General features: G+C 60.4%; 4 protein-coding genes across 5 annotated transcripts; 2 read left to right on the top strand and 2 right to left on the bottom strand.

Moving 5' to 3' along the window:
• Positions 1-331: 331 nt before the first annotated feature.
• LOC134342181 (uncharacterized) lies at positions 332-12,806 on the bottom strand. Of its 2 annotated transcripts, XM_063040154.1 has the most exons (6): positions 12,582-12,806; positions 6,313-6,470; positions 2,542-2,699; positions 1,119-1,205; positions 875-1,004; positions 332-535 (listed from the first exon to the last, which is right to left on the bottom strand). In XM_063040154.1, the coding sequence occupies exons 1-6, from the start codon at positions 12,794-12,796 to the stop codon at positions 447-449; spliced, it is 837 nt and encodes a 278-aa protein (XP_062896224.1). In that variant the 5' UTR covers positions 12,797-12,806; the 3' UTR covers positions 332-446. The 2 variants fall into 2 exon arrangements, with proteins under 2 accessions (XP_062896224.1, XP_062896225.1); XM_063040155.1 differs by lacking the exon at positions 875-1,004 and having other exon boundaries at positions 336-535.
• Positions 12,807-13,183: 377 nt separating this feature from the next.
• Positions 13,184-16,724, top strand: LOC134342180 (uncharacterized). The gene is made up of 2 exons (XM_063040153.1): positions 13,184-15,274; positions 16,488-16,724. The coding sequence occupies exon 1, from the start codon at positions 13,541-13,543 to the stop codon at positions 15,260-15,262; it is 1,722 nt and encodes a 573-aa protein (XP_062896223.1). The 5' UTR covers positions 13,184-13,540; the 3' UTR covers positions 15,263-15,274; positions 16,488-16,724.
• A 31,554-nt stretch (positions 16,725-48,278) lies between these two features.
• LOC134342183 (WW domain-binding protein 11-like) lies at positions 48,279-58,502 on the bottom strand. The gene is made up of 7 exons (XM_063040157.1): positions 58,436-58,502; positions 57,785-57,986; positions 54,258-54,415; positions 50,488-50,645; positions 49,066-49,152; positions 48,822-48,951; positions 48,279-48,482 (listed from the first exon to the last, which is right to left on the bottom strand). The coding sequence occupies exons 1-7, from the start codon at positions 58,500-58,502 to the stop codon at positions 48,394-48,396; spliced, it is 891 nt and encodes a 296-aa protein (XP_062896227.1). The 3' UTR covers positions 48,279-48,393.
• A 91-nt stretch (positions 58,503-58,593) lies between these two features.
• LOC134342179 (large neutral amino acids transporter small subunit 3-like) lies at positions 58,594-123,660 on the top strand (the record flags this gene model as incomplete). Its single annotated transcript, XM_063040152.1, has 8 exons — positions 58,594-58,848; positions 64,572-64,727; positions 93,025-93,229; positions 103,526-103,581; positions 105,756-105,832; positions 115,330-115,422; positions 116,216-116,349; positions 123,488-123,660. Coding segments are annotated over exons 1-8 (1,075 nt in total), but the record flags the coding sequence as incomplete, so codon positions are not given.
• Between the last annotated feature and the right edge of the window lie 14,452 nt (positions 123,661-138,112).

Raw genomic sequence — 138,112 nt, 5'->3', positions numbered from 1 at the left:
CCTCCTGTAGCCGTGGCGCCCCCGTCGGAGAGGCTCCCTCGACCGCCAGCGATCCTCGACAGAGGGACAGTCCCTCCGGGACTGACCTACCGACGGAGAGACTCGCTGTATAAGCGGGGGCCCGGGGCAGGGAATTGCCCTCTGTTACCAGGGCTCACCGATGGAAAGAGAGTTTACCCCACCCCCTCAGGAACGGGTTGCGTGGCTGAGAGATTCCACCGCCCCGGCCGTCCGCCCCTCTGTTAACGGGAATTTGACATTACAATGGCGACCATCTCCGTACCCAGGGCGAATAATACAACCGCTGACGGACACCAACCACCCCCCTACCGCCCCCCCCCGACACCCGCACCCCCAACTCCCTCCACCCAGGACCGGCCTAGGCCGGGTCGTCAGACACAAGGCTGTCGGACTGTCCAACCAGGAGCTCCAGGTCCGAGAAGAGGTCACGGATCACGTTCACCCCTCCTTCCACCTCGCTCGTCCAGAAGGCAGGCCCGGGATCGAGAGGCTCCCGGCAGGAAACGGTGGTGCCCTGCAGAACAAGGGGAGGCCGCGGTTAAACACGGGGCGAGGGACCCTCGACACCCCCTACCGTTCACGGTGCGTGTCCTACCCTCCTACCCCGAGGTTACCCTCCCCCCTCCCACCTCGACCGTCCCTCGATATCATCTCGCTCATAATCAGGATGCCTCCGCTCACAATCTCGCCCCGCGGCTCTGTCCTCGCTCGGCCGGGCTGGGGACATGTCAGGATGGTCCCGAGAGTGGCGGCCTGCCGCCGCCCTCCCCGCCAGCTACTCAACTCGATTGCCGGTCCGCGCCGGGAAGGGTGGGGTGTGCAGGGGTGGGGCGGTGACTCACGCAAAGCTTACCGAGGCACCCGATCAGCAGGCCGAGCCCGAGGGGGGTGCTATCGAGGCCGAATCCGTACTTCCTCAGGAGGGTCGCCTCCAAACGCCGCAGGCACTTTCGGTAGAGGCAAAACCTGGCCCCGGCGAGACCCTGAGGGAGAGGCCGTCAGTCGGAGACCGGCACACGGAGCGGGATGGGGGCAGGAGACAGACAGGCGGGTCGAGACGGCTGGGGGCGGGTGTCGGGGAGGTAGAACTGACTCACCGGGTAACGGTACCAGCCGGCGGACGATCGCTCAACGGGCGGGAGGCATATTGAGGGCTGGTGACTTCCCTCCAGACCGAGGTGGGACTGCAATGAGACATTCAAAAATAGTCGGTCACCTCACGCACTCTAGGGATAGAAGATTGCTGGGGGTGATGCAGAGGGAGCTCCACACCGTGTCTGACCCGTGTCCCGGGAGCGCTCGGTGTCCACACTGGGGATAAAGTGGGGGGGACACACTGTGGGGGTGATGTAGAGGGAGCTCCACACCGTGTCTGACCCGTGTCCCGGGAGCTCTCAGTGGCCACACTGGGGATAAAGTGGGGGTGATGTAGAGGGAGCTCCACACCGTGTCTGACCCGTGTCCCGGGAGCGCTCGGTGCCCACACTGGGGATAAAGTGGGGGGACACACTGTGGGGGTGATGTAGAGGGAGCACGACACCGTGTCTGACCCGTGTCCCGGGAGCGCTCGGTGCCCACACTGGGGATAAAGTCGGGGGACACACTGTGGGGGTGATGTAGAGGGAGCTCCACACCGTGTCTGACCCGTGTCCCGGGAGCGCTCGGTGCCCACACTGGGGATAAAGTGGGGGGGGGACACACTGTGGGGGTGATGTAGAGGGAGCACGACACCGTGTCTGACCTGTGTCCCGGGAGCGCTCGGTGCCCACACTGGGGATAAAGTCGGGGGACACACTGTGGGGGTGATGTAGAGGGAGCTCCACACCGTGTCTGACCCGTGTCCCGGGAGCGCTCAGTGCTCACACTGGGGATAAAGTGGTGGGAGGGGGGGACACTGTGGGGGTGATGTAGAGGGAGCTCTACACCGTGTCTGACCCGTGTCCCGGGAGCGCTCGGTGCCCACACTGGGGATAAAGTGGGGGAGGGACACACTGTGGGGGTGATGTAGAGGGAGCTCCACACCGTGTCTGACCCGTGTCCCGGGAGCGCTCGGTGCCCACACTGGGGATAAAGTGGGGGAGGGACACACTGTGGGGGTGATGTAGAGGGAGCTCCACACCGTGTCTGACCCGTGTCCCGGGAGCGCTCGGTGCCGACACTGGGGATAAAGTGGGGGGTAGAGACACACTGTGGGGGTGATGTAGAGGGAGCTCCACACCGTGTCTGACCCGTGTCCCGGGAGCGCTCGGTGCCCACACTGGGGTTAAAGTGGGGGTGGGGGGACACACCGTGGGGGTGATGTAGAGGGAACTCCACACCGTGTCTGACCCATGTCCCGGGAGGGCTCGGTGCCCACACTGGGGATAAAGTGGGGGGGGGGGACACTGTGGGGGTGATGTAGAGGGAGCTCCACACCGTGTCTGACCCGTGTCCCGGGAGCGCTCGGTGCCCACACTGGGGATAAAGTGGGGGGGACACACTGTAGGGGTGATGTAGAGGGAGCCCCGCGCTGTGACGTACCAGGAGTTTGGCGTTGACCTGCGTCAGGGCCTTGCGGAGGAGTCGGGCCGAGGTGACCGTCTGCTCCCGGCTGATCTCCCTCCGCGGGAGGGTGCTGGCAGAGCCGAGGACACAGAGAGCGAGGGCCAGGAGGGCGACGTGGCTTGGATCTAGGGGTCCTGCGGAGAGACCGAGAGGGGTGGGGTGGGGGACGGTTGTCGAGCACGGGGGCGGGTGTTCACAAGGGTGTGGTGGGGGTGAGAGGGTCCCCACCTGTCTGCTGGACAGTGTGACCAGTTCTGTCCAACATCCCTGTGTCCGGCCTTCCCAGCTCCCCTCTCCTGCCCTGACCCATCTCACCCTCTCTCCCCTTCGATTCGTCCCCTCTTTCTCTTCCCCGCCCTCTGTTCCCTTCTCCATCTCCCTCTGTTACTCACCTCTCCCCCATCTCTCTATCCCCTGTTACGAGAATACACATAAAATTAAGGTGTTTGCTGGCCTGGGCTAGCATCAGTGGCATCAGCAGTTGGTCTGCCACCTGCCCTCAGGGGAAGGAGAGATAAGGAACAATGGAGCAGCGTCTGGAGATGTGTAATGAAGGGATGTGGGAGGAAGAGCTGTCTGGAGCGGCTCCCCCCTTTGAACCTTGAACTGTTTGAAGTGATGGACAGGCGATACCCCAGCAGGGGGATAAAAAGGGACAGGTTCGCTAAGACAGACACACACGCCACCCGAGGTAACGAGACCCTGGAAGCGGTGCGCTTCTCACGAGTGGGTGAGAAGTCCCAGACAACGACAAGGGTGGAAAGGTACGATCAGCGGGAACCCGGTGTGTGTCCGCCCTTGCCTGGGTGCCGGGTTCACTGCAGAGGATCGACCGCATCTGGAGGAGGGGTCACAGTCGGTGACCTCAGGTGACATCACCAAGGACCCGCCCAAAAAGCTGTTTGTGAGCCATCTCGCTGGTCTGTGAGCCATCTCGCTGGTCTGTGAGTGAAGCCGTTCTGAATGATGAGTTGTTCCTATTCTATCTCTCTCTTCCCCCACATTGTCCACCGCCATGGCAACGATTACTGCGAACTGAACTACTAAACTGGACTGAACTTTGAGTCATTTTGAAATTGGTCATTTACCCCTAGACAACGATAGAGCTTGATTGATGCTGTTATCTTAATTCTGTGCACATGTGCGTTTATCATCGCTGAACTGTTGCATTTATTATCCTTTCGATTAATGTGTTGCTTGTTTCTTTAATAAAACTTTCTTAGTTCTAGTACTCCAGACTCCAACTGAGTGATCCATTTCTGCTGGTTTGGCAACCCAGTTACGGGGTACGTAACACCCCCATCTCGTCTTTCTCACCTCTCTCACCCCTCCCTCTCCCCCTCGTCCCTTCCTCTCTATTCCTCCCCTCGCTGCCTCCTGTTCCACCCCTTCACCATCGGCATTTCTCTCTCTCTTTCTTTCCTCCTCCCTCCAATTTCTCTCTCACACTCACTCCATCCCTCGCTTCCCGTTGTCCCCTTCCCCTCCCTCCAATTTCTCTCACTTATCAATTCTCCATCTGCCCTGCCCCTTCCCAAATCTCTGCCACCCTCGCTCCCTCTTCCACCCCACCCCCAACTTTCTTCTCACCTCCCTCTCCTCTTCGGTGGCCTATCTCCTTCTCCCCTTCTCTGCCTCCCTCTTTTATTCTCCTCAATCTCTCTCTGCTTCATTCCTTCCCTCTCCCTCTGCTCTCGCACATTCTCTCAATCCTGTTCCCATCTACTCCTCCTCCTCCTCCCATTCTCTCCACCCATCCCTCTCGTCATCTCTCACTCACTCACTCCCTCCCTCTCCGCTCCCTCACTCCTTCCCCTCCATCACCATCCATTGCTTTCCCTCTGCCCTCTTATTCCTTCCCTCTCCCCTCTACGTCTCACACTCCTGTCTTCTTCCTTCTTCCCTTCACTCTCCCCCTCTCTCCTTAACACTCCTACCTCCTCTCTCTTTCCATCTTCCTCCACTCTCCTTCCCTCTCCCTCTCTATTTCCCTCACTCCTCTCTTCTTCCTTCTCCCCCCTCCTTCCCTCTACTCCCACTCTCCTTCTCCCTCTTTCTTTCCCTTCCCCTTTCCTTCACTCTCCCCACTCTCTCCTTAACACCCTCTTCCCCCCTCTACTTACCTCTACTCCCTCTCTCCTTCCCTCTCCTCTTCTCCTTCCATTTCCCCCTCTCCCTCCCTCCCCCACTCTCTCCTACCCTCTCCCCGCTCTCCCCTCTCCTTCCCTCTTCCCCTCTCCCCTTCTCTCTCCCTGCGTCCCTCTCCCCCTCTCCTTTCTCCCCTTTCTCTTGCCCTCTCTCCTCTCTCTCCTTCCCGCTCCCCTCTCCCTCTCTCTCCCACCTCTCCTTCTCTCCCACCTCTCTCCTTCCCTCCCCCTTGCCTCTCACCTCTGTCCTTCCCTCCCCCTCTCCTTGTCTCTCTCCTCTCTCCTTGCCCCCTCTCCTTCTCTCTTCCCTTCTCACTTTCCCTCTCCCCTTTCTCCTCCCCTCTCTCCTCTCCTCCTTCCTTCTTCCCCTTTCTCCTCTCTCTGCGTCGGGGCGGGTGTCGGGGAGGTAGAACTGACTCACCGGGTAACGGTACCAGCCGGCGGACGATCGCTCAATGGGCGGGAGGCATATTGAGGGCTGGTGACTTCCCTACAGACCGAGGTGGGACTACAATGAGACATTCAAAAATAGTCGGTCACCTCACGCACTCTAGGGATAGAAGATTGCTGGGGGTGATGTAGAGGGAGCTCCACACCGTGTCTGACCCGTGTCCCGGGAGCGCTCGGTGCCCACACTGGGGATAGAGTGGGGGGGGGGACACACTGTGGGGGTGACGTAGAGGGAGCTCCACACCGTGTCTGACCCGTGTCCCGGGAACGCTCGGTGCCCACACTGGGGATAAAGTGGGGGGGGGACACACTGTGGGGGTGATGTAGAGGGAGCACAACACCGTGTCTGACCCATGTCCCGGGAGCGCTCGGTGCCGACACTGGGGATAAAGTGGGGGGGGTAGAGACACACTGTGGGGGTGATGTAGAGGGAGCTCCACACCGTGTCTGACCCGTGTCCCGGGAGCGCTCGGTGCCCACACTGGGGTTAAAGTGGGGGTGGGGGGACACACCGTGGGGGTGATGTAGAGGGAACTCCACACCGTGTCTGACCCGTGTCCCGGGAGCGCTCGGTGCCCACACTGGGGATAAAGTGGGGGGGGGACACACTGTGGGGGTGACGTAGAGGGAGCTCCACACCGTGTCTGACCCGTGTCCCGGGAACGCTCGGTGCCCACACTGGGGATAAAGTGGGAGGGGGGACACTGTGGGGGTGACGTAGAGGGAGCTCCACACCGTGTCTGACCCGTGTCCCGGGAACGCTCGGTGCCCACACTGGGGATAAAGTGGGGGGGAGGACACACTGTGGGGGTGATGTAGAGGGAGCTCCACACCGTGTCTGACCCGTGTCCCGGGAGCGCTCGGTGTCCACACTGCGGATAAAGTGGAGGGGACACACTGTGGGGGTGATGTAGAGGGAGCTCCACACCGTGTCTGACCCGTGTCCCGGGAACGCTCGGTGCCCACACTGGGGTTAAAGTGGGGGACACACCGTGGGGGTGATGTAGAGGGAGCTCCACACCGTGTCTGACCCGTGTCCCGGGAGTGCTCGGTGCCCACACTGGGGATAAAGTGGGGGGACACACTGTGGGTAAAGTGGGGGGGACACACTGTAGGGGTGATGTAGAGGGAGCCCCGCGCTGTGACGTACCAGGAGTTTGGCGTTGACCTGCGTCAGGGCCTTGCGGAGGAGTCGGGCCGAGCTGACCGTCTGCTCCCGGCTGATCTCCCTCCGCGGGAGGGTGCTGGCAGAGCCGAGGACACAGAGAGCGAGGGCCAGGAGGGCGACGTGGCTTGGATCTAGGGGTCCTGCGGAGAGACCGAGAGGGGTGGGGTGGGGGACGGTTGTAGAGAAAGGGGGAGGGTGTTCACAAGGGTGTGGTGGGGGTGAGAGGGTCCCCATCTGTCTGCTGGACAGTGTGACCAGTTCTGTCCAACATCCCTGTGTCCGGCCTTCCCAGCTCCCCTCTCCTGCCCTGACCCATCTCACCCTCTCTCCCCTTCGATTCGTCCCCTCTTTCTCTTCCCCGCCCTCTGTTCCCTTCTCCATCTCCCTCTGTTACTCACCTCTCCCCCATCTCTCTATCCCCCATCTCGTCTTTCTCACCTCTCTCACCCCTCCCTCTCCCCCTCGTCCCTTCCTCTCTATTCCTCCCCTTGCTGCCTCCTGTTCCACCCCTTCACCATCGGCATTTCTCTCTCTCTTTCTTTCCTCCTCCCTCCAATTTCTCTCTCACACTCACTCCATCCCTCGCTTCCCGTTGTCCCCTTCCCCTCCCTCCAATTTCTCTCACTTATCAATTCTCCATCTGCCCTGCCCCTTCCCAAATCTCTGCCACCCTCGCTCCCTCTTCCACCCCACCCCCAACTTTCTTCTCACCTCCCTCTCCTCTTCGGTGGCCTAACTCCTTCTCCCCTTCTCTGCCTCCCTCTTTTATTCTCCTCAATCTCTCTCTGCTTCATTCCTTCCCTCTCCCTCTGCTCTCGCACATTCTCTCAATCCTGTTCCCATCTACTTCTCCTCCTCCTCCCATTCTCTCCACCCATCCCTCTCGTCATCTCTCACCCACTCACTCCCTCCCTCTCCGCTCCCTCACTCCTTCCCCTCCATCACCATCCATTGCTTTCCCTCTGCCCTCATATTCCTTCCCCCCTCTCTCCTTCCCTCTCCCCTCTACGTCTCACACTCCTGTCTTCTTCCTTCTCCCCTTCACTCTCCCCCTCTCTCCTTAACACTCCTACCTCCTCTCTCTTTCCATCTTCCTCCACTCTCCTTCCCTCTCCCTCTCTATTTCCCTCACTCCTCTCTTCTTCCTTCTCCCCCCTCCTTCCCTCTACTCCCACTCTCCTTCTCCCTCTTTCTTTCCCTTCCCCTTTCCTTCACTCTCCCCACTCTCTCCTTAACACCCTCTTCCCCCCTCTACTTACCTCTACTCCCTCTCTCCTTCCCTCTCCTCTTCTCCTTCCATTTCCCCCTCTCCCTCCCTCCCCCACTCTCTCCTACCCTCTCCCCGCTCTCCCCTCTCCTTCCCTCTTCCCCTCTCCCCTTCTCTCTCCCTGCGTCCCTCTCCCCCTCTCCTCTCTCCCCTTTCTCTTGCCCTCTCTCCTCTCTCTCCTTCCCGCTCCCCTCTCCCTCTCTCTCCCACCTCTCCTTCTCTCCCACCTCTCTCCTTCCCTCCCCCTTGCCTCTCACCTCTGTCCTTCCCTCCCCCTCTCCTTGTCTCTCTCCTCTCTCCTTGCCCCCTCTCCTTCTCTCTTCCCTTCTCACCTTCCCTCTCCCCTTTCTCCTCCCCTCTCTCCTCTTCTCCTTCCTTCTTCCCCTTTCTCCTCTCTCTGCTCTCTCCCTCCCCTTCTCTCCCTCTCTCTCTCCCTCTCCTTCACTTTCTCCTCCGCTCTCTCCCTCTCCCACTCTCTCCTCTCCTCTGCCCCTTCTCTCCTTCCCTCTCTCCTCCCCTTCCCCTTACTCCTTCTCTCTTCCCCCTCTCCTTCCCTCTCTCCTCCCCTTCCCCTCACTCCTTCCCTCTTCCCCCTCTCCTTCCCTCTCTCCTCCCCTTCCCCTCACTCCTTCCCTCTTCCCCCTCTCCTTCCCTCTCTCCTCCCCTTCCCCTCACTCCTTCCCTCTTCCCCCTCTCCTTCCCTCTCTCCTCCCCTTCCCCTCACTCCTTCCCTCTTCCCCCTCTCCTTCCCTCTCTCCTCCCCTTCCCCTCACTCCTTCCCTCTTCCCCCTCTCCTTCCCTCTCTCCTCCCCTTCCCCTCACTCCTTCCCTCTTCCCCCTCTCCTTCCCTCTCTCCTCCCCTTCCCCTCACTCCTTCCCTCTTCCCCTCTCCTTCACTCTATCCTCTGCTCTCTCCCTGTCTCCTTCCCTCCACTCGCTCATCCCCTCTCCCGCCTTTCCCTTTCCTCCCTCTCCCCCTCTCTCCTTCCCTCTCCCCATTCTCCTTCCATCGCTCATCCTTCTCTCTTCCTCTCCTGCCTCAATCTCTCATTCCCTCTATCCATCTCCCTCTTTTTCCAATTCCTTTGTTCCCTCTCTCCCCCTCGCTTTTTCCTCCCATCCCTCACTCTGCCGCCTTCATCTCCCGATCTCCTTCTCTCTCTCCTCCCTCATTCCTACGCTCCCGATCCACCCCCCCCAACCAAACTGGTCCGTCTCTCTTCCTCACCCTAGATTCACTATCCCCTCCATCCATCCATCCATCACTCACTCTCTCCTTTCCCACTCTCCCTCTCACTTTCTCTCACTCTCTCTCTCTCCATCTCCTCGCATTTTCCTTTCAGTCTCTCACTCTCCTCCTCTCTCCCCTTCTCTCTTTCTCCCATTCCTGTCTCGTTCCTTCTCTCCATCTCTCTTCTTCCCTCTCGTTCCCTCTCTCCTTCTCTCTTCCTTACCCTCGCTCGTTCTCTCTCTCCTTCCTACTTCTCTCGTTCCTTTTCTCCAGCTCTCCTCCTCCCTCTCTCATTCCTCGCCCCTTCCCTCTTTCTCCCTCTCCCCTCCTCTCACTGTCGCTCTCTCTCACCCCCTTCATCTCCTGTTCTCTTTCTCCATCTAGCTCTCCTCCCTTCTCTCGTTCTCTCTCCTTTCTTGTTCCTCTCATTATCTCTCTCTCTCTATCGTTCCCTTTTCCTCTCCTCCTCTCTTCTTCTCTTCCACCATCCCTTCCCCTCCCCAAACACACAGAGGGCTCCCCCCGCACCCTCCGAATAACCCTCCCTCTCCCTGCCCCACGGCCTCGCTCTCTCCATCTCCCCCTCTGTCCCCAAACACCCCTCGTGATGGCCCTCCACTCAGCGATGTCACCACGCATGTTCTCCCCTCTCACGGACAGCTCAGCCGGGATTTGGGATGGGCGATGGTTGGAGAGGGACAGGGATAGAGTGGGGCAGCAGGAATCTTTGGAGAGAGAGAGGGCCGGCCTCGAAACAACTTTGGAGGGAGGGGGAAGGGGAAGGGAGGATCGGGAGGGAGACTGAGGGAGGGAGGGGTGAGATTAGCAAGAGGGGAGGGAGGGAGAGGAAGGGGTAAGGAGAGGAGGGCAAGGAAGACGGAGCTGGGGAGGGGTCTTTGGGGTTTTAATATTTCACTGTTATTCATTCTTGGGGGGGGGCACTCCTCTATTTTCGTGGACGTTTGCGAAGAAAAAGAATTTCAGAATGTATATTGTATATATTTCTCTGACCTTTGAAACCTATTGAGGGAGACGGGAGGGAGCAGGGGAGGAACATGAGAGGGAGAGGGAAGGATGGAAGGGGAAGGGAGGAAGGAAGGGAGAGAATAGTAAGAGGAGGGAGGAAGGGAGGTGGGGAAGGAAGGAAGGGGCGGAGAAGGAGGAAGTGGGGGAGGAGAGGAGAGGGGAGGGGTAAGGGAGGAAGGAGAGGAATCTTGGACAGAGTCGAGAGGAATAATCCTTAGTAGTTGGCAGAACAAGGACGATCTCTCTCTCTCTCGCCCAGCACTCACCACGTCGCTTTCCCCCCACTCCCTTCTCTACCCGCCTTCCCCCCCTCTCCTAACTCCTTCCAGCCCCTCCCTCCCATTCTCCATACCCAGTCTCCCCTCTCGTTACCATCTCTCTCCCCTCTCTTCTGTCTTCCTCTTCTCCCCCCACCTTTCGCTCTCCTCCGTCTCCCTCCCCCTCCTCCACTCAGTCCCCCTCTCTCTGCTCCCCACCCCCTACTGCTCTCCTTTCCGCCCCTCTCCCCGCCTCTGAGTCCCCTCTCTCCTACCCCCCCCGTCTCCCCGATCTCTTCGTCCTCGCCCTCCGCAACATTCTCTGTCTTCCCTCTCTCCCATCTTCTCTCTCTCTCCCTCTCAGTCACCCTGACCCCACCATTCTCCCCCTCCCCCTCTGCTCCCTCCCTCCAGAACCCAAACGCAGCATCGGCGAGCCGATCCATCGAAAGTCCCGGCACACACTTATACCAACATCTGTCCCTGCCCTCTGCCCTCTCCCTCCCTCCCTCCCTCCCTCCCACGTCCGGAGCAGCCCGCCAGCAGACCGCGGGACTGCCGACGACCTGCGCCCTTCCCGAGCTGTCTCGGAGACCAGGGTCCCACATGGGATGGGATGGGATGGGCGCGGGGGCTGCAGGAGAGGGAACTTCGTGGCGGAGGGAGCGGTGAGTGCCCCGCCGGTCAGGGAGGCCGGAACCGCGTGCGGGAGCTCCCAGAGATGGACGCAGAGGCCGGGAGCGGCGCGCAGAAAAGTCCCGGCGTGGGATGCGGAGACTGGAGCTGTGTGCGGTAAAACTCCCGGTGTGGGATACTGATCTCTGTCTGTCTCGCTCACACACACAAACACACAAAGAGACCCCAAGTTTAAGGAGCGAGGCTGAGGATTTAAAGGGGACTAGTTTGTGACACAGAGCCGGAGCGGGCTGTCAGCGGAAATGGTACGTTTACAAGACACCTGGACAGGGAGACGGAGCAGACATGGACACGCCTGACAGTCTCGGGAAAACAGGGATGGGCTGGGACTGACCATTTCTTGCTTTATCGCATAATTACTTCCTCTGTCTCTCTCTCTCACACACACACACACTTCCCTCGCACGTCTCCTCTCTCACACACACACAAACATATCTCTCCTTCACACACCTCTCTCACACACATACACACCCTCTCGCTCTCACACACACACAAACACATCTCTCCCTCACACACCCTCTCTCTCTCCCTCACACACCCTCCCTGTCTCTCACACACCCTCTCCCTCTCCCTCACACACATCTCTCCCTCACACACAAACACATCTCTCCTTCACACACCTCTCTCACACACATACACACCCTCTCGCTCTCACACACACACAAACACATCTCTCCCTCACACACCCTCTCTCTCTCCCTCACACACCCTCCCTGTCTCTCACACACCCTCTCCCTCTCCCTCACACACATCTCTCCCTCACACACAAACACATCTCTCCTTCACACACATACACACCCTCTCGCTCTCACACACACACAAACACATCTCTCCCTCACACACCCTCCCTGTCTCTCACACACCCTCTCCCTCACACACAAACACATCTCTCCTTCACACACCTCTCTCTCTCACACACATACACACATACTTTATTTCTCTCTCTCTCTCTCTCTGTGTGACACACACACACACACACACACACACACACACACACAACTCTATTTTCCTAAGTCCTGTCCCACACCAGCCCTGCCTGCGTGACGTCCGATACACGCCCCTCTCGGTCTCTAGCTGTCACACGTCTCGGCTCTCTCCGTCCCCACCCCCCTCCCCCGCCACCCACTACAGCCAGAAGTCCCTCTCTTTCTCTACCTGCTGTGCACTGCCCGTCTGATTCAACAACCCCTCCGGACGGTACAAAGCGTACATAGTTCCACCCTCCCTCCCTCAGACACACATACAGTCTGCGTCTCCCTCACACAAACTATCATGCAGTGTCCCTCTCCCTCCTCTCTTTCCCCTACCCCCACCTGCTTCCCTGTATGACTCATCACTAACCACCCCCACCCCCACCCCCCTCCCCAGCCGTCTATACACACACACACACACACAGACACGCACGCAAATTGCGATCGTGAAATGCTTGTTCACCACGTGGCTCGGGGAAAACGCGCCCCCAGCAGCCAAAGCTGCGCAACTCGACTTCCTCCCCGCCTTTGCCTTTGCGCTCTCTGACTCTCTGTCTCTCTGCTTCCCCGGACCCGGAGACACCGGCACGGGTGTCCAGCTACGCAGGTGAGCAGTGCCCCCCTCCCCCGGGACACCTCGCCCCGACGAAACTTTTCAACCAAAAGAAAAAGTTTCCCCAAACTTTTTTGCAGAGACTTCCTTTTTTGGTCTCGCGCTCCCGCCTCGCGGGGAGAAAGCGTGGCGGGAGCCGTGACAGGGTGGGGGGGGTGTCCCGCCACGCCGAGCGGGGTTCGGGGTGTACCTGCGTGGGCCGGGGCCGGCTCTGGGGCAGTCCGAAGCTGCCGCCTGATACCATGGGCCGGCGGTGTCCGATTTCAGCTCCCAGTCTCTCTCTGCCCGCTCCCTCTCTCTCTGTCTCTCAGCGGCTGCGGCTCTCTCCCGTCGTCTGACTGTCCATCCTGGGACAGGGACAGGGGACAGAGCCACCACACCCAGGAGACGCCCGTTCACACCCATTCCTCCCTCCGTCCCCACTCTTCACCCCTCCCTCTCAGACGCCCCTCCTCATTCCCTATCTCAAACTTTATTTATCTGCCAGTTCTGTGTTTCTCTGACTGTGTACCCGCGTGTGTGTGTATCTCTCTCTCTCTCTCTCTCTCTCTCTCTCTCTCCCTCCCTCTCTCTCTCTCTCTCTCTCTCTCTCTCTCTCTCTGTCATTATCTGTGTGTGTTGGTGTCTGTGTGCATACGTGTATGTCTGTTTCTCTCCACGTTACGATCTTCAGTGTGCGTCTGTGTGTGTCTGTGTGTGTCTGTCTGTGTGTGTCTGTCTGTGTGTGTCTGTGTGTGTGTCTGTGTGTCTGTGTGTGTGTGTCTGTGTTTGTGTGTGTGTGTGTCTGTTTGTGTGTGTCTGTGTGTCTGTGTGTGTGTGTGTGTCTGTGTGTGTGTGTTTGTGTGTGTGTGTGTGTCTGTGTGTGTGTGTCTGTGTGTCTGTGTGTGTCTGTTTGTGTGTGTGTGTCTGTGTGTGTGTGTCTGTGTGTCTGTCTGTGTCTGTTTGTGTGTGTGTGTGTCTGTGTGTGTGTGTGTCTGTGTGTGTGTGTGTCTGTGTGTGTCTGTGTGTGTACAATCTGCTGAACTCAGTGGGTCGAGCAACATCTGAAGCAGCTAACGGATGTTTCTGGTGGACACGCTGCATTAGGGCTGTCATCTTTTCCCCACTGTCTGACCCCCCCTCTTTGTCCCACCCCACCCCCCCGTCTCTATGTCTGCCTGTCTGTCTCTCTCTGTCTCTTTCTGTCACATTGTCACACAGCTGGAAAACAGGCCTTTCCACTCATCCCCTGTCTCTCTGCCTCTCTGTGTGTCTGTGTCTCTCTGCCTCTCTCTCTGTCTCTGTCTCTCTCTCTCTGTCACAGTGTCACACAGCTGGGAAACAGGCCTTGCCGCTCATCCCCTGTCTCTCTGTCTCTGTGTCTGTCTCTGTCTGTCTGTCTCTCTGTGTCTCTCTGTGTCTGTCTCTGTCTGTCTCTGTTTCTGTCTCTCTCTGTCACAGTGTCACACAGCTGGAAAACAGGCCTTTCCACTCATCCCCTGTCTCTCTGTCTGTCTGTTCTCTGTCTGTCTCTCTGTGTCTGTTCTCTGTCTGTCTGTCTCTCTCTGTCACATTGTCACACAGCTGGAAAACAGGCCTTTCCACTCATCCCCTGTCTCTCTGTCTGTCTGTTCTCTGTCTGTCTCTCTGTGTCTGTTCTCTGTCTGTCTGTCTCTCTCTGTCACATTGTCACACAGCTGGAAAACAGGCCTTTCCACTCATCCCCTGTCTCTCTGTCTGTCTCTCTGTGTCTGTTCTCTGTCTGTCTGTCTCTCTCTGTCACAGTGTCACACAGCAGGAAAACGGGCCTTTCCACTCATCCCCTGTCTCTCTGTCTGTCTGTCTGTCTCTCTGTGTCTGTCTCTCTCTCTGTCTGTCTCTCTCTCCGTCTCTGTCTCTCTCTCTCTGTCACATTGTCACACAGCTGGAAAACAGACCTTTCCACTCATGCCCCGTCTCTCTGTCTGTCTGTTCTCTGTCTGTCTCTCTGTGTCTGTTCTCTGTCTGTCTGTCTCTCTCTGTCACATTGTCACACAGCTGGAAAACAGGCCTTTCCACTCATCCCCTGTCTCTCTGTCTGTCTCTCTGTGTCTGTTCTCTGTCTGTCTGTCTCTCTCTGTCACAGTGTCACACAGCAGGAAAACGGGCCTTTCCACTCATCCCCTGTCTCTCTGTCTGTCTGTCTGTCTCTCTGTGTCTGTCTCTCTCTCTGTCTGTCTCTCTCTCCGTCTCTGTCTCTCTCTCTCTGTCACATTGTCACACAGCTGGAAAACAGACCTTTCCACTCATGCCCCGTCTCTCTGTCTGTCTGTTCTCTGTCTGTCTCTCTGTGTCTGTTCTCTGTCTGTCTGTCTCTCTCTGTCACATTGTCACACAGCTGGAAAACAGGCCTTTCCACTCATCCCCTGTCTCTCTGTCTGTCTCTCTGTGTCTGTTCTCTGTCTGTCTGTCTCTCTCTGTCACAGTGTCACACAGCAGGAAAACGGGCCTTTCCACTCATCCCCTGTCTCTCTGTCTCTCTCTCTGTCTGTCTCTGTCTTTGTCTCTCTCTGTCACAGTGTCACACAGCTGGAAATAGGCCTTTCCACTCATCCTCTGTCTCTCTGTCTGTCTGTCTGTTCTCTGTTTCTCTGTTTCTCTGTCTCTCTGTCTCTCTGTGTCTGTCTCTCTCTCTGTCTGTCTCTCTCTCCGTCTCTGTCTCTCTCTCTCTGTCACATTGTCACACAGCTGGAAAACAGACCTTTCCACTCATGCCCCGTCTCTCTGCCTCTCTGTGTGTCTGTGTCTCTCTGCCTCTCTCTCTGTCTCTGTCTCTCTCTGTCACAGTGTCACACAGCTGGAAAACAGGCCTTTCCACTCAGCTGCTCCGTGCAGGCCAAGATTCCCATTTAAGCCCGGTCCCAGGTGCCTACATTTTTCCCGACCCCTCTTTTTAAAAAAAATCCTTTCTTATCTGTGTCACGCACACACACACAAAATGCTGGAGGAACTTGGCAGGCCAGGCAGCATCTGTTGGAAAAAAAAAGTGCAGCCGGCCTGCCGATGGGTTTCGGGCTGAAACATTGACTGTTGACTCTTTTCCATAGACACTGCCCGACCTGCCGAATTTCGGGTCTGTTGTTCAGATCTCTGGCTTCTGCAGATTCTCTCTTGTTTCTTATCTGTGTACCTGTCAAGGTGTTCCTCCTGCTACCTGCCTCCACCACTTCTGCTAATGTGTTCTACCCACATACAGCGCCCTCTTCCTCCCTCTCTCTTGCCCTCCCCCCTCTGCCCCTCCCCCTCTCTTCCCCCCTTCCCCCTCTTTCCCCCTTCTTCCCCCTCTCTTCCCTCCCCTTTCACCCCCCACCGCCTCCTCTTCCCCCTCCCCCTCCTCTTCCCTCTCCCCTTCTTCCCCCTCCCCCTTTCCTTCCCCCTCCCCCTTTCCTTCCCCTTCTTCCCCTCCCCTTCTTCCCCTCCCCTTCTTCCCCCTCCCCTTCTTCCCCCTCCCCTTCTTCCCCCTCCCCTTCTTCCCCCTCCCCTTCTTCCCCTCCACCTTTTATCCCCCTCTTCCCCCTCCCCCTCTTCCCCCTCCCCCTCTTCCCCCTCCACCTCTTCTTCCCCCCTCTTCCCCTCCCCCACTTCCCCTCCCCCTCTTCTTCCCTTCCCCTCCCCTCTTCTTCCCCTCTTCCCTCTCCCCTTCTTCCCCCTCCCCTGTACCCCCTCTCCCCTCCTTTTCCTCTCCCTTCCCCCTCTCCCCCTCCCCTCCTCCCTCCCTCTCCCCCACGCACTCACCCCCTCATTCTTCCACTCTCTTTTGCTCTCTAGTTCTCTCTCTCTCTTACATACACACACCCTCCTCTCACAACCCCCCCGCTCTCTCACTCCCACTCACCTTTCCTTTTTTCCCATTCTCACTTGCCCCCCCTCCTCTCTCCTCCTCCTCTCTCACAGCCCCTCTCACTCTCTCTTGCTTCCCTCACTCCCACTCACCTCCCCTCTCTCTCTCTCACTCTCTCGTTCTGTCACTCTCTCTAGCCCTCTCTCACATCCCCTCTCACTCGCCCCCGTGATCGCTCGCTCTCTCTTGCTCCCACTAACCTTCCCCCCCCTCTCTCTCCCTCTCTCCGTCCCCCAGGTATGGCCCCCTCTCTCTCTCAGGCCTACCGAAGGCGCTGGTGGATGGCGATTACGGCGGTGATCGAAAACCTCCTCTTCTCCGCCGTGCTGCTGGGATGGGCCTCCCTCCTCCTCATGCTGACGAAGGAGGGCTTCTACTCACACCTCTGCACAGGTAAAGCAAACACCTGCCGGACTCTGCGGGCAAAACGGTCGCTGCTGAACTGTTACTGTGCCGAGCTCCGTCGGACCCTCCCCGCGGCTCTCCACACCTCTGCCATCGAACTGAACCTCTCTGAAACGTGAAATTGACCCTGCATCCCCCACTTGGCAGATCACCCCGCACCCTCCGAGTGAATAAGAACGCCTCCCTCGTGTTCCCCTTCAGCATTCCACCTTTCACCCTTAACCCCTGACCTCTGGATTGAGTCCCACCCAAACCTCAGCGGGAAAGGCCCTCGGAATTTTGCGCCCCTCCGTCAAACCGTTTAACCAATTTCCCCCTGGGATCAGTAAAGTATGACTATGACTATGAAATCTCCCCCCTCCCCTCTCTCCGACGCTCCAGGGAATTGAGTCCAAACCTGTTCGACCTTTCCCTACAACTCCTCGGGGGCCCGGCGACATCCTTGTAAACTTTCGGCCGCGCCTCTTTCGATCTTATTGATACCTTCCCTGCAGGACAGGTTGCCAAAAACTGCACACAGTACTCCGAATTCGGCCTCAGCAAGATCTCACCCAACTTCAACGTAACAGCCCATCTCCTGTACTCATTGCACAGACTGATGAACGCGCCAAAAGCTTTCTTTATATTCCCGTCTACCTTGCCACCACTTTCAAGGGATTATGAACCGGTATTCCCAGATTCCTTTAGTTCTCTTCCCTGTGCGGTTTTCTGTCCAACTTTTTAACTAGTTCCATGAAAACTTCGGCTAGTTTGGGTTGGTCCTACCAAAGTGCAGCTCCTCGCACTTGTCTGCATTGAATTCCCGTCCGCCGCTTTCTCAATCCCTCTTTTCCCGCTGGTCCAGATCCCTCTTCAAGCCTTGATAGCCTTCCCTGCTGACCACTACTCTCCCAATCTTGGTGACACCTGCAAATTTGCCGACCCAGTTCACCGCATTATCACCCAGACTGTTGATCTAGATGACAAACCACAACGGACCCGGCTCCGATCCCTGCGGCTCTCCGCTGGTCACAGGCCTCCAGTCAGAGAGGCAACTATCTACTACCAATCCAATTTACTACCTCATCCCGCATGCCGGGCGACAGAACCTTCTTTGCCAGCTGCCCATGCAGGAACTCATCGAAGGGCCTCCTAAAGTCTGTGTAGACGGCACCCACGCCGCCTTGCCGGTCGTGGACCTTCCCGGTAACTCCCTCAAAGATCGCCGCAAGATTGGTCAGGCGTCCGCAGCGTAAAGCTCTGTTGTCCACCCCCTCCTCCGTCCCTGCTTAGCCAAGTACCATACGGATTTCGGGTATCTGGGACTCGTCGGGACCAGTACAGTTTGGCCCAACTGAGCGGCCGCCCCCAACCTAGCCAAAGATTTCGTGGAACTAGTTTAAGAAGTTAGACAAAAAAAAGAGAGAGAAAAAAAACTACCGTTTAACGGGGTAACAAATTATGCACTTAGTGCGGAATACAGAACAAACTGGAACACTGCCAATGCTACTACAGCACTATAAAGCTGTGTATTAGCTCCGGGATAGTTACCAGCAAACGTTTTCACCCAGCATACACTGCCGCACTCTTTTGATTGGCCACGAGTGAACAAAATCAGCTCAGACACAGACGCGCCGCCTTCCTGCAATTGCGTCCTCCAAATCTTCGTTTTCATTGTAACATTCAAGGTGGTTGCCGATGCCTTCAAATTCTTCATTGCCCTCCCCCCCCGCCCCGCCACCGACTTGTTGAGGTGGCGAAGTGGTTTCATTTTCACGTCTCCGAGCCCATGAAGCAGCACTGTGCAGGACAGGCCCCAGATGGTTTGCCCTGGCTCTTATTTCTTGGCAACTATCACTGACCAAAAAAAAAAAAAAAATCACTGCTCTTTAGGAATACGAGCACATGGAAATGACGCTATTTATAGACCGCTCCCTCTAAGCACAGTGTCAAACGGCCTCACGAGAGCACGTGACTTGACACCCGGTCAGAAACTGTTCGGCAACTGCCTCCTGTCCCGATTAAGGGGCATAGTGTCCCAAATGGACAGAAGGAATCCTGGCTATTCCCTTGATCAGTTTTTTTTTTTGGTTCTTTCCCAAATCGGCATCGGCCCCAATTAACCCTTGTGCCTCCCGCAAAGTCTGATTAATTAACCGGAACTTAGCTGCCCAATTAATTAACTGATTAACCCATTTACTGAGTAGTTAACTGCCCAATTAACCAGGATCCACTGTGCTTATTACGAAGATTGGCGGAGGGGCAGGTAGTGTTGAGGAAACAGGTGGGATGCAGAAGGACTAGGACAGATTAGGAGAATGGGCAAGAAAATGGCAAATGAAATGCAGTGTTGGAAAATGCACGGTGATGCACTTTGGTAGTGAAATGGAGAGAAAATCAAAAAATCTGAGGTGCAAAGGGACTTGGGAGTCCTCGTGCAGATCATCCTGAAGGTTAACTTGCAGGTTGAGTTCGTGGTGAGGAAGGCAAATGCCATGTTAGCATTCATTTTACGAGGTCTTCAACATAAGAGCAGGGATATGATGCTGAGGCTTTATAAGACACTGGTGAGGCCTCACCTTGAATATTGTGAACCATTTTGGGCCCCTCATCTTAGAAAAGATGTGCTGTCATTGGAGAGGGTCTCGAGGAGGTTCACAAGGATGATTCCAGGAATGAAAGGAAAGTTTGATGGCTCTGGGTCTGTACTCGCTGGAATTCAGAAGGATGGGGGTGGGGGGTGTTTCCCATGGTGGGGGAGTCTAGGACAAGAGGGCACAGCCTTAGAGTAGAGGGGCGACCTTTCAAAACAGAGATGTGGAGAAATTTCTTTAGCCAAAGGGTGGTGAATTTGTGGAATTTGTTGCCACGTGCACCTGTGGAGGCCGGGTCGTTGGGTGCATTTAAGGCAGAGATCGATAGGTTCTCGACATCAAAGGTTACGGGGAGAAGGCCGGGAACTGGGGTTGAGGAGGAGGGGAAAAAAAGGACCAGCCATGATTGAATGGTGGAGCAGACTCGATGGGCCGGGTGGCCGAATTCTGCTCCTGTGTCTTATGGTCTTATGTTTCCCATTCCTTCAAACAACCTCCAATACTTTGCCAGCTGTTGATATCAGACTCGTTGGCCTGTAATTTCCCGGCTCAGTTTTAGCATTTCTCTCACACAGCAGACCAACGTTGTCTGTCCCCCCCCACCCCCCCAAAACCGCTTGCAGTACTCTGGCGCTCAGTAGCAGTGGGCAGCCGTCGATGCCTATGGCTTGGCACCAGCGTCGTCGCGGAGGTTGCCAGAGTGAAGCTGTGAGCGACGTCAAACTGTCTCAGGGACGCCCCCCCCCCCCAGCTCCGGATTTCTTCCTCGGGGTCTACTCCCAAAGCCTTCCCCACAGGCGGAGGTTTAAAATCGGAGCTTCCCTTCCCCTATTCGGACTGACGGGCCCCTCCTGCCCAAACAGATGTTCCCCAGACCTGGAATCAATGCGGCAGGATATTCACCCCAGACCCTGAATCAATATTATAGGATATTCGCCCTGGACCCTGAATCAATACTGTAGGATATCTGCCCCGGACCCTGAATCAATATTGTAGGATATTCGCTGGACTCTGAATCAATACTGTAGGATATCTGCCCCGGACCCTGAATCAATACTGTAGGATATCTGCCCCGGACCCTGAATCAATACTGTAGGATATCTGCCCCGGACCCTGAATCAATATTGTAGGATATTCGCTGGACTCTGAATCAATACTGTAGGATATCTGCCCCGGACCCTGAATCAATACTGTAGGATATCTGCCCCGGACCCTGAATCAATACTGTAGGATATCTGCCCCGGACCCTGAATCAATACTGTAGGATATCTGCCCCGGACCCTGAATCAATACTGTAGGATATTCGCTGGACTCTGAATCAATACTGTAGGATATCTGCCCCGGACCCTGAATCAATACTGTAGGATATCTGCCCCGGACCCTGAATCAATACTGTCGGGTATTCACCCCGGATCCTGAATCAATACTGTCGGGTATTCACCCCGGACCCTGAATCAATACTGTCGGGTATTCACCCCGGACCCTGAATTAGTACGAAGATATGCCCCAGACCCTGAATCAGTACTTCTGGATATTCCCCGGAAAGTAATGGGAATTCCTGAATAGTTACCACACTTCTACCTTTTCGTCTCTCTTAAGCGGTGCATGGGAGTGGGGGCAAGGGTGGTTTAAACTAGGATGCGAGCCAGCACGACAGAACAGTGAGAGGAGAGGTTGTGGAGGCGGGTGTTGGCGAGACCTCAGGCAAGGTCAAGAATCAAAAGGTCGAGCACGGTGCGATGGGGGTCCGTGGCTGCCTGTGTGTCAATGCGAGAAGTATCGGAGGAAAGGCGGACGAGCTCAGGGCGTGGGGAGCACCTGGAATTATGACGCCGCAGCCTCTCGTGAGACTGGGTTGCAGGAGGGGCTGCCCGACGTCCCGGGGGTCCCGTTGCTTTAGACGCGACAGAGCCGGAGAGGTTAAAGGAGAAGGGGTGGGGTTACCAGTCAGGGAAAATGAAACGGCCGTGCTCAGGCAGGGCAGGGTGAAGAACTCATCCAGTGAGGCGTAATGGGTGGAACTGAACATTAAGTAGCATGCAGGTAACAGCAGACGGTGAAAAAGGCGAATGGTATGCTGGCATTTATAGCAGGAGGATTCGAGTACAGGAGCAGGGAGGTACTACTGCAGTTGTACAAGGCCTTGGTGAGACCACACCTGGAGTATTGTGTGCAGTTTTGGTCCCCTAATCTGAGGAAAGACATCCTTGCCATAGAGGGAGTACAAAGAAGGTTCACCAGATTGATTCCTGGGATGGCAGGACTTTCATATGATGAAAGACTGGATCGACTAGGCTTATACTCTCTGGAATTTAGAAGATTGAGGGGGGATCTTATTGAAAGTATAAAATCCTAAAGTGATTGGACAGGCTAGATGCAGGAAAGTTGTTCCCGATGTTGGGGAAGTCCAGAACGAGGAGTCACAGTTTGACGATAGAGGGGAAGCCTTTTAGGACCGAGATTAGGAAAAACTTCTTCACACAGAGGGGTGAATCTGTGGAATTCTCTGCCACAGGAAACAGTTGAGGCCAGTTCATTGGCTATATTTAAGAGGGAGTTAGATATGAGCCCTGTGGCTAAAGGGATCAGGGGGTATGGAGGGAAGGCTGGTACAGGGTTCTGAGTTGGATGATCAGCCATGATCATACTGAATGGCGGTGCAGGCTCGAAGGGCCGAATGGCCTACTCCTGCACCTATTTTCTATGTTTCTATTAATGTTGCTGTCTCACAGGCCAGCCAATAGTCCGAGGGGCTCAGAGGAACAGGTTTGCAGAGAGATCTCAGACCAATGCAGGGAGCATAAAGTTGTTATAGCAGGTGATTTTAACTTTCCACATACTGGCGGAGACGGTAAAAGAACCGGGTGGGTTGGAATTTGTCGGAGGTGCTGAGGGAAGCTTCTTTCATCAGTACGTGGGAGTCCCAGTGAGAGAGAGTTTGCGACACTTGATCTGCTGTTTGGGAACGAGACAGGGCAGGCGACAGAGGTTCGTGTAGCGGGGGAAAATGCTTTGCATCCAGTGACCACAGTGCCAATAGGTTCAAAAGTACATTTGCAAAGTGACAGGGCTGGTCCGCAGGTTGTGATTCTGAATTGGAGAAAGGGCTTTCAGAAAAGATCTGGCGAGTGGGGCAGGCTGTTTTCTGGCAAAGGTGTAGTCTGGAAAGCGGGAGGCCTCCAAGCGTGATAATTTGAGAGTACAGAGCTTGTACGTGCCGCTCAGAACAAAAGGGACAGATAACAAGCGCAGAGAACCCCGGTTTTCAAGAGGTGTGGGAGGCCCTGGTTAAGAGACAAAAAGGGAAGTAGGTAGGAATATAGAGAGTAAGACACGGAAGAGAACACTTAAGAAGGAAATCAAGAGGGCTAAAAGAAGGCAGACGAGGTGAAGGAGAATCCCAGGGGGGTTCTACAGATATCTTAAGAGCAAAAAGATTGCAATGGACAGAATTGGTCCTCTGGAAGATCAGACTGGTAATCCATATGGGGAGACAAAAGAGATGGGGGGAAATCTTAAATAGATATTTTGCATCTGTATTTACTCGGGAGACGGACACAGAGACTGTGGAAGAGAGGCAAAGTGGCCTCAACTTCATGGGCCCTGTACAGATGGCAGACGAGGAGGTGTTTGCTACCCTGAGGGTGGATAAATCCCCAGGGCCTGACAAGGTGCTCCCTCGGACCCTACGGGAGGCAAGTGCAGAAATCGCCAGGGCCCAGACAGAGAGATTTAAATCATTCCTCAGCGACAGGTGAGGGACCAGAGGATTGGAGGACAGCCAATGTTGTTCTGCTGTTTGAGAAAGGCTCAAAACACAAACCAGGAAATGACAGGCCGGTGAGTCTGATGTCAGTTGTGGGGAGGTTATTGGAAGGTATTCCAAAGGGACCGGATATATGAGTATCTGGATAGACAGGGACCGATTAAGAATAGTCTCCGTGGCTTTATGTGTGGTAGGTCGTGTCTCTAACCAATCTCATAGAGTCTTCCGTGGAGTTATCAGGAAAGTGGATGAAGGCAAGGCAGTGGATGTTGTTCACATGCACTTTAGCAAGGTGCTTGACAAAGTCTGATATGGGAGTTTGGTCAAGAAGGTTCGGTCACTCAGCATTCAAGATGAGATAGTAAATTGGATAAGACACTGGCTTTGGGAGAAGCCAAAGAGTGGTAGTAGATAGCTGCCTCTCGAAACTGGTGACCAGTGGAGTGCCGCGGGGATCGGATCTGGGTCCGTTGTTGTCTGTCGTCTAGATCAACGGTCTGGGTGATAACGCGGTGAACTGGGTCGGCAAATTTGCGGGTGACACCAAGATTGGGGGAGTCGTGGACAGCGAGGAAGGCGATCAAACCTTTGCAGTGGGACCTGGACCAGCGGGAAAACATGGATTGAGAAAGCGGCAGATGGGAATTCAACGCAGACAAGTGCGAGGAGCTGCACTTTGGTAGGACCAACCAGGGTAGGTCAGACACAGTGAACGGTGGGGCACTGAGGAGTGTGGTAGAACAGAGGGATCTGGGAACACAGGTCCATAACTCATGGAAAGTGGTGTCACAGGCAGACAGGGTCGTAAAGAAACCTTCGGGCACCTTGGCCTTCACAAATCAACGTACTGAGTACAGGAAAGGGGATGTTGAAGTTGGACAAGACACTGGTGAGGCCTAATTTGGAGGATTGTGTGCCCCTTCGGTCACTTATGAACGGGAAAGACATAGAAAAGGTCGAAAGAGCATGGAGAAAATTTCCAAGCTTGTCGCCTTGTCTGGAGGAATAGTGTAGTAAGGAAAGGTTGAATAAGTTGGGATTTTATTCCTTGGGACGTAGAAGACTAAGAGGAGATCTGTGAGAGGCAATTACGAGGGGTACAGGTAGGGTGAGCGCAAGCAGGCTTTTTAAACTGAGGTTGGGTGGGACAATCACAAGCAGAGGTCGCGGGTCCGGGGTGAAAGGTGAAAGGTTTAAGGCGGGTGGGGGGAGGGGAAACTTTGTCACCCAGAGTGCGGAACGATTTCAACGTTGAAGGGAGGTTCGGACAGGTACCTGGATGGGAGTGGGGGGGTGGGTTGTGGCAGGCTAGGAAGCTGAAACGCTTCCGGCCGGAAGGGCCCTGTTTGACTTCTCGGTGACCCTTATCAGCCCTTGCCTTCGGGTTTCTGGTAAATGGAACCGCAGCCCTGGGGCCCCACCCGCACCCTGCCCTAATGTAAGCGACTTGAGGGACCTCCGAGGGGCTGATATCCCTGCCTCAACCACTCGCCGTCCGCCTCGGCCACCGGGCTGCTCGGAAGACCTTCGCTCCAGGGAAACTAGGTGTTCCCAGTTCCCAGTCACAGACCCCCAGCCGGTAAAACACGAGGAGGCAATTTCCACACCTCCCCCGCCTCCCCTCCCCGCCCCCACCCCGAGAGGCCGCGCTGTTTCTGGGAAAACTGCCGCCCAGTTTCATGCTAAAACACTTTCCCGAAACCCAACTGATCCGGACTGCAGCCACTGGAGATTGCGAAGGTAGCGGAGGCCAACAGGGAACGCTGGCTGGGGTGTAGGGGAGGGAGGGGGTGATGGAGACGGTGGAGTGTGGGTGATGACAGACTCGGGGAGTGTGGGGGATTAACGATTCAGGGAATGTGGGGGGTTAATGACTCGGGGAGTGTGGGGGGTCACAGACTCGGGGAGTGAGGGGTCACAGACTCGGGAGGAGGTTTTGTTGGTGCTGCTCGGGTTCACAGCGAGTGCATGGGTTGACAGAGGACTAGATGTGCAGGTTCTGCCTGTTTGAGGCGTAGTTCTGCCTGAGCCAATGTGATCGGTGAGCTCGGGGGGTGTGTGTTTGCGTGTGGGAGACTGCCTTGAGTTCCTGAGCAGGCAATGGTCTGTTTGACTTTGAAGAGCTGGCTGTGAACACACCCTGAGCATGTGGTCTTGCGTCAGAAAAACTGCAATGAATGGGTTTCTCTCCCTTTCGTCGTCACTGGACGGGAGGGGGAGAAGAAAGAAGTGGGGGCAGGGTGTGGTAGGAGAGGAGAGGAGGGGGAAAAGGAAAGAATCGTTGCCCTCTCCCTACAGAACCCTCTCATTTCCCCAATAACTCTCCCTCATCCACTCACCCCCTTCTCACTCCCCCCTCTTCACCCTCCCTCTTCTCCCTCCACCCTCACTCCCCCTCTCCACTTCTCACTCCCCCTCTCCACTTCTCACTCCCCCTCCACTTCTCTCCCCCTCCACTTCTCTCCCCCTCCACTTCTCTCCCCCTCCACTTCTCTCTCCCCTCCACTTCTCACTACACCAGGGCACTTCTCACTCCCCCCTCCACTACTCACTACACCAGGGCACTTCTCACTCCCCCACTGCACTTCTCACTCCCCCTCTCCACTTCTCACTCCCCCACTGCACTTCTCACTCCCCCTCTCCACTTCTCACTCCCCCTCCACTTCTCTCCCCCTCTACTTCTCACTCCCCCCTCCACTTCTCACTCCCCCTCTCCACTTCTCACTCCCCCTCTCCACTTCTCACTCCCCCTCTCCACTTCTCACCCCCCCTCCACTTCTCACTCCCCCTCCACTTCTCACTCCCCCTCTCCACTTCTCATTCCCCCACTGCACTTCTCACTCCCCCTCCAATTCTCACTCCCCCCTCCACTTCTCACTCCGCTCCACTTCTCACTCCCCCACTCCACTTCTCTCCCCCTCCACTTCTCTCCCCCTCCACTTCTCTCCCCCCTCCACTTCTCACTCCCCCTCTCCACTTCTCACTCCCCCTCTCCACTTCTCACTCCCCCCTCCACTTCTCACTCCCCCCTCCACTTCTCACTCCCCTCTCCACTTCTCACTCCCCCTCTCCACTTCTCACTCCCCCCCTCCACTTCTCACTCCCCCACTGCACTTCTCACTCCCCCCTCCACTTCTCACTCTCCCCTCCACTTCTCTTTCCCCCTCCTCTCGCCTCCTCCACTTCTCTTTCCCCTCCTCTTCTCACTCCCCCTCCACTTCTCACTCCCCCCTCCACTTCTCACTCCCCACTCCACTTCTCACTCCCCCCTCCACTTCTCACTCCCCCTCCACTTCTCACTCCCCCCTCCACTTCTCTCCCCCTCCACTTCTCTCCCCCTCCACTTCTCTCCCCCTCCACTTCTCTCTCCCCTCCACTTCTCACTCCCCCCGCCACTTCCCACTCCTCCCTCCACTTCTCACTACACCAGGGCACTTCTCACTCCCCCCCTCCACTTCTCACTCCCCCTCCACTTCTCACTCCCCCCTCCACTTCTCACTCCCCCTCTCCACTTCTCACTCCCCCTCTCCACTTCTCACTCCCCCTCTCCACTTCTCACTCCCCCCTCCACTTCTCACTCCCCCACTGCACTTCTCACTCCCCCCTCCACTTCTCACATCCCCTCCACTTCTCACACCCCCCTCCACTTCTCACTCTCCCCCTCCGCTTCTCTTTCCCCCTCCTCTCGCCCCCTCCACTTCTCTTTCCCCTCCGCTTCTCTTTCCCCTCCACTTCTCACTCCCCCCTCCACTTCTCACTCCCCTCCACTTCTCACTCCCCTCCACTTCTCACTCCCCTCCAGTTCTCACTCCCCCCTCCACTTCTCACTCCTCCTCCACTTCTCACTCCTGCTCCACTTCTCACTCCTCCTCCACTTGTCACTCCCCCCTCCACTTCTCACTTCACTTCTCTCTCCCCCTCCACTTCTCTCTCCCCCTCCACTTCTCTCTCCCCTCCACTTCTCACTACCCCCTCCACTTCCCACTCCTCCCTCCACTTCTCACTCTCCCCCTCCACTTCTCTCTCCCCCTCCTCTCACCCCCTCCACTTCTCTTTCCCCTCCACTTCTCTTCCCCTCCACTTCTCTTTCCCCTCCACTTCTCTTCCCCTCCACTTCTCTTCCCCTCCACTTCTCTTTCCCCTCCACTTCTCTTTCCCCTCCACTTCTCTTTCCCCTCCACTTCTCTTTCCCCTCCACTTCTCTGTCCCCCTCCACTTCTCTGTCCCCCTCCACTTCTCACTCCCCCTCCACTTCTCACTCCCCCCTCCACTTCTCTCTCCCCCCTCCACTTCTATCTCCCCCCTCCACTTCTCACTCCCCCCTCCACTTCTCACTTCACTTCTCTCTCCCCTCCACTTCTCTCTCCCCCTCCACTTCTCTCTCCCCCTCCACTTCTCTCTCCCCTCCACTTCTCACTACCCCCTCCACTTCCCACTCCTCCCTCCACTTCTCACTCTCCCCCTCCACTTCTCTCTCCCCCTCCTCTCACCCCTCCACTTCTCTTTCCCCTCCACTTCTCTTTCCCCTCCACTTCTCTTTCCCCTCCACTTCTCTTCCCCTCCACTTATCTTTCCCCTCCACTTCTCTTTCCCCTCCACTTCTCTTTCCCCTCCACTTCTCTTTCCCCTCCACTTCTCACTCCCCCTCCACTTCTCACTCCCCCTCCACTTCTCACTCCCCCTCCACTTCTCACTCCCCCTCCACTTCTCACTCCCCCCTCCACTTCTCTCTCCCCCCTCCACTTCTATCTCCCCCATCCACTTCTCACTCCCCCCTCCACTTCTCACTCTCCCCCTCCACTTCTCTCTCCCCCTCCACTTCTCTTTCCCCTCCACTTCTCTGTCCCCCTCCACTTCTCTCTCCCCCTCCACTTCCCACTCCTCCCTCCACTTCTCTCTCCCCCTCCACTTCTCACTACCCCCTCCACTTCCCACTCCTCCCTCCACTTCTCTCTCCCCCTCCACTTCTCTCTCCCCCTCCACTTCTCTGTCCCCCTCCACTTCTCTGTCCCCTCCACTTCTCACTACTCCCTCCACTTCTCACTCCCCCTCCACTTCTCACTCCCCCCTCCACTTCTCACTCTCCCCCTCCACTTCTCTCTCCCCCTCCTCTCGCCCCCTCCACTTCTCTTTCCCCTCCACTTCTCTTTCCCCTCCACTTCTCTTTCCCCTCCACTTCTCTGTCCCCCTCCACTTCTCTCTCCCCCCTCCACTTCTCACTCCCCCCTCCAGAGAGAGGGGTGACGGAGATGGGGAGAGGTGCAGGGGAGGGAGGGGGTGATGGAGACGGGGAGAGGTGTAGGGGAGGGAGGGGGTGATGGAGACGGGGAGGGGTGGGGGGAGGGAGGGGATGACGGAGATGGGGAGGGGTGTAGGTGAGGGAGGGGGTGATGGAGACGGGGAGGGGTGTAGGGGAGGGAGGGGTGACGGAGATGTGGAGGGGTGTAGGTGAGGGAGGGGGTGATGGAGACGGGGAGGGGTGACGGAGACGGGGAGTGGTGTGGGGAAGGGAGGGGTGACGGAGATGTGGAGGGGTGTAGGGGAGGGAGGGGTGATGGAGATGTGGAGGGGTGTAGGGGAGGGAGGGGTGACGGAGATGTGGAGGGGTGTAGGGGAGGGAGGGGGTGATGGAGACGGGTAGGGGTGTGGGTAAGGGAGGGGATGACGGAGATGGGGAGGGGTGTAGGTGAGGGAGGGGGTGATGGAGACGGGGAGAGGTGTAGGGGAGGGAGGGGTGATGGAGATGTGGAGGGGTGTAGGTGAGGGAGGGGTGATGGAGACGGGGAGGGGTGACAGAGACAGAGAGTGGTGTGGGGGAGGGAGGGGTGACGGAGACGGGGAGGGGTGTAGGGGAGGGAGGGGTGATGGAGATGTGGAGGGGTGTAGGGGAGGGAGGGGTGACGGAGATGTGGAGAGGTGTAGGGGAGGGAGGGGGTGATGGAGACGGGTAGGGGTGTAGGGGAGGGAGGGGGTGATGGAGACGGGGAGGGGTGTAGGGGAGGGAGGGGGTGATGGAGACGGGGGGTGTAGGGGAGGGAGGGGGTGATGGAGACGGGTAGGGGTGTGGGTGAGGGAGGGGATGACGGAGATGGGTAGGGGTGTGGGTGAGGGAGGGGGTGACGGTGACGGGGAGTGGTGTGGGGGAGGGAGGGGGTGATGGAGACGGGTAGGGGTGTGGGTGAGGGAGGGGGTGTGGGTGAGGGAGGGGGTGACGTAGACGGGGAGGGGTGTGGGGAGGGAGTGGATGACGGAGACGGGGAGGGGTGTGGGGGAGGGAAGGGATGACGGTGACGGGGAGGTGTGTAGGTGAGAGAGTGGATGACGGTGACGGGGAGGTGTGTAGGGGAGGGAGGGGATGATGGTGACGGGGAGGTGTGTGGGGGAGGGAGGGGTGAGGGTGACGGGGAGGTGTGTAGGGGAGGGAGGGGATGACGGTGACGGGGAGGTGTGTGGGGGAGGGAGGGGATGATGGTGACCGGGAGGTGTGTAGGTGAGGGAGTGGATGACGGTGACGGGGAGGTGTGTGGGGGAGGGAGGGGATGACGGTGACGGGGAGGTGTGTAGGGGAGGGAGTGGATGACGGTGACGGGGAGGTGTGTGGGGGAGGGAGGGGATGACGGTGACGGGGAGGGATGTAGGGGAGGGAGGGGTGATGGTGACGGGGAGGTGTGTGGGGGAGGGAGGGGATGACGGTGACGGGGAGGGATGTAGGGGAGGGAGGGGTGAGGGTGACGGGGAGGTGTGTAGGGGAGGGAGGGGATGACGGTGACGGGGAGGTGTGTAGGGGAGGGAGGGGATGACGGTGACGGGGAGGTGTGTAGGGGAGGGAGGGGTGAGGGTGACGGGGAGGTGTGTGGGGGAGGGAGGGGATGACGGTGACGGCGAGGTGTGTGGGGGAGGGAGGGGTGAGGGTGACGGCGAGGGATGTAGGGGAGGGAGGGGTGAGGGTGACGGGGAGGTGTGTAGGGGAGGGAGGGGTGAGGGTGACGGGGAGGTGTGTGGGGGAGGGAGTGGATGACGGTGACGGGGAGGGGTGTAGGGGAGGGAGGGGTGAGGGTGACGGGGAGGTGTGTGGGGGAGGGAGTGGATGACGGTGACGGGGAGATGTGTGGGGGAGGGAGGGGTGAGGGTGACGGGGAGGTGTGTAGGTGAGGGAGTGGATGACGGTGACGGGGAGGTGTGTGGGGGAGGGAGTGGATGACGGTGATGGGGAGGTGTGGGGGAGGGAGGGGTGAGGGTGACGGGGAGGTGTGTAGGGGAGGGAGGGGTGAGGGTGACGGGGAGGTGTGTGGGGGAGGGAGGGGATGACGGTGACGGGGAGGTGTGTAGGGGAGGGAGGGGTGAGGGTGACGGGGAGGTGTGTGGGGGAGGGAGGGGTGACGGAGACGGGGAGGGGTGTAAGGGAGGGAGGGGTGAGGGTGACAGGGAGGGGTGTAGGGGAGGGAGGGGTGACGGAGACGGGGAGGGGTGTGAGGGAGGGAGGGGATGACGGTGACGAGGAGGTGTGTGGGGGAGGGAGGGGTGAGGGTGACGGGGAAGTGTGTAGGGGAGGGAGGGGGTGATGGAGATGGGGAGGGGTGTAGGGGAGGGAGGGGTGATGGAGACGGGGAGGGGTGTAGGGGAGGGAGGGAGTGATGGAGACGGGGAGGGGTGTAGGGGAGGGAGGGGGTGATGGAGACGGGGAGGGGTGTAGGGGAGGGAGGGGGTGATGGAGACGGGGAGGGGTGTAGGGGAGGGAGGGGGTGATGGAGACGGGGAGGGTGTAGGGGAGGGAGGGGGTGATGGAGACGGGGAAGGGTGTAGGGGAGGAAGGGGATGATGGAGATAGGGAGAGGTGTAGGGGAGGGAGGGGGTGATGGAGACGGGGAGGGGTGTGGGGGAGGGAGGGGATGACGGTGACGGGGAGGTGTGTAGGGGAGGGAGGGGTGAGGGTGACGAGGAGGTGTGTAGGTGAGGGAGTGGATGACGGTGACGGGGAGGGTGTAGGGGAGGGAGGGGTGAGGGTGACGGGGAGGTGTGTGGGGGAGGGAGGGGATGATGGTGACGGGGAGGTGTGTGGGGGAGGGAGGGGATGACGGTGACGGGGAGGTGTGTGGGGGAGGGAGGGGATGAGGGTGACGGGGAGGTGTGTAGGTGAGGGAGTGGATGACGGTGACGGGGAGGTGTGTAGGGGAGGGAGGGGAGGACGGTGACGGGGAGGGGTGTAGGGGAGGGAGGGGGTGATGGAGACGGGGAGGTGTGTAGGGGAGGGAGGGGGTGATGGTTGACGGGGAGGTGTGTAGGGGAGGGAGGGGTTGAGGGTGACGGGGAGGTGTGTAGGGGAGGGAGGGGGTGAGGGTGACGGGGAGGTGTGTAGGTGAGGGGGGGGTGATGGAGACGGGGAGGGGTGTAGGGGAGGGAGGGGATGATGGTGACGGGGAGGTGTGTGGGGGAGGGAGGGGTGAGGGTGACGGGGAGGTGTGTTGGTGAGGGAGTGGATGACGGTGACGGGGAGGTGTGTGGGGAAGGGAGGGGTGAGGGTGACGGGGAGGTGTGTAGGGGAGGGAGGGGATGACGGTGACGGGGAGGTGTGTGGGGGAGGGAGGGGATGACGGTGACGGGGAAGTGTGTAGGTGAGGGAGTAGATGACGGTGATGGGGAGGGGTGTAGGGGAGGGAGGGGATGACGGTGACGGGGAGGGGTGTAGGGGAGGGAGTGGATGACGGTGATGGGGAGGGGTGTAGGGGAGGGAGGGGATGACGGTGACGGGGAGGTGTGTGGGGGAGGGAGTGGATGACGGTGACGAGGAGGTGTGTAGGGGAGGGAGGGGTGACGGTGACGGGGAGGTGTGTGGGGGAGGGAGTGGTGAGGGTGACGGGGAGGTGTGTAGGGGAGGGAGGGATGACGGTGACGGGGAGGTGTGGGGGAGGGAGTGGATGACGGTGACGGGGAGGTGTGTGGGGGAGGGAGTGGTGAGGGTGACGGGGAGGTGTGTAGGGGAGGGAGGGGATGACGGTGACGGGGAGGTGTGTGGGGGAGGGAGGGGATGACGGTGACGGGGAGGTGTGTAGGGGAGGGAGGGGATGACGGTGACGGGGAGGGGTGTAGGGGAGGGAGGGGATGACGGTGACGGGGAGGGGTGTAGGGGAGGGAGGGGATGACGGTGACGGGGAGGGGTGTAGGGGAGGGAGGGGATGACGGTGACGGGGAGGTGTGTGGGGGAGGGAGTGGATGACGGTGACGAGGAGGTGTGTAGGGGAGGGAGGGGTGACGGTGACGGGGAGGTGTGTGGGGGAGGGAGTGGTGAGGGTGACGGGGAGGTGTGTAGGGGAGGGAGGGGATGACGGTGACGGGGAGGTGTGTGGGGGAGGGAGGGGATGACGGTGACGGGGAAGTGTGCAGGGGAGGGAGGGGATGACGGTGACGGGGAGGTGTGTACGTGAGGGAGTAGATGACGGTGACGGGGAGGGGTGTAGGGGAGGGAGGGGATGACGGTGACGGGGAGGGGTGTAGGGGAGGGAGTGGATGACGGTGACGGGGAGGGGTGTAGGGGAGGGAGGGGATGATGGTGACGGGGAGGTGTGTGGGGGAGGGAGTGGATGACGGTGACGAGGAGGTGTGTAGGGGAGGGAGGGGTGACGGTGACGGGGAGGTGTGTGGGGGAGGGAGTGGTGAGGGTGACGGGGAGGTGTGTAGGGGAGGGAGGGGATGACGGTGACGGGGAGGTGTGTGGGGGAGGGAGTGGATGACGGTGACGGGGAGGTGTGTAGGGGAGGGAGGGGTGACGGTGACGGGGAGGTGTGTAGGGGAGGGAGAGGTGATGGAGACGGGGAGGGTGTAGGGGAGGGAGGGGGTGATGGAGACGGGGAGGGGTGTAGGGGATGGAGGGGTGACGGTGACGGGGAGGTGTGTGGGGGAGGGAGGGGATGACGGTGACGGGGAGGTGTGTGGGGGAGGGAGGGGTGAGGGTGACGGGGAGGTGTGTGGGGGAGGGAGGGGTGAGGGTGACGGGGAGGTGTGTAGGGGAGGGAGGGGATGACGGTGACGGGGAGGGGTGTAGGGGAGGGAGTGGATGATGGTGACGGGGAGGTGTGTAGGTGAGAGAGTGGATGACAGTGACGGGGAGGGTGTAGGGAAGGGAGGGGTGAGGGTGACGGGGAGGTGTGTGGGGGAGGGAGGGGGTGATGGAGACGGGGAGGGGTGTAGGGGAGGGAGGGGATGACGGTGACGGGGAGGTGTGTGGGGGAGGGAGGGGTGAGGGTGACGGGGAGGGGTGTAGGGGAGGGAGGGGGTGATGGAGACGGGGAGGTGTGTAGGGGCGGGAGTGGATGACGGTGACGGGGAGGTGTGTAGGGGCGGGAGTGGATGACGGTGACGGGGAGGTGTGTAGGTGAGAGATTGGATGACGGTGACAGGGAGGTGTGTAGGGGAGGGAGGGGTGAGGGTGACGGGGAGGTGTGTGGGGGAGGGAGGGGATGACGGTGACGGGGAGGTGTGTGGGGGAGGGAGTGGATGACGGTGACGGGGAGGTGTGTGGGGGAGGGAGTGGATGACGGTGACGGGGAGGGGTGTAGGGGAGGGAGGGGGTGATGGAGACGGGGAGGGTGTAGGGGAGGGAGGGGGTGATGGAGACGGGGAGGGTGTAGGGGAGGGAGGGGGTGACGGTGACGGGGAGTGGTGTGGGGGAGGGAGGGGTGACGGAGATGTGGAGCGGTGTAGGGGAGGGAAGGGGTGACGTAGACGGGGAGGGGTGTGGGGAGGGAGTGGATGACGGAGACGGGGAGGGGTGTGGGGGAGGGAGGGGATGACGGTGACGGGGAGGTGTGTAGGTGAGAGAGTGGATGACGGTGACGGGGAGGTGTGTAGGGGAGGGAGGGGATGATGGTGACGGGGAGGTGTGTGGGGGAGGGAGGGGTGAGGGTGACGGGGAGGTGTGTAGGGGAGGGAGGGGATGACGGTGACGGGGAGGTGTGTGGGGGAGGGAGGGGATGATGGTGACGGGGAGGTGTGTAGGTGAGGGAGTGGATGATGGTGACGGGGAGGTGTGTGGGGGAGGGAGGGGTGAGGGTGACGGGGAGGTGTGTGGGGGAGGGAGTGGATGACGGTGACGGGGAGGTGTGTGGGGGAGGGAGGGGATGATGGTGACGGGGAGATGTGTGGGGGAGGGAGGGGATGACGGTGACGGGGAGGTGTGTGGGGGAGGGAGGGGATGATGGTGACGGGGAGGTGTGTAGGTGAGGGAGTGGATGACGGTGACGGGGAGGTGTGTGGGGGAGGGAGGGGTGAGGGTGACGGGGAGGTGTGTAGGGGAGGGAGGGGGTGATGGAGACGGGGAGGTGTGTAGGGGAGGGAGGGGTGAGGGTGACGGGGAGGTGTGTGGGGGAGGGAGTGGATGACGGTGACGGGGAGGTGTGTGGGGGAGGGAGTGGATGACGGTGACGGGGAGATGTGTGGGGGAGGGAGGGGATGACGGTGACGGGGAGGGGTGTGGGGGAGGGAGTGGATGACGGTGATGGGGAGGTGTGTGGGGGAGGGAGTGGATGACGGTGACAGGGAGGTGTGTAGGGGAGGGAGGGGTGAAGGTGACGGGGAGGGGTGTAGGGGAGGGAGTGGATGATGGTGACGGGGAGGTGTGTAGGTGAGAGAGTGGATGACAGTGACGGGGAGGGTGTAGGGAAGGGAGGGGTGAGGGTGACGGGGAGGTGTGTGGGGGAGGGAGGGGGTGATGGAGACGGGGAGGGGTGTAGGGGAGGGAGGGGATGACGGTGACGGGGAGGTGTGTGGGGGAGGGAGGGGTGAGGGTGACGGGGAGGGGTGTAGGGGAGGGAGGGGGTGATGGAGACGGGGAGGTGTGTAGGGGCGGGAGTGGATGACGGTGACGGGGAGGTGTGTAGGGGCGGGAGTGGATGACGGTGACGGGGAGGTGTGTAGGTGAGAGATTGGATGACGGTGACAGGGAGGTGTGTAGGGGAGGGAGGGGTGAGGGTGACGGGGAGGTGTGTGGGGGAGGGAGGGGATGACGGTGACGGGGAGGTGTGTGGGGGAGGGAGTGGATGACGGTGACGGGGAGGTGTGTGGGGGAGGGAGTGGATGACGGTGACGGGGAGGGGTGTAGGGGAGGGAGGGGGTGATGGAGACGGGGAGGGTGTAGGGGAGGGAGGGGGTGATGGAGACGGGGAGGGTGTAGGGGAGGGAGGGGGTGACGGTGACGGGGAGTGGTGTGGGGGAGGGAGGGGTGACGGAGATGTGGAGCGGTGTAGGGGAGGGAAGGGGTGACGTAGACGGGGAGGGGTGTGGGGAGGGAGTGGATGACGGAGACGGGGAGGGGTGTGGGGGAGGGAGGGGATGACGGTGACGGGGAGGTGTGTAGGTGAGAGAGTGGATGACGGTGACGGGGAGGTGTGTAGGGGAGGGAGGGGATGATGGTGACGGGGAGGTGTGTGGGGGAGGGAGGGGTGAGGGTGACGGGGAGGTGTGTAGGGGAGGGAGGGGATGACGGTGACGGGGAGGTGTGTGGGGGAGGGAGGGGATGATGGTGACGGGGAGGTGTGTAGGTGAGGGAGTGGATGATGGTGACGGGGAGGTGTGTGGGGGAGGGAGGGGTGAGGGTGACGGGGAGGTGTGTGGGGGAGGGAGTGGATGACGGTGACGGGGAGGTGTGTGGGGGAGGGAGGGGATGATGGTGACGGGGAGATGTGTGGGGGAGGGAGGGGATGACGGTGACGGGGAGGTGTGTGGGGGAGGGAGGGGATGATGGTGACGGGGAGGTGTGTAGGTGAGGGAGTGGATGACGGTGACGGGGAGGTGTGTGGGGGAGGGAGGGGTGAGGGTGACGGGGAGGTGTGTAGGGGAGGGAGGGGGTGATGGAGACGGGGAGGTGTGTAGGGGAGGGAGGGGTGAGGGTGACGGGGAGTTGTGTGGGGGAGGGAGTGGATGACGGTGACGGGGAGGTGTGTGGGGGAGGGAGTGGATGACGGTGACGGGGAGATGTGTGGGGGAGGGAGGGGATGACGGTGACGGGGAGGGGTGTGGGGGAGGGAGTGGATGACGGTGACGGGGAGGTGTGTGGGGTAGGGAGTGGATGACGGTGACAGGGAGGTGTGTAGGGGAGGGAGGGGTGAGGGTGACGGGGAGGTGTGTAGGGGAGGGAGGGGTGATGGAGACGGGGAGGGGTGTAGGGGAGGGAGGGGTGACGGTGACTGGGAGGGGTGTAGGGGAGGGAGGGAGTGACGGAGACGGGGAGGTGTGTGGGGGAGGGAGGGGTGAGGGTGACAGGGAGGTGTGTGGGGGAGGGAGTGGATGATGGTGACGGGGAGGTGTGTGGGGGAGGGAGTAGATGACGGTGACAGGGAGGTGTGTGGGGGAGGGAGGGGATGACGGTGACGGGGAGGTGTGTGGGGGAGGGAGGGGTGAGGGAGACGGGGAGGGTGTAGGGGAGGGAGGGGTGACGGAGATGTGGAGCGGTGTAGGGGAGGGAGGGGGTGACGTAGACGCGGAGGGGTGTGGGGAGGGAGTGGATGACGGTGACGGGGAGGTGTGTGGGGGAGGGAGGGGTGAGGGTGACGGGGAGATGTGTGGGGGAGGGAGGGGATGACGGTGACAGGGAGGTGTGTAGGGGAGGGAGGGGGTGACGTAGACGGGGAGGTGTGTGGGGGAGGGAGGGGATGACGGTGACGGGGAGGTGTGTGGGGGAGGGAGTGGATGACGGTGACAGGGAGGTGTGTAGGGGAGGGAGGGGATGACGGAGACGGGGAGGTGTGTGGGGGAGGGAGGGGTGAGGGTGACGGGGAGGTGTGTGGGGGAGGGAGTGGATGACGGTGACGGGGAGGTGTGTGGGGGAGGGAGTGGATGACGGTGACGGGGAGATGTGTGGGGGAGGGAGGGGATGACGGTGACGGGGAGGTGTGTAGGGGAGGGAGTGGATGACGGTGACGGGGAGGTGTGTGGGGGAGGGAGGGGATGACGGTGACGGGGAGGGATGTAGGGGAGGGAGGGGTGATGGTGACGGGGAGGTGTGTGGGGGAGGGAGGGGATGACGGTGACGGGGAGGTGTGTGGGGGAGGGAGGGGTGAGGGTGACGGGGAGGTGTGTAGGTGAGGGAGTGGATGACGGTGACGGGGAGGGATGTAGGGGAGGTAGGGGTGACGGAGACGGGGAGGGGTGTAGGGGAGGGAGGGGGTGATGGAGACGGGGAGGTGTGTAGGGGAGGGAGGGGGTGAGGGTGACGGGGAGGTGTGTAGGTGAGGGAGGGGGTGATGGAGACGGGGAGGTGTGTAGGGGAGGGAGGGGGTGAGGGTGACGGGGAGGTGTGTAGGTGAGGGGGGGTAATGGAGACGGGGAGGGGTGTAGGGGAGGGAGGGGATGATGGTGACGGGGAGGTGTGTGGGGGAGGGAGGGGTGAGGGTGACGGGGAGGTGTGTAGGTGAGGGAGTGGATGACGGTGACGGGGAGGTGTGTGGGGGAGGGAGGGGTGAGGGTGACGGGGAGGTGTGTAGGGGAGGGAGGGGATGACGGTGACGGGGAGGTGTGTGGGGGAGGGAGGGGATGACGGTGACGGGGAGGTGTGTAGGGGAGGGAGGGGATGACGGTGACGAGGAGGTGTGTAGGTGAGGGAGTAGATGACGGTGACGGGGAGGGGTGTAGGGGAGGGAGTTGATGACGGTGACGGGGAGGGGTGTAGGGGAGGGAGGGGATGACGGTGACGGGGAGGTGTGTGGGGGAGGGAGTGGATGACGGTGACGGGGAGGTGTGTAGGGGAGGGAGGGGTGAGGGTGACGGGGAGGTGTGTAGGGGAGGGAGGGGATGACGGTGACGGGGAGGTGTGTGGGGGAGGGAGTGGATGACGGTGACGGGGAGGTGTGTGGGGGAGGGAGGGGTGAGGGTGACGGGGAGGTGTGTAGGGGAGGGAGGGGGTGACGTAGACGGGGAGGTGTGTGGGGGAGGGAGTGGATGACGGTGACGGGGAGTTGTGTAGGGGAGGGAGGGGATGACGGTGACGGGGAGGTGTGTAGGGGAGGGAGGGGTGAGGGTGACGGGGAGATGTGTGGGGGAGGGAGGGGATGACGGTGACGGGGAGGGTTGTAGGGGAGGGAGGTGTGACGGTGACGGGGAGGTGTGTAGGGGAGGGAGGGGTGACTGTGACGGGGAGGTGTGTGGGGGAGGGAGGGGTGAGGGTGACGGGGAGGTGTGTGGGGGAGGGAGAGGTGAGGGTGACGGGGAGGTGTGTGGGGGAGGGAGGGGATGACGGTGACGGGGAGGTGTGTGGGGGAGGGAGTCGGTGACGGGGAGGGGTGTAGGGGAGGGAGGGGTGACGATGACGGGTAGGTGTGTGGGGGAGGGAGGGGATGACGGTGACGGGGAGGTGTGTGGGGGAGGGAGGGGTGAGGGTGACGGGGAGGTGTGTAGGGGAGGGAGTAGATGACGGTGACCTGGAGGTGTGTAGGGGAGGGAGTGGATGACGGTGACGGGGAGGTGTGTAGGTGAGGGAGTGGATGACGGTGACGGGGAGGTGTGTGGGGGAGGGAGGGGTGAGGGTGACGGGGAGGTGTGTAGGGGAGGGAGGGGGTGACGTAGACGGGGAGGTGTGTGGGGGAGGTAGTGGATGACGGTGACTGGGAGGTGTGTAGGGGAGGGAGGGGTGAGGGTGACGGGGAGATGTGTGGGGGAGGGAGGGGATGACGGTGACGGGGAGGGGTGTAGGGGAGGGAGGGGTGACGGTGACGGGGAGGTGTGTAGGGGAGGGAGGGGTGACGGTGACGGGGAGGTGTGTGGCGGAGGGAGGGGTGAGGGTGACGGGGAGGTGTGTGGGGGAGGGAGGGGTGAGGGTGACGGGGAGGTGTGTGGGGGAGGGAGGGGATGACGGTGACGGGGAGGTGTGTGGGGGAGGGAGTGGATGACGGTGACGGGGAGGGGTGTAGGGGGGGGAGGGAGGGGTGACGGTGACGGGGAGGTGTGTGGGGGAGGGAGGGGATGACGGTGACGGGGAGGTGTGTGGGGGAGGGAGGGGTGAGGGTGACGGGGAGGTGTGTGGGGGAGGGAGGGGTGAGGGTGACGGGGAGGTGTGTAGGGGAGGGAGGGGATGACGGTGACGGGGAGGGGTGTAGGGGAGGGAGTGGATGATGGTGACGGGGGAGGTGTGTAGGTGAGAGAGTGGATGACGGTGACGGGGAGGGTGTAGGGGAGGGAGGGGTGAGGGTGACGGGGAGGTGTGTGGGGGAGGGAGGGGGTGATGGAGACGGGGAGGGGTGTAGGGGAGGGAGGGGATGACGGTGACGGGGAGGTGTGTGGGGGAGGGAGTGGATGACGGTGACGGGGAGGGGTGTGGGGGAGGGAGGGGATGACGGTGACAGGGAGGTGTGTAGGGGAGGGAGGGGATGACGGTGACGGGGAGTTGTGTGGGGGAGGGAGGGGATGATGGTGACGGGGAGGTGTGTGGGGGAGGGAGGGGATGATGGTGACGGGGCGGTGTGTGGGGGAGGGAGGGGATGATGGTGACGGGGAGGTGTGTGGGGGAGGGAGGGGTGAGGGTGACGGGGAGTTGTGTAGGGGAGGGAGGGGTGACGGTGACGGGGAGTGGTGTGGGGGAGGGAGTGGATGACGGTGACGGGGAGGTGTGTGGGGGAGGGAGGGATGACGGTGACGGGGAGGTGTGTAGGGGAGGGAGGGGGTGATGGAGACGGGGAGGGATGTAGGGGAGGGGGTGATGGAGATGGGGAGGGGTGTGGGGGAGAGAGTGGATGACGGTGACGGGGAGGTGTGTAGGGGTGGGAGGGGTGAGGGTGACGGGGAGATGTGTGGGGGAGGGAGGGGTTAGGGTGACGGGGAGGTGTGTAGGGGAGGGAGGGGATGACAGTGACGGGGAGGTGTGTAGGTGAGAGAGTGGATGACGGTGACGGGGAGGTGTGTGGGGGAGGGAGTGGATGACGGTGACGGGGAGGTGTGTAGGTGAGAGATTGGATGACGGTGACGGGGAGGGATGTAGGGGAGGGAGGGGTGATGGTGACGGGGAGGTGTGTAGGGGAGGGAGGGGGTGACGGAGACGTGGAGGGGTGTGGGGGAGGGAGGGGTGAGGGTGACGGGGAGGTGTGTGGGGGAGGGAGGGGATGACGGTGACGGGGAGGTGTGTGGGGGAGGGAGTGGATGACGGTGACGGGGAGGTGTGTGGGGGAGGGAGTGGATGACGGTGACGGGGAGGGGTGTAGGGGAGGGAGGGGGTGATGGAGACGGGGAGGGTGTAGGGGAGGGAGGGGGTGATGTAGACGGGGAGGGTGTAGGGGTGGGAGGGGGTGATGGAGACGGGGAGGGTGTAGGGGAGGGAGGGGGTGATGGAGACGGGGAGGTGTGTAGGGGAGGGAGGGGTGAGGGTGACGGGGAGGTGTGTGGGGGAGGGAGGGTTGAGGGTGACAGGGAGGTGTGTAGAGGAGGGAGGGGGTGATGGTGACGGGGAGGGGTGTAAGGGAGGGAGGGTTGAGGGTGACAGGGAGGGGTGTAGGGGAGGGAGGGGTGACGGAGACGGGGAGGGGTGTGGGGGAGGGAGGGGATGACGGTGACGAGGAGGTGTGTAGGTGAGGGAGTGGATGAAGGTGACGGGGAGGTGTGTAGGTGAGGGAGGGGTGAGGGTGACGGGGAGGGATGTAGGGGAGGGAGGGGTGACGGAGACGGGGAGGGGTGTGGGGGAGGGAGGGGATGACGGTGACGGGGAGGTGTGTAGGGGAGGGAGGGCTGAGGGTGACGGGGAGGTGTGTAGGGGAGGGAGGGGATGACGGTGAGGGGTGAAGGTGACGGGGAGGTGTGTAGGTGAGGGAGGGGTGAGGGTGACGGGGAGGGTTGTAGGGGAGGGAGGGGTGACGGAGACGGGGAGGGGTGTGGGGGAGGGAGGGGATGACGGTGACGGGGAGGTGTGTGGGGGAGGGAGGGGTGAGGGTGACGGGGAGGTGTGTAGGGGAGGGAGGGGATGACGGTGACGGGGAGGTGTGTGGGGGAGGGAGTGGATGACGGTGACGGGGAGGTGTGTGGGGGAGGGAGGGGTGAGGGTGACGGGGAGGTGTGTAGGGGAGGGAGGGGGTGACGTAGACGGGGAGGTGTGTGGGGGAGGGAGTGGATGACGGTGACGGGGAGTTGTGTAGGGGAGGGAGGGGATGACGGTGACGGGGAGGTGTGTAGGGGAGGGAGGGGTGAGGGTGACGGGGAGATGTGTGGGGGAGGGAGGGGATGACGGTGACGGGGAGGGTTGTAGGGGAGGGAGGTGTGACGGTGACGGGGAGGTGTGTAGGGGAGGGAGGGTTGACTGTGACGGGGAGGTGTGTGGGGGAGGGAGGGGATGACGGTGACGGGGAGGTGTGTGGGGGAGGGAGTCGGTGACGGGGAGGGGTGTAGGGGAGGGAGGGGTGACGCTGACGGGTAGGTGTGTGGGGGAGGGAGGGGATGACGGTGACGGGGAGGTGTGTGGGGGAGGGAGGGGTGAGGGTGACGGGGAGGTGTGTAGGGGAGGGAGTAGATGACGGTGACCTGGAGGTGTGTAGGGGAGGGAGTGGATGACGGTGACGGGGAGGTGTGTAGGTGAGGGAGTGGATGACGGTGACGGGGAGGTGTGTGGGGGAGGGAGGGGTGAGGGTGACGGGGAGGTGTGTAGGGGAGGGAGGGGGTGACGTAGACGGGGAGGTGTGTGGGGGAGGTAGTGGATGACGGTGACTGGGAGGTGTGTAGGGGAGGGAGGGGTGAGGGTGACGGGGAGATGTGTGGGGGAGGGAGGGGATGACGGTGACGGGGAGGGGTGTAGGGGAGGGAGGGGTGACGGTGACGGGGAGGTGTGTAGGGGAGGGAGGGGTGACGGTGACGGGGAGGTGTGTGGCGGAGGGAGGGGTGAGGGTGACGGGGAGGTGTGTGGGGGAGGGAGGGGTGAGGGTGACGGGGAGGTGTGTGGGGGAGGGAGGGGATGACGGTGACGGGGAGGTGTGTGGGGGAGGGAGTGGATGACGGTGACGGGGAGGGGTGTAGGGGGGGGAGGGAGGGGTGACGGTGACGGGGAGGTGTGTGGGGGAGGGAGGGGATGACGGTGACGGGGAGGTGTGTGGGGGAGGGAGGGGTGAGGGTGACGGGGAGGTGTGTGGGGGAGGGAGGGGTGAGGGTGACGGGGAGGTGTGTAGGGGAGGGAGGGGATGACGGTGACGGGGAGGGGTGTAGGGGAGGGAGTGGATGATGGTGACGGGGGAGGTGTGTAGGTGAGAGAGTGGATGACGGTGACGGGGAGGGTGTAGGGGAGGGAGGGGTGAGGGTGACGGGGAGGTGTGTGGGGGAGGGAGGGGGTGATGGAGACGGGGAGGGGTGTAGGGGAGGGAGGGGATGACGGTGACGGGGAGGTGTGTGGGGGAGGGAGTGGATGACGGTGACGGGGAGGGGTGTGGGGGAGGGAGGGGATGACGGTGACAGGGAGGTGTGTAGGGGAGGGAGGGGATGACGGTGACGGGGAGTTGTGTGGGGGAGGGAGGGGATGATGGTGACGGGGAGGTGTGTGGGGGAGGGAGGGGATGATGGTGACGGGGCGGTGTGTGGGGGAGGGAGGGGATGATGGTGACGGGGAGGTGTGTGGGGGAGGGAGGGGTGAGGGTGACGGGGAGTTGTGTAGGGGAGGGAGGGGTGACGGTGACGGGGAGTGGTGTGGGGGAGGGAGTGGATGACGGTGACGGGGAGGTGTGTGGGGGAGGGAGGGATGACGGTGACGGGGAGGTGTGTAGGGGAGGGAGGGGGTGATGGAGACGGGGAGGGATGTAGGGGAGGGGGTGATGGAGATGGGGAGGGGTGTGGGGGAGAGAGTGGATGACGGTGACGGGGAGGTGTGTAGGGGTGGGAGGGGTGAGGGTGACGGGGAGATGTGTGGGGGAGGGAGGGGTTAGGGTGACGGGGAGGTGTGTAGGGGAGGGAGGGGATGACAGTGACGGGGAGGTGTGTAGGTGAGAGAGTGGATGACGGTGACGGGGAGGTGTGTGGGGGAGGGAGTGGATGACGGTGACGGGGAGGTGTGTAGGTGAGAGATTGGATGACGGTGACGGGGAGGGATGTAGGGGAGGGAGGGGTGATGGTGACGGGGAGGTGTGTAGGGGAGGGAGGGGGTGACGGAGACGTGGAGGGGTGTGGGGGAGGGAGGGGTGAGGGTGACGGGGAGGTGTGTGGGGGAGGGAGGGGATGACGGTGACGGGGAGGTGTGTGGGGGAGGGAGTGGATGACGGTGACGGGGAGGTGTGTGGGGGAGGGAGTGGATGACGGTGACGGGGAGGGGTGTAGGGGAGGGAGGGGGTGATGGAGACGGGGAGGGTGTAGGGGAGGGAGGGGGTGATGTAGACGGGGAGGGTGTAGGGGAGGGAGGGGGTGATGGAGACGGGGAGGGTGTAGGGGAGGGAGGGGGTGATGGAGACGGGGAGGTGTGTAGGGGAGGGAGGGGTGAGGGTGACGGGGAGGTGTGTGGGGGAGGGAGGGTTGAGGGTGACAGGGAGGTGTGTAGAGGAGGGAGGGGGTGATGGTGACGGGGAGGGGTGTAAGGGAGGGAGGGTTGAGGGTGACAGGGAGGGGTGTAGGGGAGGGAGGGGTGACGGAGACGGGGAGGGGTGTGGGGGAGGGAGGGGATGACGGTGACGAGGAGGTGTGTAGGTGAGGGAGTGGATGAAGGTGACGGGGAGGTGTGTAGGTGAGGGAGGGGTGAGGGTGACGGGGAGGGATGTAGGGGAGGGAGGGGTGACGGAGACGGGGAGGGGTGTGGGGGAGGGAGGGGATGACGGTGACGGGGAGGTGTGTAGGGGAGGGAGGGCTGAGGGTGACGGGGAGGTGTGTAGGGGAGGGAGGGGATGACGGTGACGGGGAGGTGTGTGGGGGAGGGAGTGGATGACGGTGACGGGGAGGTGTGTGGGGGAGGGAGGGGTGAGGGTGACGGGGAGGTGTGTAGGGGAGGGAGGGGGTGACGTAGACGGGGAGGTGTGTGGGGGAGGGAGTGGATGACGGTGACGGGGAGTTGTGTAGGGGAGGGAGGGGATGACGGTGACGGGGAGGTGTGTAGGGGAGGGAGGGGTGAGGGTGACGGGGAGATGTGTGGGGGAGGGAGGGGATGACGGTGACGGGGAGGGTTGTAGGGGAGGGAGGTGTGACGGTGACGGGGAGGTGTGTAGGGGGGGGGGACACACTGTGGGGGTGATGTAGAGGGAGCTCCACACCGTGTCTGACCCGTGTCCTGGGAGCGCACGGTGCCCACACTGGGGATAACGTGGGGGGGACACACTGTGGGGGTGACGTAGAGGGAGCTCCACACCGTGTCTGACCCGTGTCCCGGGAGCGCTCGGTGTCCACATTGGGGATAAAGTGGGGGGGTAGGGACACACTGTGGAGGTGACGTAGAGGGAGCCCTACACCGTGTCTGACCCGTGTCCCGGGAGCGCTCGGTGCCCACACTGGGGATAAAGTTGGGGGGGGGGTGACACACTGTGGAGGTGATGTAGAGGGAGCTCCACACCGTGTCTGACCCGTGTCCCGGGAGCTCTCGGTGCCCACACTGGGGATAAAGTGGGGGGACACACTGTGGGGGTGACGTAGAGGGAGCTCCACACCGTGTCTGACCCGTATCCCGGGAACGCTCGGTGCCCACACTGGGGATAAAGTGGGGGGGGTGACACACTGTGGGGGTGATGTAGAGGGAGCTCCACACCGTGTCTGACCCGTCTCCCGGGAGCTCTCGGTGCCCACACTGGGGATAAAGTGGGGGGACACACTGTGGGGGTGGTGTAGAGGGAGCTCCACACCGTGTCTGACCCGTGTCCCGGGAGCGCTCGGTGCCCACACTGGGGATAAAGTGGGGGGGGGACACACTGTGGGGGTGATGTAGAGGGAGCTCCACACCGTGTCTGACCCGTGTCCCGGGAACGCTCGGTGCCCACACTTGGGATAAAGTGGGGGGGGACACACTGTGGGGGTGATGTAGAGGGAGCTCCACACCGTGTCTGACCCATGTCCCAGGAGCTCTCGGTGCCCACACTGGGGATAATTGGGGTGGGGGGACACACTGTGGGGGTCATGTAGAGGGAGCTCCACACCGTGTCTGACCCGTGTCCCGGGAGCGCTCGGTGCCCACACTGGGGATAAAGTGGGGGGGGGAACACACTGTGGGGGTGATGTAGAGGGAGCTCCACACCGTGTCTGACCCGTGTCCCGGGAGCGCTCGGTGCCCACACTGGGGATAAAATGGGGGGACACACTGTGGGGGTGATGTAGAGGGAGCTCCACACCGTGTCTGACCCGAGTCCTGGGAACGCTCGGTGCCCACACTGGGGATAAAGTGGGGGGGGGGGGGGAGACACACAGTGGGGGTGATGTAGAGGGAGCTCCACACCGTGTCTCGGGAGCGCTCGGTGCCCACGCTGGGGATAAAGTGGGATAGAGAACATCTGGAATAGGAGCGAGAGTTTGGGGTTTTTTTTCCTGAAAAGTTGAACCAGAATATGTGATCTATATTTGTGTGAATCTCTCTCCTGGCCCCCTCTATCCCTGTGTCCCCTCTCGTTCTCCCTTCCCATCACTCTCTCTGTCTGCGTCCTTCTGCCCCTCCATCCCACCATCGCCCTCTTCTCTCTCTCTGCCCTTCTCGGGGCTCTTTATCTCCCACCTCCTCTCGTCTCTCTCCCCCTCTCTCCTCCCCTGCCCCCCCCCACTCTCTCTCTCCCTCCCTCCCTTCTTCTTCCACTCCCAGGTTTAAACAACGCCCTCTTCTACCCCAACCTGTGCGGACTGACCCCCGGGGCGGGCATGTCCATCACCTCGGTCACCCACCGCGCGTTCGTCTCGCTGGACGAGGACGGAGTGGAGGCCGCCGCCGCCACCTCCATGTCCGTTGGCCGGACCATCACAGTCTTCGACGCCGCTCGGCCCTTCCTTTGGATGCTCTGGGACGACGTGCTGGGGTACCCATTTTTCATGGGGAGGGTCCTGAACCCCCTCGTTTAACACCCACCCCGCTCTCTCCCTCTATCTCACCGTTCCCTTATCCTCACTCACTTCTCTGTCCCCTCCCTCCTTTCTTAACCTCACCACCACTCCCTGTCGCATATTTACCCCCTCTGTAGGTACGAGTATCGCCAGCCTTGCTGCCTAGCCTGCCTCGACGAGAGCCAGACCCTTCGGCCCGTCAGTAGCTTGGATTCCTATCCACCCTCCCCTCCCCACTCTCCCCCCATCAATACCCATCGGAGTCCCTCCTCCTGGTTCTTTCGACACTGCCTCACGCACTCATCTCATTCCCTTACCTCGACATCCCCGTCCCCACCCGTCCGGATCTCTTCCGGGGAGGGCAGGTGGTCAGGACCGACCTGACGTGCTCCCTGGATCCCGCATCGCGGCTCCTCGCTGCCGGAGAGGAGGGCGGATCGGCCCAGGCCGGGATGTCCGCCCCTTCCCCATCGCACCGTCATTGCTGCAGACTGACCAGCTGCTCTGAATTAAAAATAAATTGAAGATCTCCTGTCCGCCTCGGACTGTGGAATCCGGTGGGCGCGAATCGGAACGGGAGGGGTCCCATTTGGGAATGCGGACGGTGGGAGTGAATGGGAAGGCGTGGCGTCTATTGGGAGTGCGGACAGTGGGAGTGAATGGGAAGGGTGGGGTCTATTGGGAGTGAATGGGAAGGGGTGGGGTCTATTGGGAGTGCGGACAGTGGGAGTGAATGGGAAGGGTGTGGTCTATTGGGAGTGAATTGGAAGGCGTGGCGTCTATTGGGAGTGCGGACAGTGGGAGTGAATGGGAAGGGTGGGGTCTATTGGGAGTGAATGGGAAGGGGTGGGGTCTATTCGGAGTGCGGACAGTGGGAGTGAATGGGAAGTGTGGGGTCTATTGGGAGTGAATTGGAAGGCGTGGCGTCTATTGGGAGTGCGGACAGTGGGAGTGAATGGGAAGGCGTGGCGTCTATTGGGAGTGCGGACAGTGGGAGTGAATGGGAAGGCGTGGCGTCTATTGGGAGTGCGGACAGTGGGAGTGAATGGGAAGGCGTGGGGTCTATTGGGAGTGAATGGGAAGGCGTGGCGTCTATTGGGAGTGCGGACGGTGGGAGTGAATGGGAAGGGTGGGGTCTATTGGGAGTGAATGTGAAGGGGAGGTGTCTATTGTGAGTGCGGACGGTGGAGTGAACGGGAAGGGGTGGGTCTATTGGGAGTGAACGGGAAGGGGTGGGTCTATTGGGAGTGAATGGGAAGGGTGGGGTCTATTGGGAGGAATGGGAAGGGGTGGTGTCTATTGGTAGTGCGGACGGTGGGAGTGAATGGGAAGGGGTGGGGTCTATTGGTAGTGCGGACGGTGGGAGTGAATGGGAAGGGGTGGGGTCTATTGGAAGTGAATGGGAAGGGATGGGGTCTATTGTGAGTGCGGACGGTGGAGTGAATGGGACGGGACCGGGGTCCTGTTGTGACTGGTCGGGACAGGACATAAGTGAAAACGCACACGGAAGATGAAACAATATCCCTGAGATTTATTGAACTTTGCAGCTGGGGCTCATAAAGTAACACCAGCGGGAATCCTTCGTCGATATCGTTGCCCGTCTCATTCCGGAGCGTCCGGGCCACTCTCGCTGGTGGAAAGCCTTCCCTGCACGGACAGAGAGACCGCCTTTGTTTCCAGGGCCGGCTGTCGACGGAGGGGACCCTCTCCCTGAAGACGGGGTGGGGCCGCGAGACGGAGAGACCGCCTCTGTCAGCGAAGCTCCCCCACTGAGGGTCCCTCCGAGAACGGGATGTGCGATGGAGAGGTGCCTCCTGTACCCGCGACTCCCCCGTCGGAGAAACTGCCGCTGTCGCCAGGGCCTCCATTTGGAGAGGGTCCCTCCGATAGGGGACAAGTGGCGGAGAGGAGCCTCCTGTACCCGCGACTCCCCCGTCGGAGAAACTGCCGCTGTCGCCAGGGCCTCCATTTGGAGAGGGTCCCTCCGATAGGGGACAAGTGGCGGAGAGGACCCTCCTGTAGCCGTGGCGCCCCCGTCGGAGAGGCTCCCTCGACCGCCAGCGATCCTCGACAGAGGGACAGTCCCTCCGGGACTGACCTACCGACGGAGAGACTCGCTGTATAAGCGGGGGCCCGGGGCAGGGAATTGCCCTCTGTTACCAGGGCTCACCGATGGAAAGAGAGTTTACCCCACCCCCTCAGGAACGGGTTGCGTGGCTGAGAGATTCCACCGCCCCGGCCGTCCGCCCCTCTGTTAACGGGAATTTGACATTACAATGGCGACCATCTCCGTACCCAGGGCGAATAATACAACCGCTGACGGACACCAACCACCCCCCTACCGCCCCCCCCCGACACCCGCACCCCCAACTCCCTCCACCCAGGACCGGCCTAGGCCGGGTCGTCAGACACAAGGCTGTCGGACTGTCCAACCAGGAGCTCCAGGTCCGAGAAGAGGTCACGGATCACGTTCACCCCTCCTTCCACCTCGCTCGTCCAGAAGGCAGGCCCGGGATCGAGAGGCTCCCGGCAGGAAACGGTGGTGCCCTGCAGAACAAGGGGAGGCCGCGGTTAAACACGGGGCGAGGGACCCTCGACACCCCCTACCGTTCACGGTGCGTGTCCTACCCTCCTACCCCGAGGTTACCCTCCCCCCTCCCACCTCGACCGTCCCTCGATATCATCTCGCTCATAATCAGGATGCCTCCGCTCACAATCTCGCCCCGCGGCTCTGTCCTCGCTCGGCCGGGCTGGGGACATGTCAGGATGGTCCCGAGAGTGGCGGCCTGCCGCCGCCCTCCCCGCCAGCTACTCAACTCGATTGCCGGTCCGCGCCGGGAAGGGTGGGGTGTGCAGGGGTGGGGCGGTGACTCACGCAAAGCTTACCGAGGCACCCGATCAGCAGGCCGAGCCCGAGGGGGGTGCTATCGAGGCCGAATCCGTACTTCCTCAGGAGGGTCGCCTCCAAACGCCGCAGGCACTTTCGGTAGAGGCAAAACCTGGCCCCGGCGAGACCCTGAGGGAGAGGCCGTCAGTCGGAGACCGGCACACGGAGCGGGATGGGGGCAGGAGACAGACAGGCGGGTCGAGACGGCTGGGGGCGGGTGTCGGGGAGGTAGAACTGACTCACCGGGTAACGGTACCAGCCGGCGGACGATCGCTCAACGGGCGGGAGGCATATTGAGGGCTGGTGACTTCCCTCCAGACCGAGGTGGGACTGCAATGAGACATTCAAAAATAGTCGGTCACCTCACGCACTCTAGGGATAGAAGATTGCTGGGGGTGATGCAGAGGGAGCTCCACACCGTGTCTGACCCGTGTCCCGGGAGCGCTCGGTGTCCACACTGGGGATAAAGTGGGGGGGACACACTGTGGGGGTGATGTAGAGGGAGCTCCACACCGTGTCTGACCCGTGTCCCGGGAGCTCTCAGTGGCCACACTGGGGATAAAGTGGGGGTGATGTAGAGGGAGCTCCACACCGTGTCTGACCCGTGTCCCGGGAGCGCTCGGTGCCCACACTGGGGATAAAGTGGGGGGACACACTGTGGGGGTGATGTAGAGGGAGCACGACACCGTGTCTGACCCGTGTCCCGGGAGCGCTCGGTGCCCACACTGGGGATAAAGTCGGGGGACACACTGTGGGGGTGATGTAGAGGGAGCTCCACACCGTGTCTGACCCGTGTCCCGGGAGCGCTCGGTGCCCACACTGGGGATAAAGTGGGGGGGGGGACACACTGTGGGGGTGATGTAGAGGGAGCACGACACCGTGTCTGACCTGTGTCCCGGGAGCGCTCGGTGCCCACACTGGGGATAAAGTCGGGGGACACACTGTGGGGGTGATGTAGAGGGAGCTCCACACCGTGTCTGACCCGTGTCCCGGGAGCGCTCAGTGCTCACACTGGGGATAAAGTGGTGGGAGGGGGGGACACTGTGGGGGTGATGTAGAGGGAGCTCTACACCGTGTCTGACCCGTGTCCCGGGAGCGCTCGGTGCCCACACTGGGGATAAAGTGGGGGAGGGACACACTGTGGGGGTGATGTAGAGGGAGCTCCACACCGTGTCTGACCCGTGTCCCGGGAGCGCTCGGTGCCCACACTGGGGATAAAGTGGGGGAGGGACACACTGTGGGGGTGATGTAGAGGGAGCTCCACACCGTGTCTGACCCGTGTCCCGGGAGCGCTCGGTGCCGACACTGGGGATAAAGTGGGGGGTAGAGACACACTGTGGGGGTGATGTAGAGGGAGCTCCACACCGTGTCTGACCCGTGTCCCGGGAGCGCTCGGTGCCCACACTGGGGTTAAAGTGGGGGTGGGGGGACACACCGTGGGGGTGATGTAGAGGGAACTCCACACCGTGTCTGACCCATGTCCCGGGAGGGCTCGGTGCCCACACTGGGGATAAAGTGGGGGGGGGACACTGTGGGGGTGATGTAGAGGGAGCTCCACACCGTGTCTGACCCGTGTCCCGGGAGCGCTCGGTGCCCACACTGGGGATAAAGTGGGGGGGACACACTGTAGGGGTGATGTAGAGGGAGCCCCGCGCTGTGACGTACCAGGAGTTTGGCGTTGACCTGCGTCAGGGCCTTGCGGAGGAGTCGGGCCGAGGTGACCGTCTGCTCCCGGCTGATCTCCCTCCGCGGGAGGGTGCTGGCAGAGCCGAGGACACAGAGAGCGAGGGCCAGGAGGGCGACGTGGCTTGGATCTAGGGGTCCTGCGGAGAGACCGAGAGGGGTGGGGTGGGGGACGGTTGTAGAGAAAGGGGGAGGGTGTTCACAAGGGTGTGGTGGGGGTGAGAGGGTCCCCACCTGTCTGCTGGACAGTGTGACCAGTTCTGTCCAACATCCCTGTGTCCGGCCTTCCCAGCTCCCCTCTCCTGCCCTGACCCATCTCACCCTCTCTCCCCTTCGATTCGTCCCCTCTTTCTCTTCCCCGCCCTCTGTTCCCTTCTCCATCTCCCTCTGTTACTCACCTCTCCCCCATCTCTCTATCCCCTGTTACGAGAATACACATAAAATTAAGGTGTTTGCTGGCCTGGGCTAGCATCAGTGGCATCAGCAGTTGGTCTGCCACCTGCCCTCAGGGGAAGGAGAGATAAGGAACAATGGAGCAGCGTCTGGAGATGTGTAATGAAGGGATGTGGGAGGAAGAGCTGTCTGGAGCGGCTCCCCCCTTTGAACCTTGAACTGTTTGAAGTGATGGACAGGCGATACCCCAGCAGGGGGATAAAAAGGGACAGGTTCGCTAAGACAGACACACACGCCACCCGAGGTAACGAGACCCTGGAAGCGGTGCGCTTCTCACGAGTGGGTGAGAAGTCCCAGACAACGACAAGGGTGGAAAGGTACGATCAGCGGGAACCCGGTGTGTGTCCGCCCTTGCCTGGGTGCCGGGTTCACTGCAGAGGATCGACCGCATCTGGAGGAGGGGTCACAGTCGGTGACCTCAGGTGACATCACCAAGGACCCGCCCAAAAAGCTGTTTGTGAGCCATCTCGCTGGTCTGTGAGCCATCTCGCTGGTCTGTGAGTGAAGCCGTTCTGAATGATGAGTTGTTCCTATTCTATCTCTCTCTTCCCCCACATTGTCCACCGCCATGGCAACGATTACTGCGAACTGAACTACTAAACTGGACTGAACTTTGAGTCATTTTGAAATTGGTCATTTACCCCTAGACAACGATAGAGCTTGATTGATGCTGTTATCTTAATTCTGTGCACATGTGCGTTTATCATCGCTGAACTGTTGCATTTATTATCCTTTCGATTAATGTGTTGCTTGTTTCTTTAATAAAACTTTCTTAGTTCTAGTACTCCAGACTCCAACTGAGTGATCCATTTCTGCTGGTTTGGCAACCCAGTTACGGGGTACGTAACACCCCCATCTCGTCTTTCTCACCTCTCTCACCCCTCCCTCTCCCCCTCGTCCCTTCCTCTCTATTCCTCCCCTCGCTGCCTCCTGTTCCACCCCTTCACCATCGGCATTTCTCTCTCTCTTTCTTTCCTCCTCCCTCCAATTTCTCTCTCACACTCACTCCATCCCTCGCTTCCCGTTGTCCCCTTCCCCTCCCTCCAATTTCTCTCACTTATCAATTCTCCATCTGCCCTGCCCCTTCCCAAATCTCTGCCACCCTCGCTCCCTCTTCCACCCCACCCCCAACTTTCTTCTCACCTCCCTCTCCTCTTCGGTGGCCTATCTCCTTCTCCCCTTCTCTGCCTCCCTCTTTTATTCTCCTCAATCTCTCTCTGCTTCATTCCTTCCCTCTCCCTCTGCTCTCGCACATTCTCTCAATCCTGTTCCCATCTACTCCTCCTCCTCCTCCCATTCTCTCCACCCATCCCTCTCGTCATCTCTCACTCACTCACTCCCTCCCTCTCCGCTCCCTCACTCCTTCCCCTCCATCACCATCCATTGCTTTCCCTCTGCCCTCTTATTCCTTCCCTCTCCCCTCTACGTCTCACACTCCTGTCTTCTTCCTTCTTCCCTTCACTCTCCCCCTCTCTCCTTAACACTCCTACCTCCTCTCTCTTTCCATCTTCCTCCACTCTCCTTCCCTCTCCCTCTCTATTTCCCTCACTCCTCTCTTCTTCCTTCTCCCCCTCCTTCCCTCTACTCCCACTCTCCTTCTCCCTCTTTCTTTCCCTTCCCCTTTCCTTCACTCTCCCCACTCTCTCCTTAACACCCTCTTCCCCCCTCTACTTACCTCTACTCCCTCTCTCCTTCCCTCTCCTCTTCTCCTTCCATTTCCCCCTCTCCCTCCCTCCCCCACTCTCTCCTACCCTCTCCCCGCTCTCCCCTCTCCTTCCCTCTTCCCCTCTCCCCTTCTCTCTCCCTGCGTCCCTCTCCCCCTCTCCTTTCTCCCCTTTCTCTTGCCCTCTCTCCTCTCTCTCCTTCCCGCTCCCCTCTCCCTCTCTCTCCCACCTCTCCTTCTCTCCCACCTCTCCTCCTTCCCTCCCCCTTGCCTCTCACCTCTGTCCTTCCCTCCCCCTCTCCTTGTCTCTCTCCTCTCTCCTTGCCCCCTCTCCTTCTCTCTTCCCTTCTCACTTTCCCTCTCCCCTTTCTCCTCCCCTCTCTCCTCTCCTCCTTCCTTCTTCCCCTTTCTCCTCTCTCTGCGTCGGGGCGGGTGTCGGGGAGGTAGAACTGACTCACCGGGTAACGGTACCAGCCGGCGGACGATCGCTCAATGGGCGGGAGGCATATTGAGGGCTGGTGACTTCCCTACAGACCGAGGTGGGACTACAATGAGACATTCAAAAATAGTCGGTCACCTCACGCACTCTAGGGATAGAAGATTGCTGGGGGTGATGTAGAGGGAGCTCCACACCGTGTCTGACCCGTGTCCCGGGAGCGCTCGGTGCCCACACTGGGGATAGAGTGGGGGGGGGGACACACTGTGGGGGTGACGTAGAGGGAGCTCCACACCGTGTCTGACCCGTGTCCCAGGAACGCTCGGTGCCCACACTGGGGATAAAGTGGGGGGGGACACACTGTGGGGGTGATGTAGAGGGAGCACAACACCGTGTCTGACCCATGTCCCGGGAGCGCTCGGTGCCGACACTGGGGATAAAGTGGGGGGGGTAGAGACACACTGTGGGGGTGATGTAGAGGGAGCTCCACACCGTGTCTGACCCGTGTCCCGGGAGCGCTCGGTGCCCACACTGGGGTTAAAGTGGGGGTGGGGGGACACACCGTGGGGGTGATGTAGAGGGAACTCCACACCGTGTCTGACCCGTGTCCCGGGAGCGCTCGGTGCCCACACTGGGGATAAAGTGGGGGGGGGACACACTGTGGGGGTGACGTAGAGGGAGCTCCACACCGTGTCTGACCCGTGTCCCGGGAACGCTCGGTGCCCACACTGGGGATAAAGTGGGAGGGGGGACACTGTGGGGGTGACGTAGAGGGAGCTCCACACCGTGTCTGACCCGTGTCCCGGGAACGCTCGGTGCCCACACTGGGGATAAAGTGGGGGGGAGGACACACTGTGGGGGTGATGTAGAGGGAGCTCCACACCGTGTCTGACCCGTGTCCCGGGAGCGCTCGGTGTCCACACTGCGGATAAAGTGGAGGGGACACACTGTGGGGGTGATGTAGAGGGAGCTCCACACCGTGTCTGACCCGTGTCCCGGGAACGCTCGGTGCCCACACTGGGGTTAAAGTGGGGGACACACCGTGGGGGTGATGTAGAGGGAGCTCCACACCGTGTCTGACCCGTGTCCCGGGAGTGCTCGGTGCCCACACTGGGGATAAAGTGGGGGGACACACTGTGGGTAAAGTGGGGGGGACACACTGTAGGGGTGATGTAGAGGGAGCCCCGCGCTGTGACGTACCAGGAGTTTGGCGTTGACCTGCGTCAGGGCCTTGCGGAGGAGTCGGGCCGAGCTGACCGTCTGCTCCCGGCTGATCTCCCTCCGCGGGAGGGTGCTGGCAGAGCCGAGGACACAGAGAGCGAGGGCCAGGAGGGCGACGTGGCTTGGATCTAGGGGTCCTGCGGAGAGACCGAGAGGGGTGGGGTGGGGGACGGTTGTAGAGAAAGGGGGAGGGTGTTCACAAGGGTGTGGTGGGGGTGAGAGGGTCCCCATCTGTCTGCTGGACAGTGTGACCAGTTCTGTCCAACATCCCTGTGTCCGGCCTTCCCAGCTCCCCTCTCCTGCCCTGACCCATCTCACCCTCTCTCCCCTTCGATTCGTCCCCTCTTTCTCTTCCCCGCCCTCTGTTCCCTTCTCCATCTCCCTCTGTTACTCACCTCTCCCCCATCTCTCTATCCCCCATCTCGTCTTTCTCACCTCTCTCACCCCTCCCTCTCCCCCTCGTCCCTTCCTCTCTATTCCTCCCCTTGCTGCCTCCTGTTCCACCCCTTCACCATCGGCATTTCTCTCTCTCTTTCTTTCCTCCTCCCTCCAATTTCTCTCTCACACTCACTCCATCCCTCGCTTCCCGTTGTCCCCTTCCCCTCCCTCCAATTTCTCTCACTTATCAATTCTCCATCTGCCCTGCCCCTTCCCAAATCTCTGCCACCCTCGCTCCCTCTTCCACCCCACCCCCAACTTTCTTCTCACCTCCCTCTCCTCTTCGGTGGCCTAACTCCTTCTCCCCTTCTCTGCCTCCCTCTTTTATTCTCCTCAATCTCTCTCTGCTTCATTCCTTCCCTCTCCCTCTGCTCTCGCACATTCTCTCAATCCTGTTCCCATCTACTTCTCCTCCTCCTCCCATTCTCTCCACCCATCCCTCTCGTCATCTCTCACCCACTCACTCCCTCCCTCTCCGCTCCCTCACTCCTTCCCCTCCATCACCATCCATTGCTTTCCCTCTGCCCTCATATTCCTTCCCCCCTCTCTCCTTCCCTCTCCCCTCTACGTCTCACACTCCTGTCTTCTTCCTTCTCCCCTTCACTCTCCCCCTCTCTCCTTAACACTCCTACCTCCTCTCTCTTTCCATCTTCCTCCACTCTCCTTCCCTCTCCCTCTCTATTTCCCTCACTCCTCTCTTCTTCCTTCTCCCCCCTCCTTCCCTCTACTCCCACTCTCCTTCTCCCTCTTTCTTTCCCTTCCCCTTTCCTTCACTCTCCCCACTCTCTCCTTAACACCCTCTTCCCCCCTCTACTTACCTCTACTCCCTCTCTCCTTCCCTCTCCTCTTCTCCTTCCATTTCCCCCTCTCCCTCCCTCCCCCACTCTCTCCTACCCTCTCCCCGCTCTCCCCTCTCCTTCCCTCTTCCCCTCTCCCCTTCTCTCTCCCTGCGTCCCTCTCCCCCTCTCCTCTCTCCCCTTTCTCTTGCCCTCTCTCCTCTCTCTCCTTCCCGCTCCCCTCTCCCTCTCTCTCCCACCTCTCCTTCTCTCCCACCTCTCTCCTTCCCTCCCCCTTGCCTCTCACCTCTGTCCTTCCCTCCCCCTCTCCTTGTCTCTCTCCTCTCTCCTTGCCCCCTCTCCTTCTCTCTTCCCTTCTCACCTTCCCTCTCCCCTTTCTCCTCCCCTCTCTCCTCTTCTCCTTCCTTCTTCCCCTTTCTCCTCTCTCTGCTCTCTCCCTCCCCTTCTCTCCCTCTCTCTCTCCCTCTCCTTCACTTTCTCCTCCGCTCTCTCCCTCTCCCACTCTCTCCTCTCCTCTGCCCCTTCTCTCCTTCCCTCTCTCCTCCCCTTCCCCTTACTCCTTCTCTCTTCCCCCTCTCCTTCCCTCTCTCCTCCCCTTCCCCTCACTCCTTCCCTCTTCCCCCTCTCCTTCCCTCTCTCCTCCCCTTCCCCTCACTCCTTCCCTCTTCCCCCTCTCCTTCCCTCTCTCCTCCCCTTCCCCTCACTCCTTCCCTCTTCCCCCTCTCCTTCCCTCTCTCCTCCCCTTCCCCTCACTCCTTCCCTCTTCCCCCTCTCCTTCCCTCTCTCCTCCCCTTCCCCTCACTCCTTCCCTCTTCCCCCTCTCCTTCCCTCTCTCCTCCCCTTCCCCTCACTCCTTCCCTCTTCCCCCTCTCCTTCCCTCTCTCCTCCCCTTCCCCTCACTCCTTCCCTCTTCCCCTCTCCTTCACTCTATCCTCTGCTCTCTCCCTGTCTCCTTCCCTCCACTCGCTCATCCCCTCTCCCGCCTTTCCCTTTCCTCCCTCTCCCCCTCTCTCCTTCCCTCTCCCCATTCTCCTTCCATCGCTCATCCTTCTCTCTTCCTCTCCTGCCTCAATCTCTCATTCCCTCTATCCATCTCCCTCTTTTTCCAATTCCTTTGTTCCCTCTCTCCCCCTCGCTTTTTCCTCCCATCCCTCACTCTGCCGCCTTCATCTCCCGATCTCCTTCTCTCTCTCCTCCCTCATTCCTACGCTCCCGATCCACCCCCCCCAACCAAACTGGTCCGTCTCTCTTCCTCACCCTAGATTCACTATCCCCTCCATCCATCCATCCATCACTCACTCTCTCCTTTCCCACTCTCCCTCTCACTTTCTCTCACTCTCTCTCTCTCCATCTCCTCGCATTTTCCTTTCAGTCTCTCACTCTCCTCCTCTCTCCCCTTCTCTCTTTCTCCCATTCCTGTCTCGTTCCTTCTCTCCATCTCTCTTCTTCCCTCTCGTTCCCTCTCTCCTTCTCTCTTCCTTACCCTCGCTCGTTCTCTCTCTCCTTCCTACTTCTCTCGTTCCTTTTCTCCAGCTCTCCTCCTCCCTCTCTCATTCCTCGCCCCTTCCCTCTTTCTCCCTCTCCCCTCCTCTCACTGTCGCTCTCTCTCACCCCCTTCATCTCCTGTTCTCTTTCTCCATCTAGCTCTCCTCCCTTCTCTCGTTCTCTCTCCTTTCTTGTTCCTCTCATTATCTCTCTCTCTCTATCGTTCCCTTTTCCTCTCCTCCTCTCTTCTTCTCTTCCACCATCCCTTCCCCTCCCCAAACACACAGAGGGCTCCCCCCGCACCCTCCGAATAACCCTCCCTCTCCCTGCCCCACGGCCTCGCTCTCTCCATCTCCCCCTCTGTCCCCAAACACCCCTCGTGATGGCCCTCCACTCAGCGATGTCACCACGCATGTTCTCCCCTCTCACGGACAGCTCAGCCGGGATTTGGGATGGGCGATGGTTGGAGAGGGACAGGGATAGAGTGGGGCAGCAGGAATCTTTGGAGAGAGAGAGGGCCGGCCTCGAAACAACTTTGGAGGGAGGGGGAAGGGGAAGGGAGGATCGGGAGGGAGACTGAGGGAGGGAGGGGTGAGATTAGCAAGAGGGGAGGGAGGGAGAGGAAGGGGTAAGGAGAGGAGGGCAAGGAAGACGGAGCTGGGGAGGGGTCTTTGGGGTTTTAATATTTCACTGTTATTCATTCTTGGGGGGGGGCACTCCTCTATTTTCGTGGACGTTTGCGAAGAAAAAGAATTTCAGAATGTATATTGTATATATTTCTCTGACCTTTGAAACCTATTGAGGGAGACGGGAGGGAGCAGGGGAGGAACATGAGAGGGAGAGGGAAGGATGGAAGGGGAAGGGAGGAAGGAAGGGAGAGAATAGTAAGAGGAGGGAGGAAGGGAGGTGGGGAAGGAAGGAAGGGGCGGAGAAGGAGGAAGTGGGGGAGGAGAGGAGAGGGGAGGGGTAAGGGAGGAAGGAGAGGAATCTTGGACAGAGTCGAGAGGAATAATCCTTAGTAGTTGGCAGAACAAGGACGATCTCTCTCTCTCTCGCCCAGCACTCACCACGTCGCTTTCCCCCCACTCCCTTCTCTACCCGCCTTCCCCCCCTCTCCTAACTCCTTCCAGCCCCTCCCTCCCATTCTCCATACCCAGTCTCCCCTCTCGTTACCATCTCTCTCCCCTCTCTTCTGTCTTCCTCTTCTCCCCCCACCTTTCGCTCTCCTCCGTCTCCCTCCCCCTCCTCCACTCAGTCCCCCTCTCTCTGCTCCCCACCCCCTACTGCTCTCCTTTCCGCCCCTCTCCCCGCCTCTGAGTCCCCTCTCTCCTACCCCCCCCGTCTCCCCGATCTCTTCGTCCTCGCCCTCCGCAACATTCTCTGTCTTCCCTCTCTCCCATCTTCTCTCTCTCTCCCTCTCAGTCACCCTGACCCCACCATTCTCCCCCTCCCCCTCTGCTCCCTCCCTCCAGAACCCAAACGCAGCATCGGCGAGCCGATCCATCGAAAGTCCCGGCACACACTTATACCAACATCTGTCCCTGCCCTCTGCCCTCTCCCTCCCTCCCTCCCTCCCTCCCACGTCCGGAGCAGCCCGCCAGCAGACCGCGGGACTGCCGACGACCTGCGCCCTTCCCGAGCTGTCTCGGAGACCAGGGTCCCACATGGGATGGGATGGGATGGGCGCGGGGGCTGCAGGAGAGGGAACTTCGTGGCGGAGGGAGCGGTGAGTGCCCCGCCGGTCAGGGAGGCCGGAACCGCGTGCGGGAGCTCCCAGAGATGGACGCAGAGGCCGGGAGCGGCGCGCAGAAAAGTCCCGGCGTGGGATGCGGAGACTGGAGCTGTGTGCGGTAAAACTCCCGGTGTGGGATACTGATCTCTGTCTGTCTCGCTCACACACACAAACACACAAAGAGACCCCAAGTTTAAGGAGCGAGGCTGAGGATTTAAAGGGGACTAGTTTGTGACACAGAGCCGGAGCGGGCTGTCAGCGGAAATGGTACGTTTACAAGACACCTGGACAGGGAGACGGAGCAGACATGGACACGCCTGACAGTCTCGGGAAAACAGGGATGGGCTGGGACTGACCATTTCTTGCTTTATCGCATAATTACTTCCTCTGTCTCTCTCTCTCACACACACACACACTTCCCTCGCACGTCTCCTCTCTCACACACACACAAACATATCTCTCCTTCACACACCTCTCTCACACACATACACACCCTCTCGCTCTCACACACACACAAACACATCTCTCCCTCACACACCCTCTCTCTCTCCCTCACACACCCTCCCTGTCTCTCACACACCCTCTCCCTCTCCCTCACACACATCTCTCCCTCACACACAAACACATCTCTCCTTCACACACCTCTCTCACACACATACACACCCTCTCGCTCTCACACACACACAAACACATCTCTCCCTCACACACCCTCTCTCTCTCCCTCACACACCCTCCCTGTCTCTCACACACCCTCTCCCTCTCCCTCACACACATCTCTCCCTCACACACAAACACATCTCTCCTTCTCGCTCTCACACACACACAAACACATCTCTCCCTCACACACCCTCTCTCTCTCCCTCACACACCCTCCCTGTCTCTCACACACCCTCTCCCTCTCCCTCACACACATCTCTCCCTCACACACAAACACATCTCTCCTTCACACACATACACACCCTCTCGCTCTCACACACACACAAACACATCTCTCCCTCACACACCCTCCCTGTCTCTCACACACCCTCTCCCTCACACACAAACACATCTCTCCTTCACACACCTCTCTCTCTCACACACATACACACATACTTTATTTCTCTCTCTCTCTCTCTCTGTGTGACACACACACACACACACACACACACACACACACACACAACTCTATTTTCCTAAGTCCTGTCCCACACCAGCCCTGCCTGCGTGACGTCCGATACACGCCCCTCTCGGTCTCTAGCTGTCACACGTCTCGGCTCTCTCCGTCCCCACCCCCCTCCCCCGCCACCCACTACAGCCAGAAGTCCCTCTCTTTCTCTACCTGCTGTGCACTGCCCGTCTGATTCAACAACCCCTCCGGACGGTACAAAGCGTACATAGTTCCACCCTCCCTCCCTCAGACACACATACAGTCTGCGTCTCCCTCACACAAACTATCATGCAGTGTCCCTCTCCCTCCTCTCTTTCCCCTACCCCCACCTGCTTCCCTGTATGACTCATCACTAACCACCCCCACCCCCACCCCCCTCCCCAGCCGTCTATACACACACACACACACACAGACACGCACGCAAATTGCGATCGTGAAATGCTTGTTCACCACGTGGCTCGGGGAAAACGCGCCCCCAGCAGCCAAAGCTGCGCAACTCGACTTCCTCCCCGCCTTTGCCTTTGCGCTCTCTGACTCTCTGTCTCTCTGCTTCCCCGGACCCGGAGACACCGGCACGGGTGTCCAGCTACGCAGGTGAGCAGTGCCCCCCTCCCCCGGGACACCTCGCCCCGACGAAACTTTTCAACCAAAAGAAAAAGTTTCCCCAAACTTTTTTGCAGAGACTTCCTTTTTTGGTCTCGCGCTCCCGCCTCGCGGGGAGAAAGCGTGGCGGGAGCCGTGACAGGGTGGGGGGGGTGTCCCGCCACGCCGAGCGGGGTTCGGGGTGTACCTGCGTGGGCCGGGGCCGGCTCTGGGGCAGTCCGAAGCTGCCGCCTGATACCATGGGCCGGCGGTGTCCGATTTCAGCTCCCAGTCTCTCTCTGCCCGCTCCCTCTCTCTCTGTCTCTCAGCGGCTGCGGCTCTCTCCCGTCGTCTGACTGTCCATCCTGGGACAGGGACAGGGGACAGAGCCACCACACCCAGGAGACGCCCGTTCACACCCATTCCTCCCTCCGTCCCCACTCTTCACCCCTCCCTCTCAGACGCCCCTCCTCATTCCCTATCTCAAACTTTATTTATCTGCCAGTTCTGTGTTTCTCTGACTGTGTACCCGCGTGTGTGTGTATCTCTCTCTCTCTCTCTCTCTCTCTCTCTCTCTCTCCCTCCCTCTCTCTCTCTCTCTCTCTCTCTCTCTCTCTCTGTCATTATCTGTGTGTGTTGGTGTCTGTGTGCATACGTGTATGTCTGTTTCTCTCCACGTTACGATCTTCAGTGTGCGTCTGTGTGTGTCTGTGTGTGTGTGTCTGTGTGTGTCTGTCTGTGTGTGTCTGTGTGTGTGTCTGTGTGTCTGTGTGTGTGTGTCTGTGTTTGTGTGTGTGTGTGTCTGTTTGTGTGTGTCTGTGTGTCTGTGTGTGTGTGTGTGTCTGTGTGTGTGTGTTTGTGTGTGTGTGTGTGTCTGTGTGTGTGTGTCTGTGTGTCTGTGTGTGTCTGTTTGTGTGTGTGTGTCTGTGTGTGTGTGTCTGTGTGTCTGTCTGTGTCTGTTTGTGTGTGTGTGTGTCTGTGTGTGTGTGTGTCTGTGTGTGTGTGTGTCTGTGTGTGTCTGTGTGTGTACAATCTGCTGAACTCAGTGGGTCGAGCAACATCTGAAGCAGCTAACGGATGTTTCTGGTGGACACGCTGCATTAGGGCTGTCATCTTTTCCCCACTGTCTGACCCCCCCTCTTTGTCCCACCCCACCCCCCCGTCTCTATGTCTGCCTGTCTGTCTCTCTCTGTCTCTTTCTGTCACATTGTCACACAGCTGGAAAACAGGCCTTTCCACTCATCCCCTGTCTCTCTGCCTCTCTGTGTGTCTGTGTCTCTCTGCCTCTCTCTCTGTCTCTGTCTCTCTCTCTCTGTCACAGTGTCACACAGCTGGGAAACAGGCCTTGCCGCTCATCCCCTGTCTCTCTGTCTCTGTGTCTGTCTCTGTCTGTCTGTCTCTCTGTGTCTCTCTGTGTCTGTCTCTGTCTGTCTCTGTTTCTGTCTCTCTCTGTCACAGTGTCACACAGCTGGAAAACAGGCCTTTCCACTCATCCCCTGTCTCTCTGTCTGTCTGTTCTCTGTCTGTCTCTCTGTGTCTGTTCTCTGTCTGTCTGTCTCTCTCTGTCACATTGTCACACAGCTGGAAAACAGGCCTTTCCACTCATCCCCTGTCTCTCTGTCTGTCTGTTCTCTGTCTGTCTCTCTGTGTCTGTTCTCTGTCTGTCTGTCTCTCTCTGTCACATTGTCACACAGCTGGAAAACAGGCCTTTCCACTCATCCCCTGTCTCTCTGTCTGTCTCTCTGTGTCTGTTCTCTGTCTGTCTGTCTCTCTCTGTCACAGTGTCACACAGCAGGAAAACGGGCCTTTCCACTCATCCCCTGTCTCTCTGTCTGTCTGTCTGTCTCTCTGTGTCTGTCTCTCTCTCTGTCTGTCTCTCTCTCCGTCTCTGTCTCTCTCTCTCTGTCACATTGTCACACAGCTGGAAAACAGACCTTTCCACTCATGCCCCGTCTCTCTGTCTGTCTGTTCTCTGTCTGTCTCTCTGTGTCTGTTCTCTGTCTGTCTGTCTCTCTCTGTCACATTGTCACACAGCTGGAAAACAGGCCTTTCCACTCATCCCCTGTCTCTCTGTCTGTCTCTCTGTGTCTGTTCTCTGTCTGTCTGTCTCTCTCTGTCACAGTGTCACACAGCAGGAAAACGGGCCTTTCCACTCATCCCCTGTCTCTCTGTCTGTCTGTCTGTCTCTCTGTGTCTGTCTCTCTCTCTGTCTGTCTCTCTCTCCGTCTCTGTCTCTCTCTCTCTGTCACATTGTCACACAGCTGGAAAACAGACCTTTCCACTCATGCCCCGTCTCTCTGTCTGTCTGTTCTCTGTCTGTCTCTCTGTGTCTGTTCTCTGTCTGTCTGTCTCTCTCTGTCACATTGTCACACAGCTGGAAAACAGGCCTTTCCACTCATCCCCTGTCTCTCTGTCTGTCTCTCTGTGTCTGTTCTCTGTCTGTCTGTCTCTCTCTGTCACAGTGTCACACAGCAGGAAAACGGGCCTTTCCACTCATCCCCTGTCTCTCTGTCTCTCTCTCTGTCTGTCTCTGTCTTTGTCTCTCTCTGTCACAGTGTCACACAGCTGGAAATAGGCCTTTCCACTCATCCTCTGTCTCTCTGTCTGTCTGTCTGTTCTCTGTTTCTCTGTTTCTCTGTCTCTCTGTCTCTCTGTGTCTGTCTCTCTCTCTGTCTGTCTCTCTCTCCGTCTCTGTCTCTCTCTCTCTGTCACATTGTCACACAGCTGGAAAACAGACCTTTCCACTCATGCCCCGTCTCTCTGCCTCTCTGTGTGTCTGTGTCTCTCTGCCTCTCTCTCTGTCTCTGTCTCTCTCTGTCACAGTGTCACACAGCTGGAAAACAGGCCTTTCCACTCAGCTGCTCCGTGCAGGCCAAGATTCCCATTTAAGCCCGGTCCCAGGTGCCTACATTTTTCCCGACCCCTCTTTTTAAAAAAAATCCTTTCTTATCTGTGTCACGCACACACACACAAAATGCTGGAGGAACTTGGCAGGCCAGGCAGCATCTGTTGGAAAAAAAAAGTGCAGCCGGCCTGCCGATGGGTTTCGGGCTGAAACATTGACTGTTGACTCTTTTCCATAGACACTGCCCGACCTGCCGAATTTCGGGTCTGTTGTTCAGATCTCTGGCTTCTGCAGATTCTCTCTTGTTTCTTATCTGTGTACCTGTCAAGGTGTTCCTCCTGCTACCTGCCTCCACCACTTCTGCTAATGTGTTCTACCCACATACAGCGCCCTCTTCCTCCCTCTCTCTTGCCCTCCCCCCTCTGCCCCTCCCCCTCTCTTCCCCCCTTCCCCCTCTTTCCCCCTTCTTCCCCCTCTCTTCCCTCCCCTTTCACCCCCCACCGCCTCCTCTTCCCCCTCCCCCTCCTCTTCCCTCTCCCCTTCTTCCCCCTCCCCCTTTCCTTCCCCCTCCCCCTTTCCTTCCCCTTCTTCCCCTCCCCTTCTTCCCCTCCCCTTCTTCCCCCTCCCCTTCTTCCCCCTCCCCTTCTTCCCCCTCCCCTTCTTCCCCCTCCCCTTCTTCCCCTCCACCTTTTATCCCCCTCTTCCCCCTCCCCCTCTTCCCCCTCCCCCTCTTCCCCCTCCACCTCTTCTTCCCCCCTCTTCCCCTCCCCCACTTCCCCTCCCCCTCTTCTTCCCTTCCCCTCCCCTCTTCTTCCCCTCTTCCCTCTCCCCTTCTTCCCCCTCCCCTGTACCCCCTCTCCCCTCCTTTTCCTCTCCCTTCCCCCTCTCCCCCTCCCCTCCTCCCTCCCTCTCCCCCACGCACTCACCCCCTCATTCTTCCACTCTCTTTTGCTCTCTAGTTCTCTCTCTCTCTTACATACACACACCCTCCTCTCACAACCCCCCCGCTCTCTCACTCCCACTCACCTTTCCTTTTTTCCCATTCTCACTTGCCCCCCCTCCTCTCTCCTCCTCCTCTCTCACAGCCCCTCTCACTCTCTCTTGCTTCCCTCACTCCCACTCACCTCCCCTCTCTCTCTCTCACTCTCTCGTTCTGTCACTCTCTCTAGCCCTCTCTCACATCCCCTCTCACTCGCCCCCGTGATCGCTCGCTCTCTCTTGCTCCCACTAACCTTCCCCCCTCTCTCTCCCTCTCTCCGTCCCCCAGGTATGGCCCCCTCTCTCTCTCAGGCCTACCGAAGGCGCTGGTGGATGGCGATTACGGCGGTGATCGAAAACCTCCTCTTCTCCGCCGTGCTGCTGGGATGGGCCTCCCTCCTCCTCATGCTGACGAAGGAGGGCTTCTACTCACACCTCTGCACAGGTAAAGCAAACACCTGCCGGACTCTGCGGGCAAAACGGTCGCTGCTGAACTGTTACTGTGCCGAGCTCCGTCGGACCCTCCCCGCGGCTCTCCACACCTCTGCCATCGAACTGAACCTCTCTGAAACGTGAAATTGACCCTGCATCCCCCACTTGGCAGATCACCCCGCACCCTCCGAGTGAATAAGAACGCCTCCCTCGTGTTCCCCTTCAGCATTCCACCTTTCACCCTTAACCCCTGACCTCTGGATTGAGTCCCACCCAAACCTCAGCGGGAAAGGCCCTCGGAATTTTGCGCCCCTCCGTCAAACCGTTTAACCAATTTCCCCCTGGGATCAGTAAAGTATGACTATGACTATGAAATCTCCCCCCTCCCCTCTCTCCGACGCTCCAGGGAATTGAGTCCAAACCTGTTCGACCTTTCCCTACAACTCCTCGGGGGCCCGGCGACATCCTTGTAAACTTTCGGCCGCGCCTCTTTCGATCTTATTGATACCTTCCCTGCAGGACAGGTTGCCAAAAACTGCACACAGTACTCCGAATTCGGCCTCAGCAAGATCTCACCCAACTTCAACGTAACAGCCCATCTCCTGTACTCATTGCACAGACTGATGAACGCGCCAAAAGCTTTCTTTATATTCCCGTCTACCTTGCCACCACTTTCAAGGGATTATGAACCGGTATTCCCAGATTCCTTTAGTTCTCTTCCCTGTGCGGTTTTCTGTCCAACTTTTTAACTAGTTCCATGAAAACTTCGGCTAGTTTGGGTTGGTCCTACCAAAGTGCAGCTCCTCGCACTTGTCTGCATTGAATTCCCGTCCGCCGCTTTCTCAATCCCTCTTTTCCCGCTGGTCCAGATCCCTCTTCAAGCCTTGATAGCCTTCCCTGCTGACCACTACTCTCCCAATCTTGGTGACACCTGCAAATTTGCCGACCCAGTTCACCGCATTATCACCCAGACTGTTGATCTAGATGACAAACCACAACGGACCCGGCTCCGATCCCTGCGGCTCTCCGCTGGTCACAGGCCTCCAGTCAGAGAGGCAACTATCTACTACCAATCCAATTTACTACCTCATCCCGCATGCCGGGCGACAGAACCTTCTTTGCCAGCTGCCCATGCAGGAACTCATCGAAGGGCCTCCTAAAGTCTGTGTAGACGGCACCCACGCCGCCTTGCCGGTCGTGGACCTTCCCGGTAACTCCCTCAAAGATCGCCGCAAGATTGGTCAGGCGTCCGCAGCGTAAAGCTCTGTTGTCCACCCCCTCCTCCGTCCCTGCTTAGCCAAGTACCATACGGATTTCGGGTATCTGGGACTCGTCGGGACCAGTACAGTTTGGCCCAACTGAGCGGCCGCCCCCAACCTAGCCAAAGATTTCGTGGAACTAGTTTAAGAAGTTAGACAAAAAAAAGAGAGAGAAAAAAAACTACCGTTTAACGGGGTAACAAATTATGCACTTAGTGCGGAATACAGAACAAACTGGAACACTGCCAATGCTACTACAGCACTATAAAGCTGTGTATTAGCTCCGGGATAGTTACCAGCAAACGTTTTCACCCAGCATACACTGCCGCACTCTTTTGATTGGCCACGAGTGAACAAAATCAGCTCAGACACAGACGCGCCGCCTTCCTGCAATTGCGTCCTCCAAATCTTCGTTTTCATTGTAACATTCAAGGTGGTTGCCGATGCCTTCAAATTCTTCATTGCCCTCCCCCCCCGCCCCGCCACCGACTTGTTGAGGTGGCGAAGTGGTTTCATTTTCACGTCTCCGAGCCCATGAAGCAGCACTGTGCAGGACAGGCCCCAGATGGTTTGCCCTGGCTCTTATTTCTTGGCAACTATCACTGACCAAAAAAAAAAAAAAATCACTGCTCTTTAGGAATACGAGCACATGGAAATGACGCTATTTATAGACCGCTCCCTCTAAGCACAGTGTCAAACGGCCTCACGAGAGCACGTGACTTGACACCCGGTCAGAAACTGTTCGGCAACTGCCTCCTGTCCCGATTAAGGGGCATAGTGTCCCAAATGGACAGAAGGAATCCTGGCTATTCCCTTGATCAGTTTTTTTTTTTGGTTCTTTCCCAAATCGGCATCGGCCCCAATTAACCCTTGTGCCTCCCGCAAAGTCTGATTAATTAACCGGAACTTAGCTGCCCAATTAATTAACTGATTAACCCATTTACTGAGTAGTTAACTGCCCAATTAACCAGGATCCACTGTGCTTATTACGAAGATTGGCGGAGGGGCAGGTAGTGTTGAGGAAACAGGTGGGATGCAGAAGGACTAGGACAGATTAGGAGAATGGGCAAGAAAATGGCAAATGAAATGCAGTGTTGGAAAATGCACGGTGATGCACTTTGGTAGTGAAATGGAGAGAAAATCAAAAAATCTGAGGTGCAAAGGGACTTGGGAGTCCTCGTGCAGATCATCCTGAAGGTTAACTTGCAGGTTGAGTTCGTGGTGAGGAAGGCAAATGCCATGTTAGCATTCATTTTACGAGGTCTTCAACATAAGAGCAGGGATATGATGCTGAGGCTTTATAAGACACTGGTGAGGCCTCACCTTGAATATTGTGAACCATTTTGGGCCCCTCATCTTAGAAAAGATGTGCTGTCATTGGAGAGGGTCTCGAGGAGGTTCACAAGGATGATTCCAGGAATGAAAGGAAAGTTTGATGGCTCTGGGTCTGTACTCGCTGGAATTCAGAAGGATGGGGGTGGGGGGTGTTTCCCATGGTGGGGGAGTCTAGGACAAGAGGGCACAGCCTTAGAGTAGAGGGGCGACCTTTCAAAACAGAGATGTGGAGAAATTTCTTTAGCCAAAGGGTGGTGAATTTGTGGAATTTGTTGCCACGTGCACCTGTGGAGGCCGGGTCGTTGGGTGCATTTAAGGCAGAGATCGATAGGTTCTCGACATCAAAGGTTACGGGGAGAAGGCCGGGAACTGGGGTTGAGGAGGAGGGGAAAAAAAGGACCAGCCATGATTGAATGGTGGAGCAGACTCGATGGGCCGGGTGGCCGAATTCTGCTCCTGTGTCTTATGGTCTTATGTTTCCCATTCCTTCAAACAACCTCCAATACTTTGCCAGCTGTTGATATCAGACTCGTTGGCCTGTAATTTCCCGGCTCAGTTTTAGCATTTCTCTCACACAGCAGACCAACGTTGTCTGTCCCCCCCCACCCCCCCAAAACCGCTTGCAGTACTCTGGCGCTCAGTAGCAGTGGGCAGCCGTCGATGCCTATGGCTTGGCACCAGCGTCGTCGCGGAGGTTGCCAGAGTGAAGCTGTGAGCGACGTCAAACTGTCTCAGGGACGCCCCCCCCCCCCCAGCTCCGGATTTCTTCCTCGGGGTCTACTCCCAAAGCCTTCCCCACAGGCGGAGGTTTAAAATCGGAGCTTCCCTTCCCCTATTCGGACTGACGGGCCCCTCCTGCCCAAACAGATGTTCCCCAGACCTGGAATCAATGCGGCAGGATATTCACCCCAGACCCTGAATCAATATTATAGGATATTCGCCCTGGACCCTGAATCAATACTGTAGGATATCTGCCCCGGACCCTGAATCAATATTGTAGGATATTCGCTGGACTCTGAATCAATACTGTAGGATATCTGCCCCGGACCCTGAATCAATACTGTAGGATATCTGCCCCGGACCCTGAATCAATACTGTAGGATATCTGCCCCGGACCCTGAATCAATATTGTAGGATATTCGCTGGACTCTGAATCAATACTGTAGGATATCTGCCCCGGACCCTGAATCAATACTGTAGGATATCTGCCCCGGACCCTGAATCAATACTGTAGGATATCTGCCCCGGACCCTGAATCAATACTGTAGGATATCTGCCCCGGACCCTGAATCAATACTGTAGGATATTCGCTGGACTCTGAATCAATACTGTAGGATATCTGCCCCGGACCCTGAATCAATACTGTAGGATATCTGCCCCGGACCCTGAATCAATACTGTCGGGTATTCACCCCGGATCCTGAATCAATACTGTCGGGTATTCACCCCGGACCCTGAATCAATACTGTCGGGTATTCACCCCGGACCCTGAATTAGTACGAAGATATGCCCCAGACCCTGAATCAGTACTTCTGGATATTCCCCGGAAAGTAATGGGAATTCCTGAATAGTTACCACACTTCTACCTTTTCGTCTCTCTTAAGCGGTGCATGGGAGTGGGGGCAAGGGTGGTTTAAACTAGGATGCGAGCCAGCACGACAGAACAGTGAGAGGAGAGGTTGTGGAGGCGGGTGTTGGCGAGACCTCAGGCAAGGTCAAGAATCAAAAGGTCGAGCACGGTGCGATGGGGGTCCGTGGCTGCCTGTGTGTCAATGCGAGAAGTATCGGAGGAAAGGCGGACGAGCTCAGGGCGTGGGGAGCACCTGGAATTATGACGCCGCAGCCTCTCGTGAGACTGGGTTGCAGGAGGGGCTGCCCGACGTCCCGGGGGTCCCGTTGCTTTAGACGCGACAGAGCCGGAGAGGTTAAAGGAGAAGGGGTGGGGTTACCAGTCAGGGAAAATGAAACGGCCGTGCTCAGGCAGGGCAGGGTGAAGAACTCATCCAGTGAGGCGTAATGGGTGGAACTGAACATTAAGTAGCATGCAGGTAACAGCAGACGGTGAAAAAGGCGAATGGTATGCTGGCATTTATAGCAGGAGGATTCGAGTACAGGAGCAGGGAGGTACTACTGCAGTTGTACAAGGCCTTGGTGAGACCACACCTGGAGTATTGTGTGCAGTTTTGGTCCCCTAATCTGAGGAAAGACATCCTTGCCATAGAGGGAGTACAAAGAAGGTTCACCAGATTGATTCCTGGGATGGCAGGACTTTCATATGATGAAAGACTGGATCGACTAGGCTTATACTCTCTGGAATTTAGAAGATTGAGGGGGGATCTTATTGAAAGTATAAAATCCTAAAGTGATTGGACAGGCTAGATGCAGGAAAGTTGTTCCCGATGTTGGGGAAGTCCAGAACGAGGAGTCACAGTTTGACGATAGAGGGGAAGCCTTTTAGGACCGAGATTAGGAAAAACTTCTTCACACAGAGGGGTGAATCTGTGGAATTCTCTGCCACAGGAAACAGTTGAGGCCAGTTCATTGGCTATATTTAAGAGGGAGTTAGATATGAGCCCTGTGGCTAAAGGGATCAGGGGGTATGGAGGGAAGGCTGGTACAGGGTTCTGAGTTGGATGATCAGCCATGATCATACTGAATGGCGGTGCAGGCTCGAAGGGCCGAATGGCCTACTCCTGCACCTATTTTCTATGTTTCTATTAATGTTGCTGTCTCACAGGCCAGCCAATAGTCCGAGGGGCTCAGAGGAACAGGTTTGCAGAGAGATCTCAGACCAATGCAGGGAGCATAAAGTTGTTATAGCAGGTGATTTTAACTTTCCACATACTGGCGGAGACGGTAAAAGAACCGGGTGGGTTGGAATTTGTCGGAGGTGCTGAGGGAAGCTTCTTTCATCAGTACGTGGGAGTCCCAGTGAGAGAGAGTTTGCGACACTTGATCTGCTGTTTGGGAACGAGACAGGGCAGGCGACAGAGGTTCGTGTAGCGGGGGAAAATGCTTTGCATCCAGTGACCACAGTGCCAATAGGTTCAAAAGTACATTTGCAAAGTGACAGGGCTGGTCCGCAGGTTGTGATTCTGAATTGGAGAAAGGGCTTTCAGAAAAGATCTGGCGAGTGGGGCAGGCTGTTTTCTGGCAAAGGTGTAGTCTGGAAAGCGGGAGGCCTCCAAGCGTGATAATTTGAGAGTACAGAGCTTGTACGTGCCGCTCAGAACAAAAGGGACAGATAACAAGCGCAGAGAACCCCGGTTTTCAAGAGGTGTGGGAGGCCCTGGTTAAGAGACAAAAAGGGAAGTAGGTAGGAATATAGAGAGTAAGACACGGAAGAGAACACTTAAGAAGGAAATCAAGAGGGCTAAAAGAAGGCAGACGAGGTGAAGGAGAATCCCAGGGGGGTTCTACAGATATCTTAAGAGCAAAAAGATTGCAATGGACAGAATTGGTCCTCTGGAAGATCAGACTGGTAATCCATATGGGGAGACAAAAGAGATGGGGGGAAATCTTAAATAGATATTTTGCATCTGTATTTACTCGGGAGACGGACACAGAGACTGTGGAAGAGAGGCAAAGTGGCCTCAACTTCATGGGCCCTGTACAGATGGCAGACGAGGAGGTGTTTGCTACCCTGAGGGTGGATAAATCCCCAGGGCCTGACAAGGTGCTCCCTCGGACCCTACGGGAGGCAAGTGCAGAAATCGCCAGGGCCCAGACAGAGAGATTTAAATCATTCCTCAGCGACAGGTGAGGGACCAGAGGATTGGAGGACAGCCAATGTTGTTCTGCTGTTTGAGAAAGGCTCAAAACACAAACCAGGAAATGACAGGCCGGTGAGTCTGATGTCAGTTGTGGGGAGGTTATTGGAAGGTATTCCAAAGGGACCGGATATATGAGTATCTGGATAGACAGGGACCGATTAAGAATAGTCTCCGTGGCTTTATGTGTGGTAGGTCGTGTCTCTAACCAATCTCATAGAGTCTTCCGTGGAGTTATCAGGAAAGTGGATGAAGGCAAGGCAGTGGATGTTGTTCACATGCACTTTAGCAAGGTGCTTGACAAAGTCTGATATGGGAGTTTGGTCAAGAAGGTTCGGTCACTCAGCATTCAAGATGAGATAGTAAATTGGATAAGACACTGGCTTTGGGAGAAGCCAAAGAGTGGTAGTAGATAGCTGCCTCTCGAAACTGGTGACCAGTGGAGTGCCGCGGGGATCGGATCTGGGTCCGTTGTTGTCTGTCGTCTAGATCAACGGTCTGGGTGATAACGCGGTGAACTGGGTCGGCAAATTTGCGGGTGACACCAAGATTGGGGGAGTCGTGGACAGCGAGGAAGGCGATCAAACCTTTGCAGTGGGACCTGGACCAGCGGGAAAACATGGATTGAGAAAGCGGCAGATGGGAATTCAACGCAGACAAGTGCGAGGAGCTGCACTTTGGTAGGACCAACCAGGGTAGGTCAGACACAGTGAACGGTGGGGCACTGAGGAGTGTGGTAGAACAGAGGGATCTGGGAACACAGGTCCATAACTCATGGAAAGTGGTGTCACAGGCAGACAGGGTCGTAAAGAAACCTTCGGGCACCTTGGCCTTCACAAATCAACGTACTGAGTACAGGAAAGGGGATGTTGAAGTTGGACAAGACACTGGTGAGGCCTAATTTGGAGGATTGTGTGCCCCTTCGGTCACTTATGAACGGGAAAGACATAGAAAAGGTCGAAAGAGCATGGAGAAAATTTCCAAGCTTGTCGCCTTGTCTGGAGGAATAGTGTAGTAAGGAAAGGTTGAATAAGTTGGGATTTTATTCCTTGGGACGTAGAAGACTAAGAGGAGATCTGTGAGAGGCAATTACGAGGGGTACAGGTAGGGTGAGCGCAAGCAGGCTTTTTAAACTGAGGTTGGGTGGGACAATCACAAGCAGAGGTCGCGGGTCCGGGGTGAAAGGTGAAAGGTTTAAGGCGGGTGGGGGGAGGGGAAACTTTGTCACCCAGAGTGCGGAACGATTTCAACGTTGAAGGGAGGTTCGGACAGGTACCTGGATGGGAGTGGGGGGGTGGGTTGTGGCAGGCTAGGAAGCTGAAACGCTTCCGGCCGGAAGGGCCCTGTTTGACTTCTCGGTGACCCTTATCAGCCCTTGCCTTCGGGTTTCTGGTAAATGGAACCGCAGCCCTGGGGCCCCACCCGCACCCTGCCCTAATGTAAGCGACTTGAGGGACCTCCGAGGGGCTGATATCCCTGCCTCAACCACTCGCCGTCCGCCTCGGCCACCGGGCTGCTCGGAAGACCTTCGCTCCAGGGAAACTAGGTGTTCCCAGTTCCCAGTCACAGACCCCCAGCCGGTAAAACACGAGGAGGCAATTTCCACACCTCCCCCGCCTCCCCTCCCCGCCCCCACCCCGAGAGGCCGCGCTGTTTCTGGGAAAACTGCCGCCCAGTTTCATGCTAAAACACTTTCCCGAAACCCAACTGATCCGGACTGCAGCCACTGGAGATTGCGAAGGTAGCGGAGGCCAACAGGGAACGCTGGCTGGGGTGTAGGGGAGGGAGGGGGTGATGGAGACGGTGGAGTGTGGGTGATGACAGACTCGGGGAGTGTGGGGGATTAACGATTCAGGGAATGTGGGGGGTTAATGACTCGGGGAGTGTGGGGGGTCACAGACTCGGGGAGTGAGGGGTCACAGACTCGGGAGGAGGTTTTGTTGGTGCTGCTCGGGTTCACAGCGAGTGCATGGGTTGACAGAGGACTAGATGTGCAGGTTCTGCCTGTTTGAGGCGTAGTTCTGCCTGAGCCAATGTGATCGGTGAGCTCGGGGGGTGTGTGTTTGCGTGTGGGAGACTGCCTTGAGTTCCTGAGCAGGCAATGGTCTGTTTGACTTTGAAGAGCTGGCTGTGAACACACCCTGAGCATGTGGTCTTGCGTCAGAAAAACTGCAATGAATGGGTTTCTCTCCCTTTCGTCGTCACTGGACGGGAGGGGGAGAAGAAAGAAGTGGGGGCAGGGTGTGGTAGGAGAGGAGAGGAGGGGGAAAAGGAAAGAATCGTTGCCCTCTCCCTACAGAACCCTCTCATTTCCCCAATAACTCTCCCTCATCCACTCACCCCCTTCTCACTCCCCCCTCTTCACCCTCCCTCTTCTCCCTCCACCCTCACTCCCCCTCTCCACTTCTCACTCCCCCTCTCCACTTCTCACTCCCCCTCCACTTCTCTCCCCCTCCACTTCTCTCCCCCTCCACTTCTCTCCCCCCTCCACTTCTCTCTCCCCTCCACTTCTCACTACACCAGGGCACTTCTCACTCCCCCCTCCACTACTCACTACACCAGGGCACTTCTCACTCCCCCACTGCACTTCTCACTCCCCCTCTCCACTTCTCACTCCCCCACTGCACTTCTCACTCCCCCTCTCCACTTCTCACTCCCCCTCCACTTCTCTCCCCCTCTACTTCTCACTCCCCCCTCCACTTCTCACTCCCCCTCTCCACTTCTCACTCCCCCTCTCCACTTCTCACTCCCCCTCTCCACTTCTCACCCCCCCTCCACTTCTCACTCCCCCTCCACTTCTCACTCCCCCTCTCCACTTCTCATTCCCCCACTGCACTTCTCACTCCCCCTCCAATTCTCACTCCCCCCTCCACTTCTCACTCCGCTCCACTTCTCACTCCCCCACTCCACTTCTCTCCCCCTCCACTTCTCTCCCCCTCCACTTCTCTCCCCCCTCCACTTCTCACTCCCCCTCTCCACTTCTCACTCCCCCTCTCCACTTCTCACTCCCCCCTCCACTTCTCACTCCCCCCTCCACTTCTCACTCCCCTCTCCACTTCTCACTCCCCCTCTCCACTTCTCACTCCCCCCCTCCACTTCTCACTCCCCCACTGCACTTCTCACTCCCCCCTCCACTTCTCACTCTCCCCTCCACTTCTCTTTCCCCCTCCTCTCGCCTCCTCCACTTCTCTTTCCCCTCCTCTTCTCACTCCCCCTCCACTTCTCACTCCCCCCTCCACTTCTCACTCCCCACTCCACTTCTCACTCCCCCCTCCACTTCTCACTCCCCCTCCACTTCTCACTCCCCCCTCCACTTCTCTCCCCCTCCACTTCTCTCCCCCTCCACTTCTCTCCCCCTCCACTTCTCTCCCCCTCCACTTCTCTCTCCCCTCCACTTCTCACTCCCCCCGCCACTTCCCACTCCTCCCTCCACTTCTCACTACACCAGGGCACTTCTCACTCCCCCCCTCCACTTCTCACTCCCCCTCCACTTCTCACTCCCCCCTCCACTTCTCACTCCCCCTCTCCACTTCTCACTCCCCCTCTCCACTTCTCACTCCCCCTCTCCACTTCTCACTCCCCCCTCCACTTCTCACTCCCCCACTGCACTTCTCACTCCCCCCTCCACTTCTCACATCCCCTCCACTTCTCACACCCCCCTCCACTTCTCACTCTCCCCCTCCGCTTCTCTTTCCCCCTCCTCTCGCCCCCTCCACTTCTCTTTCCCCTCCGCTTCTCTTTCCCCTCCACTTCTCACTCCCCCCTCCACTTCTCACTCCCCTCCACTTCTCACTCCCCTCCACTTCTCACTCCCCTCCAGTTCTCACTCCCCCCTCCACTTCTCACTCCTCCTCCACTTCTCACTCCTGCTCCACTTCTCACTCCTCCTCCACTTGTCACTCCCCCCTCCACTTCTCACTTCACTTCTCTCTCCCCCTCCACTTCTCTCTCCCCCTCCACTTCTCTCTCCCCTCCACTTCTCACTACCCCCTCCACTTCCCACTCCTCCCTCCACTTCTCACTCTCCCCCTCCACTTCTCTCTCCCCCTCCTCTCACCCCCTCCACTTCTCTTTCCCCTCCACTTCTCTTCCCCTCCACTTCTCTTTCCCCTCCACTTCTCTTCCCCTCCACTTCTCTTCCCCTCCACTTCTCTTTCCCCTCCACTTCTCTTTCCCCTCCACTTCTCTTTCCCCTCCACTTCTCTTTCCCCTCCACTTCTCTGTCCCCCTCCACTTCTCTGTCCCCCTCCACTTCTCACTCCCCCTCCACTTCTCACTCCCCCCTCCACTTCTCTCTCCCCCCTCCACTTCTATCTCCCCCCTCCACTTCTCACTCCCCCCTCCACTTCTCACTTCACTTCTCTCTCCCCTCCACTTCTCTCTCCCCCTCCACTTCTCTCTCCCCCCTCCACTTCTCTCTCCCCTCCACTTCTCACTACCCCCTCCACTTCCCACTCCTCCCTCCACTTCTCACTCTCCCCCTCCACTTCTCTCTCCCCCTCCTCTCACCCCTCCACTTCTCTTTCCCCTCCACTTCTCTTTCCCCTCCACTTCTCTTTCCCCTCCACTTCTCTTCCCCTCCACTTATCTTTCCCCTCCACTTCTCTTTCCCCTCCACTTCTCTTTCCCCTCCACTTCTCTTTCCCCTCCACTTCTCACTCCCCCTCCACTTCTCACTCCCCCTCCACTTCTCACTCCCCCTCCACTTCTCACTCCCCCTCCACTTCTCACTCCCCCTCCACTTCTCACTCCCCCCTCCACTTCTCTCTCCCCCCTCCACTTCTATCTCCCCCATCCACTTCTCACTCCCCCCTCCACTTCTCACTCTCCCCCTCCACTTCTCTCTCTCCCCTCCACTTCTCTTTCCCCTCCCACTTCTCTGTCCCCCTCCACTTCTCTCTCCCCCTCCACTTCCCACTCCTCCCTCCACTTCTCTCTCCCCCTCCACTTCTCACTACCCCCTCCACTTCCCACTCCTCCCTCCACTTCTCTCTCCCCCTCCACTTCTCTCTCTCCCCCTCCACTTCTCTCTCCCCCTCCACTTCTCTGTCCCCTCCACTTCTCACTACTCCCTCCACTTCTCACTCCCCCTCCACTTCTCACTCCCCCCTCCACTTCTCACTCTCCCCCTCCACTTCTCTCTCCCCCTCCTCTCGCCCCCTCCACTTCTCTTTCCCCTCCACTTCTCTTTCCCCTCCACTTCTCTTCCCCTCCACTTCTCTGTCCCCCTCCACTTCTCTCTCCCCCCTCCACTTCTCACTCCCCCCTCCAGAGAGAGGGGTGACGGAGATGGGGAGAGGTGCAGGGGAGGGAGGGGGTGATGGAGACGGGGAGAGGTGTAGGGGAGGGGGGGTGATGGAGACGGGGAGGGGTGGGGGAGGAGGGGATGACGGAGATGGGGAGGGGTGTAGGTGAGGGAGGGGGTGATGGAGACGGGGAGGGGTGTGGGGAGGGAGGGGTGACGGAGATGTGGAGGGGTGTAGGTGAGGAGGGGGTGATGGAGACGGGGAGGGGTGACGACGGGGAGTGGTGTGGGGAAGGGAGGGGGACGGGATGTGGAGGGGTGTAGGGGAGGGAGGGGTGATGGAGATGTGGAGGGGTGTAGGGGAGGAGGGGTGACGGAGTGTGGAGGGGTGTAGGGGAGGGAGGGGGTGATGGAGACGGTAGGGGTGTGGGTAAGGGAGGGGATGACGGAGATGGGGAGGGGTGTAGGTGAGGGAGGGGGTGATGGAGACGGGGAGAGGTGGAGGAGGGGTGATGGAGATGTGGAGGGGTGAGGTGGGGAGGGGTGATGGAGACGGGGAGGGGTGCGAGACGGAGAGTGGTGTGGGGGAGGGAGGGGTGAGGAGACGGGGAGGGGTGAGAGGGGGGTGATGGAGATGTGGAGGGGTGTAGGGGAGGGAGGGTGCGGAGATGTGGAGAGGTGAGGGGAGGGAGGGGTGATGGAGACGGGTAGGGGTGTAGGGGAGGGAGGGGGTGATGGAGACGGGGAGGGGTGTGGGAGGAGGGGGTGATGGAGACGGGGGTGTAGGGGAGGGAGGGGGGTATGGGGGAGAGGGGTGGGGTAGGGGGTGAGGGAGGGATGACGGAGATGGGTAGGGGTGGGGTGAGGGAGGGGGTGACGAGGATGACGGGGGAGTGGTGTGGGGGAGGGAGGGGGTGATGGGACGGGTGAGGGAGGGGTGAGGGTGACGTGGGAGGGGTGTGTGGTGGGGGGAGGGTGTGGGGGAGGGAGGGATGACGGTGACGGGGAGGTGTGTAGGGAGGAGTGGATGACGGTGACGGGGAGGTGTGTAGGGGAGGGAGGGGATGATGGTGACGGGGAGGTGTGGGGGAGGGAGGGGTGAGGGACGGGAGGTGTGTAGGGAGAGGAGGGGATGACGGTGAGGGGAGGTGTGTGGGGAGGGAGGGGTGATGGGACGGGAGGTGTGTAGGGAGGGAGGATGAGTGAGGGGAGGTGTGTGGGAGGGAGGTGAGGTGACGGGGAGGGTGTAGGGGAGGGAGGGTGAGGACGGGAGGTGTGTGGGGGAGGGAGGGGTGACGGTGACGGGGAGGGTGTAGGGGAGGGGGAGGGGTGATGGGAGGGAGGGTGTGGGGGAGGGAGGGGTGACGGGACGGGGAGGGGGTGTAGGGGAGGGAGGGGTGAGGGACGGGACGGGGAGGTGTAGGGGAGGAGGGGGTGAGGGACGGGGAGGGGAGGGAGGGGTGAGGGACGGGGAGGGTGTGGGGAGGGAGGGATGACGGGAGGGAGGTGTGGGGAGGGAGGGGTGAGGGTGGGGAGGGTGTGGGGAGGGAGGGGTGAGGGGAGGGAGGGTGTAGGGGAGGGGTGAGGGAGGGGGTGTGGGGAGGGAGGGGTGAGTGACGGGGAGGGGTGAGGGGAGGGAGGGTGAGGGACGGGGAGGTGTGTGGGGGAGGAGGGATGAGGTGAGGGGGGGAGGAGGTGAGGGACGGGGAGGGTGACGGGGAGGTGTGTAGGGGAGGGAGGGGTGAGGGTGACGGGGAGGTGTGTAGGGGGGAGGGGTGAGTAGGGGAGGGAGGGGTGAGGTGACGGGAGGTGTGTAGGTGAGGGAGGGTGAGGACGGGACGGGGAGGTGTGTGGGGAGGGAGGGGATGAGGTGACGGGGAGGTGTGTAGGGGAGGGAGGGTGAGGTGACGGGGAGGTGTGTGGGAGGGAGGGATGACGGTGACGGGGAGGTGTGGGGAGGGAGGGGTGAGGTGACGGGGAGGTGTGTGGGGAGGGAGGGGTGACGGTGACGGGGAGGTGTAGGGGAGGGAGGGGTGAGGGTGACGGGGAGGTGTGTAGGGAGGGAGGGTGAGGTGACGGGGAGGGTGTAGGGGAGGAGGGGATGAGGGAGGGAGGGTGTAGGGAGGGGGGAGGGAGGGGAGGGTGTGGGGAGGGAGGGATGACGGTGACGGGAGGTGTGTAGGGGAGGGAGGGGTGAGGTGACGGGAGGTGTGTAGGGAGGGAGGGGTGACGGTGACGGGGAGGTGTGTGGGGAGGGAGGGTGAGGGTGACGGGGAGGTGTGTGGGGGAGGGAGGGATGACGGTGACGGGGAGGTGTGTGGGGGAGGGAGTGGATGACGGTGACGGGGAGATGTGTGGGGGAGGGAGGGGATGACGGTGACGGGGAGGGGTGTGGGGGAGGGAGTGGATGACGGTGATGGGGAGGTGTGTGGGGGAGGGAGTGGGTGATGACGGTGACAGGGAGGTGTGTAGGGGAGGGAGGGGTGAGGGAGGTGACGGGGAGGGGTGTAGGGGAGGGAGTGGATGATGGTGACGGGGAGGTGTGTAGGTGAGGGAGAGTGGATGATGGAGACAGTGACGGGGAGGGTGTAGGGAAGGGAGGTGGGGGAGGTGAGGGTGACGGTGGGGGAGGTGTGTGGGGGAGGGAGGGGTGATGGAGACGGGGAGGGGTGTGAGGGGAGGGAGGGGATGACGGTGACGGGGAGGTGTGTGGGGTGACGGGGAGGTGTGTGGGGGAGGGAGGGGGTGATGGAGACGGGGAGGGGTGTAGGGGTGTGACGGGGAGGTGTGTGGGGGAGGGAGGGTGGGTGACGGGGAGGGGTGTAGGGGAGGGAGGGGGTGATGGAGACGGGGAGGTGTGTAGGGGCGGGAGTGGATGACGGTGACGGGGAGGTGTGTAGGTGAGAGATTGGATGACGGTGACAGGGAGGTGTGTAGGGGAGGGAGGGGGTGAGGGTGACGGGGAGGTGTGTGGGGGAGGGAGGGGATGACGGTGACGGGGAGGTGTGTGGGGGAGGGAGTGGATGACGGTGACGGGGAGGTGTGTGGGGGAGGGAGTGGATGACGGTGACGGGGAGGGGTGTGGGGGAGGGAGGGGGTGATGGAGACGGGGAGTGGTGTAGGGGAGGGAGGGGCTGATGGAGACGGGGAGGGGTGTAGGGGAGGGAGGGGGTGACGGTGACGGGGAGTGGTGTGGGGGAGGGAGGGGTGACGGAGATGTGGAGCGGTGTAGGGGAGGGAAGGGGTGACGTAGACGGGGAGGGGTGTGGGGAGGGAGTGGATGACGGAGACGGGGAGGGGTGTGGGGGAGGGAGGGGATGACGGTGACGGGGAGGTGTGTAGGTGAGAGAGTGGATGACGGTGACGGGGAGGTGTGTAGGGGAGGGAGGGGATGATGGTGACGGGGAGGTGTGTGGGGGAGGGAGGGGTGAGGGTGACGGGGAGGTGTGTAGGGGAGGGAGGGGATGACGGTGACGGGGAGGTGTGTGGGGGAGGGAGGGGATGATGGTGACGGGGAGGTGTGTAGGTGAGGGAGTGGATGATGGTGACGGGGAGGTGTGTGGGGGAGGGAGGGGTGAGGGTGACGGGGAGGTGTGTGGGGGAGGGAGTGGATGACGGTGACGGGGAGGTGTGTGGGGGAGGGAGGGGATGATGGTGACGGGGAGATGTGTGGGGGAGGGAGGGGATGACGGTGACGGGGAGGTGTGTGGGGGAGGGAGGGGATGATGGTGACGGGGAGGTGTGTAGGTGAGGGAGTGGATGACGGTGACGGGGAGGTGTGTGGGGGAGGGAGGGGTGAGGGTGACGGTGAGGGTGAGGGGAGGGAGGGGATGACGGTGACGGGGAGGTGTGTGGGGGAGGGAGGGGATGAGGGTGACGGGGAGGTGTGTAGGGGAGGGAGGGGGTGATGGAGACGGGGAGGTGTGTAGGGGAGGGAGGGGATGAGGGTGACGGGGAGTGTGTGGGGGAGGTGGTGATAGGGGAGGGAGGGGTGAGGTGACGGGGAGTGTGTGGGGGAGGGAGGGATGAGGGCGGGGAGGTGTGTAGGGGAGGGAGGGGTGAGGGTGACGGGGAGGTGTGTAGGGGAGGGAGGGGTGAGGGTGACGGGGAGGTGTGTGGGGGAGGGAGTGGATGACGGTGACGGGGAGGGGTGTGGGGGAGGGAGGGGTGTGGGTGACGGGGAGGTGTGTGGGGGAGGGAGTGGATGACGGTGACGGGGAGATGTGTGGGGGAGGGAGGGGATGACGGTGACGGGGAGGGGTGTGGGGGAGGGAGTGGATGACGGTGACGGGGAGGTGTGTGGGGTAGGGAGTGGATGACGGTGACAGGGAGGTGTGTAGGGGAGGGAGGGGTGAGGGTGACGGGGAGGTGTGTAGGGGAGGGAGGGGTGATGGAGACGGGGAGGGGTGTAGGGGAGGGAGGGGTGACGGTGACTGGGAGGGGTGTAGGGGAGGGAGGGAGTGACGGAGACGGGGAGGTGTGTGGGGGAGGGAGGGGTGAGGGTGACAGGGAGGTGTGTGGGGGAGGGAGTGGATGATGGTGACGGGGAGGTGTGTGGGGGAGGGAGTAGATGACGGTGACAGGGAGGTGTGTGGGGGAGGGAGGGGATGACGGTGACGGGGAGGTGTGTGGGGGAGGGAGGGGTGAGGGAGACGGGGAGGGTGTAGGGGAGGGAGGGGGTGACGTAGACGCGGAGGGGTGTGGGGAGGGAGTGGATGACGGTGACGGGGAGGTGTGTGGGGGAGGGAGGGGTGAGGGTGACGGGGAGATGTGTGGGGGAGGGAGGGGATGACGGTGACAGGGAGGTGTGTAGGGGAGGGAGGGGGTGACGTAGACGGGGAGGTGTGTGGGGGAGGGAGGGGATGACGGTGACGGGGAGGTGTGTGGGGGAGGGAGTGGATGACGGTGACAGGGAGGTGTGTAGGGGAGGGAGGGGATGACGGAGACGGGGAGGTGTGTGGGGGAGGGAGGGGTGAGGGTGACGGGGAGGTGTGTGGGGGAGGGAGTGGATGACGGTGACGGGGAGGTGTGTGGGGGAGGGAGTGGATGACGGTGACGGGGAGATGTGTGGGGGAGGGAGGGGATGACGGTGACGGGGAGGTGTGTAGGGGAGGGAGTGGATGACGGTGACGGGGAGGTGTGTGGGGGAGGGAGGGGATGACGGTGACGGGGAGGGATGTAGGGGAGGGAGGGGTGATGGTGACGGGGAGGTGTGTGGGGGAGGGAGGGGATGACGGTGACGGGGAGGTGTGTGGGGGAGGGAGGGGTGAGGGTGACGGGGAGGTGTGTAGGTGAGGGAGTGGATGACGGTGACGGGGAGGGATGTAGGGGAGGTAGGGGTGACGGAGACGGGGAGGGGTGTAGGGGAGGGAGGGGGTGATGGAGACGGGGAGGTGTGTAGGGGAGGGAGGGGGTGAGGGTGACGGGGAGGTGTGTAGGTGAGGGAGGGGGTGATGGAGACGGGGAGGTGTGTAGGGGAGGGAGGGGGTGAGGGTGACGGGGAGGTGTGTAGGTGAGGGGGGGTAATGGAGACGGGGAGGGGTGTAGGGGAGGGAGGGGATGATGGTGACGGGGAGGTGTGTGGGGGAGGGAGGGGTGAGGGTGACGGGGAGGTGTGTAGGTGAGGGAGTGGATGACGGTGACGGGGAGGTGTGTGGGGGAGGGAGGGGTGAGGGTGACGGGGAGGTGTGTAGGGGAGGGAGGGGATGACGGTGACGGGGAGGTGTGTGGGGGAGGGAGGGGATGACGGTGACGGGGAGGTGTGTAGGGGAGGGAGGGGATGACGGTGACGAGGAGGTGTGTAGGTGAGGGAGTAGATGACGGTGACGGGGAGGGGTGTAGGGGAGGGAGTTGATGACGGTGACGGGGAGGGGTGTAGGGGAGGGAGGGGATGACGGTGACGGGGAGGTGTGTGGGGGAGGGAGTGGATGACGGTGACGGGGAGGTGTGTAGGGGAGGGAGGGGTGAGGGTGACGGGGAGGTGTGTAGGGGAGGGAGGGGATGACGGTGACGGGGAGGTGTGTGGGGGAGGGAGTGGATGACGGTGACGGGGAGGTGTGTGGGGGAGGGAGGGGTGAGGGTGACGGGGAGGTGTGTAGGGGAGGGAGGGGGTGACGTAGACGGGGAGGTGTGTGGGGGAGGGAGTGGATGACGGTGACGGGGAGTTGTGTAGGGGAGGGAGGGGATGACGGTGACGGGGAGGTGTGTAGGGGAGGGAGGGGTGAGGGTGACGGGGAGATGTGTGGGGGAGGGAGGGGATGACGGTGACGGGGAGGGTTGTAGGGGAGGGAGGTGTGACGGTGACGGGGAGGTGTGTAGGGGAGGGAGGGGTGACTGTGACGGGGAGGTGTGTGGGGGAGGGAGGGGTGAGGGTGACGGGGAGGTGTGTGGGGGAGGGAGAGGTGAGGGTGACGGGGAGGTGTGTGGGGGAGGGAGGGGATGACGGTGACGGGGAGGTGTGTGGGGGAGGGAGTCGGTGACGGGGAGGGGTGTAGGGGAGGGAGGGGTGACGATGACGGGTAGGTGTGTGGGGGAGGGAGGGGATGACGGTGACGGGGAGGTGTGTGGGGGAGGGAGGGGTGAGGGTGACGGGGAGGTGTGTAGGGGAGGGAGTAGATGACGGTGACCTGGAGGTGTGTAGGGGAGGGAGTGGATGACGGTGACGGGGAGGTGTGTAGGTGAGGGAGTGGATGACGGTGACGGGGAGGTGTGTGGGGGAGGGAGGGGTGAGGGTGACGGGGAGGTGTGTAGGGGAGGGAGGGGGTGACGTAGACGGGGAGGTGTGTGGGGGAGGTAGTGGATGACGGTGACTGGGAGGTGTGTAGGGGAGGGAGGGGTGAGGGTGACGGGGAGATGTGTGGGGGAGGGAGGGGATGACGGTGACGGGGAGGGGTGTAGGGGAGGGAGGGGTGACGGTGACGGGGAGGTGTGTAGGGGAGGGAGGGGTGACGGTGACGGGGAGGTGTGTGGCGGAGGGAGGGGTGAGGGTGACGGGGAGGTGTGTGGGGGAGGGAGGGGTGAGGGTGACGGGGAGGTGTGTGGGGGAGGGAGGGGATGACGGTGACGGGGAGGTGTGTGGGGGAGGGAGTGGATGACGGTGACGGGGAGGGGTGTAGGGGGGGGAGGGAGGGGTGACGGTGACGGGGAGGTGTGTGGGGGAGGGAGGGGATGACGGTGACGGGGAGGTGTGTGGGGGAGGGAGGGGTGAGGGTGACGGGGAGGTGTGTGGGGGAGGGAGGGGTGAGGGTGACGGGGAGGTGTGTAGGGGAGGGAGGGGATGACGGTGACGGGGAGGGGTGTAGGGGAGGGAGTGGATGATGGTGACGGGGGAGGTGTGTAGGTGAGAGAGTGGATGACGGTGACGGGGAGGGTGTAGGGGAGGGAGGGGTGAGGGTGACGGGGAGGTGTGTGGGGGAGGGAGGGGGTGATGGAGACGGGGAGGGGTGTAGGGGAGGGAGGGGATGACGGTGACGGGGAGGTGTGTGGGGGAGGGAGTGGATGACGGTGACGGGGAGGGGTGTGGGGGAGGGAGGGGATGACGGTGACAGGGAGGTGTGTAGGGGAGGGAGGGGATGACGGTGACGGGGAGTTGTGTGGGGGAGGGAGGGGATGATGGTGACGGGGAGGTGTGTGGGGGAGGGAGGGGATGATGGTGACGGGGCGGTGTGTGGGGGAGGGAGGGGATGATGGTGACGGGGAGGTGTGTGGGGGAGGGAGGGGTGAGGGTGACGGGGAGTTGTGTAGGGGAGGGAGGGGTGACGGTGACGGGGAGTGGTGTGGGGGAGGGAGTGGATGACGGTGACGGGGAGGTGTGTGGGGGAGGGAGGGATGACGGTGACGGGGAGGTGTGTAGGGGAGGGAGGGGGTGATGGAGACGGGGAGGGATGTAGGGGAGGGGGTGATGGAGATGGGGAGGGGTGTGGGGGAGAGAGTGGATGACGGTGACGGGGAGGTGTGTAGGGGTGGGAGGGGTGAGGGTGACGGGGAGATGTGTGGGGGAGGGAGGGGTTAGGGTGACGGGGAGGTGTGTAGGGGAGGGAGGGGATGACAGTGACGGGGAGGTGTGTAGGTGAGAGAGTGGATGACGGTGACGGGGAGGTGTGTGGGGGAGGGAGTGGATGACGGTGACGGGGAGGTGTGTAGGTGAGAGATTGGATGACGGTGACGGGGAGGGATGTAGGGGAGGGAGGGGTGATGGTGACGGGGAGGTGTGTAGGGGAGGGAGGGGGTGACGGAGACGTGGAGGGGTGTGGGGGAGGGAGGGGTGAGGGTGACGGGGAGGTGTGTGGGGGAGGGAGGGGATGACGGTGACGGGGAGGTGTGTGGGGGAGGGAGTGGATGACGGTGACGGGGAGGTGTGTGGGGGAGGGAGTGGATGACGGTGACGGGGAGGGGTGTAGGGGAGGGAGGGGGTGATGGAGACGGGGAGGGTGTAGGGGAGGGAGGGGGTGATGTAGACGGGGAGGGTGTAGGGGTGGGAGGGGGTGATGGAGACGGGGAGGGTGTAGGGGAGGGAGGGGGTGATGGAGACGGGGAGGTGTGTAGGGGAGGGAGGGGTGAGGGTGACGGGGAGGTGTGTGGGGGAGGGAGGGTTGAGGGTGACAGGGAGGTGTGTAGAGGAGGGAGGGGGTGATGGTGACGGGGAGGGGTGTAAGGGAGGGAGGGTTGAGGGTGACAGGGAGGGGTGTAGGGGAGGGAGGGGTGACGGAGACGGGGAGGGGTGTGGGGGAGGGAGGGGATGACGGTGACGAGGAGGTGTGTAGGTGAGGGAGTGGATGAAGGTGACGGGGAGGTGTGTAGGTGAGGGAGGGGTGAGGGTGACGGGGAGGGATGTAGGGGAGGGAGGGGTGACGGAGACGGGGAGGGGTGTGGGGGAGGGAGGGGATGACGGTGACGGGGAGGTGTGTAGGGGAGGGAGGGCTGAGGGTGACGGGGAGGTGTGTAGGGGAGGGAGGGGATGACGGTGACGGGGAGGTGTGTGGGGGAGGGAGTGGATGACGGTGACGGGGAGGTGTGTGGGGGAGGGAGGGGTGAGGGTGACGGGGAGGTGTGTAGGGGAGGGAGGGGGTGACGTAGACGGGGAGGTGTGTGGGGGAGGGAGTGGATGACGGTGACGGGGAGTTGTGTAGGGGAGGGAGGGGATGACGGTGACGGGGAGGTGTGTAGGGGAGGGAGGGGTGAGGGTGACGGGGAGATGTGTGGGGGAGGGAGGGGATGACGGTGACGGGGAGGGTTGTAGGGGAGGGAGGTGTGACGGTGACGGGGAGGTGTGTAGGGGAGGGAGGGTTGACTGTGACGGGGAGGTGTGTGGGGGAGGGAGGGGTGAGGGTGACGGGGAGGTGTGTGGGGGAGGGAGAGGTGAGGGTGACGGGGAGGTGTGTGGGGGAGGGAGGGGATGACGGTGACGGGGAGGTGTGTGGGGGAGGGAGTCGGTGACGGGGAGGGGTGTAGGGGAGGGAGGGGTGACGCTGACGGGTAGGTGTGTGGGGGAGGGAGGGGATGACGGTGACGGGGAGGTGTGTGGGGGAGGGAGGGGTGAGGGTGACGGGGAGGTGTGTAGGGGAGGGAGTAGATGACGGTGACCTGGAGGTGTGTAGGGGAGGGAGTGGATGACGGTGACGGGGAGGTGTGTAGGTGAGGGAGTGGATGACGGTGACGGGGAGGTGTGTGGGGGAGGGAGGGGTGAGGGTGACGGGGAGGTGTGTAGGGGAGGGAGGGGGTGACGTAGACGGGGAGGTGTGTGGGGGAGGTAGTGGATGACGGTGACTGGGAGGTGTGTAGGGGAGGGAGGGGTGAGGGTGACGGGGAGATGTGTGGGGGAGGGAGGGGATGACGGTGACGGGGAGGGGTGTAGGGGAGGGAGGGGTGACGGTGACGGGGAGGTGTGTAGGGGAGGGAGGGGTGACGGTGACGGGGAGGTGTGTGGCGGAGGGAGGGGTGAGGGTGACGGGGAGGTGTGTGGGGGAGGGAGGGGTGAGGGTGACGGGGAGGTGTGTGGGGGAGGGAGGGGATGACGGTGACGGGGAGGTGTGTGGGGGAGGGAGTGGATGACGGTGACGGGGAGGGGTGTAGGGGGGGGAGGGAGGGGTGACGGTGACGGGGAGGTGTGTGGGGGAGGGAGGGGATGACGGTGACGGGGAGGTGTGTGGGGGAGGGAGGGGTGAGGGTGACGGGGAGGTGTGTGGGGGAGGGAGGGGTGAGGGTGACGGGGAGGTGTGTAGGGGAGGGAGGGGATGACGGTGACGGGGAGGGGTGTAGGGGAGGGAGTGGATGATGGTGACGGGGGAGGTGTGTAGGTGAGAGAGTGGATGACGGTGACGGGGAGGGTGTAGGGGAGGGAGGGGTGAGGGTGACGGGGAGGTGTGTGGGGGAGGGAGGGGGTGATGGAGACGGGGAGGGGTGTAGGGGAGGGAGGGGATGACGGTGACGGGGAGGTGTGTGGGGGAGGGAGTGGATGACGGTGACGGGGAGGGGTGTGGGGGAGGGAGGGGATGACGGTGACAGGGAGGTGTGTAGGGGAGGGAGGGGATGACGGTGACGGGGAGTTGTGTGGGGGAGGGAGGGGATGATGGTGACGGGGAGGTGTGTGGGGGAGGGAGGGGATGATGGTGACGGGGCGGTGTGTGGGGGAGGGAGGGGATGATGGTGACGGGGAGGTGTGTGGGGGAGGGAGGGGTGAGGGTGACGGGGAGTTGTGTAGGGGAGGGAGGGGTGACGGTGACGGGGAGTGGTGTGGGGGAGGGAGTGGATGACGGTGACGGGGAGGTGTGTGGGGGAGGGAGGGATGACGGTGACGGGGAGGTGTGTAGGGGAGGGAGGGGGTGATGGAGACGGGGAGGGATGTAGGGGAGGGGGTGATGGAGATGGGGAGGGGTGTGGGGGAGAGAGTGGATGACGGTGACGGGGAGGTGTGTAGGGGTGGGAGGGGTGAGGGTGACGGGGAGATGTGTGGGGGAGGGAGGGGTTAGGGTGACGGGGAGGTGTGTAGGGGAGGGAGGGGATGACAGTGACGGGGAGGTGTGTAGGTGAGAGAGTGGATGACGGTGACGGGGAGGTGTGTGGGGGAGGGAGTGGATGACGGTGACGGGGAGGTGTGTAGGTGAGAGATTGGATGACGGTGACGGGGAGGGATGTAGGGGAGGGAGGGGTGATGGTGACGGGGAGGTGTGTAGGGGAGGGAGGGGGTGACGGAGACGTGGAGGGGTGTGGGGGAGGGAGGGGTGAGGGTGACGGGGAGGTGTGTGGGGGAGGGAGGGGATGACGGTGACGGGGAGGTGTGTGGGGGAGGGAGTGGATGACGGTGACGGGGAGGTGTGTGGGGGAGGGAGTGGATGACGGTGACGGGGAGGGGTGTAGGGGAGGGAGGGGGTGATGGAGACGGGGAGGGTGTAGGGGAGGGAGGGGGTGATGTAGACGGGGAGGGTGTAGGGGAGGGAGGGGGTGATGGAGACGGGGAGGGTGTAGGGGAGGGAGGGGGTGATGGAGACGGGGAGGTGTGTAGGGGAGGGAGGGGTGAGGGTGACGGGGAGGTGTGTGGGGGAGGGAGGGTTGAGGGTGACAGGGAGGTGTGTAGAGGAGGGAGGGGGTGATGGTGACGGGGAGGGGTGTAAGGGAGGGAGGGTTGAGGGTGACAGGGAGGGGTGTAGGGGAGGGAGGGGTGACGGAGACGGGGAGGGGTGTGGGGGAGGGAGGGGATGACGGTGACGAGGAGGTGTGTAGGTGAGGGAGTGGATGAAGGTGACGGGGAGGTGTGTAGGTGAGGGAGGGGTGAGGGTGACGGGGAGGGATGTAGGGGAGGGAGGGGTGACGGAGACGGGGAGGGGTGTGGGGGAGGGAGGGGATGACGGTGACGGGGAGGTGTGTAGGGGAGGGAGGGCTGAGGGTGACGGGGAGGTGTGTAGGGGAGGGAGGGGATGACGGTGACGGGGAGGTGTGTGGGGGAGGGAGTGGATGACGGTGACGGGGAGGTGTGTGGGGGAGGGAGGGGTGAGGGTGACGGGGAGGTGTGTAGGGGAGGGAGGGGGTGACGTAGACGGGGAGGTGTGTGGGGGAGGGAGTGGATGACGGTGACGGGGAGTTGTGTAGGGGAGGGAGGGGATGACGGTGACGGGGAGGTGTGTAGGGGAGGGAGGGGTGAGGGTGACGGGGAGATGTGTGGGGGAGGGAGGGGATGACGGTGACGGGGAGGGTTGTAGGGGAGGGAGGTGTGACGGTGACGGGGAGGTGTGTAGGGGAGGGAGGGTTGACTGTGACGGGGAGGTGTGTGGGGGAGGGAGGGGTGAGGGTGACGGGGAGGTGTGTGGGGGAGGGAGAGGTGAGGGTGACGGGGAGGTGTGTGGGGGAGGGAGGGGATGACGGTGACGGGGAGGTGTGTGGGGGAGGGAGTCGGTGACGGGGAGGGGTGTAGGGGAGGGAGGGGTGACGCTGACGGGTAGGTGTGTGGGGGAGGGAGGGGATGACGGTGACGGGGAGGTGTGTGGGGGAGGGAGGGGTGAGGGTGACGGGGAGGTGTGTAGGGGAGGGAGTAGATGACGGTGACCTGGAGGTGTGTAGGGGAGGGAGTGGATGACGGTGACGGGGAGGTGTGTAGGTGAGGGAGTGGATGACGGTGACGGGGAGGTGTGTGGGGGAGGGAGGGGTGAGGGTGACGGGGAGGTGTGTAGGGGAGGGAGGGGGTGACGTAGACGGGGAGGTGTGTGGGGGAGGTAGTGGATGACGGTGACTGGGAGGTGTGTAGGGGAGGGAGGGGTGAGGGTGACGGGGAGATGTGTGGGGGAGGGAGGGGATGACGGTGACGGGGAGGGGTGTAGGGGAGGGAGGGGTGACGGTGACGGGGAGGTGTGTAGGGGAGGGAGGGGTGACGGTGACGGGGAGGTGTGTGGCGGAGGGAGGGGTGAGGGTGACGGGGAGGTGTGTGGGGGAGGGAGGGGTGAGGGTGACGGGGAGGTGTGTGGGGGAGGGAGGGGATGACGGTGACGGGGAGGTGTGTGGGGGAGGGAGTGGATGACGGTGACGGGGAGGGGTGTAGGGGGGGAGGGAGGGGTGACGGTGACGGGGAGGTGTGTGGGGGAGGGAGGGGATGACGGTGACGGGGAGGTGTGTGGGGGAGGGAGGGGTGAGGGTGACGGGGAGGTGTGTGGGGGAGGGAGGGGTGAGGGTGACGGGGAGGTGTGTAGGGGAGGGAGGGGATGACGGTGACGGGGAGGGGTGTAGGGGAGGGAGTGGATGATGGTGACGGGGAGGTGTGTAGGTGAGAGAGTGGATGACGGTGACGGGGAGGGTGTAGGGGAGGGAGGGGTGAGGGTGACGGGGAGGTGTGTGGGGGAGGGAGGGGGTGATGGAGACGGGGAGGGGTGTAGGGGAGGGAGGGGATGACGGTGACGGGGAGGTGTGTGGGGGAGGGAGTGGATGACGGTGACGGGGAGGGGTGTGGGGGAGGGAGGGGATGACGGTGACAGGGAGGTGTGTAGGGGAGGGAGGGGATGACGGTGACGGGGAGTTGTGTGGGGGAGGGAGGGGATGATGGTGACGGGGAGGTGTGTGGGGGAGGGAGGGGATGATGGTGACGGGGCGGTGTGTGGGGGAGGGAGGGGATGATGGTGACTGGGAGGTGTGTGGGGGAGGGAGTGGTGAGGGTGACGGGGAGGTGTGTAGGGGAGGGAGGGGTGACGGTGACGGGGAGTGGTGTGGGGGAGGGAGTGGATGACGGTGACGGGGAGGTGTGTGGGGGAGGGAGGGGATGATGGTGACGGGGAGGTGGGTAGGGGAGGGAGGGGTGACGGTGACGGGGAGGTGTGTGGGGGAGGGAGGGGTGAGGGTGACGGGGAGTTGTGTAGGGGAGGGAGGGGTGACGGTGACGGGGAGTGGTGTGGGGGAGGGAGTGGATGACGGTGACGGGGAGGTGTGTGGGGGAGGGAGGGATGACGGTGACGGGGAGGTGTGTAGGGGAGGGAGGGGGTGATGGAGACGGGGAGGGATGTAGGGGAGGGGGTGATGGAGATGGGGAGGGGTGTGGGGGAGAGAGTGGATGACGGTGACGGGGAGGTGTGTAGGGGTGGGAGGGGTGAGGGTGACGGGGAGATGTGTGGGGGAGGGAGGGGTTAGGGTGACGGGGAGGTGTGTAGGGGAGGGAGGGGATGACAGTGACGGGGAGGTGTGTAGGTGAGAGAGTGGATGACGGTGACGGGGAGGTGTGTGGGGGAGGGAGTGGATGACGGTGACGGCGAGGTGTGTAGGTGAGAGATTGGATGACGGTGACGGGGAGGTGTGTGGGGGAGGGAGGGGATGACGGTGACGGGGAGGGATGTAGGGGAGGGAGGGGTGATGGTGACGGGGAGGTGTGTAGGGGAGGGAGGGGGTGACGGAGATGTGGAGGGGTGTGGGGGAGGGAGGGGTGAGGGTGACGGGGAGGTCTGTGGGGGAGGGAGGGGATGACGGTGACGGGGAGGTGTGTGGGGGAGGGAGTGGATGACGGTGACGGGGAGGTGTGTGGGGGAGGGAGTGGATGACGGTGACGGGGAGGGGTGTAGGGGAGGGAGGGGGTGATGGAGACGGGGAGGGTGTAGGGGAGGGAGGGGGTGATGTAGACGGGGAGGGTGTAGGGGAGGGAGGGGGTGATGGAGACGGGGAGGGTGTAGGGGAGGGAGGGGGTGATGGAGACGGGGAGGTGTGTAGGGGAGGGAGGGGTGAGGGTGACGGGGAGGTGTGTGGGGGAGGGAGGGTTGAGGGTGACAGGGAGGTGTGTAGAGGAGGGAGGGGGTGATGGTGACGGGGAGGGGTGTAAGGGAGGGAGGGTTGAGGGTGACAGGGAGGGGTGTAGGGGAGGGAGGGGTGACGGAGACGGGGAGGGGTGTGGGGGAGGGAGGGGATGACGGTGACGAGGAGGTGTGTAGGTGAGGGAGTGGATGAAGGTGACGGGGAGGTGTGTAGGTGAGGGAGGGGTGAGGGTGACGGGGAGGGATGTAGGGGAGGGAGGGGTGACGGAGACGGGGAGGGGTGTGGGGGAGGGAGGGGATGACGGTGACGGGGAGGTGTGTAGGGGAGGGAGGGGATGACGGTGACGAGGAGGTGTGTAGGTGAGGGAGTAGATGACGGTGACGGGGAGGTGTGTAGGTGAGGGAGTGGATGACGGAGACGGGGAGGTGTGTGGGGGAGGGAGGGGATGACGGTGACGGGGAGGTGTGTAGGGGAGGGAGGGGTGATGGTGACGGGGAGGTGTGTGGGGGAGGGAGGGGATGATGGTGACGGGGAGGTGTGTAGGGGAGGGAGGGGTGATGGTGACGGGGAGGTGTGTGGGGGAGGGAGGGGGTGATGGAGACGAGGAGGTGTGTGGGGGAGGGAGGGGATGATGGTGACGGGGAGGTGTGTGGTGGAGGGAGGGGTGAGGGTGACGGGGAGGTGTGTAGGGGAGGGAGGGTTGAGGGTGACGGGGAGATGTGTAGGTGAGGGAGTGGATGACGGTGACGGGGAGGTGTGTAGGGGAGGGAGTGGGTGATGGAGACGGGGAGGTGTGTGGGGGAGGGAGGGGGTGATGGAGACGGGGAGGGTGTAGGGGAGGGAGGGGATGACGGTGACGGGGAGGTGTGTAGGGGAGGGAGGCGGTGATGGAGACGGGGAGGGGTGTAGGGGAGGGAGGGGTGATGGAGACGGGGAGGGGTGTAGGGGAGGGAGGGGTGATGGAGACGGGGAGGGTGTAGGGGAGGGAGGGGGTGATGGAGACGGGGAGGTGTGTAGGGGAGGGAGGGGGTGATGGAGACGGGGAGGTGTGTGGGGGAGGGAGGGGATGATGGTGACGGGGAGGTGTGTAGGTGAGGGAGTGGATGACGGTGACGGGGAGGGATGTAGGGGAGGGAGTGGTGAGGGTGACGGGGAGGTGTGTGGGGGAGGGAGTGGTGAGGGTGACGGGGAGGTGTGTGGGGGAGGGAGGGATGTAGGGGAGGGAGGGGATGACGGAGACGGGGAGGTGTGTGGGGGAGGGAGGGGTGAGGGTGACGGGGAGGTGTGTGGGGGAGCTAGTGGATGACGGTGACGGGGAGGTGTGTGGGGGAGGGAGGGGATGATGGTGACGGGGAGGTGTGAGGGGGAGGGAGGGGTGAGGGTGACGGGGAGGTGTGTGGGGGAGGGAGGGTTGAGGGTGACAGGGAGGTGTGTAGGGGAGGGAGGGGGTGATGGTGACGGGGAGGGGTGTAAGGGAGGGAGGGGTGAGGGTGACAGGGAGGTGTGTCGGTGAGGGAGTGGATGACGGTGACGGGGAGGGGTGTAAGGGAGGGAGGGGTGAGGGTGACAGGGAGGGGTGTAGGGGAGGGAGGGGTGACGGAGACGGGGAGGGGTGTGGGGGAGGGAGGGGATGACGGTGACGAGGATGTGTGTGGGGGAGGGAGGGGTGAGGGTGACGGGGAGGTGTGTAGGGGAGGGAGGGAGGGGTGAGGGTGACGGGGAGGTGTGTGGGGGAGGGAGGGGATGACGGTGACGAGGAGATGTGTGGGGGAGGGAGGGGGTGATGGTGACGGGGAGGGAGGGGTGAGGGTGATGGGGAGGTGTGTGGGGGAGGGAGGGTTGAGGGTGACGGGGAGGTGTGTAGGTGAGGGAGTGGATGACAGTGATGGGGAGGTGTGTGGGGAGGGAGGGGAGACAGATGGGAATTACTGAGTTGAGGGGTGCGTTTGAGTGCAGTGACCCCAGCTCTGCCCCCTCACCATTGCAGAGACAGGGAACAGCTCCGAGGAGCTGGAATTGTCGGACGGGACGGGGAACGGTTCGTCCGCTGGTGAGTGGGTCAGCTGTGTGGAACAGGCCGAGATGCTGAACCTGGGCTTCACCATCGGCTCCTTCCTGCTGAGTGCTACCACTTTGCCCCTCGGCATCCTGATGGACAAGTACGGGCCCCGCTTTCCACGGCTCATCGGCAGGTAACGGTCACACCCCTCCACTCCCCTTGCCCTCCTTCCCTCACCCTTGAAACCCTTCCTCGCCCTCTCTCCTCCTTATCCCCCCTCCTCCCCATCCCCTCTCCTCCCCATCCCCTCTCCTCCTTATCCCCTCTCCTCCTTATCCCCTCTCCTCCTTATCCCCTCTCCTCCTTATCCCCTCTCCTCCCCATCCCTCTCCTCCCCATCCCCTCTCCTCCCCATCCCCTCTCCTCCCCATCCCTCTCCTCCCCATCCCTCTCCTCCCCATCCCTCTCCTCCCCATCCCCTCTCCTCCCCATCCCCCTCCTCCCCCTCCCCATCCCCTCTCCTCCCCCTCCCCATCCCCTCTCCTCCCCATCCCCTCTCCTCCCCATCCCCCTCCTCCTTATCCCCTCTCCTCCCCATCCCCTCTCCTCCCCATCCCCCTCCTCCTTATCCCCTCTCCTCCCCATCCCCTCTCCTCCCCATCCCCTCTCCTCCCCATCCCCCTCCTCCTTATCCCCTCTCATCCTTATCCCCTCTCCTCCTTATCCCCTCTCCTCCTTATCCCCTCTCCTCCCCATCCCCCTCCTCCCCATCCCCTCTCCTCCTTATCCCCTCTCCTCCCCATCCCCTCTCCTCCTTATCCCCTCTCCTCCCCATCCCCCTCCTCCCCATCCCCCTCCTCCCCATCCCCCTCCTCCCCATCCCCCTCCTCCCCATCCCCCTCCTCCCCATCCCCCTCCTCCCCATCCCCCTCCTCCCCATCCCCCTCCTCCCCATCCCCCTCCCCCTCCTCCTTATCCCCTCTCCTCCCCATCCCCTCTCCTCCCCATCCCCCTCCTCCTTATCCCCTCTCCTCCCCATCCCCTCTCCTCCTTATCCCCTCTCCTCCCCATCCCCTCTCCTCCCCATCCCCTCTCCTCCATCCCCTCTCCTCCCCATCCCCTTTCCTCCCCATCCCCCTCCTCCTTATCCCCCCTCCTCCTTATCCCCCCTCCTCCTTATCCCCCCTCCTATCCCCCCTCCTCCTCATCCCCTCTCCTCCCCATCCCCCTCCTCCTTATCCCCCTCCCCCTCCTCCTTATCCCCCTCCTCCTTATCCCCCTCCTCCTTATCCCCTCTCCTCCTTATCCCCTCTCCTCCCCATCCCCTCTCCTCCCCATCCCCCTCCTCCTTATCCCCCTCCTCCTTATCCCCCTCCTCCTTATCCCCTCTCCTCCTTATCCCCTCTCCTCCTTATCCCCTCTCCTCCCCATCCCCTCTCCTCCCCATCCCCTCTCCTCCTTATCCCCTCTCCTCCTTATCCCCTCTCCTCCCCATCCCATCTCCTCCCCATCCCTCTCCTCCCCATCCCCCCTCCTCCCCATCCCCCCTCCTCCCCATCCCCCTCCTCCTTATCCCCTCTCCTCCCCATCCCCTCTCCTCCCCATCCCCCTCCTCCTTATCCCCTCTCCTCCCCATCCCCCTCCTCCTTATCCCCTCTCCTCCCCATCCCCCTCCTCCTTATCCCCTCTCCTCCTTATCCCCTCTCCTCCCCATCCCCTCTCCTCCTTATCCCCTCTCCTCCCCATCCCCTCTCCTCCCCATCCCCTCTCCTCCCCATCCCCTCTCCTCCCCATCCCCCTCCTCCTTATCCCCTCTCCTCCCCATCCCCCTCCTCCTTATCCCCTCTCCTCCTTATCCCCTCTCCTCCCCATCCCCTCTCCTCCTTATCCCCTCTCCTCCCCATCCCCTCTCCTCCCCATCCCCTCTCCTCCCCATCCCCTCTCCTCCCCATCCCCCTCCTCCTTATCCCCCCTCCTCCTTATCCCCTCTCTCCTCCTTATCCCCTCTCCTCCCCATCCCCTCTCCTCCCCATCCCCTCTCCTCCCCATCCCCTCTCCTCCTTATCCCCTCTCCTCCCCATCCCCTCTCCTCCCCATCCCCTCTCCTCCTTATCCCCTCTCCTCCCCATCCCCTCTCCTCCCCATCCCCTCTCCTCCCCATCCCCCCTCCTCTCCATCCCCCTCTTCTCTCCATCCCCCTCTTCTCCCCTACCCTCCACCTCCTTTCTCCCCTCTTTCCTCCCCTGTATTCCTCTCTTTCCCCTTCCTCTCTCTTTCTCTCCCCTCCCCCTTCTCTCCGATCCCCCCTTCTCTCCCCTCCCCCCTTCTCTCCCCTCCCCCCTTCTCTCCCCTCCCCTCTCCCCTCTCCCCTCCCCTCTTCTCTCCCCCCTTCTCTCCCCTCCCCTTCTCTCCCTTCCCCTTCTTTCCCCTCCCCTTCTCTCCCCTCCCCTTCTCTCCCCTCCCCTTCTTTCCCCTCCCCCTCTTTCCCCTCCCCCTTCTCTCCCCTCCCTCATCTCTCCCCTCCCTCATCTCTCCCCTCCCTCATCTCTCCCCTCCCTCAACTCCCCTCCCCTTCTCCCCCTCCCCTTTTCTCTACCTCTCCCCTTCTCTATCTCTACTCTCCCCATCCCCTTCTCTCCCCCTTCTCTCCCCCTTCTCTCCCCCTTCTCTCCCCCTTCTCTCCCCCTTCTCTCCCCATCCCCTTCTCTCCCCCTTCTCTCCCCCTTCTCTCCCCATCCCCTTCTCTCCCCCTTCTCTCCCCCTCCCCCTTTCTCTCCCCCTCCCCTTCTCTCTCTCTACCCCTCCCCTCCTCTTCTCTCCCCTTCTCTCCCCTTCTCTCCCCCTCCCCCTCTCTCCTCCTCCCCTCCCCCTTCTCCCCTCCCCCCTCTCCCCTCCCCTTCTCCCCTCCCCTTCTCCCCTCCCCTTCTCCCCTCCCCCTTTCTCTACCTCTCCCCTTCTCTCCCCTCCCCTTCTCTCCCCCTTCTCTCTTCCCTTCTCTCCCCTCCCCTTCTCTCTCTCTACCCCTCCCCTCCCCTTCTCTCCCCTCCCCCTCCCCTCCCCTTCCCCTCCCCTCCCCTTCCCCTCCCCTCCCCTTCTCTCCCCCTCCCCTCCCCTCCCCTTCTCTCCCCCTCCCCTCCCCTTCTCTCCCCCTCCCCTCCCCTTCTCTCCCCCTCCCCTCCCCTTCTCTCCCCCTCCTCTTCTCTCCCCCCTTCTCTCCCCCCTTCTCTCCCCCCTTCTCTCCCCCCTTCTCTCCCCCCTTCTCTCCCCCTCCCCTTTCTCTCCCCCTACCCTTCTCTCTCTCTCCCCCTCCCCTTCTCTCTCTCTACCCCTCCCCTCCCCTTCTCTCCCCTACCCCTCCCCTCCCCTTCCCCTCCCCTCCCCTTCTCTCCCCCTCCCCTCCCCTTCTCTCCCCCTCCCCTCCCCTTCTCTCCCCCTCCCCTCCCCTTCTCTCCCCCTCCCCTCCCCTTCTCTCCCCCTCCTCTTCTCTCCCCTCTTCTCTCCCCCCTTCTCTCCCCCCTTCTCTCCCCCCTTCTCTCCCCCCTTCTCTCCCCCTCCCCTTTCTCTCCCCCTACCCTTCTCTCTCTCTCCCCCTCCCCTTCTCTCTCTCTACCCCTCCCCTCCCCTTCTCTCCCCCTCCTCTTCTCTCCCCCTTCCCTCCCCCCTTCTCTCCCCTCCCCATCTCTCCTCCTCCCCTCCCCATCTCTCCTCCTCCCCTCCCCCTTCTCCCCTCCCCTTTCTCTACCTCTCCCCTTCTCTCTCTCTACCCTCCCCCTCCCCTTCTCTCCCCCTCCCCTTCTCTCCCCCTCCCCTCTTCCCTTCTCTCCCCCTCCCCTTCTCTCTCTCTCCCCCTCCCCTTCTCTCTCTCTCCCCCTCCCCTCCCCTTCTTTCCCCCTCCCCTTCTTTCCCCCTCCCCTTCTTTCCCCCTCCCCTTCTTTCCCCCTCCCCTTCTCTCCCCCTCCCCTTCTCTCCCCCCTTCTCTCCCCCCTTCTCTCTCCCCCTTCTCTCTCTCCCCCTCCCCTTCTCTCTCCCCCTCCCTTCTCTCTCCCCCCTCCCCTTCTCTCTCCCCCTCCCCTTCTCTCTCCCCCCCCCTTCTCTCTCTCCCCTCCCCTTCTCTCTCTCCCCCTCCCCTTCTCTCTCTCCCCCTCCCCTCCCCTTCTCTCCCCCTCCCCCTTTCTCTCCCCTACCCTTCTCTCTCTCTCCCCCTCCCCTTCTCTCTCTCTACCCCTCCCCTTCTCTCCCCCTCCCCGTTCTCCCCCCCTCCCCTTCTCTCTCTCTACCCCTCCCCTTCCCTCTCTCCCGCTCCCCTTTTCTCTCTGTCTCTCGGTTTCACCATCCCTTTCTCTCCGCCATCCACCCCTCCCTGTCCTGGTGGTGCGACGGATGGGGCAGGAGGTTGTCTGAGGTTACAGTAGGGTAGTGCTCAGTCTGGGAAATGGGCCAACGAGCAGCAGGTGAAACTTTAACTTCGCCAAGTGTCAGGAGTTGCATTGCAGGAAGTTAAACCCAGACTGAGCTGGCACCGGGGCCCGACGGGTGGGGTGCGGGGGTGGGAATGTTGCAGACCAGAGCAATCGAGGGGTACCGTTCCCTGGAAATGGGGGGACGGGTTGACAAGACGGCGAAGAAGGCGTTTAGCACGCTGGCCTTCATCAGACCTGAGCTGGGACGTCCCGTACCAGACGTCAGTGAGAATGCACTGGGAGTGTTGTGCGTAGTTCTCATCTCCCAGCTACGGGAAGGAGGTGATTGAGCCAGAGACGGATGTTGCCGGGACTGGAGGGACTGGGTTACGAGGAGAGACGGGATAGGGATTGGAATGTTTTACCGGGGTTGGAGGCTGATTGAGGTTTATAAACTCCTGAGGGGGGGGCGGGTGGTGGGGTGGGGATTCGTCTCTACCAAAGGAGGTGTAATGTGCTCCTTCCCTCTGCTAGCCTGCTGGTCACCCTCGGGCAAGGTGTAGCACCTGCTTAGCTCCCGATCAGGGTCACGTGAAGTCAAGATATCAGGTGGTGGATGGTTGTATGAACAGCGGCTGCATATCACCAGTCCTGATTATGTGACCACTGACGCCAGGCAGACAATCCCCGAAGAGCATCGATGTCGTCTGGGGTCACCCATCTTGTAAAGTCACCGCCCGGGAGAATCCGACGGCAAACCGCGTCTGTGGCCGGAAAGGCCACGATCCCGCCCAGGGCGCACCGTCACGACGTCGCCCGACGCCACACGTCACGGCGATGACGAGCGCGGGCGACCCACGTTAGAAAGAGGGCTGCCCGTCAGTCAGGGCGGTGGCTGTACCTCGGAGTTCAGGGGCGACCGATCAGCAAGCGGGATGCCTTGGAAAGGCGGGGTGGATAAGAATACAGGCTGCCTGCCAGCAGAGCGCCCTTCCCCGGAGCGAGCCGGCGTTTAGAGCGGCTGTGGCTCGTCGTGCCCGGGTGCGGCCGGTGGCCTGGTCAGTCTCGCTCTTCCTCGCCCGCCTTCACTTGTTCCCTCCCTGACCCGCTGGGGCGCTGCGGCTTGGTGGGAACGCCCCCGGGGGGCCAGCGTTCCGTTCTCCGTGCAGGAGGTGGGGCGTCCGGGCAAACCCAGACGGACTGCAGCTGCAGCGGGTGCACGAGGCTGCGGGAGGCGGGGTAACTGGGCGACTGTCGGGGGCAGGAGGGCAAAACGCACGTGCCAGTGCAGAGTACCCCTGTGGCCCTTCCCCTCAATAAGTATAGAACTTCAGGTACCATTGAGGGGGGAGCGACCGAAGGGGGGGGGTGAGTTGGTCTTTGGCACTGACCCCGCTGCTGGGGCTCAGAACAGCTGGGAGGTGAAGTGGAGATAGCAGATTCCGGCGATGGAGGAATGGGGACGAGGCTCTGCAGGCGTGATAGGGACACCCGGATGGTATGTTGCCTCCCCGGTGCCAGGGTCAGGGACCTCTCCCGGATCGGGCCCTCGTCATTCCCGAGGGCGTGCAGCCCTGCGTACCTTGGTGCGTATCGGCACCGACGACATGGGTAGCCAAGGTGAGGAGGTCCTGAAGAGAGATCCTAGGTAGAAAGCTGAGGAACAGGACCCCCAGGGTAGTAACCTCTGGATTGCCGTCTGTGCCTCACGCCAGTGAGGGTAACAACAGGGATGGTTTGGCAGGTGAATGCGGGGCTGAGGAACTGGTAGCGGGGGTGGGAGGGGGAGGGTGTGTGTGATCAGAATACAACATACTTTACCCTGCAGCTTGAAAGGGAGAAGGGAAAGTCAGATGCATCAGTGAATTGCAGCGGCAAGAGAGGGGACTGATTGGAAAAGGACACTGGCAGGGATGATGGCAGAGCGGCGATGGCAGGAATTTCCGGAAGGCACAGGGTATATATACACATCCCAAAGGGGAAGAAGTATTCTGAAGAAAAGATGACACAACGGTGGCCAACGAGAGAAGTCAAACCCAACATTAAAAAGACAAAGAGAGGCCATATAATAGAGCAAAAAATTAGTGGGGAGTTAGAGGTTCGGGAAGCTTTTAAAATCCAACAGAAGACGACTGAAAAAGTCAATAAGAAGGTAAAGATGGACTATGAAAGTGAGCTGGACAGTTATAGTAAAGAGGGTACCAAAAGTTCCTTCGGATAAAGTGTAAAAGAGAAAACGATGCTGGAGGGGTAGCAAAGGGGGACAAGGAAATGGCGGACGAAACTGAATTAGTATTTTGCTTCAGTCTTCACTGAGGAAGACGCTTGCGGTATGGTGGAAGTTCCAGGTGTCAGGGGTCAGGAAGTGTGTGAAGTTCCCATGACTGGGGAGAAGGTTCTTGGGAAACTGGACAGTCTGAAGGTATATAAGTCACCTGGACCAGTTGGTGTACAGCCCAGGGTGCAGAACAATGTGGCTGAAGAGATTGTGGAGGCATTGGTGATGGTCCTTCGAGGATTATTAGGTTCTGGGATGGTTCCAGAAGACTGGAAAATTGTAAATGTCGCTCCACTCTTCAAGAAGGGAGCGAGGCAGAAGAATGGAAATTATAGACCGCTGTGGTTGGAACTGTTTGTTAAGGATGTGGTTTCAGGGTTCTTGGAGGCACGTGATAAAGTAAGCCTCAGTCATCACGGTTTCCTCAAGGGAAAACGTTGCCTGACAAATCTGTCGGAATTCTCTGAAGAAGTAACAAGCAGGATAGCCAAAGGAGAATCGGTTGTTGTTGTGTACTTGGATTTTCAGACAAGGTGCCACACGTGAGGCTGCTTAACAAGCTATGAGCCCGTGGTATTACGGGAAAGATGCTGGCGTAGATAGAGCAGTGGCTGATTGGCAAGGGACAAAGAGTGGGAATAAAGGGAGCCTTTTCTGGTTGGCTGCCGGTGATTAATCGTGATCCACAGGGGTCTGAATTGGGACCCATTCTTCTTATGTTATATGTCAATGATTTCGATGGTGGAATTGATGGCCTTGTTGCAAAGTTTGCGGAGGGTAGGAAGGTAGGTGGAGGGGTGGGTAGCTTTGAGGAAGTAGGGAGGCTACAGAGAGACTTGGACAGATTAGGAGAATGGGCAAAGAAGTGGCAGATGGAATAGAGTGTCGGGAAGGGTACGGTCATGCACTTTGGTAGAAGAAATGAAAGGGTTTTCCAAAAGAAGAGAAAATATAAAAATCTCACAGGCAAAGGGACTTGGGAGTCCTTGCGCAGGATTCCCTGAAGGTTACTTTGCGGGCTGAGTCTGTGGTGAGGAAGGCAAATGCAATGTTAGCGTTCATTTCAAGAGGACTAGAATCTAAAAGTAAGGTTGTAATGCTGAGGCTTTATAAAGCACTGGCGAGGCCTCGCTTGGAGTATTGACAGCATTTTTTGGCTCCTTATCTCAGAAAGGAGGTGCTGAAACTGGAGAGGGTTCATAGGAGGTTCACGAAAATAATTCCAGGACTGAGTGGCTTGTCATATGAAGAGTGTTTGATGGCTCTGGGCATGTACTCACTGGAATTCTGTGAAGGATGAGGGGTGACCTCATTGAAACCTATCAAATGGTGAAAGGCCAAGATAGAGTGGATGTGACGAAGATTTTCCTGTGGTGGGGGGGGGAGCCTGAGACCAGAGGACACAGCCTCAGAACAGAGGGGCGCCATTTTAGAACGGAGATGTGAAGGAATTTCTTTCGCCAGAGGGTGGTGAATCTGTGGAATTTTTTGCCACAGGCGGCAGTGAAGGCCAAGTCATTGGGTATATTTAAGGCAGAGGTTGATAGATTCTTGATTGGTCAGGGCATGAAGAGATACGGGGAGAAGGCAGGAGATTGGGGGCTGAGAGGAAAATTGGTTCAGCCGTAGTAAAATGGTGAAGCAGACTTGATGGGCCGAATGGTCTAATTCTGCTCCTGAACCTTATGGTCTTATGACGGTGAAACTCAGGAGGGGTGTAGACAAAGTGGGTGGTCACCGTCTGTCTCCCGCAAAGTTCACCGTGAACTTATCGTGGAAGTGTAGGCGACCCTGAAATTCACTTTCCTGCTGGTGTTCGCAGTAGGGGAAAGGAATACAGCAGAATTTAGGAAAAGCTACACGTGAGCAAAGACTGAGCAAATTGCAGATAATTCTGACAACAGGAGTTGGGAAGAGTCTGGGAAAGTGAGTGTGCAGGTTGTGGGAATAGTTCAGCGCTAGGCAGAGTGAAGTTATCCACGCTGGACAGGAGCCTGATGTTTGAAGGGTAATAACTGTTCCTGAACCTAGTGGTGTGGGTCCTGAGGCTCCTGTACCTCCTTACCAATGTTTGAGGGGTAATTACTGTCCCTGAACCTGGTGGTGTGGGTCCTGAGGCTCCTGTATCTCCTTCCTGATGTTTGAGGGGTAATAACTGTCCCTGAACCTGGTGGTTTGGGTCCTGAGGCTCCTGTACCTCCTTCCTGATGTTTGAAGGGTAATAACTGTTCCTGAACCTGGTGGTGTGGGTCCTGAGGCTCCTGTATTTCCTTCCTGATGGTTGAGGGTAATAACTGTTTCTGAACCTGGTGGTGTGAGTCCTGAGGCTCCTGTACCTCCTTCCTGATGTTTGAGGGGTAATAACTGTCCCTGAACCTGGTGGTGTGAGTTCTGAGGCTCCTGTACCTCCTTCTTGATGGTTGAGGGGTAATAACTGTTCCTGAACATGGTGGTGTGAGTCCTGAGGCTCCTGTACCTCCTTCCTGATGTTTGAGGGGTAATAACTGTTCCTGAACCTGGTGGTGTGAGTCCTGAGGCTCCTGTATCTCCTTCCTGATGTTTGAAGGGTAATAACTGTTTCTGAACCTGGTGGTGTGGGTCCTGAGGCTCCTGTATCTCCTTCCTGATGTTTGAGGGGTAATAACTGTCCCTGAACCTGGTGGTTTGGGTCCTGAGGCTCCTGTACCTCCTTCCTGATGTTTGAAGGGTAATAACTGTTCCTGAACCTGGTGGTTTGGGTCCTGAGGCTCCTGTACCTCCTTCCTGATGGTTGAGGGGTAATAACTGTCCCTGAACCTGGTGGTGTGGGTCCTGAGGCTCCTGTATTTCCTTCCTGATGGTTGAGGGTAATAACTGTTCCTGAACCTGGTGGTTTGGGTCCTGAGGCTCCTGTACCTCCTTCTTGATGGTTGAGGGGTAATAACTGTTCCTGAACATGGTGGTTTGAGTCCTGAGGCTCCTGTATCTCCTTCCTGATGTTTGAGGGGTAATTACTGTCCCTGAACCTGGTGCTGTGATTCCTGAGGCTCCTATACCTCCTTCCTGATGGTTGAGGGGTAATAAGGGGAATCACGGTCAGCACGGTGCATTGTGACTCTAAGGCTCTGTGTGGACGGTGGGTGGGATAAGAGAGGTGGGGGGTGATTCAGCGGGAATAGATCTGTAGGGGAGGGGGTGCAATGGCGGGTGTGGGAGGTAGTGGGCTGTACCGTAGGAGAGAGTAGGGGGTGGTGTGAGAGGGAGGGGCTGTAGGAGGAGGGGCAGAGAGTGAGAGGACGAGAGGGAGAGAGAATGGAAGGGAGGGGTAGGGAGAGAGAGAGAGAGAGGGAGGGAGATATTGAGGAGCAAAAATATCAGAAGCGGGGAGAAGGGGGCCAGAGAGTTGATGGGTGGAGGGAGGGATAGATGGGAAGAGTGAAGGGGGAGGACGGTTCCTGGAAAAGGAGGGGTGGGTGAGCTCGTGCAGCGAGAAAATGGAGCGGGGCGATTTCAAACATGCCCCTGGCTGGGGTCTGCTGAAAACCCAATGTGATAACTCTCTTTTTCCCCCTCTCCCCCTCCCACTCTCCACCTCCCCCATCCTTTTCTCTTTCTCCCTCTCCTTCTGTCTCTCCCTCCCCTCCCAATCTCTCCCTCCCCACTCTCCACCTGTTTCTCTCCTCCAATTCCTCCGTCTTTCCCTGCACCCCTCTCTTTCTCCTTCCCCTCTCTTCCCCTAACCCTCTCCCCTGCTTTCCCCTCTCCCTCTCCCTCCCCTCTCCCTCCCCTCTCCCTCCCCTCTCCCTCCCTCTCTCTCTCTCTCTCCATCCAGCTCCTGTTTCGCTGTCTCCTGTGCGATGATCGCTGTGGCTGCGTACAATCCTCCCAGTAAGTCATACCCATCCTCCCCCACCCCTCCGGCACCCTGAGTAATCTCTGACCCCCTCCCCACTTATGCCAGATGCTCCCTCCCCCACCACTCCACCTCCAAACCCCAAACAATGGGGTGATGTAGAGGGAGCTCCACACCGTGTCTGACCCGTGTCCCGGGACCGCTTGGTGCCCACACTGGGGATAAAGTGGGGGGGGACACACTGTGGGGGTGATGTAGAGGGAGCTCCACACCGTGTCTGACCCGTGTCCCGGGACCGCTCGGTGCCCACACTGGGGATAAAGTGGGGGGGGACACACTGTGGGGGTGATGTAGAGGGAGCTCCACACCGTGTCTGACCCGTGTCCCGGGAGCGTTCGGTGTCCACGCTGGGGATAAAGTGGGGGGGGGGCACACACTGTGGGGGTGATGTAGAGGGAGCTCCACACCGTGTCTGACCCGTGTCCCGGGAGCGTTCGGTGTCCACGCTGGGGATAAAGTGGGAGGGGACACACTGTGGGGGTGATGTAGAGGGAGCTCCACACCGTGTCTGACCCGTGTCCCGGGAGCGCTCGGTGCCCACACTGGGGATAAAGTGGGGGTGGGGACACACTGTGGGGGTGACGTAGAGGGAGCCCCACACCGTGTCTGACCCGTGTCCCGGGAGCGCTCGGTGCCCACACTGCGGATAAAGTGGGGGGGACACACTGTGGGGGTGATGTAGAGGGAGCTCCACACCGTGTCTGTCCAGTGTCCCGGGAGCTCTCGGTGCCCACACTGGGGATAAAGTGGGGGGGACACACAGTGGGGGTGATGTAGAGGGAGCTGCACACTGTGTCTGACCCGTGTCCCGGGAACGCTCGGTGTCCACACTGGGGATAAAGTGGGGTGGGGGGGACACACTGTGGGGGTGATGTAGAGGGAGCTCCACACCGTGTCTGACCCGTGTCCCGGGAGAGCTCGGTGTCCACACTGGGGATAAAGTGGGGTGGGGGGGACACACTGTGGGGGTGATGTAGAGGGAGCTCCACACCGTGTCTGACCCGTGTCCCGGGAGCGCTCGGTGCCCACACTGGGGATAAAGTGGGGGTGGACACACTGTGGGGGTGATGTAGAGGGAGCTCCACACCGTGTCTGACCCGTGTCCCGGGAGCGCTCGGTGCCCACACTGGGGATAAAGTGGGGTGGGGGGGACACACTGTGGGGGTGATGTAGAGGGAGCTCCACACCGTGTCTGACCCGTGTCCCGGGAGCGCTCGGTGCCCACACTGGGGATAAAGTGGGGGTGGACACACTGTGGGGGTGATGTAGAGGGAGCTCCACACCGTGTCTGACCCGTGTCCCGGGAGCGCTCGGTGCCCACACTGGGGATAAAGTGGGGGGGACACACTGTGGGGGTGACGTAGAGGGAGCTCCACACCGTGTCTGACCCGTGTCCCGGAAGCGCTCGGTGCCCACACTGGGGATAAAGTGGAGGGGACACACTGTGGGGGTGACGTAGAGGGAGCTCCACACCGTGTCTGACCCGTGTCCCGGGAGCGCTCGGTGCCCACACTGGGGATAAAGTGGGGGGGGGACACACTGTGGGGGTGATGTAGAGGGAGCTCCACACCGTGTCTGTCCCGGGAGCGCTCGGTGCCCACACTGGGGATAAAGTGGGGGGGGGGACGCACTGTGGGGGTGATGTAGAGGGAGCTCCACACCGTGTCTGACCCGTGTCCCGGGAGCGCTCGGTGCCCACACTGGGGATAAAGTGGGGGGGACACACTGTGGGGGCGATGTAGAGGGGGTTCCACACCGTGTCTGACCCGTGTCCCGAGAGCGCTCGGTGCCCACACTGGGGATAAAGTGGGGGGAGACACACTGTGGGGGTGATGTAGAGGGAGCTCCACACCGTGTCTGACCCGTGTCCCGGGAGCGCTCGGTGCCCACACTGGGGATAAAGTGGGGGGGGGGACACACTGTGGGGGTGATGTAGAGGGAGATCCACACCATGTCTGACCTGTGTCCCGGGAGCGCTCGGTGCCCACACTGGGGATAAAGTGGGGGGGGGAGGACACTGTGGGGGTGACGTAGAGGGAGCTCCACACCGTGTCTGACCCGTGTCCCGGGAGCGCTCGGTGCCCACACTGGGAATAAAGTGGGGGGGACACACTGTGGGGGTGATCTCACTCTGTCTCTCTGCCCACAGCTCTCTCTGCACTGATTTTTCTGGCCTTGTCACTCAACGGTTTTGGAGGGATCTGCATCACCTTCTCCTCGCTCACAGTGAGTCTGAGTGCGTGCGTGTGTGTTGTTCTCTGACAGCAGATGGTGTTTGTTTGGCTTTGTAGTTCTGTGTACACATCTGGCAGAGATAAGGCCAGCGAGCGTTGGCGTTCAAGTCCGACCTTGCCAACACCTTTGCGACTGGCGCTGTGCTCTGCAAACTGGGACATGTGCCTCTCCAGTCAGTGACACGTGGGAGAGGGATGGAGAGGAGGGAGGGCCGGAGAGGAAGGAGGGGTGAGGGAGAGATGTTCAGGAGGGGCGGGCGAGAAAGATAGAGCAAATAGAGCGGTGAATCCGTCTCTCCCCCTTCTCCCCCTCCCCCTCCCTCTCCCCCTCTCCCCCTCTCCCTCTCCCCCTCCCTCTCTCCCCCTTCTCCACCCTCTCCCCCTCTGCCCTTCTCACTCTCTCTCCCCCTCCTTCCTCCCTCCCACTCTCCCCCCTCTCTCCCCCTCCGTCTCTCCCCCTCCTCCCTCCCTCCCCCTCTCTCATCCCTCTGCCCACTCTCCCCCTCCTCCCTCCCTCCCCCTCTCTCATCCCTCTGCCCACTCTCCCCCTCATCCCTCCCTCCCTCCCCCTCTCTCCCCTCCTCCCTCCACCCTCCCCCTCCACCCTCCCTCTCTCCCTCTCTCTCCCCTCCCCCAATCTCCCCCTCTCCCCTGCTCTCTCTCCTCCTTTCACCCCTCCCTCCCTCTCTCCCTCCCTCCCCCATCACTCCCACTAACATGTGCCCTGTTTCATGTGATCCAGAGTGTGTGTCTCTCACGCCACAAGGTCACCTCCATTGCCTGACCGGGCCGGTTCCAGTCACCTCTCCCGGCGCCAAGAGCTTAACTCTCTCCTGCCTGTCCTGTACTCCTCTTTTCCCACACACCCCCATCTCTGTCGTTCTCACTCTCATTTCCCTGCCCCCTCTCCCCGGCTCCCCTCCATCCCACCCTCTCTCCTCCTGTCCCACACCCGACTCCTCTCCCATTTCCCTGCCCCCTCTCCCGGGCTCCCCTTCCCCTCCATCCCACCCTCTCTCCTCCTGTCCCACACCCGACTCCTCTCCCATTTCCCTGCCCCCTCTCCCGGGCTCCCCTTCCCCTCCATCCCACCCTCTCTCCTCCTGTCCCACACCCGACTCCTCTCCCATTTCCCTGCCCCCTCTCCCGGGCTCCCCTTCCCCTCCATCCCACCCTCTCTCCTCCTGTCCCACACCCGACTCCTCTCCCATTTCCCTGCCCCCTCTCCCCGGCTCCCCTTCCCCTCCATCCCACCCTCTCTCCTCCTGTCCCACACCCGACTCCTCTCCCATTTCCCTGCCCCCTCTCCCGGGCTCCCCTTCCCCTCCATCCCACTCTCTCTCCTCCTGTCCCACACCCGACTCCTCTCCCATTTCCCTGCCCCCTCTCCCCGGCTCCCCTTCCCCTCCATCCCACCCTCTCTCCTCCTGTCCCACACCCGACTCCTCTCCCATTTCCCTGCCCCTCTCCCCGGCTCCCCTTCCCCTCCATCCCACTCTCTCTCCTCCTGTCCCACACCCGACTCCTCTCCCATTTCCCTGCCCCCTCTCCCCGGCTCCCCTTCCCCTCCATCCCACCCTCTCTCCTCCTGTCCCACACCCGACTCCTCTCCCATTTCCCTGCCCCCTCTCCCCGGCTCCCCTTCCCCTCCATCCCACCCTCTCTCCTCCTGTCCCACACCCGACTCCTCTCCCATTTCCCTGCCCCCTCTCCCCCACTCCCCTTCCCCTCCATCCCACCCTCTCTCCTCCTGTCCCACACCCGACTCCTCTCCCATTTCCCTGCCCCCTCTCCCCGGCTCCCCTTCCCCTCCATCCCACCCTCTCTCCTCCTGTCCCACACCCGACTCCTCTCCCATTTCCCTGCCCCCTCTCCCCGGCTCCCCTTCCCCTCCATCCCACCCTCTCTCCTCCTGTCCCACACCCGACTCCTCTCCCATTTCCCTGCCCCCTCTCCCCCGCTCCCCTTCCCCTCCATCCCACCCTCTCTCCTCCTGTCCCACACCCGACTCCTCTCCCATTTCCCTGCCCCCTCTCCCCGGCTCCCCTTCCCCTCCATCCCACCCTCTCTCCTCCTGTCCCACACCCGACTCCTCTCCCATTTCCCTGCCCCCTCTCCCCCGCTCCCCTTCCCCTCCATCCCACCCTCTCTCCTCCTGTCCCACACCCGACTCCTCTCCCATTTCCCTGCCCCCTCTCCCGGGCTCCCCTTCCCCTCCATCCCACCCTCTCTCCTCCTGTCCCACACCCGACTCCTCTCCCATTTCCCTGCCCCCTCTCCCGGGCTCCCCTTCCCCTCCATCCCACCCTCTCTCCTCCTGTCCCACACCCGACTCCTCTCCCATTTCCCTGCCCCCTCTCCCCGGCTCCCCTTCCCCTCCATCCCACCCTCTCTCCTCCTGTCCCACACCCGACACCTCTCCCATTTCCCTGCTCCCTCTCCCGGGCTCCCCTTCCCCTCCATCCCACCCTCTCTCCTCCTGTCCCACACCCGACTCCTCTCCCATTTCCCTGACCCCTCTCCCCGGCTCCCCTTCCCCTCCATCCCACCCTCTCTCCTCCTGTCCCACACCCAACTCCTCTCCCATTTCCCTGCCCCCTCCCCCATTTCTCTTGCTCACTCTCTCTGCCCCTTGTTACAAAATAAATATTTTCCTGCTGATCAGCGACGATGTGAACTGATACAGAGAAAAGCTTGGTCAGAAACGGTGTGGAGCTCCCTCTATATCACCCCCACAGTGTGTCCCCCCCGCTTTATCCCCAGTGTGGACAACGAGCACTCCCGGGACATGGGTCAGACACGGTGTGGAGCTCCCTCTATATCACCCCCACAGTGTGTCCCCCCACCCCACTTTATCCCCAGTGTGGGCACCGAGCGCTCCCGGGACACGGGTCAGACACGGTGTGGAGCTCCCTCTACGTCACCCCCACAGTGTGTCCCCCCACTTTATCCCCAGTGTGGGCACCGAGCGCTCCCGGGACATGGGTCAGACACGGTGTGGAGCTCCCTCTACATCACCCCCACAGTGTGTCCCTAACCCACCCACTTTATCCCCAGTGTGGGCACCGAGCTCTCCCGGGACACGGGTCAGACACGGTGTGGAGCTCCCTCTACGTCACCCCCACAGTGTGTCCCCCCACTTTATCCCCAGTGTGGGCACCGAGCACTCCCGGGACATGGGTCAGACACGGTGTGGAGCTCCCTCTACGTCACCCCCACAGTGTGTCCCCCCCCACTTTATCCCCAGTGTGGGCACCGAGCGCTCCCGGGACACGGGTCAGACACGGTGTGGAGCTCCCTCTACGTCACCCCCACAGTGTGTCCCCCCCCACTTTATCCCCAGTGTGGGCACCGAGTGCTCCCGGGACACGGGTCAGACACGGTGTGGAGCTCCCTCTACGTCACCCCCACAGTGTGTCCCCCCCCACTTTATCCCCAGTGTGGGCACCGAGCGCTCCCGGGACACGGGTCAGACACGGTGTGGAGCTCCCTCTACGTCACCCCCACAGTGTGTCCCCCCCCCCACTTTATCCCCAGTGTGGGCACCGAGCGCTCCTGGAACACGAGTCAGACACAGTGTGGAGCTCCCTCTACATCACCCCCACAGTGTGTCCCCCCCACTTTATCCCCAGTGTGGGCACCGAGCGTTCCCGGGACACGGGTGAGACACGGTGTGGATCTCCCTCTACGTCACCCCCACAGTGTGTCCCTCCCCCCACTTTATCCCCAGTGTGTGCACCGAGCGCTCCCAGGACATGGGTCAGACACGGTATGCAGCTCCCTCTACATCACCCCCACAGTGTGTCCCCCCCCCACTTTATCCCCAGTGTGGGCACTGAGCGCTCCCGGGACACGGGTCAGACACGGTGTGGGGCTCCCTCTGCATCACCCCCACAGTGTGTCCCCCCACCCCACTTTATCCCCAGTGTGGGCACCGAGCGCTCCCGGGACACGGGTCAGACACGGTGTGGAACTCCCTCTACGTCACCCCCACAGTGTGTCCCCCCCCACTTTATCCCCAGTGTGGGCACCGAGCGCTCCTGGGACACGGGTCAGACACGGTGTGGAACTCCCTCTACGTCACCCCCACAGTGTGTCCCCCCCACTTTATCCCCAGTGTGGGCACCGAGCGCTCCTGGGACACGGGTCAGACACAGTGTGGAGCTCCCTCTACATCACCCCCACAATGTGTCCCCCCCACTTTATCCCCAGTGTGGGCACCGAGCGTTCCCGGGACACGGGTGAGACACGGTGTGGATCTCCCTCTACGTCACCCCCACAGTGTGTCCCTCCCCCCACTTTATCCCCAGTGTGGGCACCGAGCGCTCCCGGGACACGGGTCAGACACGGTGTGGAACTCCCTCTACGTCACCCCCACAGTGTGTCCCCCCCCACTTTATCCCCAGTGTGGGCACCGAGCGCTCCTGGGACACGGGTCAGACACGGTGTGGAGCTCCCTCTACATCACCCCCACAATGTGTTCCCCCCCCACTTTATCCCCAGTGTGGACACCGAGCTCTCCCGGGACACGGGTCAGACACGGTGTGGAGCTCCCTCTACATCACACCCACAGTGTGTTCCCCCCCCCACTTTATCCCCAGTGTGGACACCGAGCGCTCCCGGGACACGGGTCAGACACGGTGTGGAACTCCCTCTACGTTACCCCCACAGTGTGTCCCCCCCCACTTTATCCCCAGTGTGGGCACCGAGCGCTCCTGGGACACGGGTCAGACACGGTGTGGAGCTCCCTCTACATCACCCCCACAATGTGTTCCCCCCCCACTTTATCCCCAGTGTGGACACCGAGCTCTCCCGGGACACGGGTCAGACACGGTGTGGAGCTCCCTCTATATCACCCCCACAGTGTGTCCCCCCCCACTTTATCCCCAGTGTGGGCACCGAGCGCTCCCGGGACACGGGTCAGACATGGTGTGGAGCTCCCTCTACGTCACCCCCACAGTGTCCCCCCCACTTTATCCCCAGTGTGGGCACCGAGCGCTCCCGGGACACGGGTCAGACACGGTGTGGAGCTCCCTCTATATCACCCCCACAGTGTGTCCCCCCCCACTTTATCCCCAGTGTGGGCACCGAGCGCTCCCGGGACACGGGTCAGACATGGTGTGGAGCTCCCTCTACGTCACCCCCACAGTGTGTCCCCCCCCCCACTTTATCCCCAGTGTGGGCACCGAGCGCTCCTGGAACACGGGTCAGACACAGTGTGGAGCTCCCTCTACATCACCCCCACAGTGTGTCCCCCCCACTTTATCCCCAGTGTGGGCACCGAGCGTTCCCGGGACACGGGTGAGACACGGTGTGGATCTCCCTCTACGTCACCCCCACAGTGTGTCCCTCCCCCCACTTTATCCCCAGTGTGGGCACCGAGCGCTCCCAGGACATGGGTCAGACACGGTATGCAGCTCCCTCTACATCACCCCCACAGTGTGTCCCCCCCCAACTTTATCCCCAGTGTGGGCACTGAGCGCTCCCGGGACACGGGTCAGACACGGTGTGGGGCACCCTCTGCATCACCCCCACAGTGTGTCCCCCCACCCCACTTTATCCCCAGTGTGGGCACCGAGCGCTCCCGGGACACGGGTCAGACACGGTGTGGAACTCCCTCTACGTCACCCCCACAGTGTGTCCCCCCCCACTTTATCCCCTGTGTGGGCACCGAGCGCTCCTGGGACACGGGTCAGACACGGTGTGGAACTCCCTCTACGTCACCCCCACAGTGTGTCCCCCCCACTTTATCCCCAGTGTGGGCACCGAGCGCTCCTGGGACACGGGTCAGACACAGTGTGGAGCTCCCTCTACATCACCCCCACAGTGTGTCCCCCCCACTTTATCCCCAGTGTGGGCACCGAGCGTTCCCGGGACACGGGTGAGACACGGTGTGGATCTCCCTCTACGTCACCCCCACAGTGTGTCCCTCCCCCCACTTTATCCCCAGTGTGGGCACCGAGCGCTCCCGGGACACGGGTCAGACACGGTGTGGAACTCCCTCTACGTCACCCCCACAGTGTGTCCCCCCCCACTTTATCCCCAGTGTGGGCACCGAGCGCTCCTGGGACACGGGTCAGACACGGTGTGGAGCTCCCTCTACATCACCCCCACAATGTGTTCCCCCCCCACTTTATTACCAGTGTGGACACCGAGCTCTCCCGGGACACGGGTCAGACAAGGTGTGGAGCTCCCTCTACATCACCCCCACAGTGTGTTCCCCCCCCACTTTATCCCCAGTGTGGACACCGAGCGCTCCCGGGACACGGGTCAGACACGGTGTGGAACTCCCTCTACGTCACCCCCACAGTGTGTCCCCCCCCACTTTATCCCCAGTGTGGGCACCGAGCGCTCCTGGGACACGGGTCAGACACGGTGTGGAGCTCCCTCTACATCACCCCCACAATGTGTTCCCCCCCCACTTTATCCCCAGTGTGGACACCGAGCTCTCCCGGGACACGGGTCAGACACGGTGTGGAGCTCCCTCTACATCACCCCCACAGTGTGTTCCCCCCCCACTTTATCCCCAGTGTGGACACCGAGCGTTCCCGGGACACGGGTCAGACACGGTGTGGAGCTCCCTCTACGTCACCCCTACAGTGTTTTCCCCCCCACACTTTATCCCCAGTGTGGGCACCGAGCACTCCCGGGACACGGGTCAGACACGGTGTGGAGCTCCCTCTACGTCACCCCCACAGTGTGTCCCCCCCCCACTTTATCCCCAGAGTGGGCAGTGAGCGCTCCCGGGACACGGTCAGATACGGTGTGGAGATCCCTCTACATCACCCCCACAGTGTGTCCCCCCCACTTTATCCCCAGTGTGGGCACCGAGCGCTCCCGGGACACGGGTCAGACACGTTGTGGAGCTCCCTCTACATCACCCCCACAGTGTGTCCCCCTCCACTTTATCCCCAGTGTGGGCACCGAGCGCTCCCGGGACACGGGTCAGACACGGTGTGGAGCTCCCTCTATATCACCCCCACAGTGTGTCCCCCCCCACTTTATCCCCAGTGTGGGCACCGAGCGCTCCCGGGACACGGGTCAGACATGGTGTGGAGCTCCCTCTACGTCACCCCCACAGTGTCCCCCCCACTTTATCCCCAGTGTGGGCACCGAGCGCTCCCGGGACACGGGTCAGACACGGTGTGGAGCTCCCTCTATATCACCCCCACAGTGTGTCCCCCCCCACTTTATCCCCAGTGTGGGCACCGAGCGCTCCCGGGACACGGGTCAGACATGGTGTGGAGCTCCCTCTACGTCACCCCCACAGTGTCCCCCCCACTTTATCCCCAGTGTGGGCACCGAGCGCTCCCGGGACACGGGTCAGACACAGTGTGGAGCTTCCTCTACATCACCCCCACAGTGTGTTCCCCCCCACTTTATCCCCAGTGTGGGCACCGAGTGCTCCCGGGACACGGGTCAGACACGGTGTGGAGCTCCCTCTACATCACCCCCACAGTGTGTCCTCCCCCCCACTTTATCCCCAGTGTGGGCACCGAGCGCTCCCGGGACACGGGTCAGACACGGTGAGGAGCTCCCTCTACATCACCCCCACAGTGTTTCCCCCCACTTTATCCCCAGTGTGGGCACCGAGCGCTCCCGGGACACGGGTCAGACACGGTGTGGAGCTCCCTCTACATCACCCCCACAGTGTGTCCCCCCCCACTTTATCCCCAGTGTGGGCACCGAGCGCTCCCGGGACACGGGTCAGACACGGTGTGGAGCTCCCTCTATATCACCCCCACAGTGTGTCCCCCCCCACTTTATCCCCAGTGTGGGCACCGAGCGCTCCCGGGACACGGGTCAGACACGGTGTGGAGCTCCCTCTATATCACCCCCACAGTGTGTCCCCCCCCACTTTATCCCCAGTGTGGGCACCGAGCGCTCCCGGGACACGGGTCAGACATGGTGTGGAGCTCCCTCTACGTCACCCCCACAGTGTCCCCCCCACTTTATCCCCAGTGTGGGCACCGAGCGCTCCCGGGACACGGGTCAGACACGGTGTGGAGCTCCCTCTATATCACCCCCACAGTGTGTCCCCCCCCACTTTATCCCCAGTGTGGGCACCGAGCGCTCCCGGGACACGGGTCAGACAAGGTGTGGAGCTCCCTCTACGTCACCCCCACAGTGTCCCCCCCACTTTATCCCCAGTGTGGGCACCGAGCGCTCCCGGGACACGGGTCAGACACAGTGTGGAGCTTCCTCTACATCACCCCCACAGTGTGTTCCCCCCCCACTTTATCCCCAGTGTGGGCACCGAGTGCTCCCGGGACACGGGTCAGACACGGTGTGGAGCTCCCTCTACATCACCCCCACAGTGTGTCTTCCCCCCCACTTTATCCCCAGTGTGGGCACCGAGCGCTCCCGGGACACGGGTCAGACACGGTGAGGAGCTCCCTCTACATCACCCCCACAGTGTTTCCCCCCACTTTATCCCCAGTGTGGGCACCGAGCGCTCCCGGGACACGGGTCAGACACGGTGTGGAGCTCCCTCTACATCACCCCCACAGTGTGTCCCCCCCCACTTTATCCCCAGTGTGGGCAGCGAGCGTTCCCGGGACACGGGTCAGACACGGTGTGGAGCTCCCTCTACGTCACCCCCACAGCGTGTCCCCCCCCCACTTTATCCTCAGTGTGGGCAGCGAGCATTCCCGGGACACGGGTCAGACACGGTGTGGAGCTCCCTTTACATCACCCCCACAGTGTGTCCCCCCCCGACTTTATCCGCAGTGTGGACACCGAGCGCTCCCGGGACACGGGTCAGACACGGTGTGGAGCTCCCTCTACGTCACCCCCACAGTGTGTCCCCCCCCCCACTTTATCGCCAGTGTGGACAACGAGCGCTCACGGGACACGGGTCAGTCAGGGGTCACCTTTCTCCATCTCACACCAGAAGTCACTGTGATCCGATCCCGGGTTACTATATTCCTGCTGAGACTTCCAGGAGGAGCTTCAATTACCTCTGACCTCTTCCCTGACCCCGCACAAGTCTGCCAAAGTGAATCTTGGCTGTGCGTCGCTGAACTGCAAATAGTTTAGCCCGTCACCTTCCGTTCCATGTCTCCCCGTCCGTCCTGACTCCCCGTCTCGACTGCCTGCTCCCCTATCTGTTCTCAGCTCGAAGTATGTCTCAGGAGTCAACAAACGCCCTCCCGCGTCCCTTCGTGGTCCAGGGTGACCAACGGGAGCTCTGGAGGGGTTAGGTGTACTGAGGGAAGGGAGAGATGGGAGGAGCTGAGGGGCTGGTGGGAGAAGGGAGTGGGCAGGGAACGGGAGGGAGGGGAAAGGGACGGGGATCTGTAGGGCTGTGGGGAGAGGGGAAGGGGAGGTTCCAGAGGAGTGGTGGGTGGGGCTGAGGGCCTTTGGAGTGAGGGAAAGGCTTCTGTTTGAGGGCTGGAGTAGGGAAGTTTGTCGGAGGGGACTGGCGAGGAGGGAGGAGAGACCCCCGCCCCAGACTGATGTCTCTCTCTCTCTCTCTCCCCCCACCAGCTGCCTAACATGTTCGGCAACCTCCGCTCCACCATGATGTCACTGATGATTGGCTCCTATGCCTCGTCCGCGGTCACCTTCCCCGGAATCAAGGTCAGGCATCCCGTCCCCGCAAGGTCGGGGGGTGGGGTTCCTACCCTGGATCACACCGTCCACACTCCTCCACCTCGCCCTCCCCCGCCTCGTCCCACGTGCCCCCTCGCTCTCTCTATCTCCGCACTCTCCATCTTCCCCACAACACCCCCTTTCAGCTTTTCCCCCTCCTTACTCAATCCCCTCTCCCCAAACCCTCTGTTTCTCATCTTCCCCCTCCCCTGCTCCCTCCTTTGCCCCTTCCCCCTCTTCCCCACAACACCCCCTCTAAGTTTTCCCCCTCCTTGCCCAATCCCCTCTCCCCAAACCCCGTTTCTCACCATCGCCCTCCTGTGCACCGTCTCCCCTCCTCTGCTCCCTCCCCCTCCTCCTTCCCCTCCTCCCTCCCCCCTCCTCCTTCTCCCCCTCCTTCCCCCTCCTTCCCCTCCCCTTCCCCTCCCCTCCTCCAACCCTCCCTTTCCCTCCTCCTTCCCCTCCTCCTTCCCCTCCTCCTCCCCCTCCTCCTCCCCCTCCCCTTCCCCCTCCTCCTTCCCCCTCATTCCCCTTCCTCCCCTTCCCTCCCTCATCTCCCTTCCCCCTCCTCCCTCCCCCACCCCGTCACCTGCCTCTCCCATCTCCCCGAGCCCTGTCTCGGCCGGGATGAGACCTGCTCCTGTGCACTCGGGCAGGGTGAGGGTGGGTGGGGCTCCCGTCGCCCCCTGCCCGACCGACCCGGCCAGATCGAGCCTCCCCTCACCCCCGCCGGCCCCCTCCCACTGGGACCTGACCTGACCTCCCTCCCGTCTCCCCGCAGTTGATCTACGACGCAGGCGTCCCATTCACTGTCATCATGTTCGTCTGGGCTGGCCTGGCCTGCCTCGTCTTCCTGAACTGCTACCTCAACTGGCCCTGGGCCAGCTTCCCCGACCCCGAGGAGGCCAGCTACATGTAGGTGGGGGAGGGGGAGCGGGGCTGGGGCCGTGAGGAGTGGGCGGGGCCAGGGGTGTGGGCGGGGCTCGGCCGTGAGGAGTGGGCGGGGCCAGGGGTGTGGGCGGGGCTCGGCCGTGAGGAGTGGGCGGGGCCAGGGGTGTGGGCGGGGCCGTTCAGGGTGGGCGGGGCTCGGCCGTGAGGAGTGGGCGGGGCCAGGGGTGTGGGCGGGGCCGTTCAGGGTGGGCGGGACTCGGCCGTGAGGAGTGGGCGGGGCCAGGGGTGTGGGCGGGGCCGTTCAGGGTGGGCGGGGCTCGGCCGTGAGGAGTGGGCGGGGCTAGTCCGCGAGGAGTGGGCGGGGCCGTCAGGGTAGGCGGGGCTCGGTCGTAAGGGTGGGCGGGGCAAGTTAATGAGGGGGCGGGGATTCATAGAGAGGTTTGGGCGGGGCACTGCTGAGAGGAGTGGGCGGGGCTTCGCAGAGTCAGGCGGGGCTTCTGGGTAGGGTGGGTGGAGCTTGCAGGAAGGAAGGTCGGGATTGGGTGCTGGTGGCAGTGGGTGGGGCCTGAGGGTGATGAGATTGTTTTGTCCCCACTGACTTGACTCCCTCCCTATTCCCTCATCTCTCCCTCCCTCCCTCCCTATTCCCTCATCTCTCCCTCCCTCCCTCCCTATTCCCTCATCTCTCCCTCCCTCCCTCCCTATTCCCTCATCTCTCCCTCCCTCCCTCCCTATTCCCTCATCTCTCCCTCCCTCCCTCCCTCCCTCCCCATTCCCTGATCTCTCCCTCCCTCCCTCCCTCCCTCCCTCATCTCTCCCTCCCTCCCTCCCTCCCTCCCCATTCCCTCATCTCTCCCTCCCTCCCTCCCTCCCTCATCTCTCCCTCCCTCCCTCCCTCCCTCCCCATTCCCTCATCTCTCCCTCCCTCCCTCCCTCCCTCCCTCCCCATTCCCTAATCTCTCCCTCCCCATTCCCTGATCTCTCCCTCCCTCCCTCCCTCCCTCATCTCTCCCTCCCTCCCTCCCTCCCTCCCCATTCCCTCATCTCTCCCTCCCTCCCCATTCCCTCATCTCTCCCTCCCCACTCCCTCCCTCCCTCCCCCCATTCCCTCATCTCTCCCTCCCTCCCTCCCTATTCCCTCATCTCTCCCTCCCTCCCTCCCTCCCTCCCCATTCCCTCATCTCTCCTTCACTCCCTCCCTCCCTCCCTCCCCATTCCCTCATCTCTCCTTCACTCCCTCCCTCCCTCCCTCCCCATTCCCTCATCTCTCCTTCACTCCCTCCCACCCTATTCCCTCATCTCTCCCTCCCTCCCTTCCCATTCCCTCATCTCTGCTTCACTCCCTCCCTCCCTATTCCCTCATCTCTCCTTCACTCCCTCCCTCCCTCCCTCCCTCCCTCCCTATTCCCTCATCTCTTCCTCCCTCCCTCCCTCCCTCCCTATTCCCTCATCTCTCCCTCCCTCCCTCCCTCCCTATTCCCTCATCTCTCCTTCACTCCCTCCCTCCCTCCCCATTCCCTCATCTCTCCTTCACTCCCTCCCTCCCTCCCCATTCCCTCATCTCTCCTTCACTCCCTCCCTCCCTCCCCATTCCCTCATCTCTCCTTCACTCCCTCCCTCCCTCCCTCCCTATTCCCTCATCTCTCCCTCCCTCCCTATTCCCATCTCTCCCTCCCTCCCTCCCTCCTTCCCTATTCCCTCATCTCTCCTTCACTCCCTCCCTCCCTATTCCCTCATCTCTCCCTCCCTCCCTCCCTCTTCCCTCATCTCTCCCTCCCTCTTCCCTCATCTCTCCCTCCCTCCCTCTTCCCTCATCTCTCCCTCCCTCTTCCCTCATCTCTCCCTCCCTCCCTCTTCCCTCATCTCTCCCTCCCTCCCTCCCTCCCTATTCCCTCATCTCTCCTTCACTCCCTCCCTCCCTCCCCATTCCCTCATCTCTCCTTCACTCCCTCCCTCCCTCCCCATTCCCTCATCTCTCCTTCACTCCCTCCCTCCCTCCCTATTCCCTCATCTCTACCTCCCTCCCTCCCTCCCTCCCTCCCCATTCCCTCATCTCTCCTTCACTCCCTCCCTCCCTCCCTATTCCCTCATCTCTCCCTCTCTCCCTCCCTCCCTCCCTCCCTATTCCCTCATCTCTCCCTCCCTCCCTCCCTCCCATTCCCTCATCTCTCCTTCACTCCCTCCCTCCCTCCCTATTCCCTCATCTCTCCCTCCCTCCCTATTCCCTCATCTCTCCCTCCCTCCCCATTCCCTCATCTCTCCTTCACTCCCTCCCTCCCTCCCTATTCCCTCATCTCTCCCTCTCTCCCTCCCTCCCTCCCTATTCCCTCATCTCTCCCTCCCTCCCTCCCTCCCATTCCCTCATCTCTCCTTCACTCCCTCCCTCCCTCCCTATTCCCTCATCTCTCCCTCCCTCCCTATTCCCTCATCTCTCCCTCCCTCCCTATTCCCTCACCTCTCCCTCCCTCCCTATTCCCTCATCTCTCCATCCCTCCCTCCCTCCCTATTCCCTCATCTCTCCCTCCCTCCCTCCCTCCCTATTCCCTCATCTCTCCCTCCCTCCCTCCCCCTATTCCCTCATCTCTCCCTCCCTCCCTCCCTCCCTCCCTCATCCCTCCCTCCCTCCCTCCCCATTCCCTCATCTCTCCCTCCCTCCCTCCCTCCCTCCCTCCCCATTCCCTCATCTCTCCCTCCCTCCCTCCCTCCCTCCCTCATCTCTCCCTCCCTCCCTCCCTCATCTCTCCCTCCCTCCCCATTCCCTCATCTCTCCCTCCCTCCCTCCCTATTCCCTCATCTCTCCCTCTCTATTCCCTCATCTCTCCCTCCCTCCCTCCCTCTATTCCCTCATCTCTCCCTCCCTCCCTCCCTATTCCCTCATCTCTCCCTCCCTCCCTCCCTCCCTATTCCCTCATCTCTCCCTCCCTTCCTCCCTCCCTATTCCCTCATCTCTCCCTCCCTCCCTATTCCCTCATCTCTCCCTCCCTCCCTCCCTATTCCCTCATCTCTCCCTCCCTCCCTCCCTCCCTATTCCCTCATCTCTCCCTCCCTCCCTATTCCCTCATCTCTCCCTCCCTCCCTCCCTATTCCCTCACCTCTCCCTCCCTCCCTATTCCCTCATCTCTCCATCCCTCCCTCCCTCCCTATTCCCTCATCTCTCCCTCCCTCCCTCCCTCCCTATTCCCTCATCTCTCCCTCCCTCCCTCCCCCTATTCCCTCATCTCTCCCTCCCTCCCTCCCTCCCTCCCTCATCTCTCCCTCCCTCCCTCCCTCCCTCCCTCATCTCTCCCTCCCTCCCTCCCTCCCTCCCTCCCCATTCCCTCATCTCTCCCTCCCCATTCCCTCATCTCTCCCTCCCTCCCTCCCTCCCTCATCTCTCCCTCCCTCCCTCCCCATTCCCTCATCTCTCCCTCCCTCCCTCCCTCCCTCCCTCCCTCCCTCCCCATCTCTCCCTCCCTCCCTCCCTCATCTCTCCCTCCCTCCCCATTCCCTCATCTCTCCCTCCCTCCCTCCCTCCCTCCCTTCTCCCTCATCTCTCCCTCTCTATTCCCTCATCTCTCCTCAACTCTCCTCTCCCCACCTCATCTCTCCTCAACTCTCCTCTCCCCACCTCATCTCTCCTCAACTCTCCTCTCCCCTCCTCATCTCTCCTCAACTCTCCTCTCCCTTCCTCCCTCCCTCCTCATCTCTCCTCTCCCCACCTCATCTCTCCTCATCTCTCCTCACTCCCTCCTCCCTATTCCCTCATCTCTCCCTCCCTCCCTCCCTATTCCCTCATCTCTCCCTCCCTCCCTATTCCCTCATCTCTCCATCCCTCCCTCCCTCCCTCATCTCTCCTCATCTCTCCTTCACTCCCTATTCCCTCATCTCTCCCTCTCCTCCTCTCCCCTCCTCATCTCTCCTCAACTCTCCTCTCCCCTCCTCATCTCTCCTCAACTCTCCTCTCCCCTCCTCATCTCTCCTCAACTCTCCTCTCCCCTCCTCATCTCTCCTCAACTCTCCTCTCCCCTCCTCATCTCTCCTCATCTCTCCTCAACTCTCCTCTCCCCTCCTCATCTCTCCTCAACTCTCCTCTCCCCTCCTCATCTCTCCTCAACTCTCCTCTCCCCTCCTCATCTCTCCTCAACTCTCCTCTCCCCACCTCATCTCTCCTCAACTCTCCTCTCCCCTCCTCATCTCTCCTCAACTCTCCTCTCCCCTCCTCATCTCTCCTCAACTCTCCTCTCCCCTCCTCATCTCTCCTCAACTCTCCTCTCCCCTCCTCATCTCTCCTCAACTCTCCTCTCCCCTCCTCATCTCTCCTCAACTCTCCTCTCCCCACCTCATCTCTCCTCAACTCTCCTCTCCCCTCCTCATCTCTCCTCAACTCTCCTCTCCCCTCCTCATTCCCTCATCTCTCCCTCCCTCCCTCCCTCCCTCCCTCCCTATTCCCTCATCTCTCCCTCCCTATTCCCTCATCTCTCCCTCCCTCCCTCTCTATTCCCTCATCTCTCCCTCCCTCCCTCCCTATTCCCTCATCTCTCCCTCCCTCCCTCTCTATTCCCTCATCTCTCCCTCCCTCCCTCCCTATTCCCTCCTCTCTCCCTCCCTCCCTCCCTCCCTATTCCCTCATCTCTCCCTCCCTCCCTCCCTATTCCCTCATCTCTCCCTCCCTCCCTCTCCTCACCTCCTCTCCTCTCCCCTCCCTCCCTATTCCCTCATCTCTCCCTCTCCCTCCCTATTCCCTCATCTCTCCCTCCCTCCCTCATCTCCCTCATCTCTCCTCCTCCCTCCCTCCCTATTCCCTCATCTCTCCTCTCCCTCCCTATTCCCTCATCTCTCCCTCCCTCCCTCTCCTATTCCCTCATCTCTCCTCCCCCCTATCCCTCATTCCCTCCCTCCCTCCCTATTCCCTCTCTCTCCCTCCCTACCCTCATTTCTCCCTCTCTCCCTATTCCCTCATCTCTCCCTCCCCCTATTCCCTCATCTCTCCCTCCCTCCCTCCCTCCGTATTCCCTCATCTCTCCCTCCCTCCCTCCCTCCCTATTCCCTCATCTCCTCCAACTCCCTCCCTCTCTCCTCCCCTCCCTATTCCCTCATCTCTCCCTCCTCCCTCCCTATTCCCTCACCTCCTCATCTCTCCCTCCCTCCCTATTCTCATCTCTCCTCATCCTCCCTCCCACTCTCCTCTCCCTCCTATTCCCTCATCTCTCCCTCCCTCCCTCCCTCCCTTTCCCTCATCTCTCCCTCCCTCCCTTCCTCATCTCTCCTCACTCTCCCTCCTCTCCCTCTCTCCCCATCCCTCATCTCTCCTCAACTCTCCTCTCCCCTCCTCATCTCTCCTCAACTCTCCTCTCCCCACCTCATCTCTCCTCAACTCTCCTCTCCCCATTCCTCATCTCTCCTCACTCCCCATTCCCTCATCTCTTCCTCACTCTCCTCTCCCTCCCTCATTCCCTCAACTCTCCTCTCACTCCCCATTCCCTCATCTCTCCTCCCTCCCCATTCCCTCATCTCTCCTCCATCCCCTCATCTCTTCCTCCATCCCCATCCCCTCATCTCTTCCTCCATCCCCATCTCTCCTCATCTCTCCTCTCCCCTCCTCATCTCTCCTCAACTCTCCTCTCCCCACCTCATCTCTCCTCAACTCTCCTCTCCCCACCTCATCTCTCCTCAACTCTCCTCTCCCCTCCTCATCTCTCCTCAACTCTCCTCTCCCCTCCTCATCTCTCCTCAACTCTCCTCTCCCCTCCTCATCTCTCCTCAACTCTCCTCTCCCCTCCTCATCTCTCCTCAACTCTCCTCTCCCCACCTCATCTCTCCTCAACTCTCCTCTCCCCACCTCATCTCTCCTCAACTCTCCTCTCCCCACCTCATCTCTCCTCAACTCTCCTCTCCCCTCCTCATCTCTCCTCAACTCTCCTCTCCCCTCCTCATCTCTCCTCAACTCTCCTCTCCCCACCTCATCTCTCCTCAACTCTCCTCTCCCCTCCTCATCTCTCCTCAACTCTCCTCTCCCCACCTCATCTCTCCTCAACTCTCCTCTCCCCTCCTCATCTCTCCTCAACTCTCCTCTCCCCTCCTCATCTCTCCTCAACTCTCCTCTCCCCTCCTCATCTCTCCTCAACTCTCCTCTCCCCACCTCATCTCTCCTCAACTCTCCTCTCCCCACCTCATCTCTCCTCAACTCTCCTCCCCCTCTCATCTCTCCTCAACTCTCCTCTCCCTCCTCATCTCCGCTTCCACCTTCTCCCTTCCCTCCTCTCTCTCCTCCTCTCCTCTCTCCCTCCCCCTCATCTCTCCTCTCCCTCTCCTCTCCCCTTCCCCTCACTCTCCCTCCCTCTCCTCTCTCCCTCCTCATCTCCCTCCTCCCCTTCCACCCTCTCCCTTCCCTCCCTCTCTCCCCTCCTCCCTCTCTCCTCCCTCCTCCCCTCCTCATCTCTCCTCAACTCTCCTCTCCCCTCCTCATCTCTCCTCAACTCTCCTCTCACCACCTCATCTCTCCTCAACTCTCCTCTCCCCACCTCATCTCTCCTCAACTCTCCTCTCCCCACCTCATCTCTCCTCAACTCTCCTCTCCCCACCTCATCTCTCCTCAACTCTCCTCTCCCCTCCTCATCTCTCCTCAACTCTCCTCTCCCCTCCTCATCTCTCCTCAACTCTCCTCTCCCCACCTCATCTCTCCTCAACTCTCCTCTCCCCACCTCATCTCTCCTCAACTCTCCTCTCCCCACCTCATCTCTCCTCAACTCTCCTCTCCCCACCTCATCTCTCCTCAACTCTCCTCTCCCCACCTCATCTCTCCTCAACTCTCCTCTCCCCTCCTCATCTCTCCTCAACTCTCCTCTCCCCTCCTCATCTCTCCTCAACTCTCCTCTCCCCACCTCATCTCTCCTCAACTCTCCTCTCCCCTCCTCATCTCTCCTCAACTCTCCTCTCCCCTCCTCATCTCTCCTCAACTCTCCTCTCCCCACCTCATCTCTCCTCAACTCTCCTCTCCCCACCTCATCTCTCCTCAACTCTCCTCTCCCCCCTCTCTCTCCTCACTCTCCTCCCCCCCCCTCTCTCCCTTCCCCTCCCTCCCTCCCTCATCTCTCCTCTCCCCCTCCCTCCCTCCCTCCTCTCTCCCTTCCCTCTCCCTCCCTCCCTCTCCTCTCTCCTTCCCCCTCACTCCGTGGCCCTGCAGACAGAAGGTGAAGTTGAACAGCCTGGCTCTGGACCACAAGGTGACTGGAGACCGTTTCTACGTCCACGTCACCACAGTCGGACAGCGCCTGAGTCACCGGCTGAACCCACCTCAGGAACACACTCACCTCTCCACCGAGAGCCTGGGGCAGGCGAAGAGGCCAGGGCCCGAGGGTAAAGACAGCCTCCGTCCCATCTCTGCTCACTCACGTCTCTCTTCTGAACCCTCCTCAACTCTCCTCTCCACTCCTCATCTCTCCTCAACTCTCCTCTCACCACCTCATCTCTCCTCAACTCTCCTCTCCCCTCCTCATCTCTCCTCTCTCCTCTCCCCACCTCATCTCTCCTCAACTCTCCTCTCTTCTCCTCATCTCTCCTCAACACTCCTCTCCCCTCCTCATCTCTCCTCATCTCTCCTCATCTCTCCTCTCCCCTCCTCATCTCTCCTCTCTCATCTCTCTCCTCAACTCTCCTCTCCCCTCCTCATCTCTCCTCAACTCTCCTCTCACCACCTCATCTCTCCTCAACTCTCCTCTCCCCTCCTCATCTCTCCTCAACTCTCCTCTCCCCTCCTCATCTCTCCTCAACTCTCCTCTCCCCTCCTCATCTCTCCTCAACTCTCCTCTCCCCTCCTCATCTCTCCTCAACTCTCCTCTCCCCTCCTCATCTCTCCTCAACTCTCCTCTCCCACCTCATCTCTCCTCAACTCTCCTCTCCCCTCCTCATCTCTCCTCAACTCTCCTCTCACCACCTCATCTCTCCTCAACTCTCCTCTCACCACCTCATCTCTCCTCAACTCTCCTCTCCCCTCCTCATCTCTCCTCAACTCTCCTCTCCCCTCCTCATCTCTCCTCAACTCTCCTCTCCCCTCCTCATCTCTCCTCAACTCTCCTCTCCCCTCCTCATCTCTCCTCAACTCTCCTCTCCCCTCCTCATCTCTCCTCAACTCTCCTCTCCCCTCCTCATCTCTCCTCAACTCTCCTCTCCCCTCCTCATCTCTCCTCAACTCTCCTCTCCCCACCTCATCTCTCCTCAACTCTCCTCTCCCCTCCTCATCTCTCCTCAACTCTCCTCTCCCCTCCTCATCTCTCCTCAACTCTCCTCTCCCCTCCTCATCTCTCCTCAACTCTCCTCTCACCACCTCATCTCTCCTCAACTCTCCTCTCACCACCTCATCTCTCCTCAACTCTCCTCTCCCCTCCTCATCTCTCCTCAACTCTCCTCTCCCCACCTCATCTCTCCTCAACTCTCCTCTCCCCTCCTCATCTCTCCTCAACTCTCCTCTCCCCACCTCATCTCTCCTCAACTCTCCTCTCCCCTCCTCATCTCTCCTCAACTCTCCTCTCCCCTCCTCATCTCTCCTCAACTCTCCTCTCCCCTCCTCATCTCTCCTCAACTCTCCTCTCACCACCTCATCTCTCCTCAACTCTCCTCTCACCACCTCATCTCTCCTCAACTCTCCTCTCCCCTCCTCATCTCTCCTCAACTCTCCTCTCCCCACCTCATCTCTCCTCAACTCTCCTCTCCCCACCTCATCTCTCCTCAACTCTCCTCTCCCCACCTCATCTCTCCTCAACTCTCCTCTCCCCTCCTCATCTCTCCTCAACTCTCCTCTCCCCACCTCATCTCTCCTCAACTCTCCTCTCACCACCTCATCTCTCCTCAACTCTCCTCTCCCCTCCTCATCTCTCCTCAACTCTCCTCTCCCCTCCTCATCTCTCCTCAACTCTCCTCTCCCCACCTCATCTCTCCTCAACTCTCCTCTCCCCTCCTCATCTCTCCTCAACTCTCCTCTCCCCACCTCATCTCTCCTCAACTCTCCTCTCCCCTCCTCATCTCTCCTCAACTCTCCTCTCCCCTCCTCATCTCTCCTCAACTCTCCTCTCACCACCTCATCTCTCCTCAACTCTCCTCTCACCACCTCATCTCTCCTCAACTCTCCTCTCCCCACCTCATCTCTCCTCAACTCTCCTCTCCCCTCCTCATCTCTCCTCAACTCTCCTCTCCCCTCCTCATCTCTCCTCAACTCTCCTCTCCCCACCTCATCTCTCCTCAACTCTCCTCTCCCCTCCTCATCTCTCCTCAACTCTCCTCTCCCCACCTCATCTCTCCTCAACTCTCCTCTCCCCTCCTCATCTCTCCTCAACTCTCCTCTCCCCTCCTCATCTCTCCTCAACTCTCCTCTCACCACCTCATCTCTCCTCAACTCTCCTCTCCCCTCCTCATCTCTCCTCAACTCTCCTCTCCCCACCTCATCTCTCCTCAACTCTCCTCTCCCCTCCTCATCTCTCCTCAACTCTCCTCTCCCCACCTCATCTCTCCTCAACTCTCCTCTCCCCTCCTCATCTCTCCTCAACTCTCCTCTCCCCTCCTCATCTCTCCTCAACTCTCCTCTCACCACCTCATCTCTCCTCAACTCTCCTCTCACCACCTCATCTCTCCTCAACTCTCCTCTCCCCACCTCATCTCTCCTCAACTCTCCTCTCCCCTCCTCATCTCTCCTCAACTCTCCTCTCCCCTCCTCATCTCTCCTCAACTCTCCTCTCCCCACCTCATCTCTCCTCAACTCTCCTCTCCCCACCTCATCTCTCCTCAACTCTCCTCTCCCCTCCTCATCTCTCCTCAACTCTCCTCTCCCCTCCTCATCTCTCCTCAACTCTCCTCTCCCCTCCTCATCTCTCCTCAACTCTCCTCTCACCACCTCATCTCTCCTCAACTCTCCTCTCCCCTCCTCATCTCTCCTCAACTCTCCTCTCACCACCTCATCTCTCCTCAACTCTCCTCTCCCCTCCTCATCTCTCCTCAACTCTCCTCTCCCCACCTCATCTCTCCTCAACTCTCCTCTCCCCTCCTCATCTCTCCTCAACTCTCCTCTCACCACCTCATCTCTCCTCAACTCTCCTCTCCCCACCTCATCTCTCCTCAACTCTCCTCTCCCCACCTCATCTCTCCTCAACTCTCCTCTCACCACCTCATCTCTCCTCAACTCTCCTCTCCCCTCCTCATCTCTCCTCAACTCTCCTCTCCCCACCTCATCTCTCCTCAACTCTCCTCTCACCACCTCATCTCTCCTCAACTCTCCTCTCCCCTCCTCATCTCTCCTCAACTCTCCTCTCCCCTCCTCATCTCTCCTCAACTCTCCTCTCCCCACCTCATCTCTCCTCAACTCTCCTCTCCCCTCCTCATCTCTCCTCAACTCTCCTCTCCCCTCCTCATCTCTCCTCAACTCTCCTCTCCCCTCCTCATCTCTCCTCAACTCTCCTCTCCCCACCTCATCTCTCCTCAACTCTCCTCTCCCCACCTCATCTCTCCTCAACTCTCCTCTCCCCTCCTCATCTCTCCTCAACTCTCCTCTCCCCACCTCATCTCTCCTCAACTCTCCTCTCCCCTCCTCATCTCTCCTCAACTCTCCTCTCCCCTCCTCATCTCTCCTCAACTCTCCTCTCCCCACCTCATCTCTCCTCAACTCTCCTCTCCCCTCCTCATCTCTCCTCAACTCTCCTCTCACCACCTCATCTCTCCTCAACTCTCCTCTCCCCTCCTCATCTCTCCTCAACTCTCCTCTCCCCACCTCATCTCTCCTCAACTCTCCTCTCCCCACCTCATCTCTCCTCAACTCTCCTCTCCCCTCCTCATCTCTCCTCAACTCTCCTCTCCCCACCTCATCTCTCCTCAACTCTCCTCTCCCCTCCTCATCTCTCCTCAACTCTCCTCTCCCCTCCTCATCTCTCCTCAACTCTCCTCTCCCCTCCTCATCTCTCCTCAACTCTCCTCTCCCCACCTCATCTCTCCTCAACTCTCCTCTCCCCACCTCATCTCTCCTCAACTCTCCTCTCCCCTCCTCATCTCTCCTCAACTCTCCTCTCCCCACCTCATCTCTCCTCAACTCTCCTCTCCCCACCTCATCTCTCCTCAACTCTCCTCTCCCCTCCTCATCTCTCCTCAACTCTCCTCTCACCACCTCATCTCTCCTCAACTCTCCTCTCCCCTCCTCATCTCTCCTCAACTCTCCTCTCCCCACCTCATCTCTCCTCAACTCTCCTCTCCCCACCTCATCTCTCCTCAACTCTCCTCTCCCCACCTCATCTCTCCTCAACTCTCCTCTCACCACCTCATCTCTCCTCAACTCTCCTCTCCCCTCCTCATCTCTCCTCAACTCTCCTCTCCCCACCTCATCTCTCCTCAACTCTCCTCTCCCCTCCTCATCTCTCCTCAACTCTCCTCTCCCCACCTCATCTCTCCTCAACTCTCCTCTCCCCTCCTCATCTCTCCTCAACTCTCCTCTCCCCACCTCATCTCTCCTCAACTCTCCTCTCCCCTCCTCATCTCTCCTCAACTCTCCTCTCACCACCTCATCTCTCCTCAACTCTCCTCTCCCCACCTCATCTCTCCTCAACTCTCCTCTCCCCTCCTCATCTCTCCTCAACTCTCCTCTCCCCTCCTCATCTCTCCTCAACTCTCCTCTCCCCACCTCATCTCTCCTCAACTCTCCTCTCACCACCTCATCTCTCCTCAACTCTCCTCTCCCCTCCTCATCTCTCCTCAACTCTCCTCTCCCCACCTCATCTCTCCTCAACTCTCCTCTCCCCTCCTCATCTCTCCTCAACTCTCCTCTCCCCTCCTCATCTCTCCTCAACTCTCCTCTCCCCTCTCTCTCTCTCCTCACTCTCCTCTCCCCACCTCATCTCTCCTCAACTCTCCTCTCCCCTCCTCATCTCTCCTCAACTCTCCTCTCCCCACCTCATCTCTCCTCAACTCTCCTCTCCCCTCCTCATCTCTCCTCAACTCTCCTCTCCCCACCTCATCTCTCCTCAACTCTCCTCTCCCCACCTCATCTCTCCTCAACTCTCCTCTCCCCTCCTCATCTCTCCTCAACTCTCCTCTCCCCACCTCATCTCTCCTCAACTCTCCTCTCCCCACCTCATCTCTCCTCAACTCTCCTCTCCCCACCTCATCTCTCCTCAACTCTCCTCTCCCCTCCTCATCTCTCCTCAACTCTCCTCTCCCCTCCTCATCTCTCCTCAACTCTCCTCTCCCCTCCTCATCTCTCCTCAACTCTCCTCTCACCACCTCATCTCTCCTCAACTCTCCTCTCACCACCTCATCTCTCCTCAACTCTCCTCTCCCCTCCTCATCTCTCCTCAACTCTCCTCTCCCCTCCTCATCTCTCCTCAACTCTCCTCTCCCCTCCTCATCTCTCCTCAACTCTCCTCTCCCCACCTCATCTCTCCTCAACTCTCCTCTCCCCTCCTCATCTCTCCTCAACTCTCCTCTCCCCACCTCATCTCTCCTCAACTCTCCTCTCCCCACCTCATCTCTCCTCAACTCTCCTCTCCCCACCTCATCTCTCCTCAACTCTCCTCTCCCCACCTCATCTCTCCTCAACTCTCCTCTCCCCACCTCATCTCTCCTCAACTCTCCTCTCCCCACCTCATCTCTCCTCAACTCTCCTCTCCCCTCCTCATCTCTCCTCAACTCTCCTCTCCCCACCTCATCTCTCCTCAACTCTCCTCTCCCCACCTCATCTCTCCTCAACTCTCCTCTCCCCTCCTCATCTCTCCTCAACTCTCCTCTCACCACCTCATCTCTCCTCAACTCTCCTCTCCCCACCTCATCTCTCCTCAACTCTCCTCTCCCCTCCTCATCTCTCCTCAACTCTCCTCTCCCCACCTCATCTCTCCTCAACTCTCCTCTCCCCACCTCATCTCTCCTCAACTCTCCTCTCCCCTCCTCATCTCTCCTCAACTCTCCTCTCCCCTCCTCATCTCTCCTCAACTCTCCTCTCCCCTCCTCATCTCTCCTCAACTCTCCTCTCCCCTCCTCATCTCTCCTCAACTCTCCTCTCACCACCTCATCTCTCCTCAACTCTCCTCTCCCCTCCTCATCTCTCCTCAACTCTCCTCTCCCCTCCTCATCTCTCCTCAACTCTCCTCTCCCCACCTCATCTCTCCTCAACTCTCCTCTCCCCACCTCATCTCTCCTCAACTCTCCTCTCCCCTCCTCATCTCTCCTCAACTCTCCTCTCCCCTCCTCATCTCTCCTCAACTCTCCTCTCCCCCCTCATCTCTCCTCAACTCTCCTCTCCCCCCTCATCTCTCCTCAACTCTCCCACCTCTCCCCCCTCATCTCTCCTCAACTCTCCTCTCCCCACCTCATCTCTCCTCAACTCTCCTCTCCCCTCCTCATCTCTCCTCAACTCTCCTCTCCCCTCCTCATCTCTCCTCAACTCTCCTCTCCCCACCTCATCTCTCCTCAACTCTCCTCTCCCCACCTCATCTCTCCTCAACTCTCCTCTCCCCCCTCATCTCTCCTCAACTCTCCTCTCCCCACCTCATCTCTCCTCAACTCTCCTCTCCCCCCTCATCTCTCCTCAACTCTCCTCTCCCCTCCTCATCTCTCCTCAACTCTCCTCTCCCCCTCATCTCTCCTCAACTCTCCTCTCCCCACCTCATCTCTCCTCAACTCTCCTCTCCCCACCTCATCTCTCCTCAACTCTCCTCTCCCCACCTCATCTCTCCTCAACTCTCCTCTCCCCTCCTCATCTCTCCTCAACTCTCCTCTCCCCTCCTCATCTCTCCTCAACTCTCCTCTCCCCTCCTCATCTCTCCTCAACTCTCCTCTCCCCACCTCATCTCTCCTCAACTCTCCTCTCCCCACCTCATCTCTCCTCAACTCTCCTCTCCCCACCTCATCTCTCCTCAACTCTCCTCTCCCCTCCTCATCTCTCCTCTCTCCCCCTCAACTCTCCTCTCCCCTCCTCATCTCTCCTCAACTCTCCTCTCCCCTCCTCATCTCTCCTCAACTCTCCTCTCCCCCCTCATCTCTCCTCAACTCTCCTCTCCCCTCCTCATCTCTCCTCAACTCTCCTCTCACCCCCTCATCTCTCCTCAACTCTCCTCTCCCCTCCTCATCTCTCCTCAACTCTCCTCTCCCCCCTCATCTCTCCTCAACTCTCCTCTCCCTCATCTCTCCTCAACTCTCCTCTCCCCACCTCATCTCTCCTCAACTCTCCTCTCCCCTCCTCATCTCTCCTCAACTCTCCTCTCCCCCCTCATCTCTCCTCAACTCTCCTCTCCCCTCCTCATCTCTCCTCAACTCTCCTCTCCCCACCTCATCTCTCCTCAACTCTCCTCTCCCCTCCTCATCTCTCCTCAACTCTCCTCTCACCACCTCATCTCTCCTCAACTCTCCTCTCCCCTCCTCATCTCTCCTCAACTCTCCTCTCCCCTCCTCATCTCTCCTCAACTCTCCTCTCCCCTCCTCATCTCTCCTCAACTCTCCTCTCCCCACCTCATCTCTCCTCAACTCTCCTCTCCCCTCCTCATCTCTCCTCAACTCTCCTCTCCCCACCTCATCTCTCCTCAACTCTCCTCTCCCCACCTCATCTCTCCTCAACTCTCCTCTCCCCTCCTCATCTCTCCTCAACTCTCCTCTCCCCACCTCATCTCTCCTCAACTCTCCTCTCCCCTCCTCATCTCTCCTCAACTCTCCTCTCACCACCTCATCTCTCCTCAACTCTCCTCTCCCCTCCTCATCTCTCCTCAACTCTCCTCTCCCCACCTCATCTCTCCTCAACTCTCCTCTCCCCTCCTCATCTCTCCTCAACTCTCCTCTCACCACCTCATCTCTCCTCAACTCTCCTCTCCCCTCCTCATCTCTCCTCAACTCTCCTCTCCCCACCTCATCTCTCCTCAACTCTCCTCTCCCCTCCTCATCTCTCCTCAACTCTCCTCTCCCCACCTCATCTCTCCTCAACTCTCCTCTCCCCACCTCATCTCTCCTCAACTCTCCTCTCCCCTCCTCATCTCTCCTCAACTCTCCTCTCCCCACCTCATCTCTCCTCAACTCTCCTCTCCCCTCCTCATCTCTCCTCAACTCTCCTCTCCCCACCTCATCTCTCCTCAACTCTCCTCTCCCCTCCTCATCTCTCCTCAACTCTCCTCTCCCCACCTCATCTCTCCTCAACTCTCCTCTCCCCACCTCATCTCTCCTCAACTCTCCTCTCCCCATCCTCATCTCTCCTCAACTCTCCTCTCCCCACCTCATCTCTCCTCAACTCTCCTCTCCCCACCTCATCTCTCCTCAACTCTCCTCTCCCCTCCTCATCTCTCCTCAACTCTCCTCTCCCCACCTCATCTCTCCTCAACTCTCCTCTCCCCCCTCATCTCTCTCTCATCTCTCTCTCATCTCTCCTCAACTCTCCCTCCCATCTCTCCTCAACTCTCCTCTCCCCCCTCACTCTCCTCTCTCCCCTCCTCATCTCTCCTCAACTCTCCTCTCCCTCTCTCATCTCTCCTCAACTCTCCTCTCCCCTCCTCATCTCTCCTCAACTCTCCTCTCCCCACCTCATCTCTCTCATCTCTCCTCAACTCTCCTCTCCCCTCCTCATCTCTCCTCAACTCTCCTCTCCCCACCTCATCTCTCCTCAACTCTCCTCTCCCCACCTCATCTCTCCTCAACTCTCCTCTCCCACCTCATCTCTCCTCTCTCCTCTCCCTCCTCATCTCTCCTCAACTCTCCTCTCCCCTCCTCATCTCTCCTCAACTCTCCTCTCCCCACCTCATCTCTCCTCAACTCTCCTCTCCCCACCTCAACTCTCCTCTCCCCACCTCATCTCTCCTCAACTCTCCTCTCCCCTCCTCATCTCTCCTCAACTCTCCTCTCCCCTCCTCATCTCTCCTCAACTCTCCTCTCCCTCCTCACTCTCCTCTCCCACTCTCCTCTCTCCTCTCCCATCTCTCCTCTCCTCTCCCCCCTCATCTCTCCTCACTCTCCTCTCCCACCTCATCTCTCCTCAACTCTCCTCTCCCCACCTCATCTCTCCTCAACTCTCCTCTCCCCCCTCATCTCTCCTCAACTCTCCTCTCCCCCCTCATCTCTCCTCAACTCTCCTCTCCCCTCCTCATCTCTCCTCAACTCTCCTCTCCCCACCTCATCTCTCCTCAACTCTCCTCTCCCCTCCTCAACTCTCCTCTCCCCAATCTCTCCTCAACTCTCCTCTCCCCCTCATCTCTCCTCAACTCTCCTCTCCCCTCCTCATCTCTCCTCAACTCTCCTCTCCCCCCTCATCTCTCCTCATCTCTCCCCCCCTCATCTCTCCTCAACTCTCCTCTCCCATCTCTCCTCAACTCTCCTCTCCCCCCTCATCTCTCCTCACCTCACCTCTCCCCACCTCATCTCTCCTCAACTCTCCTCTCCCCACCTCATCTCTCCTCAACTCTCCTCTCCCCACCTCATCTCTCCTCAACTCTCCTCTCCCCTCCTCATCTCTCCTCAACTCTCCTCTCCCCTCCTCATCTCTCCTCAACTCTCCTCTCCCCACCTCATCTCTCCTCAACTCTCCTCTCCCCTCCTCATCTCTCCTCAACTCTCCTCTCCCCTCCTCATCTCTCCTCAACTCTCCTCTCCCCACCTCATCTCTCCTCAACTCTCCTCTCCCCCCTCATCCTCCTCACTCTCCTCTCCCCCCTCTCCTCAACTCTCCTCTCCCCTCCTCATCTCTCCTCAACTCTCCTCTCCCCACCTCATCTCTCCTCAACTCTCCTCTCCCCTCCTCATCTCTCCTCAACTCTCCTCTCCCCTCCTCATCTCTCCTCAACTCTCCTCTCCCCTCCTCATCTCTCCTCAACTCTCCTCTCCCCTCCTCATCTCTCCTCAACTCTCCTCTCCCCACCTCATCTCTCCTCAACTCTCCTCTCCCCTCCTCATCTCTCCTCAACTCTCCTCTCCCCTCCTCATCTCTCCTCAACTCTCCTCTCCCCTCCTCATCTCTCCTCAACTCTCCTCTCCCCTCCTCATCTCTCCTCAACTCTCCTCTCCCCTCCTCATCTCTCCTCAACTCTCCTCTCCCCCCTCATCTCTCCTCAACTCTCCTCTCCCCTCCTCATCTCTCCTCAACTCTCCTCTCCCCTCCTCATCTCTCCTCAACTCTCCTCTCCCCTCCTCATCTCTCCTCAACTCTCCTCTCCCCCTCACTCTCTCACTCTCCTAACTCTCCTCTCCCCCCTCATCTCTCCTCAACTCTCCTCTCCCCTCCTCATCTCTCCTCAACTCTCCTCTCCCCTCCTCATCTCTCCTCAACTCTCCTCTCCCCTCCTCATCTCTCCTCAACTCTCCTCTCCCCACCTCATCTCTCCTCAACTCTCCTCTCCCCTCCTCATCTCTCCTCAACTCTCCTCTCCCCACCTCATCTCTCCTCAACTCTCCTCTCCCCTCCTCATCTCTCCTCAACTCTCCTCTCCCCCTCCTCAACTCTCCTCTCCCCTCCTCATCTCTCCTCAACTCTCCTCTCCCCACCTCATCTCTCCTCAACTCTCCTCTCCCCTCCTCATCTCTCCTCAACTCTCCTCTCCCCCCTCATCTCTCCTCAACTCTCCTCTCCCCACCTCATCTCTCCTCAACTCTCCTCTCTCCCTCCTCATCTCTCCTCAACTCTCCTCTCCCCTCCTCATCTCTCCTCAACTCTCCTCTCCCCTCCTCATCTCTCCTCAACTCTCCTCTCCCCACCTCATCTCTCCTCAACTCTCCTCTCCCCTCCTCATCTCTCCTCAACTCTCCTCTCCCCACCTCATCTCTCCTCAACTCTCCTCTCCCCTCCTCATCTCTCCTCAACTCTCCTCTCCCCTCCTCATCTCTCCTCAACTCTCCTCTCCCCTCCTCATCTCTCCTCAACTCTCCTCTCCCCTCCTCATCTCTCCTCAACTCTCCTCTCCCCACCTCATCTCTCCTCAACTCTCCTCTCCCCATCTCTCATCTCCTCCTCAAACTCTCCTCTCCCCACCTCATCTCTCCTCAACTCTCCTCATCCCTCCTCCCTCATCTCTCCTCAACTCTCCTCTCCCCCCTCATCTCTCCTCAACTCTCCTCTCTCCTCAACTCTCCTCTCCCCTCCTCATCTCTCCTCAACTCTCCTCTCCCCTCCTCATCTCTCTCAACTCTCCTCTCCCCTCCTCATCTCTCCTCAACTCTCCTCTCCCCTCCTCATCTCTCCTCAACTCTCCTCTCCCCTCCTCATCTCTCCTCAACTCTCCTCTCCCCTCCTCATCTCTCCTCAACTCTCCTCTCCCCCCTCATCTCTCCTCAACTCTCCTCTCCCCACCTCATCTCTCCTCAACTCTCCTCTCCCCCTCATCCTCCTCATCTCTCCTCAACTCTCCTCTCCCCCCTCATCTCTCCTCAACTCTCCTCTCCCCTCCTCATCTCTCCTCAACTCTCCTCTCCCCTCCTCATCTCTCCTCAACTCTCCTCTCCCCTCCTCATCTCTCCTCAACTCTCCTCTCCCCTCCTCATCTCTCCTCAACTCTCCTCTCCCCTCCTCATCTCCTCCTCAACTCTCCTCTCCCCACCTCATCTCTCCTCAACTCTCCTCTCCCCACCTCATCTCTCCTCAACTCTCCTCTCCCCTCCTCATCTCTCCTCAACTCTCCTCTCCCCTCCTCATCTCTCCTCAACTCTCCTCTCCCCTCCTCATCTCTCCTCAACTCTCCTCTCCCCTCCTCATCTCTCCTCAACTCTCCTCTCCCCACCTCATCTCTCCTCAACTCTCCTCTCCCCACCTCATCTCTCCTCAACTCTCCTCTCCCCACCTCATCTCTCCTCAACTCTCCTCTCCCCACCTCATCTCTCCTCAACTCTCCTCTCCCCACCTCATCTCTCCTCAACTCTCCTCTCCCCTCCTCATCTCTCCTCAACTCTCCTCTCCCCCTCATCTCTCCTCAACTCTCCTCTCCCCCCTCATCTCTCCTCAACTCTCCTCTCCCCTCCTCATCTCTCCTCAACTCTCCTCTCCCCACCTCATCTCTCCTCAACTCTCCTCTCCCCACCTCATCTCTCCTCAACTCTCCTCTCCCCACCTCATCTCCTCAACTCAACTCTCCTCTCCCCTCCTCATCTCTCCTCAACTCTCCTCTCCCCTCCTCATCTCTCCTCAACTCTCCTCTCCCCTCCTCATCTCTCCTCAACTCTCCTCTCCCCTCCTCATCTCTCCTCAACTCTCCTCTCACCACCTCATCTCTCCTCAACTCTCCTCTCCCCTCCTCATCTCTCCTCAACTCTCCTCTCCCCTCCTCATCTCTCCTCAACTCTCCTCTCCCCTCCTCATCTCTCCTCAACTCTCCTCTCCCCTCCTCATCTCTCCTCAACTCTCCTCTCCCCTCCTCATCTCTCCTCAACTCTCCTCTCCCCTCCTCATCTCTCCTCAACTCTCCTCTCACCACCTCATCTCTCCTCAACTCTCCTCTCCCCTCCTCATCTCTCCTCAACTCTCCTCTCCCCTCCTCATCTCTCCTCAACTCTCCTCTCCCCTCCTCATCTCTCCTCAACTCTCCTCTCCCCTCCTCATCTCTCCTCAACTCTCCTCTCCCCACCTCATCTCTCCTCAACTCTCCTCTCACCACCTCATCTCTCCTCAACTCTCCTCTCCCCACCTCATCTCTCCTCAACTCTCCTCTCCCCTCCTCATCTCTCCTCAACTCTCCTCTCCCCTCCTCATCTCTCCTCAACTCTCCTCTCCCCTCCTCATCTCTCCTCAACTCTCCTCTCCCCTCCTCATCTCTCCTCAACTCTCCTCTCCCCTCCTCATCTCTCCTCAACTCTCCTCTCCCCTCCTCATCTCTCCTCAACTCTCCTCAACTCTCCTCTCCCCACCTCATCTCTCCTCAACTCTCCTCTCCCCACCTCATCTCTCCTCAACTCTCCTCTCCCCTCCTCATCTCTCCTCAACTCTCCTCTCCCCACCTCATCTCTCCTCAACTCTCCTCTCCCCTCCTCATCTCTCCTCAACTCTCCTCTCCCCTCCTCATCTCTCCTCAACTCTCCTCTCCCCACCTCATCTCTCCTCAACTCTCCTCTCCCCTCCTCATCTCTCCTCAACTCTCCTCTCCCCACCTCATCTCTCCTCAACTCTCCTCTCCCCTCCTCATCTCTCCTCAACTCTCCTCTCCCCCCTCATCTCTCCTCAACTCTCCTCTCCCCTCCTCATCTCTCCTCAACTCTCCTCTCACCACCTCATCTCTCCTCAACTCTCCTCTCCCCTCCTCATCTCTCCTCAACTCTCCTCTCCCCTCCTCATCTCTCCTCAACTCTCCTCTCCCCTCCTCATCTCTCCTCAACTCTCCTCTCCCCTCCTCATCTCTCCTCAACTCTCCTCTCCCCACCTCATCTCTCCTCAACTCTCCTCTCCCCTCCTCATCTCTCCTCAACTCTCCTCTCCCCACCTCATCTCTCCTCAACTCTCCTCTCCCCTCCTCATCTCTCCTCAACTCTCCTCTCCCCTCCTCATCTCTCCTCAACTCTCCTCTCCCCTCCTCATCTCTCCTCAACTCTCCTCTCCCCACCTCATCTCTCCTCAACTCTCCTCTCCCCACCTCATCTCTCCTCAACTCTCCTCTCCCCACCTCATCTCTCCTCAACTCTCCTCTCCCCACCTCATCTCTCCTCAACTCTCCTCTCCCCTCCTCATCTCTCCTCAACTCTCCTCTCCCCACCTCATCTCTCCTCAACTCTCCTCTCCCCTCCTCATCTCTCCTCAACTCTCCTCTCCCCACCTCATCTCTCCTCAACTCTCCTCTCACCACCTCATCTCTCCTCAACTCTCCTCTCCCCTCCTCATCTCTCCTCAACTCTCCTCTCCCCTCCTCATCTCTCCTCAACTCTCCTCTCCCCTCCTCATCTCTCCTCAACTCTCCTCTCCCCTCCTCATCTCTCCTCAACTCTCCTCTCCCCTCCTCATCTCTCCTCAACTCTCCTCTCCCCTCCTCATCTCTCCTCAACTCTCCTCTCCCCTCCTCATCTCTCCTCAACTCTCCTCTCCCCACCTCATCTCTCCTCAACTCTCCTCTCCCCTCCTCATCTCTCCTCAACTCTGCTCTCCCCACCTCATCTCTCCTCAACTCTCCTCTCCCCACCTCATCTCTCCTCAACTCTCCTCTCCCCTCCTCACTCTCTCCTCAACTCTCCTCTCCCCTCCTCATCTCTCCTCAACTCTCCTCTCCCCACCTCATCTCTCCTCAACTCTCCTCTCCCCACCTCATCTCTCCTCAACTCTCCTCTCCCCTCCTCATCTCTCTCACTCTCTCCTTCATCTCTCCTCAACTCTCCTCTCCCCTCCTCATCTCTCCTCAACTCTCCTCTCCCCTCCTCATCTCTCCTCAACTCTCCTCTCCCCTCCTCATCTCTCCTCAACTCTCCTCTCCCCTCCTCATCTCTCCTCAACTCTCCTCTCACCACCTCCTCATCTCTCCTCAACTCTCCTCTCCCCTCCTCATCTCTCCTCAACTCTCCTCTCCCCTCCTCATCTCTCCTCAACTCTCCTCTCCCCACCTCATCTCTCCTCAACTCTCCTCTCCCCTCCTCATCTCTCCTCAACTCTCCTCTCCCCTCCTCATCTCTCCTCAACTCTCCTCTCCCCTCCTCATCTCTCCTCAACTCTCCTCTCCCCTCCTCATCTCTCCTCAACTCTCCTCTCCCCTCCTCATCTCTCCTCAACTCTCCTCTCCCCTCCTCATCTCTCCTCAACTCCTCTCATCTCTCCTCAACTCTCCTCTCCCCTCCTCATCTCTCCTCAACTCTCCTCTCCCCTCCTCATCTCTCCTCAACTCTCCTCTCCCCTCCTCATCTCTCCTCAACT

This window comes from Mobula hypostoma, unplaced genomic scaffold, assembly GCF_963921235.1.
Source record: "Mobula hypostoma unplaced genomic scaffold, sMobHyp1.1 scaffold_167, whole genome shotgun sequence".
Taxonomy (NCBI): Eukaryota; Metazoa; Chordata; class Chondrichthyes; order Myliobatiformes; family Myliobatidae; genus Mobula; species Mobula hypostoma.
The sequence above is the reverse complement of the archived record's forward strand: the minus strand, read 5'-3'. Positions and strand labels throughout refer to the sequence as shown.

Coding starts and splice junctions, on each gene's coding strand:
- LOC134342181 (XM_063040154.1), bottom strand. CDS start 12,796: ATGGGTGTGAACGGGCGTCTCCTGGGTGTGGTGGCTCTGTCCCCTGTC. Junction 2,700..6,312: donor AGGTCAACGCCAAACTCCTG/GTACGTCACAGC, acceptor GTCTCTCCGCAG/GACCCCTAGATCCAAGCCAC. Junction 536..874: donor CCTGCTGATCGGGTGCCTCG/GTAAGCTTTGCG, acceptor CTTGTTCTGCAG/GGCACCACCGTTTCCTGCCG.
- LOC134342180 (XM_063040153.1), top strand. CDS start 13,541: ATGTCTGCCTGTCTGTCTCTCTCTGTCTCTTTCTGTCACATTGTCACA.
- LOC134342183 (XM_063040157.1), bottom strand. CDS start 58,502: ATGGATCGGCTCGCCGATGCTGCGTTTGGGTTCTGGAGGGAGGGAGCA. Junction 54,416..57,784: donor TCCCTCAATAGGTTTCAAAG/GTCAGAGAAATA, acceptor GTCTCTCCGCAG/GACCCCTAGATCCAAGCCAC. Junction 48,483..48,821: donor CCTGCTGATCGGGTGCCTCG/GTAAGCTTTGCG, acceptor CTTGTTCTGCAG/GGCACCACCGTTTCCTGCCG.